Here is a 144,179-nt window from a genome sequence, read left to right on the forward strand (position 1 = left end):
GGAGCCCTCTTAGCAGCAGGTAGCACCCGGAGAAGTGCCAGAAACAGGCACTACAAGGATGCGCGAAACGGTGCTCACCCGAAGTTACACAAAGGAGTCCCACGTCGCCGGAGACCAACTTAGAAAGTCGTGCAATGCAGGTTAGAGTGCCGTGGACCCAGGCTTGGCTGTGCACAAAGGATTTCCGCCGGAAGTGCACAGGGGCCGGAGTAGCTGCAAAAGTTGCGGTTCCCAGCAATGCAGTCTAGCGAGGTGAGGCAAGGACTTACCTCCACCAAACTTGGACTGAAGAGTCACTGGACTGTGGGAGTCACTTGGACAGAGTTGCTGGATTCGAGGGACCTCGCTCGTCGTGCTGAGAGGAGACCCAAGGGACCGGCAATGCAGCTTTTTGGTGCCTGCGGTTGCAGGGGGAAGATTCCGTCGACCCACGGGAGATTTCTTCGGAGCTTCTAGTGCAGAGAGGAGGCAGACTACCCCCACAGCATGCACCACCAGGAAAACAGTCGAGAAGGCGGCAGGATCAGCGTTACAGAGTTGCAGTAGTCGTCTTTGCTACTATGTTGCAGGTTTGCAGGCTTCCAGCGCGGTCAGCAGTCGATTCCTTGGCAGATGGTGAAGAGAGAGATGCAGAGGAACTCGGATGAGCTCTTGCATTCGTTATCTAAAGTTTCCCCAGAGACAGAGACCCTAAATAGCCAGAAAAGAGGGTTTGGCTACCTAGGAGAGAGGATAGGCTACTAACACCTGAAGGAGCCTATCAGAAGGAGTCTTTGACGTCACCTGGTGGCACTGGCCACTCAGAGCAGTCCAGTGTGCCAGCAGCACCTCTGTTTCCAAGATGGCAGAGGTCTGGAGCACACTGGAGGAGCTCTGGACACCTCCCAGGGGAGGTGCAGGTCAGGGGAGTGGTCACTCCCCTTTCCTTTGTCCAGTTTCGCGCCAGAGCAGGGCTAAGGGGTCCCCTGAACCGGTGTAGACTGGCTTATGCAGAATTGGGCACATCTGTGCCCAAGAAAGCATTTCCAGAGGCTGGGGGAGGCTACTCCTCCCCTGCCTTCACACCATTTTCCAAAGGGAGAGGGTGTAACACCCTCTCTCAGAGGAAGTCCTTTGTTCTGCCATCCTGGGCCAGGCCTGGCTGGACCCCAGGAGGGCAGATGCCTGTCTGAGGGGTTGGCAGCAGCAGCAGCTGCAGTGAAACCCCAGGAAGGGCAGTTTGGCAGTACCAGGGTCTGTGCTACAGACCACTGGGATCATGGGATTGTGCCAACTATGCCAGGATGGCATAGAGGGGGCAATTCCATGATCATAGACATGTTACATGGCCATATTCGGAGTTACCATTGTGAAGCTACATATAGGTAGTGACCTATATGTAGTGCACGCGTGTAATGGTGTCCCCGCACTCACAAAGTCCGAGGAATTGGCCCTGAACAATGTGGGGGCACCTTGGCTAGTGCCAGGGTGCCCTCACACTAAGTAACTTTGCACCTAACCTTTACCAGGTAAAGGTTAGACATATAGGTGACTTATAAGTTACTTAAGTGCAGTGTAAAATGGCTGTGAAATAACGTGGACGTTATTTCACTCAGGCTGCAGGGGCAGGCCTGTGTAAGAATTGTCAGAGCTCCCTATGGGTGGCAAAAGAAATGCTGCAGCCCATAGGGATCTCCTGGAACCCCAATACCCTGGGTACCTCAGTACCATATACTAGGGAATTATAAGGGTGTTCCAGTAAGCCAATGTAAATTGGTAAAATTGGTCACTAGCCTGTTAGTGACAATTTGAAAGAAATGAGAGAGCATAACCACTGAGGTTCTGGTTAGCAGACCCTCAGTGAGACAGTTAGGCACCACACAGGGAACACATACATATAGGCCACAAACTTATGAGCACTGGGGTCCTGACTAGCAGGGTCCCAGTGACACATAACAAACATACTGAAAACATAGGGTTTTCACTATGAGCACTGGGCCCTGGCTGGCAGGATCCCAGTGAGACAGTGCAAACACCCTGACATACACTCACAAACAGGCCTAAAGTGGGGGTAACAAGGCTAGAAAGAGGCTACTTTCTCACAGTGTGTGCGTAGGTACTTCAACATTTCACAACAGTGACAGGGAATTGTGTGTACTCAGGGTTGGTTTTGGTGTCACTGGTTCCAAAGTTGTTGGGTCAGCAGGAGCAGCGCGAAAACATGTAGTTCTGGTTCCATGGCGGCTAAAGATGAGCATAGCTTTCTGGAGGTGAGTGTCGTCTTTTATAGGGTTGATTTTCACCAGGGTTTCAGTGATGGTATGACCGCGGCAGAAACCTTGACGGTGTGCAGCCTCGTAATCTGTCTGGCAGAAACATGGTCTTTGCTGGCCTGAAGGTGGCCAACGTCGTCCATGGCGGCTTGACTATTCTGTTGGTGCCGGTGGTGCTTTGGCTATATTCTGTTGGGAAGATCGCCATGGTCATTTCATGGTGGTCTTCTCCGCCAGTCTGTTGGCATTACGACCGCCAACATGGTGGTCCTGAGACCGCCGAACTCGTAATAACCCCTTTATGTCCATTCTCACCCAAATGGTTCAATAAGGCAATAGTATTTTGCCTGCATGCTTCTTTTGTCATTGATGCTACCTAAAGATCATCAATGTACTGAACTTATGTTGATTGGAAAGGCTTTTTCTGATGATTTCTGATTCTTTTTCAACACCTGATTAAATATGGACGGAGAGTCTGAAAAACCTGGTGGGATTCTACACTAGGAATATAAACTATTGCAGAATTTAAAACAGAAAATAAACTGACTATACTCATGAATAGGCACAGAGAAAAATGTTTGTGATAGGTCCACCACCGTAAACCATTCTGCATCATATGGGATCTGAAACAAAATCACTGCTGGATTTGGTACCACTGGGCAACATGTAACCACTATGTCATACATTTTCCTCAAATCTTGGACAATTCTAAATTTCCCACTTGGTTTTCACAAAACCATAATAGGAGAATGACATGGGCTGCTCAGCACTTCTTTCAGAACTCCCTGCTTCACAAAATCTTCAATTGCTGGAGTTACTCCTTCAATTATATCTGGTGCCATATGTTACTGCGGGGTTTGGAGAAAAACTGCATTAGGCTTGTCTATGACTTTAACTGGACCAACTCCTTTGATCAGACCAATGTCATTCCCAGAAAGATCCCAAACTTTGAATGTAACTGTACCCTGTAAGTCAGTTGGCAAGTCTTGTACTGTAAATGCAGGAAAGAAACTAATCAGTGGAAATTTGTCATTAACTAGATCACATTCAATTTGAATAGAAGAATCATCATCATTATTCGTCTGAATAGCAGTTCCATCATTTGTACAGGTTATTAAGCATTTTGTCTTGCACAATAAATCTGTTCCCAGTAAGAAAACTGGACTCGAGTCACAGACTACAAATTTGTGTAATCGTTCAAAATTTCCAATTTTAACAGGAATCGGTTCAGTAATTGGATTTGTCAGGAATTGAAATGCAAGTCCTACAATTTGCACGGTCTTCCCAGGAAAGTGGCACATTAGGAATTTCTGCAGTTCTTACTGTGGAGTGTGTAACTCCTGTATCAACCAGAAATGAGACATCCTGACCCATCACTTTCCCATTTACATAAGGACCCTTTTGATCCACTTCCAATAAAGCGGCTAAGAAACATTCTTCTTCATCCGAACTTTCAGTCATCATTCATTTCATCCTCACTATGTAATGTTAACTACTGCACCATGTGATTCCTTTGGTTTACCTTTTGACTTATGTTCTGATGAGGAAGCATCATCTGCTGCTGTGGTGCCATTGGAGCTTGAGGTATTTGCATTGCTGCAACTGGGGCAGTTGCACTTGTTGTCGCACCTGAAAATGAGGCACATTCATTTGCTGAGGAATCTGCATCTAGTTATTCATGTTTTGAACATAAACATTTTGACCTCTTATACTTGAACCTCTCAAATTTGGGAACAAATTATTATCATTCAGCTGTGTAACAACACCCTCTTGTACCATCCTTGGACATTTCTGTTTCCAATGCCCAAGGACCCCGCAAGCGTTACTAGGTAACTTATTTTTCATTTCCTGCATATCACCTGGATTCACAATAGTACTCATATCAACAACGCCAACACCTCTCCCATTACCATCATTACCTCTTCCACTTGCCTGGTTCTGAAACACCTGCATGTTTCCCTGTTGTTGTGGAATCATTCCCTGCATTCCTTGAATTCCTGTTTTTGCTGCTTTAATCTGCATCACCTTCTCTGTCAGCTTCTTATGCTTCATTTCAATTTCATTCCTCAGTATTTAGCAAGCTGTAACACTTCATCAACTCCAGAAAATCAAATGACTCTTAATCATCTGGCTAATTTCAGGTCTTAACCTTCAACAAATCTGAACACAAAATCAATCATGTCTTTTGGCTCAGTTGTTTCTGTACCACTGTAATGTTTAAACGCTTGCAATAATCTCTCATAAAACGCATGTATTTACTTTTTGCTCCACCACTCATTTTCTCTAACCAGTCTGTTAACTGTTGGGCTGATAGACCTTGCAATAAACCATTATTATTATTCGCATTAGACATCTGATTAATATTTGGTGATAATTTCCATTTGAATTTGTGGGAGAACGATCTGCCGTGGGTGGTTGTTCTGCAGATACGTGAGACTGTGGCAAGAGCAAGGTCGGTGGAGTGAAGCTGTCGGGTCGGGGTGTAGAAGGAGAGCCGTCTGTTGAGGTATTCTGGTCTAGTGTTGTGCAGTGCCTTGTGAGCGTGGGTGAGCAGTTTGAACGTGATTCTCTTGTTGAGGGGGAGCCAGTGTAGGTCTCTCAGGTGGGCTGTGATGTGGCAGTGGCGGGGATGTCCAGGATGAGATATGTGGAGGCGTTTTGGATGCGTTGCAGTCTTTTCTGGAGTTTGCCCGTGGTTCCTGCGTAGAGGGCATTGCCGTAGTCCAGTTTGCTGCTTACGAGGGCTTGGGTGACTGTTCTTCTGGTTTCAGTGGGGATCCATTTATAGATCTTCCGAAACATATGGAGTGTGTTGAAGCAGGAGGAGGAGATGGCGTTGACTTGCTGGGTCATAGATAGGGAAGAGTCCAGGATGAATCCCAGGTTGCGTGCGTGGTCGGTGGGTGTCAGTGCAGTTCCCTGTGTGGGCCACCAGGATTCGTCCCATGCAGAGGGGGTGGAGCCGAAGATGAGGACCTCAGTCTTGTCGTAATTCAGTTTCAGGCAGCTGTTCTTCATCCATTCGGCAATGGCCTTCATTCCTTTGTGGAGGTTGCTCTTGGCGGGGCGGGGTCCTTAGTGAGGGAGAGGAACAGCTGGGTGTCATCGGCATATGAGATGATGTTGAGGTTTTGACATCAGGTGATGTTAGCGAGCAGAGCCATGTAGACGTTGAAGGGGGTCTGACTGAGGAATGAACCCTGGGGTACGCCGCAGATGACTTTGGTGGCTTCAGAGCAGAATGGAGGGAGGCGGACTCTCTGAGTTTTGCCGGTGAGGAAGGAGGTGATCCAGTCCAGAGCTCTGTCGCAGATTCCTGCATCATTGAGGTGTGTGTGTAGGGTGTGGTGGTAGACAGTTTTGAATGCGGCTGAGAGGTCCAGGAGGATGAGGGCCGCGACATCACCGTTGTCCAGTATGGTCCTGATGTCGTTGGTGGCAGCGATGAGGGAGGTTTTGGTGCTGTGGTTGCTGGGGAATCCAGATTGGGATGGGTTCAGAGTGTTGTTCTCCTCAAGGAAACGGGTCAGTTGTTTGTTCACAATTTTCTCTATGACTTTTGCCGGGAAGGGGAGCAGGGAGATGGGCCGGAAGTTCTTTGAGGTCCTTTGGGTCCGCCTTGGGTTTCTTGAGGAGGGCGTTGATCTCTCAGTGTTTCCAGCTCTCCAGGAAGAGGCGGTCTCAAAAGAGCTGTTGATGACCTTCCGGAGTTGGGGTGCGATGACAGAGCTTGCTTTGTTGAAGATGTGGTGAGAGCAGGGGTAGGATGGTGAGCCAGAGTGGATGGTGTTCATGATTTCAATGGTGTCGTTGACGTGGGTCCAGGAGAGCAGGAGGCTGGTGGGTGGTGAGACTGTGGTGTTGGTGGTTGACGGGGGGTCTGAGTACTGAAGCCGTCATGGATGTCAGCGATCTTGCGGTAGAAGAAGGTGGCTAGGGAGTCGCAGAGGTCTTGGGGTGGAGGGATGTCGTTGACGTAGGAGCTGGGGTTTGAGAGCTCCTTCACGATGTTGAAGAGCTCCTTCTAGCTGTGTGCATTATTGTCGATGTGTTCTTTGAAGGCGGTTCTCTTGGTGGTTCGGATGAGTTGATGGTGTCTGCAGATGGCGTTCTTGAAGGCTGTGTGGTTGTCCAGTGTCAGGTCTTGGCACCACTTATTTTTGGAGTCTTCGGCATGATTGCTTAGATTCTTGGCGGTCAGTGGTGAACCAGAAAGCCTTTCTGTCAATGTATCTGTTGAAAGGATTCTTGATCGGGCGAGAGTGGTGGCAGAGTCGTCGATCCATTGCCTGAGGTTGCAGGCTGCTGTGTCAGTGGTGTTGATAGATGGGTTCCGGGAGAGGGTAGTTTTTTAGGGGTGGGGGTCAGGTAGTTTAGGTTTTAGGGGTGAGGGTGGGGGTCGCTGTAGTTTTAGGGGCAAGGGTGGGGGGTTGGGGTAGTTTTTGTTCTTATGGGTGGTTTGGGAGGTTGCAGTAGTTTAGGCTTTATGGGTGAGGGTGGGGGGTCGGGGTAGTTTTAGGGGAAGGAATGGGGTAGCAGTAGTTTTAGGGGCACGGGTGGGTGGTCAGGATAATTTTTGTTTTATTGGGCAGGGGTGGGGAGTCTGGGTCGTTTTAGGGGCGGGGTGAGGGGTCAGGGTAATTTTAGGTTTTAGGGGTGGGGTAGGGGTAATTTTAGGTTTAAGGGGCAGGGGTGGGGGATTAGGGTAGGTTAGGGTTGAGGGTGGGGGTCGCATTTGTTTTAGGGGCAGGGCGGGTGGAGGGTTGGGGTAATTTTATTTTTTAGGGGCGGGGTGGGGTGTCGGGGTAGTTTGGGGTTTTAGGGGCATGGTGGGGGGTTGGGGTAGTTTTAGGGCCGGTTGGGGGTCGCTGTAGGTTTAGGGGCGGGGTAGGGGTTTGGGGTATTTAAGGTTTTAGGGGCGGGTGGGGGTCGGGCAGTTTTAGGGGTGGGGTGGGTGGTTGGGGTAGTTTAGGTTTTAGGGGCGGGATGGGGGTTCAGGGTAGTTTTAGGTTTTAGGGGCAGGAGTCGTTGTAGTGGGTCGGGTTCAGGGGGGTCGCATGCTGGAACCACACATGCTGTTCCACATATGCCTTTACCAGGCATGCCTTTACAACGAAAAATCCTTGTTAAGGCATTCGTGATAAATGCATTAGTGGTGACAATGTGGTCGTTGTTCCGACTGCGTTGGTCAGGCATGCGTGGTTCCAGCATGCACTGTTCCGACATATATTCCATCTAGAGAGGGTCCCATGGCATGAAAACTACAAACTAGTTACAATGGATGTGGCTGCACTGTATACCAATATTGAACATGAAGTAGGGGGAAAAGCCTGTGAATATTTCGCATAACAATGCCACATAATGTGTCTAACAAATACTTTTTTCTCCTTTTCTCCAAATTTTAGCAAACCTGACAATCGGGGGGTTTGAGCAACAGTATGCCTGGTGAGAACAAAATTACACATTTGTGCAAAAAATTGTGATTTGGCTTTGATTCTTAGACGATCTCTTTATTATATGGGATGGCACAGAAGAAGAGTTTCAACAGTATTTTGAACACCTTAAAAAGAATCCAGCAAATTTGGAGTTCACTGACCAAATTGACAAAACCAGGGTCACATTCCTAGACACAGAAATTTACATAGACAATAATCATGTACATACTATGCTACATAGAAAAACAATGGCAACAAATTAAATACTGCTTGCAGATCGCTTTCACCCGCCTACTACAAAATGGAGCATTCCCTATGGAGAATTCCTGAAAATAAAAATAATTTGCTCAGAAACAAAGGAATCTGAATGGCATTTTCAAGCTTCATCAGAGAGGATCATGAGGAGAAAATACCCTAGGAGATGCATCAAAAAGTCAAAAGAAAGATTGGAGGATATTACAAGATCAATGTTACTACATCACACAAAAAATCAGAAAATAGAAACGTAGGAAGTGATAAGAATCATAACATCATACTCTTTAGAGGCAAAACAAATGCAGAGGATTCTCACCAAACACTGGTTTGATTTAAAAAGAGGGCCAGTAATAGAAAATGAGATAGGAGATCGTCCACATGTGACCTATCGCAAAGCACCAACCTTGAAGGATAGTCTGGTGAGAAGCCATTTTGGCAATCCAGGTCCATCATGGCTCACACAACCTGGTTTTTGGAAATGCAATAACTGCAAATTCTATGTAATTGGAACCAACAAAAAAGAATATGTAGCTTGAATGAGAAAGACCAAACAGATCAAACAACATATTACTTGTAGAAGCAGATTTACTGCATATATTAACGAGTGCCCATGTGGACTTCAATATGTCGGGAGTACGATTTGTGAAACAAGAAAAAGGATTTTGGAACACATACTGGCAACGGTAAATTTGGACAGAAGCTACGCAGTAGCAAAACATATGAAACTGGAACATAGTAGTAACTGGGAACTATTTAAATATTTTGCAATTGATCATATCCCAAAAATGGAACATGGTGGGGATCGTGAAAGACTGCTTCGACAAAACAAATTGAAATATATAATAGAAATGCATACCCTGGTGCCCCGGGGGTTGAACTCCGATGAAGAATTACATGTACATTTATGAGTGGCACAAAACATGAGTGTGTAGCATTCGTTTCATTCTGTGGTCCTTTGAGAAAGACAAACTCAGCAAAAATGAGATATGAAGATTGTTTGGTTTTCACACAAGAAGAGTTTGTCACATAGAAATGCAGTAATATATACTAACAGGTAAGCAACAATAGTATAATGAAATTAGGCACTGTGGGTAACTCAGCTAACAAACAGAGCAGCCTCACGGGGTGTCTTTTAAATAGAAAAGGGTTTCATTTTGCCATTAATAACTTATGTGACATAAAACACACGTAGAGAACAGAGGCAGCATCCAGTGAGTCATAAGTATGAAGATATGAAATTCGTAATAGGCATGGGTGCTAGAAACTACCCATTTATCCTGTTCAAAGGACATGCAAAATGAACGCAAAGCGCTTTCATAGCAGAGGGGGTTTTGTTTTATACTATCTATCATGAATTGTCTTTTCTAGGCTGGAAACAGAAAAAACAACGTATGGCACTACATAATCCGCAGTGCACCACAAAAGGATCTGAATATCGGGCAAATGGAAAAAAGCCATAAAATGTGACTTAAAGCAAATGAAAAAATAGTCCAAAACTGCAGCTTTATAATGTATGTATTTTAAAAATTATTATTGTTTTTTACATTATTGTTTGGATAATGGGCACAAGATTGGTCTTTTGAAATAGTAAATGTTTAAGAAGCAGCATTGAGATATAAACATTGGTGACGGACCGTGTAAACATGCTTGTGAACAAGGTCGGTGAGACCGAAACACGTCAAGCTTTCTTTCACTACCAGAATGAACAATTCCTGAATAAACACATACCAGCAGCGTGACCTTTGAGTGCGGTTTATCTCTTTTCTGGCTAACAAAGAGAGTTAAAAAATCTTTTGTGGATATAATTCGGCATCCCCTGCCGAGAATCCAGCACCGCCAAATAAGTAAAAGGCACCGTAAGATGCCATAACAAAGGGAACTCTCTCGGAGTTTATATATATATATACACAAACACCTGCCAGTGTGTTTTCTTCACTGAGCCATCTGCACCGATATCACGGACATTCCACGTAACTGGATGCAAAAATCTTCTTTATTAGTCTAATGAGACCGTCATAAAATAGGACGCCAATGCTTTTTGGCTCACACCTTCTCCTGGGCAACCTTTTACCCCCACAACCAGTGATTTAAAAGCGGCCCTCATCAATTGCACTGTCTTTGCATTAAATAGTCTAGAATGGATACCTTAATAGTTTGTGGCTCATCGCTGCCGTCATTGAAAGCACATTAGATTGCCTTTGTACTAGTCAAACATGTATGTACAATTCTCAATCTCCTTTAAAAACATGTATACAATCAAGCAACATTTCTTTAACCTACTTAAATATATGAAGTACCTGTTGCGTCGCGGCTGACCGTGGTACGAGCTGAGCATTTGGCTCGGGGCGCGGCCGCGGTTCCTGGTGGCTGGGAGTGCTGCGCCCCTTCTGTTCTCTATTTCCTCACATGAGGCCCCAAAGTGGGCATGGGGCCTCAACAAGTTTTGGGCACGGCGCGGCTCGCCCTCGATATTAGACATGAGCACCTTCCCCTCACTTACCTGGTGCAGCCTGTTCCTTTCTTCTTTTCTTCTTTTTTCTCTTTTTTCTCCTTTTCCTCTTTTCCATCTTTTTACATTTAGCATCCATGTTCTTCTTTCTCCCAGTATGCCTTTCTTTTTCCCCTGCATGCCTTAGGACCCTTTTCCAAAATGGCACCTCTTCTCTATATTCTCCTATGATTCTTTCCCAATCCAGTATGGTGTCTTTCTTCTTCCTGTTGGTCATTTCCTGTTTTAGGGTATATAAGGTGTGTGATTCTTGTTCTCCTTGCACTGCAATACTTTGGTGGTGATCTTCGTTCATGGTGGTTTTTCTCCAGGTTTTTCCCTTGCTTGTTCCAGTTTCTTCCAGTGTTGTTTTCTTGTTGGAAGACTTACCTCTTTGCTTCTTTTTTGTTCCAGGGAGTTCCTGCTATAGAGGTTTTTCCCTTTGGTTTTTTTTCCTCTGGGACTCCTTCTGGAGGGCATGGACTGCCTTTTGGCGTTCCTTCATCAGCAGCACTGTGGCTACCAGAAAGGGCTGCCCTTATCTTGGTCAAGGCGGAACCTACAAGGATCAAGACCACTCTGCAGTTCCCCAGAGGCCAGAGACAGAAACGACGAGTAGCCCATGACAGTACCACGAGGGCATTCGCTGGTAAAACATCAATAGTCCACTGTTCATCATTCAAGTTGCAGTGATGACGAGTGCTTTCAAATTCCTGGTACACTTATTGACCTGTGAGACCCATTTCTCTTCTTATGTGATGTGAAACCATTGCACAATTTTCACCTATGGATCTCTTCACCACACAAGGGGCATTTAACGCAATATCAAAGTATTGCAGCGCACCAGTCGCTAGCAGCAATATCTGTATGTTAACATTCCATGTTTATTGCTCTACAGATTCTTAAATAAAGTGCAATGGTTGATATCTAAAACAGGGCCAAAGACTACAGATCTCTTCACCACATAAAGTGCATAGATCGCAATACCAAAGTGCCTCAATCCACCCAGCCAATAGGAGCAATGTATGTGCGCTTAAATTGCCAACATGCATACCTGAACAATATAATCCCAATTGTCAAAAGGGTGCAGAGGCTGATGTCTAAAGTAGAGGCATTGACTGTAAATGTATTCACCACATAAAGTGCATAGATCACAATACCAAATTATTACAAAGTACCTCAGCACACCCAGCCAGTAGCAGCAATGTATATGTAATTAAAGTGCCAACATGCATGCCTAAACAATAAAAGCCCAATTATCAATGGAGCGTGAACCCTGTCCTGTGAGCAGGTGCTTGAGTGCCAAACCTAATCTGGTACAAATAAATGTGTATGTATTTAATATGGCCTTGAAACTAGAAAAATATATGTAAAGCTAAGGCCTAAACAATCCATAGCAGATCTCAAGGCAAGCATCTGTCATAGGAGAACTCATTTCACCATTCTTCTCTCCAGAAATACACAAAGTGCATAATAAATAGCTTTAAAAGAATATTCACAACCATAAGGAGATTTGGTTATCCTGAAGTGCTTCAATTTCCGGGCACAGAGGCATGTGGGAGGGATATAGCCATGTGTTAATGCAAGTCACGGGGCTACTAAATATGCCAGATATGCCATGCCTACCAATCAGACACGGGGTATCTCAAATGTGCCAGCCCAGTCCTCTCAATGTGAGAACATCATGTGCAAAAAGGAGCACAAAGTCTGGCTCACCACAATAATTCCGTAATAAGTGCAACAGTGTGTCAAAATGTATAAGACCTGACTTCAGAGCCTATTCGAAGTATTGAGGTGTTTGACAAGGGACTATCAACATAAGATATAAAACTACCTAAAAAAAGTGAGCTATCTTAAAACACCAAAGTGAAATGTTAACTGACTATTAAAATGTCTTTATAACCGGATCAAAATAAGGAAACAAGTATAAGTCCAGCTAAGATAGCAGATAAGTGCTTGTAAAAGTGGGGAGTAATCAACAAGGTAAAGGCTGAACATCTCAGATGCGTACATGTAGTTCCGCATCCACGTTGTGCCCCCAGGGTTTCTCTGTTTCCAATAGCATAATCATACGAGATTCACATCTGCACAACTCCAGTTCTCTGTCACGTCTACTTCGATGCACTTTGATATGCTTGATGCTGCAAAAGCTGGGATCCCCAAAAGTGTTTGGCTGGGGATCTTCATCTTCATTATCTTACTTCTCACACACCGCATCTGGCAGTTGTACTCAAGCACATTTTACAACACGTTACTCTCTCCTTTATCTGACAAGATCTGCCTTCAAGCGTTAAATATGAGGTCATATTGCTGTCATAGTGGCATGCTTTGCAGCTATTACATTTCTTGCACCCCAAACTTCTTTTAGTCAGTCATTCTGATCCTCCCTGAACTATAAACATGCTTTTGGTCAAAATGTTTCCCAGTGATTTTGCTCTTTTGTACGTGATCTTGGGATGGGAACCTATGATAGCTTGTAAATGTTCATCATGGTGTAGCACATGCAATTTACCTTCATGTATGGATCTAATTTGTTGATATTCAATGTTATATTCTAAAAAGAACCAAAATGGTGTATTATCTGACCCCTCTTCTTGTATGGCCTGCACCTCACTAGTGTTCCTATCATGCCTGTCCATTAAGAGTAGGTAGTCATCTCTGGTTTTCATCAACATTCTCAGATGTGTCTCCTCAAGAATCTTTCTGGGATATCCTCTATCCAGAAAGTGTTCAATCATTCCTTTTGCTTCAGTTTGGGAATAAGGAGTCAGTAGAGTAGATCCGTCGAGCTCTAAGTAACTGGCTGTAAAGAATACTCCATTTGAGTGCCCTGGAGTGTCCACTATTGCCATGCAGGATGGAGTTGCACACTGTCTTTTTCCGAAATATACTCGTCTGAATGATTTGATTGTAGATATTCAATTCAACATCCAAAACCTCAATGTGACTACTGCTCCACTTGGCTGTTAAAGGAATGTTGAAGATGTTATTGTTCAGGGCTTCAATGTATTCGCATAGACTAGCTTTACCATCCCAGATGATGAATAGGTTTCCAAAAAAACATACCCATAGCACAATCTTGTGCATATACCGCATGATTGCATTAGACCATACTACCTCCTTCTCCCACCCCCCCTATGTATAGATTTGCGTAAGTGGAATGAAGGAGGCTCCCATGTCCGTAAGTAAAGTCATCAAATGATAGAAGCCCTTGATCTAACCATGTTTGCAACACACACACACACACATACATAAACATATATATATTGAACACTCAAAGGTTAAAGTGAACTTAGCTTTGGTTACAACACCTCAACTTATGTTTTACTTTTTTTTTAAACTAAGAAATTCACCTAAGTAACTACAGTTAAAGTGCAGTTATGGTTATGAATTAAAACCACACAAAAAATGAAATTCACAAGTTATGGTCAGAAGAACAATACATAACTTTCACAACAGCCATGCAACCCATAACTCGTACACCGAATGCAATGCTTGTGACCTCACCGTTGATGAAGCATTTGTAATTACAAATGTTACAAATCATTTTACAGATGAGATTATATAGCACATTACCTTTTCCACTCTGTCAGAGATTATTATGAATGTAGTAGTATTAATTGGTTTGATTATGTGTTGTTGGGCCTCTAGCCATGCTCTGCGCACAACCCTTCACTGGGGGCCAGCAGCCAATAGTGCTTCGACTTGAGCAGTAGCGGTTCAACGCAGGTCCTCATCTGGCATATATTTATACCATGGCAGCGAAAATACATTTGGCCCAACAACACATGTAATTTGGAGCAACATTATAAATAAAACGTATTCACACATTTATTACAACAGTACAAATGTCAAATTCAAGTTAATTACCACAGTACAGCATGCAATTTACTAGAGAAAAACACATTTTACTGCCTAATAGATTGCATGTAACAATTACTTTGCACAGGAAAACAACTAAGCTAATAGTCTTAAGCTCTCTTCAATTCTTCAGTGTGATTTTACCTTGCTGCACAAGTGTAACCCCTGCCGTCCTGGTTTTGGTTAAATACCTTTTCTTAAAACAAATACACATCAAACAATGCCATAAAAGCAGATATGCTAATTATGAGATGTTATTTATTATAATTGTTGAGAGAGGTGTCACGGCTCACTCAAGGCTTCATGTCTCGTAAGTTATGGCTAGTTCCCACACTCAACAATGGCAAATGTTAAAATGGTACCAGCAAAGTACCCTCGGTGTATATATATATATATTTCTGATGGATACACCTACCTGTGGATTCCTCACCAAAAGAATTCTCCCCTCGCGCCAGCATCAATGGAAATTTCTTCTAGCTCTGCACGTCGACGATGACATCACAATCGCCCGACTCCACGCGACGCCGTATGACGTCATCCAGGCAATAAGAAGCCCTCGCCGACGTGCAGACGTCAGTTCCCTTTTTTCGGTGCCCGAATAACGGTTAATTCTTCGAGGTTCACAGGGGGCTACTGTTTCCAACGGACGGTTACGATGTCACAGCCTAGAAAATCCGGCTTTAAACCTTGTAGCCAGTGCGGGGGTCAGATGTCTGTTACCGACCCCCACGAAAACTGCCTCTGGTGCCTTAGTTCCGACCATGAGGTCGAGGCATGCGGTTCGTGTCAACGCATTAACCCTAAGGCATTAAAAGAAAGGGAGGCGAAATTGATCTTGGCCCGGTCCAAGAAGAAGAAGGAGAGGCGTCATAGGAAAGAGTCTTCGTCGAGATCCTCCAGGTCTCGCCACCATCATAGTGGCTCTCGGCGCCGTCATGGATCTCGGCGCCGATCGAGCAAGGGACGGTCCAGATCTAGATCGGCTTCTCCGTCGGCTCGGCGTCGTCCGACGTGGGAGATAAGCCCGACCCTCACCCCTCCGCCTCCGACGACCCCGACGTCACCCGGGTCGGTCTTTGAGGTCGAGCCTTCCCAGAGGCCTGAAGGTTCTCCTGGCCAGGAGTTACCTGGACCCTCTTTGGCAGCTTTGCCGGCGCCGGTGCAGCAGCAACAGTACCCGGCTTTCCCGACTCCGGGGTCGGATCCTGCAGCGTTTTTGAACGCTATGTATAACATCTTTGCTTCCATGATGCCGGGTGGAAGTCATGCAGGTCCGTCTGGCCCTTTGGCCTATGATTTGGGTGTTCCGGCGTCTTACAGGCCGGCGCCGTTCACCCCGTTTATGTCTGCTGCATCTGAAGCGGCGCCGATGCCTACGACGTCGCTCAGGATGGCTACACCTGTTACGGCGCCGTCGGATTCGCCTCAGATTCGATCGACGTCCAAGAACAATTTGGAGCCGGAGCCTCCGGCTTCGGACGAATCTGAGGTTCGGCGCCGACGAAGATCTTCGCCGTCAGCCGACGCCTTGTCGACTCCAGGCTTGGAGTCAAGACTTAGGTCAAGACGTCTGGCCCTTCGTCTCTTGGAGGAAGAGGAGTACGCGAGGCAACACCTGGAGGAAGGAGAAGTTGTAGAGCCCTCAGGTGATTTCCAGGGACTGGACTCAGCTAGTGGCCTTGACACTACCCCGGAATGGGATCTGGCTTCCCCTGGAGAGGTCACGGAGGAAGCAGCTTCTTTCCATAAAGTCATCAGTAAGGCTGCAGACTTTTTGGATATTCCCCTTCCTACCGCGGAGGTCAAGAGAAATTTATTGACAGAAGTCCTCCATCCGACGTCTGCTTCTGCTGAGCCTCTTCTACCATTCAATGAGGCTCTGCTGGACCCTATTAAGTACATCTGGCTGAAACCTGTATCCACTGCTGCAGTCAACAGAGCGGTGGCTCAGCGGTATAGGACGGCGCCTGGGGATCCGGCGTTTCTTTCCAGGCAACCAACTCTGGAGAGCCTAGTGGTCCAAGCTTCATGTTCCTCCAGATCCTCTCCTGGCTTGTTTCCTGGGGCCCCTGCAGACAGAGAGTCAAAAAAGATGGACCATACTGCTAAAAAGACATTTTCATCTTGCAGTATGGCCCTAAAATCATCCAATGCCACATGCATACTGGGGCGTTACATCCATGCCCTTATGGAAGAGGTGAAGGGCCATCCTAATTTGTCCCAGGAGATGCTGCAACTATTAGCGGATGCTCAGGCGGCTGCGACGCAAGTGATCCAGTCTGGATTGGACACTTCGGACTCGGTGGCTAGGGCTATGGGCACGACCATAGTCTCTAGGAGGCAGTCTTGGCTTCGATCATCAGGCTTCTCGACGGACGTGCAGGCCACACTCCTTGATCTTCCGTTTGATGGGGAAAAGCTCTTCGGCTCTAAGGCTGACTCAGCCTTGGAACGTTTTAAAGAGAGCAGAGCGACAGCTAGGTCTTTGGGACTCCAGTCGTCAGCCTCATCCACCTTTAGAGGCTTTCAGAGATTTAAGGGATTTGGACGTGGTTCCTTTCGAGGAAGATTGCAAGGACCACAACAATCTGCTTCTACCCTGCCTTATAGATCCTTCAGGGGCAGGGGCAGAGTCCGTACGAGAGGAGCCACCTTACAGCACTCTGCCTCTTCCTCTTCCTCGGGAGGGGTGCAGCAAGGAAAGCAGCCGTAGTCCTCCACCATTCCCTGTCCATTCGTCTCCGGTAGGGGGGAGACTTGCCTTTTTTCTTCCAATGTGGGAGGTCATAACATCGGACTCCTGGGTCATCGACATTGTGAAGAGGGAGTACGCTCTTCCCTTTCGGGATTTCCCTCCGACCTTCCCTCCCCGCCCTTCCTTCTGTTCGGAAGACCATCTTCTCCTGTTACAGCAGGAGGTATTATCCCTATTACAAAAAGGTGCAATAGAGTTGGTTCCCGAGCAAGAGAGGGGTCAGGGGTGCTATTCAAGATACTTTCTGATTCCCAAAAAGGATGGTCGGCTGAGACCGATTTTGGACTTGAGGATTTTGAATTGGTTCCTCAAACAGGAAAAGTTCAAAATGCTGACCCTCTCACAGGTTCTTTTGGCGTTGAACGAAGGAGACTGGATGGTGTCGGTCGATTGGCAGGACGCGTATTTTCATATTCCAATCCTCAAATCGCACAGGAAGTATCTCCTGTTTGTAGTGGGATCGCAGCATTATCAGTTTGCGGTCCTTCCCTTTGGTCTTACTTCAGCACCTCGAGTCTTCACAAAGGTGATGGCGGTGGTAGCGGCAGAGCTCAGAAGGAGGGGGATAGCTGTGTTTCCCTATCTGGACGATTGGCTAATCATGGCCAAAACTCCGGAGCTCGTGCGGTGCCATCTCCAGTCGACGACTCAATTGTTGTACGACCTGGGTTTTTCAGTCAATGTACCCAAATCTCACCTGGAGCCCTCTCAACGCCTCCTGTTCATAGGGGCAGTATTGGACACAACATTGAATCGGGCCTTTCCTCCGCCCCAGCGGGTTCAGGACATACAGGCTTTAATTCCAATGTTTCGAAATGGAGCGGTAGTTCCAATCCTCAAGGTCCTTCGTCTGCTCGGTCTGTTTGCTTCTTGCATACCGTCGTCACTCATGCACGCTGGCACATGAGGGCTCTCCAGTGGTGCGTCCGCAGGCAGTGGTTTCAACACAAAGGGGATCTCGAAGATTCGATAAAGATCTCCAGAGACACTGCGGAGGATCTTCGATGGTGGGCAGCGGTCGACAACCTGTCTCAAGGAAGGTCGTTCTCGCTGCCTCCTCCAGTGGCCACGGTGGTAACGGATGCTTCCACTCTAGGGTGGGGAGCTCATCTGGGGGACCTGGAGATCAAAGGCCTTTGGTCTCCAGGGGAACAGAAGTTGCATATCAATCTGTTAGAGTTGCGGGCAGTACGTCTAGCACTCAAGGCCTTCCTCCCTTCCATTCGTGGTCAATCAGTCCAAGTTCTAACGGACAACATGACCGCGATGTGGTATGTAAACAAACAGGGAGGAGTGGGGTCGTATCTTCTCTGCAGAGAAGCTCTTCGTCTCTGGTCTTGGCTTCAAGACCACAAGATCTGCTTGATTGCCCATCACTTGGCCGGAGTCCTGAATGTGCGTGCAGACATTCTCAGTCGACGCAGCTCGGTCGATCACGAGTGGCGTCTTCATCCAGATCTAGTTCTGGGTATCTTCAGGATGTGGGGATATCCGCAAATAGATCTGTTTGCCACTCAAGAGAATGCGCAGTGCCCGCTATTTTGCAGCCTCCAGTATCCGGTGCAAGGAGCTTTGGGGGATGCGTTTCAGATGACCTGGAAGGGTCAATCAATCAATCAATCAAGAAATTTGTATAGCGCGCTACTCACCCGGAGGGTCTCAAGGCGCTGGGGGAGGGGGGACCGCTACTGCTCAAACAGCCAGGTCTTGAGTTGCTTCCTGAAGGAGAGGTGGTCTTGGGTCAGACGGAGGTGGATGGGGAGTGAGTTCCAAGTCTTGGCTGCCAGGTAGGAGAAGGATCTTCCTCCCATGGTGGCTTTTCTAATGCGTGGCACGGCGGCGAGGGCGTGGCTGGTCGATCGTAGCTGGCGGGTGGGAGTGTAGAAGGTTAGGCGGTTGTTGAGGTACCTGGGGCCCAGGTCGTGGAGGGCCTTGTGTGCGTGGGTGAGGAGGCGGAACGTGATTCTCTTGCTGACGGGGAGCCAGTGCAAGTCTCTCAGGTGTCCGGAGATGTGGCTGTGTCGGGGGATGTCAAGGATGAGGCGTGCGGAGGCGTTCTGGATGCGTTGGAGTCTTTTCTGTAGTTTGGCCGTGGTTCCGGTGTAGAGGAGGTTACCGTAGTCCAGTCGGCTGGTGACGAGTGCCTGGGTGACCGTCTTCCTGGTTTCGGTGGGGATCCATCGGAAGATCTTTCGGAGCATGCGTAGGATGTTGAAGCATGATGATGAGACGGCGTTGACTTGTCTGGTCATCGAGAGGGAGGAGTCCAGGATGAAGCCCAGGTTGCGTGCGTGGTCCGTTGGTTTGGGTGCGCTGCCCAGGGCCGGGGGCCACCAGGAGTCGTCCCAGGCAGAGGGTGATGATCCAAGGATGAGGACTTCCGTCTTGTCTGAGTTCAGTTTCAGGCGGCTGTTCATCATCCACTCGGCTACGTCTTTCATCCCTTCGTGCAGGTTGGTTCTGGCGGTGGCTGGGTCGTTGGTGAGGGAGAGGATCAGCTGGGTGTCGTCGGCGTAAGAGATGATGTTGAGGTTGTGATGGCGTGCGATGGCTGCGAGGGGGCTCATGTAGACGTTGAAGAGGGTGGGGCTGAGTGATGATCCTTGTGGTACACCGCAGATGACTTCGGTGGCCTCGGATCTCTCTCTGGGTTCTTCCGGTGTGGAACGAGATGATCCACTCTAGTGCCTTCTCTTGAATTCCGATGTTGCTGAGGCGCTGCACTAGGGTGCGGTGGCAGACAGTGTCGAACGCTGCGGAGAGGTCCAGGAGGATGAGTGCTGCTGTTTCCCCGTTGTCGAGCAGGGCGCGGATGTCGTCAGTGGCTGCGATGAGGGAGGTCTCGGTGCTGTGGTTGGCTCGGAAGCCGGACTGTGAGTGGTCGAGGGATCCATTAGTCTCGAGGAAGGCGGCCAGCTGTCTGTTGACGGTCTTCTCGATGACTTTGGCAGGAAACGGGAGGAGCGAGATGGGGCGGTAGTTCTTGAGGTCGGTGGGGTCTGCTGATGGTTTCTTCAGGAGGGCGCTGAGTTCGGCATGCTTCCAGCTCTCCGGGTAGGTGGCGGTGTTGAAGGAGCAATTGATGATGTCCCGGAGATGGGGTGCGATGACGGAGTCGGCCTTGTTGAAGACGTGGTGGGGGCATGGGTTGGTTGGTGATCCGGAATGGATGGTGTTCATCGTGTGGATGGTGTCTTCGGTGCTGACCGGGGTCCAGGCGCGGAGGGTGGTGTTGGGGGGCGTCGGTTTGGTGGTTGGGTGCGTGGTCTGGGCGCCGAAGCTGTTGTGTATGTCGGCGATCTTGCGGTGAAAGAACGAGGCGAGTGAGTCGCAGAGGTCTTGTGAGGGGGTGATGTCGTTGTTTCCGGCGCTGGGGTTGGAGAGCTCTTTGACGATGCTGAAGAGTTCCTTGCTGTTGTGTGCGTTGTTGTCTAGTCGTTCTTTGAATGCTGTCTTCTTGGTGGTGTGGATCAGCTGGTGGTGTTTACGGGACGCGTACTTGAGGGCGGTCATGTTGTCTGTAGTCGGGTTGTTTCGCCAGGCTTTTTCGAGGGTGCGGCAGTTCTTCTTGGAGTTCTTGAGGTCGTTGTTGAACCAGGAGGCTTTCTTGCTGTTGGGCCTGATGGGATGGGTTTTCAGGGGTGCGAGGTTGTCAGCGCAGTTGGTGATCCACTGTGTAAGGTTGTTGGCTGCTTGGTTGGGGTCCGCTGAGCTGGCGGGAGGGTTCTGGCTCAGTGATGTGGAGAGCTGGTCGGTGGTGATCTTGTTCCAGCTCCTGCGGGGAGCCTGTTGTGGGTGGTGGTGAGTCGTGGTTTTTCTGAAGCTGAAGTGGACGCAGCTGTGGTCTGTCCAGTGGAGTCCGGTGGAGTGGCTGAAGGAGATGTACTTGCTGGAGGAGAAGACTGGGTCAAGCGTGTGTCCGGCGTAGTGGGTTGGAGTATTCACCAGTTGCTTGAGTCCGAGGTTGGCGAGGTTGTCCAGCAGGGTGGTGGTGTTGTTGTCGTTGTTGTTCTCCAGGTGGAAGTTGAGGTCCCCTAGGAGGATGTAGTCAGCGGAGGGGAGGGCGTGTGGGCTGATGAAGTCTGCGATGTCTTCGCTGAATTGTGTGCGGGGTCCTGGGGGTCTATAGATGAGGGTGCCTCTGAGCGTGGTCTTGGGGTCGGTGTGAATCTGGAAGTGGAGATGTTCGGCAGCTGTGAGGGTGTCGTCGGAGTTGGTCGTGATGCGGATGGTGTTCTTGTGGACAATGGCGATGCCTCCTCCTGTCTGGTTGACGCGGTCCCTCCGGGTGATCTTGTATCCGTCCGGGATGGCGATGGCGATGTCGGGCGAGGAGGAGGAGCCAGGTTTCTGTGAGGAAGGCGACGTCTGGAGATGTGGTGTCGAGCAGGTTCCAGAGTTCCACGGCGTGTCTGTGGATGGAGCGGGTGTTGAGCAGGATGCACTTCAGGTGGTTGCTGCTGGTGCTTGGTTTGGCGGGCGCGGTGCGGGTCTGGATGCAGGAGAACTTGCAGGATTGGCAGGTGAAGGGTCTGTGGGTGCGTCTTGGGGCGGCACAGCAGCACCCGGGGCTCCGGCCGGTGTTGAGTGCGAGGAGGGTGGCGGCTTCGTAGGTCCGGCGGGTAGGCTCGCAGCGGCGGGGGCCAGGGGGTCTGGCGCTGGGCGCGGTCCAGGCGCGGACGGGCGCAGACGGGCTTGCCTTTGGCGCGCCCGCTGCGCGGCCTCCATATGAGGGGAAGAGGGAGGGAGGAGCAGCTGGGAGGTGGGAGCGGGGCGGCCAATGGGGAGCAAGGGGGCAGAGCTACCAGAGTGTAGCGGCGGGGAAAAACGGGCGGCGATGGGGTGACGCGGCGAGGCTGGAAGAAAAGAACACAGTAAGGGCAAAAGGAAAAATGTACAGTGGAACAATACCAGGGGCACAGGCACTCGGGGTACAGAAGAAAGAGCGGACACAGGCACTCGGGCACAAAACGACGAGGACGCTGGCGCTAGGTCACTGGAGGCGGGAAAAGGCAGTCAGGGCACAGGAGCACAGGGCACAGGAGCGAGAGCGGTCACACTGGAGGCTGCGTGACGGTGAGGGGAGCGACCTGCCTGAGAACCAGGGTCAGAGGTCGCTCTCTCTATCACTGCGCGGCCTCCATATGAGGGGAAGAGGGAGGGAGGAGCAGCTGGGAGGTGGGAGCGCGGCGGCCAATGGGGAGCAAGGGGGCGGAGCTACCGGAGTGTAGCGGCGGGAAAAAACGGGCGGCGATGGGGTGACGCGGCGAGGCTGGAAGAAAAGAACACAGTAAGGGCAAAAGGAAAAATGTACAGTGGAACAATACCAGGGGCACAGGCACTCGGGGTACAGAAGAAAGAGCGGACACAGGCACTCGGGCACAAAACGACGAGGACGCTGGCGCTAGGTCACTGGAGGCGGGAAAAGGCAGTCAGGGCACAGGAGCACAGGGCACAGGAGCGAGAGTGGTCACACTGGAGGCTGCGTGACGGTGAGTGGAGCGACCTGCCTGAGAACCAGGGTCAGAGGTCGCTCTCTCTATCGCTGCGCGGCCTCCATATGAGGGGAAGAGGGAGGGAGGAGCAGCTGGGAGGTGGGAGCGGGGCGGCCAATGGGGAGCAAGGGGGCGGAGCTACCGGAGTGTAGCGGTGGGAAAAAACGGGCGGCGATGGGGTGACGCGGCGAGGCTGGAAGAAAAGAACACAGTAAGGGCAAAAGGAAAAATGTACAGTGGAACAATACCAGGGGCACAGGCACTTGGGGTACAGAAGAAAGAGCGGACACAGGCACTCGGGAACAAAACGACGAGGACGCTGGCGCTAGGTCACTGGAGGCGGGAAAAGGCAGTTAGGGCACAGGAGCACAGGGCACAGGAGCGAGAGCGGTCACACTGGAGGCTGCGTGACGGTGAGGGGAGCGAGCTGCCTGAGAACCAGGGTCAGAGGTCGCTCTCTCTATCACTGCGCGGCCTCCATATGAGGGGAAGAGGGAGGGAGGAGCAGCTGGGAGGTGGGAGCAGGGCGGCCAATGGGGAGCAAGGGGGCGGAGCTACCGGAGTGTAGCGGCGGGAAAAAACGGGCGGCGATGGGGTGACGCGGCGAGGCTGGAAGAAAAGAACACAGTAAGGGCAAAAGGAAAAATGTACAGTGGAACAATACCAGGGGCACAGGCACTCGGGGTACAGAAGAAAGAGCGGACACAGGCACTCGGGCACAAAACGACGAGGACGCTGGCGCTAGGTCACTGGAGGCGGGAAAAGGCAGTCAGGGCACAGGAGCACAGGGCACAGGAGCGAGAGCGGTCACACTGGAGGCTGCGTGACGGTGAGGGGAGCGACCTGCCTGAGAACCAGGGTCAGAGGTCGCTCTCTCTATCACTGCGCGGCCTCCATATGAGGGGAAGAGGGAGGGAGGAGCAGCTGGGAGGTGGGAGCGCGGCGGCCAATGGGGAGCAAGGGGGCGGAGCTACCGGAGTGTAGCGGCGGGAAAAAACGGGCGGCGATGGGGTGACGCGGCGAGGCTGGAAGAAAAGAACACAGTAAGGGCAAAAGGAAAAATGTACAGTGGAACAATACCAGGGGCACAGGCACTCGGGGTACAGAAGAAAGAGCGGACACAGGCACTCGGGCACAAAACGACGAGGACGCTGGCACTAGGTCACTGGAGGCGGGAAAAGGCAGTCAGGGCACAGGAGCACAGGGCACAGGAGCGAGAGTGGTCACACTGGAGGCTGCGTGACGGTGAGTGGAGCGACCTGCCTGAGAACCAGGGTCAGAGGTCGCTCTCTCTATCGCTGCGCGGCCTCCATATGAGGGGAAGAGGGAGGGAGGAGCAGCTGGGAGGTGGGAGCGGGGCGGCCAATGGGGAGCAAGGGGGCGGAGCTACCGGAGTGTAGCGGTGGGAAAAAACGGGCGGCGATGGGGTGACGCGGCGAGGCTGGAAGAAAAGAACACAGTAAGGGCAAAAGGAAAAATGTACAGTGGAACAATACCAGGGGCACAGGCACTTGGGGTACAGAAGAAAGAGCGGACACAGGCACTCGGGAACAAAACGACGAGGACGCTGGCGCTAGGTCACTGGAGGCGGGAAAAGGCAGTTAGGGCACAGGAGCACAGGGCACAGGAGCGAGAGCGGTCACACTGGAGGCTGCGTGACGGTGAGGGGAGCGAGCTGCCTGAGAACCAGGGTCAGAGGTCGCTCTCTCTATCACTGCGCGGCCTCCATATGAGGGGAAGAGGGAGGGAGGAGCAGCTGGGAGGTGGGAGTGGGGCGGCCAATGGGGAGCAAGGGGGCGGAGCTACCGGAGTGTAGCGGCGGGAAAAAACGGGCGGCGATGGGGTGACGCGGCGAGGCTAGAAGAAAAGAACACAGTAAAGGCAAAAGGAAAAATGTACAGTGGAACAATACCAGGGGCACAGGCACTCGGGGTACAGAAGAAAGAGCGGACACAGGCACTCGGGCACAAAACGATGAGGACGCTGGCGCTAGGTCACTGGAGGCGGGAAAAGGCAGTCAGGGCACAGGAGCACAGGGCACAGGAGCGAGAGCGGTCACACTGGAGGCTGCGTGCCGGTGAGGGGAGCGACCGGCCTGAGAACCAGGGTCAGAGGTCGCTCTCTCTATCGCTGCGCGGCCTCCATATGAGGGGAAGAGGGAGGGAGGAGCAGCTGGGAGGTGGGAGCGGGGCGGCCAATGGGGAGCAAGGGGGCGGAGCTACCGGAGTGTAGCGGCGGGAAAAAACGGGCGGCGATGGGGTGACGCGGCGAGGCTGGAAGAAAAGAACACAGTAAGGGCAAAAGGAAAAATGTACAGTGGAACAATACCAGGGGCACAGGCACTCGGGGTACAGAAGAAAGAGCGGACACAGGCACTCGGGCACAAAACGACAAGGACGCTGGCGCTAGGTCACTGGAGGCGGGAAAAGGCAGTCAGGGCACAGGAGCACAGGGCACAGGAGCGAGAGCGGTCACACTGGAGGCTGCGTGACGGTGAGGGGAGCGACCCGCCTGAGAACCAGGGTCAGAGGTCGCTCTCTCTATCGCTGCGCGGCCTCCATATGAGGGGAAGAGGGAGGGAGGAGCAGCTGGGAGGTGGGAGCGGGGCGGCCAATGGGGAGCAAGGGGGCGGAGCTACCGGAGTGTAGCGGCGGGGAAAAACAGGCGGCGATGGGGTGACGCGGCGAGGCTGGAAGAAAAGAACACAGTAAGGGCAAAAGGAAAAATGTACAGTGGAACAATACCAGGGGCACAGGCACTCAGGGTACAGAAGAAAGAGCGGACACAGGCACTCGGGCACAAAACAACGAGGACGCTGGCGCTAGGTCACTGGAGGCGGGAAAAGGCAGTCAGGGCACAGGAGCACAGGGCACAGGAGCGAGAGCGGTCACACTGGAGGCTGCGTGACGGTGAGGGGAGCGACCTGCCTGAGAACCAGGGTCAGAGGTCGCTCTCTCTATCGCTGCGCGGCCTCCATATGAGGGGAAGAGGGAGGGAGGAGCAGCTGGGAGGTGGGAGCGGGGCGGCCAATGGGGATCAAGGGGGGGGAGCTACCGGAGTGTAGTGGCGAGAAAAAACGGGCGGCGATGGGGTGACGCGGCGAGGCTGGAAGAAAAGAACACAGTAAGGGCAAAAAGAAAAATGTACAGTGGAACAATACCAGGGGCACAGGCACTCGGGGTACAGAAGAAAGAGCGGACACAGGCACTCGGGCACAAAACGACGAGGACGCTGGCGCTAGGTCACTGGAGGCGGGAAAAGGCAGTCAGGGCACAGGAGCACAGGGCACAGGAGCGAGAGCGGTCACACTGGAGGCTGCGTGACGGTGAGGGGAGCGACCTGCCTGAGAACCAGGGTCAGAGGTCGCTCTCTCTATCGCTGCGCAGCCTCCATATGAGGGGAAGAGGGAGGGAGGAGCAGCTGGGAGGTGGGAGCGGGGCGGCCAATGGGGAGCAAGGGGGCGGAGCTACCGGAGTGTAGCGGCGGGAAAAAACGGGCAGCGATGGGGTGACGCGGCGAGGCTGGAAGAAAAGAACACAGTAAGGGCAAAAGGAAAAATGTACAGTGGAACAATACCAGGGGCACAGGCACTCGGGGTACAGAAGAAAGAGCGGACACAGGCACTCGGGCACAAAACGACGAGGACGCTGGCGCTAGGTCACTGGAGGCGGGAAAAGGCAGTCAGGGCACAGGAGCACAGGGCACAGGAGCGAGAGCGGTCACACTGGAGGCTGCGTGACGGTGAGGGGAGCGACCTGCCTGAGAACCAGGGTCAGGGTCAGTTACTTTACGTGTTTCCCCCCATACCCTTGATTCCTCGAGTTCTCAGGAAGATCCGCCAAGACCGAGCCCAAGTCATCCTAATAGCTCCGGATTAGCCGAGAAGGGTGTGGTATTCGGACCTACTCCAACTCTCTCAGTGCCCTACGCTCCGTCACCCTTGCAGGGTGGACCTCCTCTCGCAGTCACAGGGGCAGATTCTACACCCCCACCTCCAGAGCCTGCATCTTTATGCCTGGAGATTGAACGGGGTAATCTGAGTTCCTCTTCTCTCTATCCAGATGTGGTGGAAGTTATTTTAGCGGCCAGGCGACACTCCACCAAGTCAATCTATGCAAATCGTTGGGCTAAGTTTACAAGCTGGTGTGGAGAGAATAGTTTAGATCCTTTAAAAGCTGGTTTATCTGACATTTTGTCATTTGCGCTCTATCTAGCACAGAAAGGTTTTTCAATTGCCACTGTTAAGGGTTATCTGTCTGCACTATCTGCTTTTCTGTGCCTTCCTGATCAACCATCCTTCTTTAAATCACCAATTGTTTTAAAGTTTCTAAAAGGACTCACTAATAATTATCCGCCCACGCCATTCGTTATGCCTCAGTGGGACCTTAACTTAGTTTTAACTTTTCTTATGGGGCCCTGTTTGAACCTATGCACTCTTGTTCTTTACGGTTCCTAGTATTTAAAACTGTTTTCCTGGTGGCCATAACATCTGCCAGAAGGGTTAGCGAGCTTCAGGCTCTTACTGTGGAAACCCCATACCTTTCTTTCTTTAAGGACAAAGTGGTGTTGAGGACCAAGGCGGCTTTCCTACCGAAGGTTGTTACACCCTTTCACCTGGGGCAGTCGATTACTCTCTCTTCCTTTTACCCTCCACCTCACCCATCCAAGGAGGAAGAGAGGCTCCACCGGCTGGATCCGCGAAGAGCACCGAGCTTCTACATCGTCAGGACGAAAGAGTTCAGACAGGATGAACAGCTCTTCGTTAGATACGTGGGGAAGAGGAAAGGTAGAGCGGTCCACAAGAGAACGTTATCCAGGTGGGTCATTCTATGTATTAAAATCTGCTATTCTTTGGCGAAGAGAGATCCACCTGTGGGGCTTCGTGCCCATTCCACCAGGGCCAAAGCAGCTTCATCGGCTTTGGCTAGAGGTGTTCCTGTGGCTGACATCTGCAGGGCAGCGACCTGGGCATCCCTCCATACTTTTGCCAAACATTACTGTTTGGACTCTGAGGTCAGGCGGGATGGCCATTTTGCTCGCTCGGTGCTGCAAGATTTCTTGGTTTGACCATTTGGGCACCCGCCACCGGAGGTTATACTGCTTGGGGACTCTATTCTTTTGGTGAGGAATCCACAGGTAGGTGTATCCATCAGAAGAATAAGTTACCTACCTTCGGTAACGCTTTTTCTGGTGGATACAGTAACTACCTGTGGATTCCTCACGGTCCCACCCACCTCCCCGTTGCCTGACTGGTCAAACCGGGATTTCTTTGGGTGCGCATCCTTTGACTTGTGTATAAATGTATATAGCTGTTTCATGCATATAGTTGTGTTCATGGTTTATCCTTTTCCTTTACAAATTAAGGTAGTGAAAAGGATATTTCGAACTGGAATTGTGCATATATATATATATACTGTATATATTCATTTATTTTTGTATCAAATTGAAAGTTCATAATTGTGATTTATATTGAGTTTTATATTAAATGTTTTGTTTTCATCTATTCTGGATGAGTGTGTACACTTTTGGTTTAACCTGTTAGCCTCTATGGCACGTAAAAAATGGTGATAACTGACGTCTGCACGTCGGCGAGGGCTTCTTATTGCCTGGATGACGTCATACGGCGTCGCGTGGAGTCGGGCGATTGTGACATCATCGTCGACGTGCAGAGCTAGAAGAAATTTCCGTCGAGGCTGGCGCGAGGGGAGAATTATTTTGGTGAGGAATCCACAGGTAGTTACTGTATCCACCAGAAAAAGCGTTACCGAAGGTAAGTAACTTATTCATTTATACCAAGATGTACAGAGTATACTTTGCTATTACCATTTGCCATTTTTGAGTGTGGGAAGGGGTCATGACTTATGGGACATGAAGCCTTGAGTGAGCCGTGACGCCTCCCTCAACAATGGTAATAAATAACATGTTATAATTAGCATATCCGTATATATATATATACATATATATATATATTACCTAGTGGTGGTTGCCACTAGATAGTCATCGTTTCTATAGAAAAAGTGTTTTTGACTTGCCTATATTTTTGGCGCCGCTTGACCAACCTGTCTCACTATGGAGGTTTTTTGGGAGCGGTGACTGGTGTAAACTCAGTTGCCATGAGACTGCTGGCTGAATCTGGTTTGCCCCCCCACAGCTCCCCCAGCACCCAAGTCCATGACAGGCTTAGATGAACTTGGAGTATACCATTTGCCACAGCAGCCTCATGTCAAGAACATGATCAGATGCACTGGGGTGGATCATGTGTGCAGCCCTCAACCCATGTTCATAACATGCTCAGATGCACTGGAAGTGCATCATTTGCCCAAAAGCCTGCTAAACTAATGGTGACAGCACCTCTAGTTCCAGTTACCCTGGGGGTGTACAAATGCGTTCTGTTGTAAATTTAATTTTATGAAAGGCCAATCTCACTGTGTTCTAAAGAGCCACTAACCAATGCTTCGCATTTTGCCCAACAAATCTATTCCCTGAATAGTTCCTCATTTCATGTGACCCTTAACTATGCTTAATGAATTCATTTTTAGGTCGATCCTCGACAGAGCGCATGTGCTGTCTGGAAGACCTGTTAGGGATATAGGCATTTTTGTCCCACCTGCCGGTGCCTGGCACTTCCAATAGGTTGAAGGCAGTGTTGCTCTTGTTGTGCTGCCTTCTAAGTGGTTTGGCAGCCGATACGTCACTTTCTGTACTTGCCCGAGGAGCACCGGCCAAATACAGTTCACTTACGCCTCACATGTTTTGCTGTTGTTTGGACGGACTATTTTTCTTTGTTTCCTGCCTCTCGTGTTTGTCAGCACTCATGCTCAAGCACGCAGTTTGTTTTCCGTGTTTGCCTATCACTGGGTCCTTACTTTACATAGTCAGTAATAACAAGTAGTTGTGTTGTACCTGTGTTTTGTACTTTTTTGTTGCACATGAAATTGACCTAGGAATAAATCCTCAGGCTCTCCCGGCACAGCGGGAGAGCCGATACTACTATATTCACTGCATTTGGGAAACCTTGACCCATAACGCTTTGCAAGTGTTCATTTTACAACACATTTGTGCCTATAACTCTGCCTTTGGTGGTCCTAGGGCAATGGGACCACCCCCAAAACATTTATAACGGTGTGCTCTTTCTGTTCAAGCAATCTTGTGGGTCACTCTAGTAGAGAGGGGTCCCAAATATTATAATCTCTTCCACCACCCAGTGCATATTTAAACTCTTTCATAGCTGAAACTTTTGTTTCTACAGTTGAGAGGATTTTGTGTTATAATAAGGGCTTTGTTAATGTTGTGATAGTTTTGTTTGGCTGGCAGACATGTTATGCTCTCCTGATATTGAAAGAATAATTGTTATAAGGTAGTATTGATTTAGTTGGCTTCTCAGGGGCATCTAGCCCCCACCACTGGTACTGCACCTTCTGCTAATGAAATGAACACAATTTATTTCTGATAAAGGTTTAATGTATTCATAGGAACTTAACCCATCATGCTTTGCATGCATTTGTTTTACAACACATTTGTGCTCATAATTCAGTCTTTGGTGGTCCTAGGGCAATGGGACCACCCCCAAAACATTTAGAATAATGTGTTCTTTCTGTTCAGGCAATCTTATGGGTCACACTAGGTAAGGAGGCAAATATCATAACCTCTTCCACCATTCGATGCATATTTAAACTCTCTTGTAGCTGCAATGTTTGTCTTTACAGCTTAGACGGCTTGATAGGGACATCTAGCCACTACCACTAGTACTGCATCTTCTGATAAAGAAATAAACACAATTTATTTCTGATAAAGGTTTAATGTATTCATAGAACCTTAGCTGATAATGCTTTGTAGGCATTTGTTTTACAATATCGTTGTGCCCATAACACAGCCTGTGGTGGTCTTACGTCAATGGGACCACTCCCTAAATCAGCCTGTGGTGGTCCTAGGGCAATTGGCCCACCCCCAAAATATTTACAATGATGTGCACTTTCTGTTCGGGGCAATCTTGTGGGTCACACTAGGTGAGAGGGGGCCCAAATATCAAAACTTCTTCCACCACTCCGTACATTTTTAAATTCACTTATAGGTGAAACATTTGTTTCTACAACTGAGAGGGGTTTGTGTTATAAGGGCCTTGTGTAGTATTTTGACAATTGTGTTTGTCCGGTAGATGTTTAATGCACTTCCTCTACATAAAAGTATAATTGCACCCAGGCACTACTGATGTTATTGGTTTGACAGGGACATCTAGCTACCACCAGTGGTACAGCACCTTCTGCTAATGGGACATCTAGTCACCACCAGTGGTGCTGCACCTTCTGCTAATGAACGAACACACTTTGGCCCTGATTTATACTTTTTTTGTGCTGCATTAGCCTCATTATTTTACGCAAAAGCGGGGCACACTTACAAAATACAATTGTACAATTGTATTTTGTAAGTTTGCACCGCTTTTGCGTCAAAAAATGATGCTAATGCGGCACAAAAAAAGTATAAATCAGGCCCTAAATTTCTGATAAAGGTTTAATGTATTCATGGAAACTCAGCCCATAATGCTTTGCGGGCATTTGGGTTTACAACACATTTGTGCCCATCACTCAGCCTGTGGTGGTCCTAGGGCAATGGAACCACCCCCAAAACATTTAGAATGATGTGCTCTTTCTGTTCAGGCAATCTAGTGGGTCACACCGGGTGAGAGGGGGCCCAAATATCATAACCTCTTCTACCATGAAGTACATTTTTAAATTTCATAATAGCTGAAACTTTTTATTTTTATAGCGGAGAGAAGTTTGGGTTATAAGGGTTTTGGGGGTATTAGTATTCTGACAATCCTGTTTGACCTGCAAATGTGTAATACAGTGCACTTTATTAAAAAGGATAATTGATCCCAAGGCAATATTAATTCAGTTGGTTCAACAGGGATACCTAGACACCACCATTGGTACTACACTTTCTGTTTTTGATTCCACAGAGACATTTAGTAATTATCTGCAGCAGGCACTCTTGTGCCACTCACTCCACAGTTAAATGATTTTTAAAAGGCCTATTAGGCCTGAAAATTTATAAAAACATTATGCTCTCAAGGGGCTGATTATATGATTACACTGCAATAATCTTTATCATTCTTTTTTATGTGATTCTGCCCTCTAGGAGATGAATACATGTTTATATGACCATGTTTCCTCCAAATGCTATTTTTACTGTGGTGCTCTGTAGGGGCTGTTCAGACCATTACAGTCTAATGCCAATTTATGAAGGAATGCACAAATGTAGTTTATTTCTGATAAAGGCTCAATGTGCTACATGGCTAAATATTTATCAGGTCTCAAATGCGAGGTTGTCATTATCATTTACAACACCAACAGCTCTAACTCCCGCTAATGGGAGACCTATTACATTTCAAATGCTTGTTTATGATGCTTCTGATAGAATGAAATGTGTGCTAGCCCAAATTATAAAAGGTACAATTGTGTACGCAAATAGGCCAATTTAATTTAAGGAGGCAGTTGCTAGAACTTTTTTAGATTCTCGACCCCCAGGACTAATTGCATGTATAATAGTTTTGTATTGAAGTGGCACTCTTTTTTTAAAAACATTTTCACTGAGGGAACCACCCCTGAATCCCCTTTTGTTGGTCAGACTTGCTCTCTTTGCTTGCATCTCCAACTTTTATGGCCCTCCACTTTCAAAAGTCACCAGCTGCCACTAGGCATCAGTTATAGTTACTTGAGATAACTCTATGACAGGTGAATTTCTATGGTTTTGTACATTTAAAATGTGAGCCTAAGGTCCCTATAACCTTTGTTTTTTTAAGCGAGAATATATATATATATATCATAAGGATGGCAAAGAATTACTAGATGAGCAACAATAAGGTCAAAATAGAAATGACACACTGCAAAAGGAGATGCCCAATGATTTTATTTTAGGAATGGGTCCCTAAACCATAACTAACAGCAGAATCGCAGAAAAAATCAGGAAACAAACAGATTGCAGCTGATGGAGGGGAGAAACCTTATCCTGATTTTCTCACTTAACCAGAAATAGTAAAGCTGCCCGCGAGGATCCATATTTGTTACAAGAATGTTTTCCTATCTGTGATCTATAAGTGACCTTGATAAAGTATCTGTTGCCTCTTTTACTGCTCCTTTAAATGAAATATTTCCTGTATCTTGGAGAATCAGCTTGAATGGAATTGACTCCGCGGCTCGGTGGGAAAAGACAGGGAAACATTTTCTAATTTAAGGGAAATTTGAGGCAAGGGTTCCACTCGGCTCTCTATTATCAGGCGAGTCGGCTGCTTGGGCTCGGAACCATCAACATGCGCGGTTTGCTCCGCCATCCGTCTGCGGAAATTAGCTGACACCCATCAGCGCAGATAACAGAAAGCTGTAGCATTAACACTTGAGAGCACATTAATCTTTCCCAAATTAAAATCTGCTCCGCAGCGTTTAAAGATGGAGGCCACCGTGGTTCAGTGCTGTTTGACCGCCAATTTTGATAAAAGCGTTTTAAGAGAGGTGAGACGTAGATAAATTGCCGGCGATTGCCCAGCGGTGGCGAGGGTAAGTGTTCACTCTATTGACTGCCATCACGCCGAGGTGTCACCCAAGTGTTTGCATGCTCACACAAAGCGCGAAGAAGAGGAGAAGCGGCGCATTATAATATATTTATAGCAAGTGACACCAATATTATATTTCATCGGGGGTGATAAAGAGCCTTCCGGTGTTTTGGCGCGGAAGATAAAGATGGCTGCGTTTGTAGAACAAATGGATACAGCGTCGTATGCTGAACTCTTTTGACTACTTCTCTCCCCCCAGAGTTAAATCCAATCTAACCAAATTACAGCCGGGATTCTGGGATTGCAGATAACAGGGAATGGGATAATCTTCAACCAAAGGAAAATGGATCATTTATTTTTTTTTAAATGGCTTCCGCGTCACACCTATTTTACGAATAATTTACCTGTCATTGTCTACATGTTCTCGCCTGGAAACCTTTATATGTTAAACTCGCAGTTCAGAACAGTTTTCTACAGGAGAATTCCTGCTAGATACTGAAATGATGCCGATGTATCTGCATAACTACAGACAGTATTAAACACTGAGGCCCATTTCTATACTTTTGAGCGCCGCGTTTGTGTCATTTTTTGACATACAATTATATTTTGTAAGTTTTGCATCAAAACATGACTCAAATGTGGCGCTAAAAAAGTATAAATATGGGCCTGAGAGTCATTAAATTGGTAATTTACCTCCATGCGTGTCAAGGCCTTTGTCTGGCACCTACAGAACAATATGGTTTCTGTCTATCCTTAACTCTTTCACATACTTTGCCATCTGTTCTGACTCTGTCCTCCCTCCTCTGTGATTTGTTGTTGTTAACTGCTTTGCCAATGTTTGTTTTTTTCAATATGTTTTGTAAAGCACATTGTAAGCACTGTGGCGTAATTAAACTTGAGATGGCCCCCCTGCAAAGTGTATGGGGGCCCTCGTCGGCCCCCCTCCTGCCTTTTTTGCTGAGAGGGCCCCCTAGAGGTCGGGATTTCACGCATCACGGTGGTTGTGGGAACTTATGTTACGCCACTGTGTAGTATGTCTACATCTGGATTTCATGTCAATCAATCATTTAGTTAATCAAGGCTCTTGTGTAGAGCGACTCTCAAGGTACTTGGGTGTTCAGCTCAGTCGAAGTGCTGGTTGGCCGGTTCAGTCGAAAAGCCTGGTCTAAACTATATAAACTATGTAAACTGCTACTCCTCATGCCCTTGATACTTTAAATAAAACAGAAGGGAATGACAAGAAAGAAAGGAATGACAAGAAAAAGAGAGAGCCTTGCTATATCCATTAACATGAGAAAGGAGACAAAAGAGGGATTGGGGAAAGAGTTAGGCAGCTAAATAGCCTGTGATTCTTAGGAAATCACTCAATCTCCCCATGAATTAAAAATTGTTTAAAATGTGTAATGTAGTGTAGTTTTATTGTAAAGCGCTGTAATGCTCTCAGGCCAGTTTTGCACTACATAAAAGAAAGAAAATAAATAAATATGAAAATAAATACCTATGTAGGATGCTCATAGGGCATTCATTCTTGTTATCAGTATAGCAGCAGGAGGTATCTTGTGTATCAAATTCTAATGGTTAACTTTCCCCTTTTATGTACAGTCTCTTAAATTCGGTTTACTTACCACATTTGGAAAAGGGTTATGCATATGCAGACAGACCAATGCTGCTGTAACGGTCTCGGCACAATGAACATATAGATATTGGTTTGCAATATGATCTATTTCAAGGTGGTGGAAATAGGTAGTGATATTGTTATTTTTTTCTTAGAGTGGGATTAAGGGCCACAGATGTCCTTTCCAACAACTGCACCTATCAGATGTGACCCCAGTGGTGATTTTAAAAACGCTTTACTTGTGGTGTTAAAAATATATTGCATGGTCCTTGAGATTAAGTTTATTTCGGGTAACCTCATAAAACCTAGAAATGATAAAACCATAAAATAAATAAGATACTGGATATACTATTAAAACTACTGACTTGTGTATTCACTGAACTGGTCTGATGGCCTTTACAGAGGTATAACAGTAAACTAGTAGTTGACATTTTCATACTTGGTTAGTGCCTACATAATTATCTGACGAACTATACCACCATAGCCTGTACCCATATTGCACATTCTGGTGCTAATGTCTTAATGGTATGGTTAAAATAAATATGTTTGCTGAAACTTTTAGCACTGTTTGCATCTGCTGTAGGTTGTTATGAAACAAGGATGACCCTGTTTGGTTGGCTTACTGGTTGAGCTATGAGAGAATGTGTGAGGCAGTAGGAAGTAGTCAGTCAGTGGGAGCTCAAAGTCAGAGAGGGGAAAGCCAGCCACATAATCAGTCTGAGCCTGATTTTACACTTTATGCAAATGACTTTAAGTCTTAATGAGGTCACAGCAGTGAATGTGAGTGTGAAGAGATGTAGATGATAGGGAGGGGTTCCTGATATATGAGGGTTACACACATAAATTGAGTTGTTTTGTGGATGGATGTCCTGTGTGACAAAACTCCCATAGTGATGTCATACTCCCTAATTGACATCTTATGAAGGAGTGAAAAGCAGAATGTTGTGCAAAAGGAATGGGCATTTGGTGAATAGCGTGACTGTTAGAGTTAGTCCAAGATTTAGGAAAGTTAGTTCACCTCACAGAAGGCAGTCTAACACTCACCCTAGGGGTTTTCAGGTTCTATCATCTGATTTAAAACATCTTGGGGATCGTGGGAAATGGGAGATGAGAATCACAGACTTAAGGGTTGTATTTTCACCCACATAGTAGATAAGTGTACACCATTTGACATTACCCAGAATAACAAGATAACAGTTACTCTGAACATTTGCCTGTAATAGATAATGAAGCTTTGTAGAACTTTCAGCAGTGTTCAACACAATAAACCATCACTACCTTTAAAAAACACGCCTAGAAAGGAAGGGCTTAGATGATTCAATCTTCAGTCTTTAAATGATTCTTATTAATTCTTTAAAATCACAATCAATGCACCAAGTTAACAATTCCTACTCCCACACTCCAGACCTGCACTGAGGAGTCCCTCAAGATTCATTGAGACCTAATCATAAAGTTATTTTTATATGTAAATGTACATTTATGGCCAAACTACCTCATTTACGAAATAGACTAAGAGACTACTGGGGAGCATTAATGCATTTACGAGCCCGAATTTCTCTGCCCCTAGTTAATCTTACTAGGGGATGGGAGTTGAGTGTTATAAGGTGTAGTTTCTGTTTAAAGTTTGGGAATACAGTCAAATATGTCAATTTGTGGCCATTCTGATCACTTTCCACACTGGAAAGGGTAAGGGATTTACCCTTGACAAGACTGGAGTAACCCCCTGTTAGAAATTGGGTTTCTGGTTGGAAGAGGTATGTACCCTGTACAAGTAGGAACCACAATTCTAGTCAGGGTAAGTCACAAACACACCAGAAAATAACCTGTGCTCATCCTTTGGTAGCTTGGCACAGAGCAGTCAGTCTTAACTTGAAAGGCACTGTGTAAAGTTTCTTCAAACAGTAAAACAGTGAAACTACTGCAGAAAAAGATGCTACACCTGGTTAGAAAACTAGAACTTAATTTAATAAAACAAGACCAAAATGACAAAATTCTAATAAGTAGAACTTGAGTTATGAATTTTTCAAGAATAAACTGTAGAAAATTGCTTAGGAGCAGGAAGCACTAATCAGGCATAACTGGTCATGCCGAACAGGGACAAGTTTAAGAAATCAGACCGACTGCGATGGGGCACAGGCTGAATAGAGGGACACACTTGGGTCCACTGTATGTGTATGTACAGGGATGTGGATTTCCTATCACCGGATGCCTGGGACATCTTGTTTGGGGTCAAGGGCAACAAGTTTTTATGTTTACTTTGTCCTTGGGACAAGTAGGCCCAACCCTCTGCAGCACAAACCCTTTGGCTGCCTGTTTACAGAGAGTGGAACTCTCTGCAGTTGAGGTAATATGTTTCCAAAAGATAATGCTGTTCGAACTTGTATTTATGGTTCATTATTTGAAATCCTTCATTATTAGGGTGAGTGCTGTAAATAAATGTTTTAAGGTCACACTTCACTACTGACGTTGGTTCCAGTGCAAAAAAAAAGAAACGTGTATGCACATGTTTGAAAAGTTTAGGCTATGAGGCTAAGTATAATGCTCCCAGAATGCTCTCTGATTAGATGCAAATGAAGTGTCATTTAGTAAAATGTGTTGGTGCATGCTAGTATTTCCCAAAAATATTTCTAATGGAGAATCAGTGTAATCATTTTCAACACGATTATGGGAAGCATGAAAATAAACAAACCCTGACAAAGCCAACTGATCTGACATATTTTTATAAGTCTTTTAGTTTCATCAATGCGTGTCTTGTTTTGACATGGCTTTTGTAACACTTTATTGTTGTGGGAGCTATCAGGCCCTCAACACTGTAACAAACACTGGCAAAAAAAAAACCAAAACATTTTTGAACTCTAAAAGCACACGTTGCCACCAGTGGCATAACAAAGCCCCCGCAGCCGCCCTCCTGGGGGCCCCTTCAGCACCTGGCCTGAGTGAGTCTGGAGAGGGGGCTCCTCCATGTTCTTTTCAAAGGGGCACCCTCCAGTTTCGTTACGTCACTGATTGCCACTGTAGTTCCTGACACTGAACAAAACTACTTTGTGTGCCAATATGCTCCTTGTGGAAGAGCAGAATGCGATCGCTCACAGTAAAGCCAGCCGAAAGAGAGAGAAATAGAAGTTTAATAAAAAACAAAATGTTTTGTTAACACCAGACCTAATTAGGGACCAAGACCCACATGTAGGTAGCTTTTTGCATGTGGCAAACAGCGACTTTCGCTGTTTGTGGCGTGCAAAATGCACATTGCGATGGACAAACCCAGTTTTGCGATTCGGTAACCTAGTTACCGAATCGCAAAACAGGTTTGCGACTCGCAATTAGGAAGGGGTGTTCCCTTCCTAATTGCGACTCGCAGTGCAATGTAGGATTGTTTTGTGACCGCGAACGCGGGCGCAAACCAATCGCAGTTTGCACCCATTTCAAATGGGTGCTAACACTTTCGCTAAAGGGAAGGGGTCCCCAAGGGACCCCTTCCCCATTGTGAATGTCACTGTAAACATTTTTTCAGAGCAGGCAGTGGTCCTGCGGAACACTGCCTGCTCTGAAAAAATGAAACGAAAACGTTTCATTTTTCGTTTTTGTAATGCATCTCGTTTTCCTTTAAGGAAAACGGACTGCATTACAAAAAAAACAAAAAAACTGCTTTATTAAAAAGCAGTCACAGACATGGTGGTCTGCTGTCTCCAGCAGGCCACCATCCCTGTGAGGGCCGCCATTCGCAAGGGGGTCGCAAATTGCGACCCACCTCATGATTATTCATGAGGTGGGCATTTGCGAAGCCCTTGCTAATCACAGATGGTGTCAGGGACACCATCCTACATTCGGATTTGCGACTCGCAAATTGCGAGTCTCTCTGACTCGCAATTTGCGGGTCGCAAATCTGAACCTACTGACAGTTGGCCCCAAATTCTTAAAGAAAGTCACAAAAGTGCACCCATGGTATATGTCGTACCCCTATAAAATATTTGTGAACTGTATTTTAGCATGGGTAAATACGATGTGTAGATTTGCTCATGTGAAAATCTATTGAGCATTTGCAAGTTAATTTTCCCTCCAGCCACTTTCTTCCCAACCCTGGAAGAAGTTCTAATTCTGCCATTGTCAGGAGTAAATGTCCAACCTTTCTTATTATGGGAAAATATTAGAGAGAAGCTGGTGAAAATCTTTAAAACATGCAGGTTAGTAGGTTTGCAGACTCAAAGGCATTCCAGCCCTGGAACTATTGCTTACTGCTTCCTCCAGCCCCAGTATGCAGATCTGCAGAATGGTGGAAAAATAAGGAAATTGCTACAGTAGGGATTGAAACTGCAAGTATTCAAGCCCTACTAAGGTAGTAGCCCTGGCATAATCAGAGACTCTATTATCAGAGCTCTTACATAATGAGATTGCTGCCATAAATTGTCGCCACACTACATGGCACCAAAGGGACAAGTAGATCTTTTTACAGGACAAGTAGATTTGAGAAGCAACCTGTCCCCTGGACAAGTAGATATTTTAATAAATTCCACACCCCTGATGTAGGTAGGATTTATAGAGCGCATTCCGGCTCAGAGTGAGCATTGAAGCGCTTGTCGAAAGGTGATGGAAAAGGGAGCAGAGGCGCGATGCTAGGAGAGAAAAAATAGAAAAAGAAGCCATGTTGTGAGAGATCTAACACTCCCTTTGTTGTTAAGAAAGCCATTAGCTCCTTATTCATGTGCTTTTATTTTAGCCAAAAAGGGAAGGAGGGCGATCGGGCGCAGGTTACTGAGGTCTGAGTGGTCACCATTAGCCTTCTTCTGAACAACAGTAGCCTGCTCCCGGTTGTGTCAATGTTGAGGAAGATGCAAAAAGAAGAGATGAATGTCAAACATTCACCCACAGTCAGAGATCTGAGCCTAAATCCAGCAATTGTTTGGCCAGCATGCCACCCCAGATTGGACCAAGCCATATGAAAATCACTCTTGACCATGCTCCCCATGGAAACAGTCCGGCCCAAACTGGCAGACCAGGTCAGCCCTGGACCGAAAACAAGCCTCCTGGAACCGGTTTCGGGGTATCGCCCCTCATCAGCAAGCCTGTGACCTAAGTCTGGGCATACCCTTACCACTTAGGACAACAAATGTAAAAAGAACAGATGATTATGTGATTATAGCTTTTGATTGAAGATGAAATTTAGCACAGAAGTTAATAGCAAGGCATCATATCCCTTCTGACATCAGGGAAAGGAAGGAGCCAAGCAAGAACATACATAAATAGATCAGTAGAAATTCTAACTGCAAGAAGTGAAAATCAGGAATAAAAATAGTTGCAAGTGGTTGAAGAAACCAACAGAAAATTAGGGAACCAATGCTTTGGAAAGCATCTGCCTACTTATAAATGATTCAAACTAGAGCTTACATTACTAGAAAATACTCTACTTGATCTTGGATTGGGAACCTCAGGCAGAAGTCTCTGGTTAAACCACCATCTTGGAAAGTGCAGTTAATAAAACTTGTCCAAACTCCTTTCAACAAACTCATGGCATTGGTTTGCCACACGAAGAAGCCCTAATTTGACATCCTTTTCCCATCGCTGATCTGTGAAGTTCCTTCTAGCCTAATGCTCATTCATGGCTCACTTAACCCCCTGTTCCATGACCATGTAGGGTGATCATGAACACAGAAATGCCAGTGCAGTCTATATGGAGAGGAAATATATCCATGCACTGAGCTTGGCATCCAGCAATATGCTGCCTGACTGTGATACTAGTGCAATCTCTTTTCCTGAACACCTTCAATCCCTGGTAAGCTCCCAGTTCAAATGTAACAACCTAGTACTGACAGTAATGGCCTTCTGACACTGAATATGTTTGTGTACCCCTAAGGCTGACTTGTGGAAATATTGTTCTATTTTATACTTCTATTGTTTACTACCTTAGCCTGTGTAAAGCACTCTGTCATTCTCTGACCTTGTCTGCGTGACACTAGACTGTTAAATAAAAAATGTTTTTAGCAGACTCATGATAGTTGTGTAAATATGTTTCTGAATTCTAATAAGGTGTAAGAGGTGACTGGCTCAACTGAGCTATTCTGTTATACATTAAAGCAGGGCAGATTCTATATCAAGCAAAATTGGATGAACATGCCCAAGGCTGTACCGGGCATTAGGTATTTCCCCAGGAGGCTGGAAGAGTGAGGGGCCGCATTTGTTACTGATGGCTGGTTCGGTAGTAGTGCAGCAGGTTTAAAAGCACTCCAGAGTTCCTTCTATATCAAACAGTTTTCAGGCAACAATAAAAGTGGCAAGATAATTCTGGTGATTAATGTACTTGCTAGAGTGAGATCAGAGTTTTTTCTAGTAGCAGTTTTGACTCATCTAAGGTAGCACAGAGCGTTAAAATGCCTGCTGCAAAGAACATGTACTATGAAGATCACAGAATGGTATTTCATGTGCAATGCTCAGTGGAATACTGCTTTTGTCACAAAGATTATTTTGTTACTGTGCAGTTCATAAAGTTCAATAATAATCTAGCACAGTGAGCTAGTAAATGCCATCAAAGAGCTGCATGACAACTGCATGGTACAGGTTACAAAGTTACTTTTCCCCCCAGCCTCTGAGTATTCTAATTTTGCTTAAAAAACTGTTCATTTAGGTGGAAATAAATTGTTATTAGTAAAGTGAACCCTAACCACTTTGTTAGTTGTGTCCTGAATTTATGGCTTCCCAGACTGAGCTCTCTTAGAAAATGCCTGCCAGTATAGATGCCGTGAATCCCACATCTTGTAGTCCCCTTTGTCTTATGTAACATTTTCTATACACTGATTTACAAACGTATGATTCATTGTCTCTGTATGAATGTGTGATGTAAAGTGCTCCAACAGCCTACACTGGTAAGAGAGTCGCCATAAAATAAATGAAATACATGTGAGAAAGGGGCTATGGAGACATGAGAGGCACAGTTAGAGGGTGATGGGTGATGGTGAGGTAATCATTTAAGAGTCCAAATAAAGATTACCCTACACTGGTGCACTGTAAGGCAATCCTTTACTATGCTTTAAAAACTAACACATTTGAATAATGAAAAATGTGTTGAAGAATGTCCAGTTTTTGTGATTTATTTCTAAATTTTCTTGGGGGAAGAAACATCCAAGCCCCATTTTAGGGGTCAGGTTTGCTCGCTCACACGTTGAGGACACCCTCAGACGTTTAGGGTCACCATATGGCAACCAACAAAAGATCTCCGCCAGAGTGACCCTTCACGGGGCCCTAGGACATTGCAGTGCTGGTCCTATGAGGAGCAGCCCCATGATGAAGCATTCCTGGGATGTGTGAGGGTACCCAGAATTAAGGTAACATTTCCCTTACCACTTGACCTGAGTGCCTGTACAGCCTGTTAGTATTTTCTTGGTTAGGAACAGTGTCCCCTTGTTGCTGACTATTGTATGGAGCCTGGATACTGGGCCTTTTGAGCTCCCAGTCTACCTCTCTGTCTCTTTTTTAGTTTTGTGTAGGTAAAGTGGTAGCCAGGAGATTTAATGATTCAGCAAATTATAACAAAAGCAAAAGATGATGACCCCATGACTCCAGTGAGTGAAAGCTCAATAATTATTGGGTGTAGTAAATCAAGCTTAATCTTATGTATATGAAAAAGAAGAAATATAAGGGTAGTGAAAATAGTAAAATTACTATATCAATCACAGAGGTGAGAGTAACATACAACGCAGAGGAGATCTTAATCCAGGTTAGAACGACTAGAAATGAGGGGGACGTCATCAAAGCAGGCAGTAGAGATTTTCCAAATTTACTGCAGACAGATCTTACAAAAGTATTAAAAGTGACATCAGTTTGACTCTTCAGAAATACATATCAAAACAGGATGGAAGCACACACAATATTGAACTAACAAGTATGTAATCTAAGAAAGGCAGACTACGTGTAGAAAGAGAGGAAGAAAGAGAATAAGAGGGCCAATGCAGGTCATAACCACAGGTATGCAATATGGGTAAAAATCAAAACCAGCAAAGACCAGGTGGATAAAAGACCTGGAATCATAGCATGGAAATATTAAACCATCACAACAACTGTACTCTGACAGAATGTGAATGGGAATAAAAAAGACTAATCATAGACCGAGAGATCAATAAAACCCCCTTCAACACCTCGGTCACCCAAAAGAAACACACCAAAAGTAATTACTACATGATATATATACTGATAAACAGAATGGAATAACAGTTATGATGGACTACAGCGAGCGCAATACAAAAACATGAGATAGAGACATTTTACAAAGCCGAAGCAGATAGTTCAGAGTTTGAAGCCTCCAAGAGATAAAGGTGACTGGGCTGAAAGTTGGTGTATTACAGGATATATAACATTCATAGAGCGTGCAGCTAATAATAACAAGCACTAGCAAAGCCAATATGTCTTGCTAAAAGTTAGTAGCATGGCGTGTTAGTGTGGAGTGTGGGCATAGAGTGGCGTAGTATGGATTTGTTGGAGTGTCATAGATTGGAGTGCGGTGGATTTGATTGAGTGTGGTGGATTGGACTGAGTGTGGTGGATTGGATTTTGGTGGATTGGACTGGAGTGGGGTGGATTGGAGTGTGTTGGATTGGATTGGAGTATGTTGGATTGGAGTGCAGTGGATTGGATTGCTGTGGGGTGCACTGGATTGTGCGCAGTGGATTGAATTGGTGTGGGGTGGACTGGATTGAAGTGGGGTAGATTAAGGTGGTTTGACGTGGGGTGGATTGGACTGGAGCAGGGTGGATTCATGTGGATCGTATTGGACTGGAGTGGGGTAGATTGAAGTGGATTATATTGGAGTGAGACGGATTGGGGTGGTGTAGGTTGATTGGATGGATTGCAGTGAGGTGGATTGGGTAGCAGTGGATTTGATTGGAGTGGGGTGGATTGGTTGGATTAGATTGGAGTGGGGTTGGTTGTACTGCAGTAGGGTGTGTTGGATAGAGTTGGGTGGGATAGATTGGTGTGGGTTTGATTGGAGTGGGATGGATTGGACTGGAGTGGATTGGAGTGCGGTGGATTGGATTGGGGTGAGGTGTATTGGATTGGGTTGGGTAGACTGGACTGGGCTGGATTGGAATGTTGTGCGGTGGATTGGTGTGGGGTGGACTGGATTGTAGTGGATTAGATTGGGAAGAATTGGGATGGAGTTGGATGGATTAGGATGAGTGGGGTGGATTGGATTGGAGTGGGGCAAATTGGAGTGGGGCAGATTGTTTTAGATTGGAGTGGGTTGGTTGGGATTGGAGTGGGGCAGACTGTTTTGGATTAAAGTGGGGCAGAATTGGAGTGGGGCAGATTGAAATGGATTGGAATGGAGCAGGTTGGAATGGTGCGGTTTGGAGTGGGGCAGATTGAAATGGATTGGAGAGGGACAGACCAGGGTGGGCAAGATTGTTTTGGACTGGAATGGGCCAGATTGGAGTGGGGCAGATTGTAGTAGGGTGGATTAGAGTGGTGTTGACTGGATTGGAGTGGGGTGGATTTGGTTCGTGTGGGGTGGATTAGATTTGGTAAGGTGGATCGGTTTGGAGTGGAGCGTATTGTTTTGGATTGGAGTGGGGCAGATTGGAGTAAGGCGGATTAGAGTGGGACAGATTGTTTTGTAATGGAGTGGGACAGACTGGAGTGGGGTGGACTCGAGTTGAACAGATTGTTTTGTATTGGAGTGGGGCAGATTGGAGTGTGGGAGACTGTTTTGGATTGGAGAGTGCCAGATTGGTTCAGATTGTAGTGGGGCAGATAGATTTGTATTGGAGTGGGGTGGATTGTTTTGGAGTGGTATAGATTGTTTTGGAGTGGAGTGGGTCGAACTGGAGTGAGGCACGTTGGATTGGGGTGGGTTGGGTTGTGTTGGGAGGATTGGAGTGGCATCGGTTGGAGTGGATTGGATTAAGGTGTGGGGTGGATTGTGGTGGGGCGGATTGGTGTGAAGTAGATTGGGGTGTACTGCACAATTATGTGTTAAAGCATCATTTCAGAAATTAAACATAATAAAGAAAAGCTCCCACAAGCAAAAACAAAAGAAAACATGAGTGCAGATTGAGAAAAGAAGACTTGGCAAAATAAAAGAAAGTTATCTATAAAAATAAAACTTTGCAATTTGGGTTGTCCTGCTGGGCACGTTTTTGACAGTCACAACCCTTCTGTTTGCCGGGCACTAGAAGTTAAAAAGAACAAATTAGTAACTCAGTCACATCGGGAGCAGCGGACAGGCAATGATTAAGTTAAATCAATCAGTGCTTGGTCCCTGCTCCGCACAGAGGAACAGAAATTATGATAGGCGTGCAGTGACGAATTACGAAGCTGTAAAGAAGAGCACCACACAAGCACAGAAATGGTAAGTGGTAGATGGGCTCCAAGCCCTTGACTGCATGCAACAGAGTCTCGCTTGTGAGATATATGTGCAAGCACATGCACTTGCAGGCTCGACCCTAAAAAGGAAAGGACTCAATAGGTCTACATGCGTGTTTAGACGTAACCACATTTAAAAACAGCCCCGGTGGAAACTAGATGAAAACCACCAACGTTGTGTGACAGCAGAAACAATGAATGGCCAAACGGTATACATTGCTTCTGCTGTCCCCTCAGGAAACATAGAAGCTTAAAAAAAAAAAACTGCTCAAGTAACATCCTGAAAACAACAGAATATGCAACAACATTATTCCTAAAACAGGCACATGGGCTGTTTAACATAAACTGTACCAACTAAAAAGGGATATTCGGTCCCTACACTACATGCATCACACATTCCTTGTGTTTAGCCAAAAAGACAGGGACCTGCTGTGCTTAATGGAGTACGTAAATATGGTATTGGCTTATGGCACCTGCCCTAATAAGAACACATTAACTCTAACATATCATAGGCTAAGTTAGTCGTTTATAGTCTATATTCTAGCAGATATGAAATGGATAAAGGCCTGTGAACTCTGAAGTAACAGTGCAACTTCAGATGACCACAACATTTTGAAAGTCACATGAAAGGAAGACAACCCACAATAATGAAACACAGGAGCGCAAAAAGTAATGTTTGAGTATAAATCACAGTTGAAAAGAGAGACAAGAAGGTTGCACTGCTTGCAAGAAATACAAAAAGGTCTCAAATAATGACTAGCAGAACCAGGCAGTAGAAAAAAAAAAATGATTTCTGCCATATTCTAGAATAAATGAACTGATTTATGTTATATGAGGAAACCGTACCAGCACTAGAAGTTGTCTTCTAAGGGAAATAGCTTAACTCTGTGACAAAGGAACAATTGTTCCAAGGCAGTCATGAACTTGTGCTGGATGTCCTGAAGCTGGCATGAATGTCCATATGGAAACCTAGGGCCAGATGTATCTAAAGTTTTTGCATTCACAAACGGTGTGAATCGCAAAAATCGTGGTCTGCGATGCATGAAAGGCATTCGCAGACCAAAAATAAGAAATCGCAAAAATTGTGATTTTTTGCGTTGCGACCTGGTTTTGCGAGTCGCATTTTGCGATTCAGTATTTCCAGTAGGAAATTGCGAGGCGCAAAATGCGATTCGCAAAATCCAAGTCGCAAATAGATGCATCAAAAAAACGCAAATTGCGATTTTTCGCAGAATGGCATTTTGCACATGCAAAATACCACTAAGTGAAACCAGGTTGTAACCAGATGCAACCTATATAAAGAGGCCCAGAATGCCTCAGACTCTTTTCCACAATGGCTGCACTCAACGTCATGGCGAGGAGGATGAGGATCTTGGCAGGTTTGAGGAGAGGGAGGAGGAGACAGGAGCACATTTTCAGAGTGCGCATTACACTTTTTGACCTGACAGAGGGGGAAATATATGAGAGATGTAGGTTGAACTCAGCCATGATACTTGATCTGATAGCTGAGCTACAACCCATACTGCAACACAGAACACTAAGGACTCACAGCATACCCACCCATGTGCAGGTATTATGCTCCCTACACCTACTTGCCTCAGGGAGCTATCACGGGGTCATAGCAGCAGATGGAGGGGTTTCACAGAGTACCCTCTCCAGATTTTTCAATGCATTTATCAACGCCATGCTAAGCAAACTCCAACAGTACATCAGATTCCCCAACACCCCACAGGAAATACAGCAGACAAAAATAGAGTGTTACCACATAGCACAGTTCCCCTATGTCCTAGGTGCCATAGATGGCATCAGCCACTGAGTATGTGTACCAAAACTGTAAATACCAACATTCCATGAATATTCAGGTGATATGCAACGCTTCCTACATCATAACTGATCTCGTGGCCAGGTACCCAGGGAGCACACATGATTCGTACATCTTTCACCACAGAGGTATTCACACAAGACTGCTAGCTGGGGAGTTTGGTGAAGGATATCTACTAGGAAATGTCACTCTGTACACTGGTGCATAGATGGCGAACCCATGTCAGATGGCTCAGTTACTCATCACACCCTCTGTCCCTTCCAGGAGACAGTGCCTAGGCAGTGCGCACCTACATGATGACGCCCTACCTCAATCCCACAACACCAGCAGAACGGAGATACAATGCAGCACACAGGGCAACCCGCAACGTGGTGGAGTGCACATTTGGACTGCTGAAGAGTTGCTTCTGTTGCCCCCACAAAAGTGGAGGGGCACTACAGTACAGTCCAGAGACCACATGTAGAATAGTGGCTACTTGTGCAATCTTGCACAATATAGCTACAACCAGGGGCATACCTATAGAAATCAGTGACACTGAATCAGATGAGGATGACGATCCCATACCACCTCTACAGCCAGCAGGCAGGACCAGTGCAGCAGAGGGAAGGCAAAGGCGTGCCGACATCACACACAACATTTCAGATGTGAGCATGAATGACACAAATCCACTGACAACTGTACCTGTAGTGATATAAATGTATTACCTTACGAAAGGTAATGTATGATTGAGAAATAAATGAAACAGGTGATGTCACAAACGCAAATAAACTAATGAACAGAGTCATGCACTATTCCCTCATAGTGGCAACAGCAGTGTAATGGTGGCAAGAGTCACTTTTTTCTCCCACGCAGACCACTCGGGTGCCCAGTTAAGTCACTGGCACCTCGATTGTCACCTTCAGTGGCAGTGCTGTGCCTGGCACTGCGCCGTCTGGTGTCTGCTGCTGGTACGGCAACACTACTGAGGCTTGAACTGTCCTCAGTGTCCCCCAAGGCTACCTCACTGGGAGTGGCAGATCTTTGTCCCATTATGTGTTCAATCACATTTGTGATTTGAACTAGTCCCTGGACAATGTCCCTGCTGCTATGCGCAGCCTCCACTTGTGCCGCCACTGCGCGACAGGCTATTAATGCAGTGGAATTAGACATCCTGTTGGAGGACCTGCAGTAGCTGCCAAACATTGTCCAGAATCTGTGCTCCTGTCTGCGCCGGCTAACCCTCTCATGGCGCAGCTCTTGGCAGAGGTCACGGACAGCACTTGTTAGGTCCCTGGTGTCCTCTGAAGCCTGCACCTGTCCCTCACGCAGCTGTAAAATATTGCCATTTAGTGCGCCCAGTTGGCGATGCGGGCCCATCTTGTTGCGGTTGTGTACTCGCAGGTTTACTGAGGTCTAAACTGAGGATCCGATTATTTTGAAGACGCTGCTGCTGCAACATAGCAGCCTCAAGGCCCCTGAATAAGGACGGACCCTCACCTGCCTCACGATGTTGTGCCTGGGACTCTGTCGCAATCGTGCCTGGTGCTGGTGTTGGAGGACCCCTGCCCTCCAGGATCTGTCTGCGCATGTCTGGTGCTGACGGTGTGCTTGGCCCTTCCAAGTGCTCATCAGAGTCACCGCTGAACTCCGGCAGTGGCAGTGCCCTGGGCCTGCGGCAGACAGTGGACATGTGGAGGGACCCACTGGTGTTTGTGTCCAAGGGCTGATGGGTGTCCGTCTCCCCTACACATGGAGATGGTGTGGCTGCTGGGCCTGGCCCACCTGCAACAACAATATGCAGCATGTCAGTTCTGAATGTTACATTATCTGTAAAAAAATGGCAATAAAGGTACAGGTACTGCTCTAAACGGTGTTGTGTGTGTTGTGTTACATTGGGTGTCACTATACTTCATTACATTGTTGCGCTACTGTCTGTACTAGTTTGTGGACTGCCACTTCCATAATGCATTGCTGTGCTGCTTCTAAGATGTGGACTGGACTACTTCACACACTGCTTCACATTACATGCTAATTCCTAAGGGGCTTTTGTGCACACACATATAGTGTTCCTAAACATCATTGCACTTACCTTGGGTGGTACTCGGTGTGCCGGAGGTGTCGATGTCTGTGACCCCAGTCACAGCTTCAGGGAGGAGTGTGGATTCTGCCAGGTCCTCCAATGGTGTGGATGGTGCTTCTGTTGGTGGTCCGCCACCTGTACCCTGGCCGCCGCAAGTCTCCTTGCCACCCTCTCCTTTGCACGGGAGCGCAGGTCGTACCACCTTTTTTTTATTTCTTCGATGGCGCAGATTTTGGATTGGATGTCCAGCCATAATCTTCTCTTTTCACTCTCAGGAACCTGGAGTGAGCTTTTTCCGAACAGGCGGTCATGGCTCCTCACCACCGCCTCAGTCAGGACCTCAAGCTCCTGTTCACTTAATTTAAGCTTGCGCTTCCTTTCAGCCTTCTCATGTGCTGGGCCTGGGGTCTCCATCCTGGCTCAGGTGTTTCTACTCCTGCTGAGTGCTGCTCTGTGTGGCTGGGCTGCTCTCTCTCAGGATGCTGGTTTGGGTGTGGCACCTGAAACTGCCTGGGATGACTCATTTCCTGCTGGTGATGTCATCAGGCTCCTCCAGGTGTGCATTCTCGAACTTTCTCGCAATTTGCGATTTTTTACCAAATCACAAAAAAATCGCAATTTGCGAGAATGCAAATTGCGATTCGGTAAATGGGCCTCGCAAACCACAAATAGCGATTTTTAAGAAATCGCTAATTCCGAATCGCTTTTTTGTTACATGGCCAATTGCGACTCGGAAATAGCGATTTCTTAAAAATCGCTATTTGCGATTCGCAAACTCATGTTTTCATACATATGGCCGCCAATGGTGAATTAGCACTGTTAATAAGTTATGGCGCAAAGATGACCAGCTTCATCTCATTAAATTATTCTCCAGCCTTAAGTTGTCATTTGGTCATAAGAACCAACAGTGCCTTGCTTTGTACCTACTTAAGTAGGTGCTGGACATCCACATTTGATGGGATTAATTCATTTCTTTAGCCTATTGATGTTAGGTCCAGATGTGAATGCAGATGTCCTTGTTGGGCAGTACGACTCAAAGGGATTCTGCATACTAGCTGAAATGTTACATCATAGGACCAAGCTTTTGAGGATGTCATGGGTTATGGGAATGGGCTGGTATCTGGAGATGCTCATCTGGGATAGCAGAGCCATATTCTTCAGATACCACTCAGACAAATATGAGACAATACAAATAAACTATTAGGAGTGCTACAGTGTCAAAGAGACTTTGATGGTTTATGTTATTAAAGGCTGCTAACAGGTAAAACAGCAGGTAGAGAAAGCAGAGGTCTCTGTTACTTGTGGTCTCAATTGCAACCTCAACAGCTTCAATGTTTGAACTCTACTTACTGCAGTGGAACTTGGTCCAGACTGATAATACTCCAGGTTAACTTTAAACCTTATCTTATCATGAAACTGTTTGCAAGGGTTTTCTCAGTAATCTTGAACTGCAGAACTTCAGCGGATCCATGATGGTGACTTACTGGGCTGATAAACTGATGATATGTTCAGAAGTGGTGAAAATATTTCTTTCAATATGTTTGCCACAATTACGAAGGAGATGATATAATTTTCATTGACTGTTTGAACTTGACCCTTAACTTCAAACCTTTCAGTTCCAAATACTCATTTCCTTCCCTATGATGCAAGGAAGTTAGCTCAAAAGACCTTCATTACTAGGAAAAGGGTAACGCAATACACTGACCAAAATAAACAGTAGGATACAATTACAAATATACTTAAAATGAGGTATGGAAATCAGAATCAATATAGTATTTGAATACAGGGAGTTTCATTGCTACTTCATGGGTGTAAGTCGCAATCTCAACAACAAGAGAACATTCATGCAAACCTATGTGTGAAGTAACATGTTTAATACGTTTACACAAAGTACCATATTTGGAAAGACTAGTTTGATGGACCTAAGGCAGCCAGGGCTTATTACGCTTCTCTGTCGGTGCTCCAGAAAGTTGATAAAATGTTTCTAAGTCCCACTTCCTGCAGTTTGGGGATGGGGGAGTACCTCTAAGACCAGCCAAGTGTCCTGGACATGGGGGGGGGACCACTTGTGGGTTAGGACTCATTCCAGCAGAAGCCACCAGCAGGGTCTAGGGCAATTCCAGTTGAAACTGATCAACTGCGCTACTTCAGGAGATTGGGCTTCTTGTAGCTTGTAACTTAACAAGAGGTCTGTCAATTGACCCTTGGAGTATACTTCTTTGTAGGAGCAGGTCCAGCCCTTAAGGTTCTCCTCACAGGTCTCACCAGCAGGTGCAGTCCTCCTTCTGCCTTCCACAGTCCTCCACAGGTCCAGTAGTGTTTTGAAGAAGATACCCAAAGGTGCCACATTTATGCTTGGCACTTGCTTGTGGGTGGGAGTGACTCCTGGCTTCTCCTTAACCAAAATAGAAAAGGTTGCCAGCAGTAACCCTACCCACATTTGCAGCAGTTCCATGTACTCTACTGTAACAATCCTAGAGTACTAATCTCTCCCTAAATCCAACACAGCCGAACATTTCTTTCCCTGTGCAAAGCTCCTGTGCCCACCCTAGAGCCGTGGGCAGGGAAATGAGCAACCACTCCTCTGTGGTCCCTCTAAACTGGTTCTAGGGGCAGCACCTCTTTTACTGTCATTGGAGCCTGTCTGGGTAGGAGGACAAAAGGGATGCAGGGCCAGGTGTGGGTTATATTTGCCAGTCAGAGGGTAGGCAGTTTTTAAAGATATGCAAGGGGCTGACCACAGTCCCGGGCCATCCACTCAAAGGTAGATCAACCTCTCCCAAACCCAAGGCCTTGGTCTCAATTTTAGGTACTAATTCACAACTCATCAATGAGCTATTCAGCTCAAGCAAATGGGCTTCTAGAGGCCTTAGGCTGGTTAAAAGTGACCTTCTAAAGGTACCTTTTGCAAAATATCTGTTTCAAATCTGAAGTTATCAATGCATTGGATTTGTAATAGATTTGTAATAAATATTTACAAAAGTCTAAGAATGAACTTTGTATCTGGTTCCTAGGTGGAGATAACATTATTTAGGTTTAATATTAACTCCCAATGTTTTCCAGTGGAACCACTAACCCTGCTACAGTGAAAACGTGTTTGTGGAATTGTCACTGTAAGGAAATGTTTCACAATAACTTTTACATGTCCTCATTTTAAATAACAAACTCCTGCCTTATTAGGCATTAAGGCTTACTTATGGCTTACTTAGGGATTTCCGGTCAAAAGGGGTTATTTTGACAAGTTGAATTTGCAGTCATAGTCATGTCTTCAATTGTCATTTTTGTGGTGGCACAATAAATGCTATAGTCCTCTCGTGGCATTCACCTTACTGTCCTGAGTACTCTTGTACAATATACTAGGAACTTATAGGTAAGTTAAATATGCCAATTAGGAGTATATCCAGTTTTGACATGTTTTAGGGACCAGAGCACATGCACTGAGCACTAGACAGCAGCGTCCCAGTGTGCAGCGTTGAAAAACAACAATACAATCTAGCAAAGAAAATGGGGGTTACCACACAAAAAAGGGTAATTTTCCTACAGAAAATTGGTGTGTTGGTTGTGGTAGCCATTTTGGCCACGCCTCCCTTGAAGCATCTTAAAGTGGTGAACCTTCAGCCTGGAGACATTCACACACAGAGTATTAAGTCAAATGGATTCTATAACAATATTGACACAGATCTGTGTGGATAAATTACAAGACCATTTAGTTGTCAGCTTTCAGTTAACTGACTTGATGTCAGTCTTTTTAGAAGTAAAGCAAAGGAGGCAAGTGTTATGTTCAGGGCCTAAGGTCTTTTTTTCACGGGATAGCTCAAATGTGACTGCAACCTGAAGGAACAAATTCCTTGATCTTTGTATGTCATCGAGAGCTATGAATGCTAGTTTTGGTTTGATATATACTTATCTGTTTAAAGTGACATAAGGGAGTCCTAAGGGAGAGAAGGTGGATGTTTGTAGAAGTGATGCCACTACAGGTTTGCTTGTTTAATCTTCATGTATTAGTTAGAGTCTGCAAATGTTTTGCTCTGTTTGTGTGTCTCTGTTATATTTTAAGGGTTACATATTTTATACTCTTAGGGTTTATCATTAAGTTTTCCATTTATTTGTATTATTCAGGTACACTGTTTCCATTACATTATATATGTGTGTGGTATTTAATGTTTATTTCATTGGACTTAGTAAATTGTATTCAAATGTTGGCAGCATCCTTATTCTTGAGGTTATATATAATTACACTCTTTGTTAATATTCTTTCAGTAGGTATTATGTTTAAGATATATTTTTTTCAGTTGTCCAATGTGAGGATGCATTCATTTCTTTAACTTAAGAGGCATGGTGGAAAGTGGACCTATCATTCTGCTTTTAGCTGGTCATTGTTCCAATTTTTAAATTGAATCGAAACATTTTACAGTTGTGGCTTTGGTGGCCTTTTACCTACACTAACTAGTTTATTAACAGGAGTGTTTATTTAACTCTAACTTCTTTGTTTCTTTTGTATTATTATTTTGCATCATGTGACTTTACTTTTATTTTTATCTGTGGTGTTCTACGTTTTTTCTACTTACCTATTTTACATTGCAGACTGCAATTCACCAGGGCCATGTTACATCTATATTTATGTATGGATTATGTATAATTACATGTAGTGTCAAGGCTTTGTGTAATACAATGCAGAGGCAAATGGTTATTAATGATTTAGATCAATTTAAATTTCAAATTAGGCCCACTTACCTAATAAGGACAGTAACAAAATGAAGACTTTTGGGCTGGAGATTTTTATGATTCACTAACTGTTAACAGCAACAATGGGATTAATATTGTTTGTTGTAGATCTTTATTTTTACATCAGATAAATAACAAAGCAAACATACAGTTTTGGATGTCCTGTGGGTATTGATCCATTTGAAAATGGGAGGTGCCACATGTTCATAATATCTATGGTTCAAATAATACTGATGGTCATTTTTGGGGAACATTTCTTTTGAATTGGTATTTTATCCTAATTGATAGGTTTGTAGTAGTGGGTGGCTGCAAATTAATGGATACTTTTTGGACAAACATTCTAAAGTCTAATAAATTGCAGACATAATTGAAGAGTCATATTTAAGAAGGAGCTTTCCCAGAGAGCATTAATTAATAACTAAATACTTTTTAATCTGTATGTTAGGGAAAATAATTTCTATGAGCTTAGTTTTGTTAGGGGATTCATCAGTAAGGATGATTTTGAATTACTTTGAGGCTGCAGCAAGGTATGTGTAAACTACCTCACATTTAAAGAAAGTAGAAGGGGACTCAGTTGCTATTCTTAATCATATTAAAATGTTAGAACCTGCCTACTATACTTCAGTTTATCAATGTTTCTTCGATTGTCTTGTGAAATCAAAATTGGAATTTAATTAATATCTACTGAAAGTGCCAGTAGCTTTTTAATACATATGAATCTGAAATACTAAGGAGAACATTTGATCTGGTGAATTATTTGCTAATTATCTTAAAGGTATTATTTATTTGGTCGGGAGGAATTGTTTTTAAAGATACTAGCAAATCTAAATGATTAAGATTTTTACAAAACAGTTGAAGAAATATTTCTTAAAAGAACACTAGAATATGATGCAGTAATAGTCCTCTTTCATACTTAGAAGTCAGCTGTCTCTCCAATTTCATGTTTTATTTTTCTTTGCCTCTGACCATGTACAGTGCCCTGCTGCCTTTTCGGTCAGGCCACTTGCAGATATACATGTATACATACTTACAAAATAATTTACAGACTTTATAGTTCACCTCCTTATGCATAACTAGATATTATGTTGCATCAGTGAACAGGGATGCACAGAAATAAGGTGAATTTGTTACAGACTTTAAAGAGATTGATATAGCACTGAATACTCAGGGCTCAAACAGATCAATGCTCCAAGTCCAGATGGTTTTCTTATAGAATTTTTCTTAAATTTTTCTAAAATATTAGTGCCTAAATAGCTTAAACTTTTAAAATATTTTTTATTCTACTGATCAAGATGTCTTTCTCAGGTGCAATTCTTTGTATAATCTTGAAAAAAAATAGAGATCCCTTATTTTGCACAAATTACAGATCTGTTGCACCTATAAATTTTAACTCAAAGATTTACAGAAATTTGTTAAGAAGGCTTTCTTCCTGATTTATTATGACAAGAACAATCTCCATTTATTACAGGACATTCCATATCGTTAGGAAAGCAATACCTTTGGATACTGGAAAGGCTTTTTCTCATTTAGAATGGGAATTGATGATTAAGGGACTGAAGTGATAAGATTTTTTATCCAAAAAGTTTAAAACATATTGCTTTGTTATACATTTCAACTAGAACAGTGGTTCCCAAACTTTTGACCTCTGTGGACCCCCACTGCAATCATTACCGGAACCCGGGGCCCCCTACTGAATCATTATTGGAATCTGGGGACCCCCTACTGAGTCATTACTGAAAGCTGGGGACCTAATCTGTTAATGTTATTTCATTTTCTAAGCAGTCACGGACCCCCTGAGGAGGCTTTGTGGACCCCCCAGGGGTGCACGGATCACAGGTTGGGAACCAATGAACTAGAACATTTATTTTTGTTAATGGCTCTCAGGGCTTGATTATGAGTTTGGCGGGTGGCGGAGGCTGCCCGCCAAACTCTTTGGGCCAGAAGACCACCACTCTGGTTTTCCGCATGCTGGCCCTATTATGAGTTTCCCACTGGCCCAGCGAGAAACTCACCACAACATTGACGCTGGCTTATAATCGAGCCAGCTGCAATGATGATGTGCGTCTGGTGCGACAGCACCCGTCTCGCTTTTCACTGCCTAATTCATGCAGTGAAAAGCGTGACAGAGCTGTCCATGGGGGCCCATGCACTGCCCAGGCTAAGTCCAGGGGCCACTATGGGGCCCCTATCTCCGCCAGCCTTTGCATGGCGGTGGAACAGCCAAGCAAAAGCTGGCAGACACGGGGCCGTAATCCCCAGGGCAGCGCTACTAGCAGTGCTGCCTTGGCGGATTAAGACCTCAGCCACCGCCAGGCCATCCGCTGGCCTAAAAGTGGCGGTGCCGGTGGTCCGACCGTGGCTCTTTCGGAGGTGGAGTGGAGGTCGGGCCACCACTTTGACAGTGGTTGGACTGCCACCGCAAGACCGCTACACTTGTAATGAGGGCCTCAGTGTTCAAATGCTTTACTTTAACAAGTGAAAAGGCAGGGCTGTCCCATTCCCCATAACATTTATTTTAGATTTAGGGCCAGATTTAGATTTCGGCAGACTGGTTACTCCATCACAAAAGTGACAGATAACCCATCTGCCGAATTATAAATCCCGTTATATCCAATGGGATTTATATTTCAGCGGCAGGGATATCCGTCACGGTTGTGACAGAGTAACCCGTCCGCTAAAATCTAAATCAGGCCCTTAGAATCTTTCCAAGAAAGAATATGTTTCTTTTCTACTATCAGTTTCAGGTTATGCACTCTAGAATCCAGTGTGTAGTAGAAAGTCAGCGATAAGAACCATATCTACTCTGCAAGACCCCGGTTCTGGAAGTCAGTTTAGTGTCACCATCCACCATTGCTTTGGTAGCTTTATCTATGCTGCCACTTGGAATTTCTAAGGTTTCCTTGGAAAATTGATAATGTGTTATCTTATGTTTTGTAAAAGAAAAACTTATGAGGTGTTATTGCAAAGATTTGATATTACTCTGCTTTCCGTTTCAGACCATGGTTTATAAGAAATCTATGCACAATTTGATAAGACCTGGAACATTGTGCATATATCCTTTCTCTCTTAGGGAAATTGTTCATCTGACACAGAAACCTATACTTGTGGTATCCCTCATCATTAGTCATTCTTGCTTCTTTATTCAACAATTTGTTGTTGATATGGTTTCAGAGACAGCAGTTTATAGCTATGTTTACATGGTATAATAATATCAATATTGATAATAGGGTTATTTATTGAAAGAGATAGAGTTTAGAGTTTTTTCAAGTTTCTCAATTGTTTCACGAAAACAATTATTTCCATTCAAAGAATTAAAATAAAGATATGATCTTCTGGATCATTTTAAAGGCCCATATGATAAACTTATTGTTCCTATGCAACAGTGTTTAAATATTCATTTTGTGCTGGATGCTGAAAAACATAAATGTATAATATTACGATAAAACAGGAACTGGGAGGGAGAGCTTCCTCCCAATTAATAATTATTGAAATAAATAACTTAAGACCCCCAGTCTTAAAAGAGCCAGCTCTAATGTTGAATTTCAGGGGGGGATGGACTTAAAACACCTATGGTCTACAATTTTGTGGAACAAACTGTTGACTTGGCTTAGTTCCATTTTTCATTCAGCAAGTACTAAACATCTTTCTTTTTTGCTTTATAACAGATTATTCTTTACCCGATCTGCTTTATACAAAATTAAATTACGCACATGTTTTCCATTGTTCACATTCTACAATATTTTGTTTAAATATATGTAACATGAAACATTTCTCACACTTCTATACCTTCTTGTAGTATGAGTAGTTCAGATGGTATACTTGAGGCATGACCATATTACCATAAGAAGGGGGAATTATATTGGTAGCCATTTCTTTACCGGTGATTACCTCCTATTGGAAAAATGTTGAGGGTATTTTCTTTCAAGCATGGTTCAAAGTAGTTTGTCACAGTCATAGGCTACACAGAGTAAAGCATATTCTGTTCAGTTAGTATGATTACATCTGGTTACCATAGACTGATTTCCTTTCTAATTCTTCAATTTCTGGGTTTATTGAAATTGAGATATTGATATTTGCAGATTGATAATGATTTGAAACATGATGAGGAGTATGCTATATAATACACTGATTTGTTCTTGTATTCCATAGAGCATTCATGTTGGTTTATTTTGAATGTCTTTAACTAGTAGATTTAAAACCATTTCTTTCTGATCTCTTTTACCTTTTTCTTCTTTTTTCTTTCTTCTTTTTTACTTGTCAAATCTCTCATTCATTATCAGCCTATACATCTTTTAGGAAAAACATGCTATTTTCACTATTATAATAAATTAAATGTATATATTCACTGAAAAAAACAAAGCTTAAAGAGACATTGTAGTTAGGTGAAATTGTCAATTTAAATGTAGCATTTTAAACTAACTAAACCACGGAAATTCACCAGTGACAGCTAAAGTTACAATAACTTGTGCCTTTGCCATACACAGAGTTGTCAATGATGTCAGTAAAGATGTTGCAGTTATGTTTATCAAAGATGTCATAGAATATGTGACAAGTGACATAATATATGAGGTAATTAGCAATGCATGGCACAAAAGTGAATTATAGTTACTGTAGGGCACGAGTCATAGTCACTTGAGATAACTATAACTGGTGAATTTCAGTGGTTTTATTAGTTTAAAACTGTGGCCCTCATTCTGACCTTGGCGGTCGGCGGAGAGGCGGCGGTCGGACCGCGAACAGACCGGCGGTATTAAAAATGGCATTCTGACCGCGGCGGTCACCGCCGCGACCGACCGCCACTTCCCCACTCCGACAGCCACGGCGGTCATGACCGACGGGCTGGAGTCTGCGCACTCCGGTCCGGCGGTCGACCCAAGACCGCCAACGGTATCATGACCCTGCTTACCGCCGCGGTTTCTGGCGTCCGGGAACCGCCATGCGAACCATGGCGGTAGGCACTATCGGGGCCAGGGAATTCCTTCCCTGGCACTGATAGGGGTCTCCCCCACCCCCCACTGCCCCCCGAGTCCTCCCCCCACACCCTCCACCCCCCTGCCACCCCCCAGAGGTGGTACGAACCCCCTCCCCACCCGCACCCCGACATGCACATACACGCACCCCGACATGCACACACCCCCAACATGCACATATACACACCCCCTACACACACACATACACAACGGGGACACATACCCGCACACATACATGCCGACATGCGCACCCGCCGAACTAAACACATTGCCCATAGGCACAGCAGCACTCCCCGCCCGCATGCACGCACTCACACACCCCCTCTACACACTCACACGCACACCCCCATGCACGCACACATCACACAACACCCCCCCACCCCCTCCCCTCACGGACGATCAACTTACCTTGTGCGTTGGTCCTCCGGGAGGTGACAGGAGCCATGGGGAGGTGACCGCCAACAGAAGACCGCCAACAGAAGACCGCCACACAGAAATGTGGGTCGTAATTCTGTGGGCGGTGTTTTGCTGGCGTGGCGGTGGAGGTTGACCAGTCTCCACTTTCCCGCCGACCGCCAGTGTGGCTGCTGGCGGTTTTCCGGCGGAACGCTCCCAGCGGTCAGAATGCGCACAGCGGCATACCGCCGCGGTCGGCGGTCTTCACCGCGGCGGTAACTCTGCGGTCTTGCGAAAAGACCGCCAAGGTCAGAATGAGGGCCTGTATGTTTTAACTGACATTTTCACCTAACTATAATGTCACTTTACCATTTCTTTTGTTCAGTGAATTACTGCCACCAACCCCCTTAGACATGCAACCTCCCTGTGGCTCACGGCCTCCGGTTTTTCAAGGCATGTAGTTGAGTGCAGGGCTTGGCCCTCAGTCCAACCCCTGCTGCTACCGCGCATGACTAACTATGTTATGTAACATCATAAAGATCATCGTTTTAAATAAAGCACACCTACTGGCTTTGTCAAAGAGTCAAAACACCAAAATATAAAAAAGTTGGCCTATTGGCTTTATCAAGGGGTCAGCGCATCAACATATGTAAAGCAAGCCTATTGGCTTTGTCATAAAACCAGCAATGACTATAATCAAATGTATATTATATAATTCACACATTGCAATGTTTAATAATAGTGATTGCTGCAAAATGTTTTCAGTAAAGAATTAAAAAAAATATTACCATGAGCCTTTTTTTCAGGTCACAAAATGTGGTAAAAAAAACTAACCACAAGGGGTTCTCGCACGCCAAAGAAGCATAAAGCTCCAGCTCAGAGTGCTTTCAAAATAATTATAAGCTCTCTTGGCATCATGAATTCAAAAACCTGAGAGGCTTACTGAAATTCTTTTAAATGTTGTAAGGGGAGCTTCTGAGCTCCCTGTATCATCCCAAAATATTAAAAAATGCTTTGCGATGTCCCTGCCCCCTCTAGGGCACAACAAGCATTTTGTTTTATAAAAAGCCCTTGCATGGCATTATGGGGATCTTCTTAGCTGGAGCAGTGAATGTGGAATGAGTGGCTATTCCGCACATTTCACATTCACTGCTCTATTTATTTATTTTTAATGTGGGCATGCCCCCGCCGCACCTGAGCCTTCTCCAGACCTCAGGGACCCCATCTCCTGGGACCTGATTTTTTTATTTGAGGAGTGGGGTGTGTCCCCCATCCTATTTAAGGCCCTGCGAGCCCTGGGCCATATATACTAAAACATTTTCCCATAGACACAGAATGGGTAAAACCCTTTGATATATCTGGCCTCTGTTCCCTGAAGCCAATGTATTTTTATTTTGGGGAGGGGCGGGTGGCCGCCATCTTTTAGCCATTGAAAGCCATAGGGACTCCACTCTTCTGGTCACATTTCATTATTTTGGGGGAGGCGGGGGCATGAGGCCCTCCTCCTCGAGTCTTGGAAGGGTCCAGGGGACCCCATCCCTCGAATAATTTTTTGGGGGAAGGGGCATAGGGCACCCTTTCCCAAGACATGGAAGGGCCCCAGGGACCCCATCCCCCAGTGCCGAATTATTATTTTGTAGGGGGGAGAAGAAGGCCCATGTCCTGAGGTTAGGGATGACTCTGGGGACCCCCATCTTCTGGGGCCAAGGCTTTTTTTGGAGGCATGAGGAACACTTTCCCAAGGCACAGAAGGGCCATGGGGCCCCATCCCCCAGGGCCTAATATTTGTTTGTGGGAAGGGCAATATGGGGACCCTCCCTGAAGCGCAGAAGGGCCCATCAACCCATTCCCCGAAGCCAGTAAGGGCCCCCCTACCCAAGACATCCAGGGGCCATGATTACCCCATCTCCCAGGGCTTGATGGCAGTAGTGTCCTGTGGACTCTATCCCCCTGGACATTTCTATTCCCTGCCATCAAGAGAATAGGCAGGGAGACTTTTACCTCCCTGCCTGCACTCTCATGGACAGGGAACACAGGTTTCATACCTCCCAGCTGGAGCAGAAAAAATAGCTGCTACCAGGTGGTGAGAGCAAACAAAAGCAGCCAGCTCACGCTGCACCAGGATGTGTGCAAGCAGGGAAGCTGGCAGGGGCCTTCCCTGCAACCCCAAGACTTCCAATATCAGCAATATCATATAGGCCTCAGGGGTTGGGGTCCCAAGAGCCATGTACTGTCTCTGGGAGGGGACCACATGTCCCCTTCTGTGCAAATAACAACACAGCCCTTCCCTAGCATAATAAAAAAAAAACAATGCTCCGCAAGTCCGCGGTCCCATCAGGCCTGAACTGCAGGAGGAGTCTACCAGGTTGGAGCAACCATACTATATTCCATGAAATTGCGCCTAGTTCATGGAAAAGAATGACTTCTGATTAGCACTTTACTCTTTCTTGGTGCTTGTGTTACATATGCTAATATTTGAAATGGTATACTGATGTAATCATATAAATTGTATGTGAGTGAGCTTTAGATTGCTGTGGGGAAGTAAATAGTGGGGATGAAACTCTTAGGGGTATTTGTTGTCTGGGAGCTGTATATTGAAGAGGATTTAAAAAAAATAAGGGGGGTAAGTAGTGGAACATAAACATAAAATTACATTTGGTATGGATAAGAGAAGAGGCATTTGCATCAAGATGAATGTGTTTATTCTCAAGAATGATATAGCTGTAGGCAAGAGATCAGTGTGCTGGTCAGATCCCATGAAAGCTGTGGAAGTGTTTAAAAATGCTGTGCTTCCGGTTAGTGGTACAGACTAGAATCTCAGTTGCGTGTCTTTATTCAGAGGGAAAATTAAGGAGGAAAATAGACAAGGGAAGGATGAAAAAGAAATTAGAGAAAGTGGAAGTAAGGTTTTTCTTAATGTACCAAACATTGCATGTAGAATTGACACCAATTAAGAAGCAACACGATACGCAAGCATGTCAACCAATCCATTTATTTTAGCAAGAAAAGATGTCAATGGACGTGCAACTGGTAGCAGTGCACGCAAATTACATGTCAATTTTAAAGAATACTAGCAATTTACAGTCTTGTGAAGCCAATCTTACGTTGGTGCAATGTCCCCCACCTTCTTAACACTATTTCACCCTAAAACTTTAAAAATTCATGTCTCAATTACCCTTTTTGAATTTTATTCAACTTATCATATTGGAGTTTTCTCTATTCTTTAGAAATTGGTTGTGGGATTCAACTGCTAAATAGTATACATCTTTTTCCCTTAGGTTAAGCCTATCTGTTCTGTGACATAGATACCAGGGGTTGAGCCCATATTTCTTTAATGACCTTGTGTGCTGGACATTACAGGATTTTGGGACTTATTACTTGGAAAAGACTCACATCCTCCACAGCTAATATCGATTTTCTTACATGGTGCAAGGAGATCTATTGTACAGGACCTGATAACACAAATATAAGTGTTTCAGGGTATTTACAAACGTATTCATGGCCCATTCCCACAAAGGACATAGTCAGAATTTACTGTTGTCGAAATGGAAATGGGGAGAAACATCTCTAAAATTGCTTGGGATGAAAATATATTATCAAATGTAAAAAAAAGAAATGTACATTAACAAAAAGTACATAAATAACGAAAAATATTTAACATGAATTTAAATGCATGTATGCATGCATTAAATGTATTTCATGTACATTTACACATCAATATTGTGCCTGCACATGCAAGAAAGTTGAAAGTCCCACCACAATTTTAGAACTGTACTGCCCCAGAGAAATGGTGACTGTCATATCTTCCAAAGAATGCTTCTGGAATCCCCCAAATGGTGTAAATGTATTACAATTCTAAGCCTAAAGGTATGGGAGTATACGTCTAACTTTTCCAAAAAATCATCCTTACATAATCATGTTTTCCAACAGAATGTTACTTGTTCATAGGTCTTGGTTTAAACAGTTCCACATATGTGATGCATTAAAGGAGAGAGAATGTCTCCCATTGGGCTGCTGCATATTGTTGGAACTCTTACTAAACTGAGAGGGGCCATACTCCATGGATCATGTCAGTTCACCTGTGCAGTCATTCATGCTAGATCTCAAAATATAGAGAACAACTAAAATATCCTGAGTTTTAATTCTTTCATGTGCATGCCTTTTATTATGTAGCTTTGTGATGATGTTACCTGCTTCATATAGCATTTCCTATCATACAACAGTGAAGTGATGTTTTAAGACACTTGTAAATACAATATGGAACAACGTTAGAGTTAAAACACATCTGATAGGTACAGAGTGCGCAATCCAGAAAGGTTAACTTGACCTTATACTTGGAAACCTGCCCATAGTATTGCTCTACTAATTTGTGAAGTGTTTCACAGAGATATGGTAACATAAAAAAGCTGCAAGTGTAAATGTCACTTCAGAGCTGCTGATAAACAGAAGCTTATTTCTGGAAAAGAACTGCATGATAATTCTGATGAGCCTGTTGGAGATCCATGGAGCTTGTAATTACATTTACCTGAGGAGAATTCTTGCAGCATTGTATCTCCAGGGATTTTGTAGGAGCTTACTCTGGCCACTTAAACCATGTGTTGATAATTCAGTGCCTATGATAGTGTGGGTCAAATTGACAATCAGTTCACAATACAAACACATAGATTAACCTGGCCCTGTCCCACTGTGCTGGTTCAACCCACAGCTCAGAAAGAAACAATGCTTTTTATTTTTGTTGTTGAATGTACATGCTAGTCAATGCAGTCTAAACAGTTACAAATCCATGTGTGGCTTACAATATGAAATGAATGATGAACTAAAAGAGAACGTTGTGCCCCATGAGATCAATGAATGTTGATAATTCTATATGAGTAATTTTAATTCCTTTTTAAAAACAGACATTACATGTTCTGTGATTGTCTTTGGATGACAAAATTACACATGAGAGATGATGCTTCAGCTGCTTGTCACCACAAAACCTACATAGGTGCCAATTCGCAAAAGCATTTATGAATGTGAAATAGTACTACTGGTGTATTCTTTTATGTACTATTACATGGCTTTGCAAATGAGCCTGAAATGCCCAACTCCCTGTTAATAAAAGTTCATTGGTCCCTTTTATTTGTACTATTTAATTCAGATTATTCCCTGACTATTCCCATTTCAGATGTTTTGGGGCCAATTCACAAAGGTTTGTAAGATTGTGTAAAAGAATACTACAGGGGTGGTATTTCAAACATACTTGAAAATTCTTTTGTGACTAGGCTCCCTAGCCTCTTGCTGGTTCTAAATGAGGTATATGAACACAAAGCAGCACATTGTCTGTCAGAAGAACCAGATCCTTCCCTGAGTTTCAGGATGATCACAGAGGAAACATCTTGATAAAATTAATCGAAGTGGGATACAATTATACAGTTGTTGATTTTATGGCAAGACTGGGAGGCTAACATTATTTCAATCTCCTTTATTGCCACCACTTATTGGCCCCTTTAAAGAACTTAAAATTCTAACAAAAGTTTCAAAATAATAAAAGGCTAGAACCCCCAACCATCTTCCTTCTTTTTTGTTGCTGCTCCATGCAGATAAGAACAGGTTCTCCTTGTAAGCTAGTGTATGGTAATGAGTTTTTTAAACATCCTATATCTGACTTAACAGTGTTGCTTCGGTTTATTAACAAAATAATTGATAGTGGGAGTAAATATGTTGTGATATTTTTGGTGGTTAAGTCGGTGTGCTGAGTGTATGACTGGAAATTGGAAAACGTTATTTAAGTCTTTAAGAAGGAATTTTGTAACAGATTGTAAAAATGTTCAATGTGTGGCTAAAATGCTTTAAATAGTAATATTTTCATTGGGCTGAAGTGGCAAGCCCAGAGTGCATGGTTCAAGTCGCTGAGAGTGAGGAACCATGTGCTCATGATTCTAACTGTTTGTGAGTTTGAGGCTGTGACGCTGCTATTGGAACTTACAGCCTCCAGTGCATGTGTTGAAGCCTAGTGCTATTAGCTCTGTGCAAGCATGCATGGCAAGGATATGGACCCCTTAGGTGCTCATCATTCACGAGCAACCTCGGGGTCAATTATGAGGAAGGAGTAGTGTCGGAAGCCCAGCAGAAACAGAGAAAGGGCTAGACATATTAGGGCCCATCTGCATCATGTATCACGTGGTACATGGGTGGCCATTTTAGAACATTGGGAAGACTCTGTTGACAGATTGTGAGTGTGTATTGGCTTCAGATAGTTAATTGTTCGTTATAACGAACAGCTTAGGGGAATTGTTGGTCACATATTACAGTGACAAAGAACATTTTTAGGACTAGGTAGAGAGTTTTTTGTGGTTTATCTGGTACGTTTGTGTTGAAGTAGATTTTTTCTAAAATAGTATTTTTTAAATATTATTTTGGGGTGGAATTTGAAAATGGCTGAATCTAGTGCACAGAAGGAAAAATAGTTTTTAATAGAGGAAAAAATAATGAATATCCTGCAAATGTTTTCTTCTGATTTAAATGACAAAATGGAGGAAAAAATGAAGGCTGTGTTTCAGGCCAGGAGTTTGTCCTCTGAGGAGGAGAGATTTTGGTCAGCTGGTGTAGGTTCAGAAGGTAAAAATGTTGGAAATGTTAGTAGGAAAAGAAAACATTTTGAAATAAACCTGACACAGGCAAAGAAAAAGAAATCTACAGAGGTAGAAATTGGGTTTTGTGAGTGCACAAAACATGGCTGTGTCGAGGACACACATGGTGGCCACCCGAAGGGTCCAGAAAAAATGAAGGGGAATCGCTAAAAAGTTGGTGAACTTACAGTTGTTCTCTGTGATGATCCTTCCAGTAGTGCAAAAGTAGAATTGAGCTGTTCTTCTGAGTTTGATTCGGATGATGAGAACAGAGGCAATATATAGAGATCTGAGCCATTAGAGAGGACAAGGAGCTGCGAAGCTGAGGCTTTAACAGACCCATTAGGGGACTTTATGTTTGACCCCAAGTTATTGAAGCATCCACTTTCACCTGAGTGGTCCCTGGCAGCACATGTTTCTGAGAATGTTGAAACATGGTTAAGGAAACAAATTCCTAAAGATGTAAGGTTACATTTGAGATTACAATGTCTGAGGACAAACTTGGCAGATAAGGTGATGATGATGTCTGACTTAGATGCTAAAACACTAGCATTTATTGGCAAAGTGGGACGAGATTCCAGGAAGGGTTGGATAAAGGACTAAGAATATGTCAGGATGGGTTCCTGAACCTCACACGACCATTAACAAAGATTTTTAACATGACTGAAAATGCTTGTGTTAGTAAGAAATGTTTAGATGTTGAAGAATTAAGAGAGGGGATTCAAAGGGCAGTTTGTCTATTAGGAAATGTAAATATTGCTATCTCTTTTGAGCGCAGGAAAAGTATTTTGTTGAATATAGACCCAAAATTGGTGGAATTAGCTAATAATGAAGGAGGGCAAGTTTCAAATGGAATATTTGATGATCAATTTATAAAGAAAATGTTGCAGTATGTAGGGGCACTTAGTTCCCTGCAAAACTCTCAATGCAAGATTAAGAAAGTCTTTGACAGATGTGATTTTGGTTGGGCCAGGCGACAAGGGGCTGTTTCCCCTGCTGTGGTCAGAGCATCACAAGAGCAGATTTGCTAACTTTTTCAGCAACTGGATATGGGTAGCAGGGGATCCTAGGGTACTAGAGACGGTGCAAGGTTATCACATATGTTTTATAGAGGAACAGTATACTCTCCCAGGAATAATAAGGTTTGGTACAAACATTTCGGAGGTTCAGGAAATGGTGGAGAAAAGAGCAATTGTGGAAGTAAGAGAAGAATTAAAATGGTTCATAAGCAATTTATTTCTGATAGAGAAAAAGGGCAAGGATATGAGACCAGTGATAAATCTGAGATATCTGAAGGATTGGGTGGAATACCACCATTTCAAGATGAAAGGCATACATTTGTCAAGAGACCTACTGCTGACAGGGGATTGGCTGTCCCGGCTAGATTTGAGAGATGCCAGTTTAACAGTTCCAAAACGGGAACCTCATCAGGGATTTCTACAGTTCAGTTGGGGTGGAAGAATGTTCATGTTTATCTATTGTTTGGTCTGTCTTCTGCCCCATGGTGCTTCACAAAAATACTATGCCCAGTAGCAGTTTTTCTAAGGGAACATGGTGTATGTCTAACAATTTATCTGGAGGACTTATTGTTCATGGATCAGGAGAGATTGAAGATAGTGGAATACACAAATATGGCAGTGTCCTTGCTGGAAGTCCTGAGTTTTGTTTGCTGTGAACAGACAGAAGTTGTGTCTGGTTCTGAGTCAGGAAAATCAGATTTTTGGAGTTTATGGTAAGTACAGTAGAAGGGCAATTAAAACTACCAAAGGAAAAGTTGAAGAGGATAAGGAAGGAAATACGGAAGATGTTTAATTTAGAAAGAATTTCTTTGAGAATGTTGGCAGAAGTGGTAGGTCTGTTGTCTTCAATGATTCAGACTATTTTTCCAGGTCCTTTGAACCACCAGGTGCTTCAGAGATTGAAAGCGAGGCATTAAGATGGGTTGAAGTATTGGGAAGAGATTGTGATCACAGAGAAAGCGAAAGAGGAACTTTTTTGGTGGTTAAGGAATATGGAGGCGCCGAATGGAAAAGCAATTTTTGGGGAGAATCCAGAGATAATGATAGCATCGGATGCATGTTTAGAATGTTGGGGAGCACATTTTGGTGCAGTATCGACAGGAGGAATATGGTTGGAAGAGGAAAGCAGGATCCACATAAACTGATTGGAACTATTGACAGGGTGCTTTACGACAAGACATTTCACGTAAGACAAAGTGAGGTATTCAGTTATTTTGAGGATGGACAATATCTCGGCAGTGAGATATGTGAACAAGTTAGGGGGTTTGAGTTTGAAGGATCTGGCAGATCTGGTGAAGGTATTCTTGGAGCATTGTTTGAGGCAGAATATTTTAGTGCAAGCACAGCACATACCAAGATTGAGCAATGTGGAGGCAGATTAGTTCTCTAGGAATTATAGGTATTCAAGTGATTGGATTCTGAACAGATCTGTTTTCCTGAATTTGACAGAATTTTAGGGTCCCTGTCAGGTGGATCTGTTTGCACACAGGTTGAATGCCCAGTTAAGGAGGTTTTTCAGCTGACGTCCAGACCTGGAGTCAGCAGGAATAGATGTATTCTGACAGGATTGGTTGGGCCTCAGGCCATATGCTTTTCCTCCTTTTTCAAAGATTGCTCAAGTAACTTTGATGGTCTGCAAATGGGAGGAGACAATGGTGTTAATAACAACTCTTTGGAGATCTCAGGTTTGGTATTCAATACTTCTGGAACTATTGGAGAATTTCCAATACCGTTGTCAGTATTTCAGGAGATTTTAGTAGGTTAAACAAGAGAGAGGCACAATATGACAATGACAGGACAGCTGAGGCTGGTGACTTGGAGAATTTCAAGGTAATTGGAAAATGTATAGATTTGCTTGGTAGGAATGGTTTTGTTGGTGTTTGGAGAGGGATTTTGATCCAGTTTCAGTGGGTGGCGTAGACGTGGTGAATTAATTATCTGAAATGTTTGAGAAGGGATTACGTTACAGGACGATTAATGTACATAGATATGCAGTTGCCACATGCCATATTTTGTTTATTGGCATTAAAGTGGGAGAGGATGTTTTGGTGAAGAGATCAATGAGAAGTATAGGGATTTCAAAACTGCTGGTCTCTAGGTATAATTCTGTTTGTGATGTTTCTAAAGTGCTGAGTTAGCTGTAGTTCTGAGTTGGAATGAATTATCACAGAAGTTAACAATATTATTATGTCTAATTTCATTTAGGAGAATATCCGATATTTGGGCCCTTGATGTTTCAAGTAGGCTTTTTTCATCACAAAAGGTGTGCTTGTATTTAAATAAAATGACAAAAACAAATTCAGTGTTAATATTTTATCCATTCTTTGATGAGCATGAGAATTTGTATGTGGTTTGTTGTGTCAAAGTGTATGGTTTGTTGTGCCATAGAGTATGAGAGACCATTACAGTTCAGATCAGTAGTTGTGAATCAGTTCCTTATTTCAGTTAGACAACCATATAAGTCTGTATTGTCTCCAACTATTGCTAGTTGGGTGAAGGAGCTGATGAAAACTTCAGGTGTGGATGTTAACTTGTTTGGAGCACATTCTGTAAGGGGTGCATCTGCTTTTAAAATGTTTATGTTAGAGGGTGCATTGCAGTTTAATTTGAGGAGTGCAGATTGGTCAAATTATGCATTTTTTTAAAAAAAGATTTTATTTTAAGCCTGTTGAGAATGCAGCTTGTTGTTTGATAGAGAAGGTTTTAACTTGCAATAATGTTTGCCTCCGGTCATGTCATAAAATGTAGAATTTCCAAGTTTTGATGGACAGAAAATCAGGATTTTATTAAAGAAGTGGTGGGTAATATTATCCCACCAGTAATCCCAACCCTCTTTTTATTGTTATTGTATTTATTGTGTTGTTCGTGGACAGCAATGGAGGAAGCGGCTAAAGAAATCAGAATCCAAAGAGGACACTGGAATTTTTTTGGAATGCTGAGTTTCTCACTGTAGATTGGGGGTATGGACTTGGGTATTTACAGACTTTGTTATGAGTTCTTGAGATACATTGAAACTGTATTTATGTTCAATATATTAAATGACCTGTTACTGTGACCTAAAACGAAGGAAGATGGCTGGGGGTCTATCCTTTAATTCTGTTGGAACTTTTATTAGTATTTTAAATTCTTTAAAGGTGCTGCTGAGTGGTGGCAATAAAGGAGATTGCAATAATATTAGCCCCCATGCCAATAATAAAATCCAGATTTTCTGTCTATCAAAGCTGGGGAAAATCTACATTATTGCACCACTTTATCATTGATCTGGATATGGGAATCAACATTGGACACACCTAAAGTATCAGGCAGACATTCCTTGAACATTGTTGTCCATGTTGTAAATAACTGAAGTTAGATATAAAACTATTTGAAAATTATAAAAACATTAAAGGCATACCACTTTCTAAAAGGGAGCTATTAAAAACCCAATACAAAAACAATTTAGAGTAGTCAGTTATCCATCCTTACATTTCCAGCAATCTCATCAGAAAAACACTTATCTTGTGGAGAGATAGTTAGAAATATATTATTATGATGGAAATGGACTGCTTTGAATTGTTTTTGGACTGTGCTTTTCATACATGCCTCGTACCCAAGCTTTATTGTTTTATGAACTGTTAATGCAATGTTATCATTTTTAAGATTTAGTTTTCTAGTATGGTTGATAAATGAATAATCAGCATCCTCACATCCCCACAATTTGCACATATATTACTGCTTACACCTAAACATCTAAAGATTGATAAATCAGCAAACAAATGCTTTATTAATGTATTCCAACCAGGTCACAGTAAAGCATTTAGGGCCAGTTGTAGGTAGCCGTTTGCATGGTGCAAACTGCAAAAATCGCAGTTTGCGCCATGCAAATGGCCTAACACGATGCTCATTCACAAATTGCGAGTCGGTACCGACTCACAATTTGTTAATGCGACTCGCAAATAGGAAGGGGTGTTCCCTTCCTATTTGCAACTCGCATCGCAATTCAGAATTGCTTTGTGACTGCGAATGCGGTCGCAAAGCAACTCGCAGGTACCACCAGTGTCACACTGGTGGTAACTCATTCGCAAAAGGGAAGGGGTCCCTATGGGACCCCTTCCCCTTTGTGAATGTCGCCAAAAATATTGTTGCAGAGCAGGCAGTGGTCCTATGGACCACTGCCTACTCTGAAACAACGAAACCAAATGGTTTCGGAATGTTTTCATTTTGCAACTCGTTTTCCTTTAAGGAAAACGGGCTGCAAAATGAAAAAAAAACTGCTTTATTTAAAAAGCAGTCACAGACATGGAGGTCTGCTGACTTCAGCAGGCCACCATCCCTGTGAGTGCAGGGACTCGCTATGGGGTCGCAAAATGCGACCCACCTCATGAATATTGATGAGTCGCAATCTCAGACTTTGCCACATGTGGCCCTTAGTGTAAAACTCACCACCATAGTAAATCATTTATTGTAAAACTCACTACTAACAATTTATTATCTTCCATAACAGTGCTTTTCCAAACTTTTTAGAACCACAACCCACTTTCACGATCCACCTAGCTTTAATGGACATAAGGCAGGTGATTTTTTATTGTAACTAAAGAATCGTGTGGTAGCACACTGTCATTTACAGATAGCACATCTTCCATTGAGATGGTCACTAAATTTGCATAGACATACAGTTTTACTGATAAAACTATATTGCAAATATATCGAAAGCAATATATATGGAAATCTATTTTCTGTGAATATATACAGGGAGTGCAGAATTATTAGGCAAGTTGTATTTTTGAGGATTAATTTTATTATTGAACAACAACCATGTTCTCAATGAACCCAAAAAACTCATTAATATCAAAGCTGAATATTTTTGGAAGTAGTTTTTAGTTTGTTTTTAGTTTTAGCTATGTTAGGGGGATATCTGTGTGTGCAGGTGACTATTACTGTGCATAATTATTAGGCAACTTAACAAAAAAAAATATATACCCATTTCAATTATTTATTATTACCAGTGAAACCAATATAACATCTCAACATTCACAAATATACATTTCTGTCATTCAAAAACAAAACAAAAACAAATCAGTGACCAATATAGCCACCTTTCTTTGCAAGGACACTCAAAAGCCTGCCATCCATGGATTCTGTCAGTGTTTTGATCTGTTCACCATCAACATTGCGTGCAGCAGCAACCACAGCCTCCCAGACACTGTTCAGAGAGGTGTACTGTTTTCCCTCCTTGTAAATCTCACATTTGATGATGGACCACAGGTTCTCAATGGGGTTCAGATCAGGTGAACAAGGAGGCCATGTCATTAGATTTCCTTCTTTTATACCCTTTCTTGCCAGCCACGCTGTGGAGTACTTGGACGCGTGTGATGGAGCATTGTCCTGCATGAAAACCATGTTTTTCTTGAAGGATGCAGACTTCTTCCTGTACCACTGCTTGAAGAAGGTGTCTTCCAGGAACTGGCAGTAGGACTGGGAGTTGAGCTTGACTCCATCCTCAACCCGAAAAGGCCCCACAAGCTCATCTTTGATGATACCAGCCCAAACCAGTACTCCACCTCCACCTTGCTGGCGTCTGAGTCGGACTGGAGCTCTCTGCCCTTTACCAATCCAGCCACGGGCCCATCCATCTGGCCCATCAAGACTCACTCTCATTTCATCAGTCCATAAAACCTTAGAAAAATCAGTCTTGAGATATTTCTTGGCCCAGTCTTGACGTTTCAGCTTGTGTGTCTTGTTCAGTGGTGGTCGTCTTTCAGCCTTTCTTACCTTGGCCATGTCTCTGAGTATTGCACACCTTGTGCTTTTGGGCACTCCAGTGATGTTGCAGCTCTGAAATATGGCCAAACTGGTGGCAAGTGACTTTTCTCAGTTGATGGGCAGTTATTTTGCGCCTTGGTTTTTCCACACGCTTCTTGCGACCCTGTTGACTATTTTGAATGAAACGCTTGATTGTTCGATGATCACGCTTCAGAAGCTTTGCAATTTTAAGAGTGCTGCATCCCTCTGCAAGATATCTCACTATTTTGGACTTTTCTGAGCCTGTCAAGTCCTTCTTTTGACCCATTTTGCCAAAGGAAAGGAAGTTGCCTAATAATTATGCACACCTGATATAGGGTGTTGATGTCATTAGACCACACCCCTTCTCATTACAGAGATGCACATCACCTAATATGCTTAATTGGTAGTAGGCTTTCGAGCCTATACAGCTTGGAGTATGACAACATGCATAAAGAGGATGATGTGGTCAAAATACTCATTTGCCTAATAATTCTGCACTCCCTGTATTATTTGTACATCACTAAGTAAAGTGTCTTGATTTGGTCTGATCCTATTATAATCTGTATTTCCATCACACTTCAGGATCACAAAAAAGTACTTTATTTTGCTTTCCTAACTGCTGAATGTGTACAGTTCACATACAGGTATTTACATTTTGATGTGGGAACAAATGATCTTTCCTTTTACACTACTTGTACACCAGCAGTATTGTCACATAATTCACTTTACTTTTCTCTCACTGCAAAGTGAGAGGAGTTGTAAACACCAGTCCCCTGTTAAAAACAAGAAGCAGAAGAAATAGCCTGACATTTGACCTCTGTCTTTGAAGCTCAGCAATTGTGACAAGATAAATACAAATTTAAAAGCATCTTTATCTATTGCCTGGACTTTGGTAGCCCACCAAAACTCTGCTGTTGTGCCAACAGCGGGTCACGGGCCACAGTTTGGAAAACGGTGTTCAAGAAGGTATAATTAGAACACCTACATTCACAACAACCATTTTCAGTAATGAAAATGGAAAGAAAAACAATAAGCACACACTTTCCAGAATAATAAAGATATCTTGCATGCAGTGATATGCCTCTCACCAATGTTGGGTGAATTGAACCTGCACTTGAATCATATTAAGGACGCTGAAGCATCTGTACTTTCATCGTTATTGCTAGACAAAAACCTACTGCATTTATCACCAGGCATTTCATTACAATATGAAAGAAATCCCCCATGGGATCTTGGCACCTGTAAAAGACTGCAGATTTGTGAATGCCTACTCTCCGTATCCGACAGGGTGGCAGATATGTCTGATTTAAGTACTTAAACTGTACCAAGCAGAGTCTAACAGAAATTGCCAGAATTCGGGGAGCCATGCATGCATCTCTCCAATCTGCATTGTCCAGAGCTCCAATCCAGCCCTCCTATTTTTCCTTCAGAGTGTCTGACGAAATAGGTGAATGCACCAACAGGGCTCTATGTATTTGGGACACCACCTCCCTTACCCAACTGGCTCAGGAGTAGCCTACTTTCAAAGGGGCTGTACTCAGGAATGTCTTCTAACTCCAACCCCTCATGGTAAGTGGACATGGCATGGCCAAGCTGTAAACAGCAGAAGATTTGGGGGGTTGGCATGCAGAATTCTGTTTTAAGATCCTGAAAGGACTTCATATGGCCTCTTCCCCAAACATCACCTGTCTTGGAGATTCCCATAGAGTCCTAGCCTCTGAACCCCTCTACAGTTGACACCTGGACCAGCAATTTGCCCTCCCACAGCAGAGTCTCCATCGTAAGTTTACAGTTCCACCCCATCCCTCAAAGTGCAGCCCTCCATACTCTAAACGCCACTTAAGTTATTTCTGGAAGGTGGGAAGGGAAAGGGGAGAGGGGCACCATACAGGATGCCCATCACATTGTCCAAACCCAGCATGTCCATTTCTCCCACCACCCCCACGCAGCCAGTCATTAATGGAAATGAGTTGTGTCACCCAGTAGTACAGATGTATGTCCACCATTGCTAGCCCTCCATCATACGTCTATTAGTGCATTTCCCAAATGCAACCCTGGAGGTTCCTCCAGCCCCCATGAATTGGCATCCCATGGCTTGCATAGCATCAGACCATGCTTGCGGAATGTGCAAGGGGTAGATTTAAAAAAAACAGAGTAGTTTTGGGAGAACCATAATTTTAAAAATTCTACCCATGATGTTCAGGGGGAGACTGGTCCAGCGAGACATGTCTTCCCGAGCTATTAATCATTTTTAACATATACATAAAACCCCTGGGTGCCTTGCCAGATATCCATGATGGTGCCATCCGTGCCACAGGTATGCCACGGATGCAAAACACTACAGTATGGTCTCTTAGCACAATGATATCCAGCAACTAATCTCTTGTATCAAGCTAATACAAACAGAGAGGGCTGCAGCATGTCTTATGTCCCACCAAAAACAAATGTGTACTCCACTACTGTGCCTCAGATTCTGACACACAAGACCCTTGATTACTTTGTTCAATCTTTCAACCAGGCTAAGGCACCAGACTTCAATATTGATTTTCAGCTTTCATTTAAAAATCAAATATGAAAGAAGTGCAAAGAAAACATGATGAATAGAATACTATAATGAATCCCACCCACTGGTAATTACTTTGGTCCATCATTATTTTGCTCACTGTGCCACTACCTCCATAGACCAACCATTTAAACATCAATTTTATCCAATTTCAAAAAATATTCCAGGATTCCTAGGTGATTAATAAGATGCCCAAATACATCCAGATATAAAACATTAAGGGCCAGATGTAGCAAACGTTTGCGACTCGCAAACGGGCCGATTCGCAATTTGCGACAGTGCAAAATCGGAAATGGGATGCAAAAAGCCCATTTCCGACTCGCAAAAAGCGATGGGACCCGTTTGCGAGTCGCATCCATTGCGACCCCATTTTGCGACCCGCAAATTGCAAGTCGCAATTTGCGAGTCGCAAACCTTATGCAATTGCAACTCGCAAATTGCGACTAGTCGCAAAAAGCCCAGTTTGCAAGTTGCATTTACCACTAACTCAGAGCAGGTGGTAACCATTACCAAAGTATAAAAGGAGACCCAGAAGGCATCTGGGTCACTCAAGATGGCGGACATATACCTGATAGCAGTGAGGAGGAGAGTCTACGCAGCCCAGCAGAGGAGGAGGAGGGGCCACAGACAGGAGAAGATATATAGAACAAGGCAGACCCTTTTCCAGCAAACTGAAGAGGAGATCTATGATAAATACCGCCTTAGCAGCGCTGCCATTCTAGAATTCATAGATTTACTAAAACCACAGCTAGAGCACAAGACTCTGCATGGCTGCGCCATCCCTACGCATGTGCAAGTACTATGCGCACTGCACCTCTTGGCCTCAGGGAGCTATCAGGGGGTCATTGCCGTGGCAGGTGGGGTATCCCAAAGTGCAGTGTCAAGGTTCCTCAGGGCATTCCTAGATGCCTTAGTAGCGCACAGGTCTCAGTTCATATACTTACCAAGGAATGAGGCAGAAATTAACAGCACGAAGCTGGACTTGTACCGCATTGCCCACTTCCCCCATGTAATTGGATGTGTAGATGGGACACACATTCAAATATGCCCCCCGCTAATCTGGAACATATTTTCCGCAACAGAAAGTGTACCCACTCACTCAACATACAGGTTGTTTGTGATGCCCATTACGTCGTCACGGACATCGTAGCTAAGTTTCCAGGCAGTACCCATGACTCATACATTTTTAGACATAGTGGGATACATCAACGCCTGGAACGTGGGGAGTTTGGAGACGGATACCTCCTAGGTAGAGCTGCATACACCTTGCAGACATACACACAGGTCACTGTGCACGACTATCTGGACTTCCTAACAGTGTACTTTTGTGCCCAACAGGTGACAGTGCATATGCTCTAAGGCCATGGATCATGACTCCATTTTTAACACCCAGCAATGATTCAGAGAGGCAATACAACAGTGCGCATAAGAGGACCAGGAACCTCATAGAGCGCACCTTCGGACTCCTGAAGGCAAGATTCCGATGCCTCCACCGCAGCGGAGGCGCCCTCCAATACATCCCCATTACCGCTTTCAAAATTGTGGTCGCATGCGCCATCCTCCACAACATAGCCACCCGACGTGGGCTACCTCTCACCCCTGCAGACCCAGATCCTGATGATGAAGAGCAAGAACAACCACATCGCCATCATGGGGATAGGAGTCTAGCTAATCAAGGCAGACTGAGACGGGACCACATTGCAACGCAATATTCTGGACGGTACGTGTCAACTCCCACCATACTCACCTATTAACCATTTGTTAAGTGGAACAAAAATAACTGTTTTATTAATGTCATGAAGAAACTATATACAAGTTGAAATTGTCCATGGGCAGGAAAATGCCAACCAGTCATGTGGCACATTAACGCCATGTGCCACATGAATCTGTCCTGGCTGTTATCTATGATCTCCTGCCCCTCCTGCCAGCCTGGCTGGTCCCTGCTGCGTCCATGGTGCTGTGCCTACCACTCCTCAGCACGCTACTGTGAGTGGCAGAGACACTGCTCACTGTTGAGCCCTCCTCCCAGGTGTATTTGTTAACTTCCTGGCTGTGATGTCATCATCATGTGCCAGGAAGTGTTTCCAGGGTGTTCTGGTATGCTTTCTGGAGTGTTCTGCTGCATCTGCAAGCAATTTTGAAGGTATTCGCAATTTGCGACACCCACTCACTAATTGCGAGTTCGTTTTTGCACACTCGCAAACAGCGACCTCGCAAACTGCGGACTCGCACACAGCGTTGCGAGTCCGGCTGCGAGTCGCAAAATCGGATCGCTTTTTTTTCTGGCATTCCACTTTGCGACTCGCATTTTGCGAGTCGCATCAACTCGCAAAATGCGAGTCGCAATTTTTATTTTTGCTACATCTGGCCCTTATTTATGTATTTGGTGTTTTATAGAGTACTCTGTAACACTTTCTTACCACTTCAAAGAGCTGAGCTGTACTCGTCCAAATTGAATGAGATGACAAGATTTTGGGAGACTACAGGAGTCAAACCAAAAATGAGGCTTGGACTTGGTGCAGTATTTGTCTATTAGTGCCACATGGTCTAAGCTTTAGTGAAAGGAGTGTCTGAGGAGTACAGTTTTAGGAGTCTTCTGGAGCGCAGATAGTTAGGTTTTGCTTTAAGGTTGGGTTCATGCAATTCTAAGGTTCCAGACCTTGAACTGCCAGGGACTTTTCTCTTTGTTGTAGGTAGGTGTGTTGAGTGATACAGGTGGTCATTGTGACTTTGGCGGGCACCTGACCGCCATGGCGCCGGTGGCGGTCGGTCTGCCGCCAGGCCAGGTGGTGAAGACTGCCATATTACGACTGCAGCGGTGAACCAATCCAAATACAGCCATATCGCCGCCAGTACCGCCAGTGCAGTCTGACCGCCAGCGACAGCTGTTGCCATCCCCAGGCCATCGGAAGGCATTTCGCTGCCCACCATATTACAAGTCAGCAGACCGCCATGATTTCTGGGGCGGACAGACCGCCACAAAAAGCTTGGTGGAAACAAGCAGTATATAAGGTGACACTGACCTCCAGGGACACAGACGAGTCGGCGGCCGACATGGAATCAGAACTGGAAGTCTTCCCAATGCTCTACCACGCAATACACGTAAAAGACCAGCGACAATGACGAAGACGACAACTGTGAGTACAGCTGTCTAGCACACAAGGGAGGGAAGGGGAGAGTTACACACTCACACCTAACACACATACCCGCCACGATCTGTGATGCACATATACACAGGTACACAAACATCCGTCCTGATATACACAGACAGCCACAAACACACAATCACACACAAATCACAGACAGGCACAATCAAAGCCCACACACCACTCCCAACACACACAGCATACACATAGCGTGCACATGGATAAAAAACGGCTAAAAAACAGAAATAACATACACTTACAAAATGAAAGGCCAGTTGGGCAGATTTATTAGAAGGATATTAATAAAATATAAAGCTGTTTACAAGAATGGGCCATTGGCCAGTCCAACAGGTGTAATATGCGCACAAGGGCATGGTGTTGCCTCAACTTGACTCCTGACAGCCTCATGACCTCCACTGGGCATGGACAACAATGGGGCAGACAGGCACCTCGGGGGTCAGGGGGTGGGGGTGGTGGAGGGAGTTTAGGTTTGGAAGGGGGGTCTTTGGGCTTTGGTTTGGGAGGGAGCGGGTGTGGGCTTAGGTTTAGATGGCAGGGAGAGAGTTTGGTGCGGGCTGGGAGTAGGTACAGTTTTTTTCTTACAGGGAGGCTTTTTGGCTGGGGTGGGACATGGGAAACACTGGGGGGCCATGGGAGGACTGGGAGCTGGAGGGATTGGGCCGGGGGAGGGGAACATGATGCTTAGGGACAACACAGGGTTGGGCTGGAGGAGGGAATAGGTCAAGGCGGGCAAGGAAAAGTTTTTTAGGAACAGTGGGGTGGATTGTGGGAACAGGTGTGAGAGTGGAGATAGAGGGAGTGGTTGTAGGACATGTAGGTGTGCTGGACTTGGACGTAGGTGCTTGCAAAGTGTTCATGTCTGAGGTGGATGACTGTTGGGAGGGTGAGTGGGGGCGTTTATGTGTCTGGGGAGGAGGGAGGAAGAAAGGCTGGGAGAAGACAGGCAGGTTTTGTGAATCTATGTTGAGATGATGTCTGCAAGTATGGTGGGTGTGCTGCATGTGGGTGTGATGGTGGTGGTGGTCAGTGCAGATGTGGTGTATGGGGTGTATGTCTGTGTGTTTGCTGCAGTGGTGACTGTTGACAAGGCTGAACATGTGGCAGTGAGGATGCAGTGCAGGCAGTTGTAAGTGGTGATGTGACTGTGAGGGAGGAGATGGTGGGGGAGACCGTGGAGGCAGTGGCTGTTGTTGTTTTTGTTGGTGTGTGTTGGGTGTGTGTATGCTTGTGATGTGACCTGTGGTTCTTGTGATTGTCTTTGCATGTCTTTGTCTGTTGTCCTGGGTGCATGCAGGTCTGATGGTGTGCTTGGGATGGGTGGAGGGAGAGGGCTCCGGGACTGGGCACAGGTAGCTAGAGGGGGGTGGGGGCAGAAGAAGTAGGGACACTGGCTGTCATCAAAGTGGAGGCCAGAGCCTGAAGAAATATCTGTAGGCCAACCAACGCACCGTGAATGCCTTCCAGGTAGGCATTGCTTTGCTGCATCTGGGATGCCAGCTCCTGGATGGCATTCACCATGGTTGACTGCCCCACAGAGATGGATCTCAGGAGGTCAATAGCCTCCTCATTGAGCAGGGCTGACTGGGGCAGGGGCAATGGTGTCTGTGGCAAAGGAGACGTCCACACTCTTAGGTGAGCGGGCACGGGCAACTCAGTGGGGAGCTACTGGGAGGGCGGTGCTGGTAACAGATGATGTCCTTGCTGGGGTAGTCCCAGTGGGGTATGCCACCACCAGGGAGCTTCCATCAGTGAAGGAATCAGAGTCAGATGTAGCAGTTCCTGTCTCCCCCGTGGTGCTCCCCTCACCCTCCAACCCATGGTCCCCTCGTCGTCAGTGGACTCTTTCTCCTGGGTCCCGTGGGCTGCAGCCTCCCCACTCGCCAGTGCCCCTTCTCCATCACCTGATGATGCTATTGCACAGAAGGACAAAAGAAGATAAGGAGGGACGGTGGAGGAGAAAGAAAGGGAGCATAGGTACAATTACAATACTTATGCCACATATGAGCCACACTTTACAACAATATCCAATCAATATACAGTATGCTGGACCAAACACCAGACCACACAATTGGCTACTGACAACAAGAGACAATGCAATTTGAAGCCCCTACCATCCTCCATCGACAACACTACACTAATACAGCAGCAGACTGTGACTACTCACTAGAACCATGTGTGGGAGTTAACTTAGGGACACCTTCACTTACCCCATGACAGTGGCATTTGTCTGGACATATCACAAAGCTAGTTGAAACAGCTGTACATGAGAGTCACCAATCTTCATTTTAGTCCCAGGCTGTAGCCCTCTAAACATGTAGCCATGTCTGTAACTTACAACTACCTATCAGACAGACCAATAAGCATTACAATGAGGACCTCAGCTACATACCCTACCAGAGGTTACTTAGACATCCACTAGCTACTAGCAAACTATACAATCGCTATGCAACTCAAAACTTACATGAAGAACACTGTGAGTACTCACCCCCTTGTGGCTGCTATGCTGCCCTCAAGCGCCCATCCAACTCTGGGTAGGCCACTGCCAGTATGCGGACCATTAGGAGGTTCAGGGTTTGACGGGCCCCAGTGTCTCAGGTCCTCCCACCGCTTTCTGCAGTGGGTGCTCTGCCACCTATGGACCCCCAGGGTCCCCACTTACTTGGCTATGGCTTGCCACAATCCCTTCTTTTGATGGGTGCTGACCTGCATGGGAGACACAAAGATAAGGACACATTTATGCAGACTGCTCAACCAGTTACAACAATGGACTACATACTGTATGCATATCACAGTCATGCTACACATGACAAGTACCTATGTGCACTTAGAGGTTGCACGGCACTCTCAAAAGGACATACTGCATGCACACACATGCAACTACGTACAACCATGTCGCATCTACTATACAGAAAAGGTGCTTACCTGGAGCCTCATGCAACTGACCATACGGGATAAGATCCCATCAACAAGCTTCCCAAGTTCTTCTGGTGTGAAATGCTGGGGCCCTATCCCCTGTAGAACGTGCCACTGTGGCTTCCAGATACAGGACACAGCAGCACACATTGGAGGTCTTGATAGCTGTACAGTCAGGAGTCAAGTGAAATGGCTTTAAGGAAATGGCGGTCACGGCCACGGTGGTAATCACTGTCACCACCTGTGGTGATCTTCATTGGCCACTGTTCCCTATATACATCAATGTCATCCAATGAGGAGTTGCACGGCGGTTCCGGCTGCCCACTGTCATGGCGAATAATGCTGGCGGAGTGAGGTCACTTCCGTCTGTACTCTGCATGCAGGACAGGCGGCTGCCATTTTACACTATTATTGATCATTGTACCCAATTATATGTGCATCATAGCTCAATCTGGCACACTACATGCCAAGCCCTACACATTGTGAAGCTACTTATCTGAAATGATAATGCCTTACACCATTTGTATCGTAATCAAAACTCTGTTCCAAACTGTCAGACCCAGGGAAATGTGATGTACTACATGGTTTCAAGACTCATATCTTCACATGTCTCTATTAATTGTACATTTATGCTGTAAAAATACAATATAATGAAAGGGGGCTGTATTGGATGTCCGTTAGTATGTAGGAGCAATCAGAGCATAGATGGCAAATAGGTTGCCTGTGAGGTTGATGTTTCAGTATTGATTGATAAAATGGGTGCTCAATATGTATTTTCTTTGTTACACTTGTATTGTTTGCTATGTGTAGATACCAACCAATGTGGAGGGGGAGGAATGCTCCTGTTTACCGGACCCTAGTTGACCTGGCTACAATGGAAGAATGACATGTACTGCTCACCTATCGTTTGAATAGTGTGACAAACAGAGAACTGTGTGCACAATTGGAGCCATATCTCATGCCCGCTAATCGTCATACAAATGCAATTTCTACTGCTGTACAGGTGCTTTCAGTGCTCCACTTTTTGGCCACTGGGTCATTTCAGGTGACAGTGGCTTTGGCAGCAGGTATTTCTCAACCAATGTTCAATTTAGTGTTGAAGGATGTTCTTTCTGCCTTGCTCAAACACATTGATAACTACATCAAATTCCCACATGGTGCAGAATTGGCCACAGTTAAGGCAGATTTTTATGCAACGGGACACATCCCACATGTGAATGGGGCCATTGATGGTACCCATATTGCTTTGGTGCCTCCCAGGATTAATGAGCAGGTATACAGAAACAGAAAAATCTGTTAATGTGCAGATGGTGTGCCTCGCTGATCAGTATATCTCACAAGTGACTACCAAGTTCCCTGGATCTGTGCATGACACCTACATTATGAGGATCAGCATTGTCCCACACCTGATGGTACACCTACAGACGGAGAGAGGCTGGCTCATTGGTGGGTATGATGTTTGTTTTCACTGTCTGTCACAGCATCTATCCTTTCCCTTCTCCTCTGTGTTATTGTTCATATGTTATGTGTGATTCCACTATTCCCAGGTGACTCAGGCTACACTAACCTATCCTGGCTGTTGACACTGGTGAGGAATCCGAGGACAGAGGCTGACCATCGCTACAATGAGGCACATGGAAGAACCAGAAGAGTGAAGGTAAGGACATTTGGCCTTCTTATAGCAAGATTTTGGTGTCTGACATGTCCGGTGGATCCCTGGTCTACCCCCCTGATAAGGTCTGCCAGATAGTCGTTGCATGCTGCACAATTCGGCTCTCAGAAGGCATGTGCCAGTACTGGAAGAGGAGGGGGATCCAATGCACCAGTGGCAGCAAAGGGAACAGAAGACAGTGATGATGATGATGGGGAGGAGGATGATGTGGACACCAGGATTCAGCTGATTCGGCAGTACTTCAAATGACAGTCAGGTAGGTTTGTGGTTGAGTTTATTATAATCACCTTGTAAAGTGCAGTGTGGCAGCTCTTACATTCAATTCAGTAGTTTGTGGTTTGCTCAGTGTGGTTAGTGGTACAGGAGGGGGATATAGGGCTACTGTACTCCTGTGTTTGCTATTCTTCAACTGTATGTTTGCTCAGATTGGTTTGGTCAGCTCACATTTTTGACTCAGAAAGCCTCTGTAGTTAGGAAGTGCTGATGGTAGTGTTATGGCTGTACTGATGGCCTCATACTTCACCTCTATGATTAGGGTCTCCCTGACAGTTTCCCCTGCACTGGATGCCATGCAGTAGAGTGTGCCATACAGACAACACGGCATGGCTCTATTCTTGGTGTGTGTTCATTACTGAGGTTGTGTGATGTGTGTAGTTATGTTGAATGTTCATTACAGTGCTGTATTTGTAGGACATGAGGCTTATGGATCTAGTATGGTATATGACACAGGATCATGTTTGCCAATAATCCAAATTTGGAGGGCACTCAAGCACCTCTCACAGGCATACAATAATGCTGAAGCAGAGGCCCTCATGCATCATCATCGGGCTACGCTCCACGTCAGACTGGCATTGCAATGTCTGACAGGGTCCTGCAGGGGACCATCTTGCCATAAGAATTGTATGGATGTCAGTACCAAAAAGAAAATCTTAGGTTACTAAGAAACAAGATACAAAATAAAATTGTCTCGGGCTCCTCCTCAATATAAGAGAATTTTTAATAAAAGAGCGAGGACCCAGTCAAGCTTAAAAACACAAGAAAAGTGAGGGGGAAATAACGATCCCACACTTTACATAGTCACAGGTTAAAGCAAATGACTTTAACCACTACAAAAAGTCAACATGTTTCGTGCTTAAGATTGTCCAAAAAGGATCACTGGCGCTTCATCATGACTCAAACAAAAATCTTTCTCCAGAACATCGAGTATGTGAATGCAATCTGTATCATTCAATAATAAGTATATAAAAAGCAAAAAAAGAAGACATATGTCAGAAGTCATTTGGGTATTTAGGCGCCGTAACAATCAACAGCGCAATCTGCTATTTGGGCCGCGTCAGGCTGCCTGTTGGCGGTAGCCTGACGGTGGCAGAGTACCACCTGTGGTGGTCATGCCATGAACATTATATGGCAGTACTTTCCACCACGGCCGGCATGGCGGTCTGGACAGCCAATGTTCATATTGATCCCCTAAGGTTGGTGGATGGTGAAATGTAGCAGGAACTTACACTGAGAAAGATCACAAGCTGACACTACTTTGGATGAAAACTGATGTTCAGTAACATTTACACTGTCACATAGTAGTACAGATATTGCATAGTAATTGGCTAAAAGCACAAATAATTTAGATGTGTTTAAATACATTTATTCTTATTACGAAAAGGAAGGGATAGTGCAAAAGAGTAGGCTGATGGTGGACAAAGTCTTCAATGTAGTGGCCCAAGTAGTTGGTAGCACAGGTCCAGTATCCACGGGGTCATAGGAAAACGGAGCAATGGCAGTCCAAAGTCAACAAGGTGTGTCAGTGGCACACAAGGGAAACATGTTAGGAGAGGATCACTTCCTGGCAGTGGTTTTTGTCTTGGCTACAGTCTCTGAAGGATGTCTGGCTCGCAGGGAACATTTGCAGGGGGGGTTCCTCAGGTACAGAATCCTCTGGCCTGTGAATCCTCTGGCAGGGCCTTCAGTCCACTAGCTGCTGCAGATGTAGAGGGCTGGGCATGACTCTGGCTAGTGGAAGGGGCCTGCTGATGCGTGGACGACACACACAGAATGGTGGCTGTTTCCCTAAGCCTCCCTGCAATGGAGGCCATGGTGGCATTGTGGGCCTGCCACTGCTGCATGGCCTCCTGGTGGTGTTCTCTCTATAGCCTCTGGTTCTCCTTCAAAATGGTGAGTACCCGGTCCATCCTGTCCTGGAATTTTGGTATGCTCCCAGGACTTGTGATAGTGCCTCCTGGCCAGTCGGTTCCCTGGGTTGCCTAGGTGCTTAGGCCCACAGATGACCTCCCACTGGCCTTGGCCCCCTATACATGTGTCCCCACAACAGTGTGTCCACTCCCATTTATACAAGTTCCTTCATCGTCTTGCCTTGTAGGAGTTGAGTCCGGTCTCTGTACAGGTGGGCACACAGTTGATTGACGTGTTCTGGGGACACGAGTCTGTTGACGTTTGGTGACTGGTGTAGGCGCTGTCCCAGTAGTCGGGGGTCTGTCATGGCCTGGGTGAGGCTTATGGAGAGTTCCGACCAGAGGTGCCAGATGGGCCAGGGAGATCTTCCAGATCCAACCATCCACAGTTGCTGTCATAACTGGGGCCTTCTTCTGATGGAGGACTGGGTGTTTGTTGCACCTGCTGCCGGCTGACATTAGCAGTGGTACCTGTGGACAGCAACAAGAGATATTCATATCTGCCTCACATTTTTACATTGCCTACCCAGGGACATGGTGCTGGATGGTTGCTCCCCAGGTATGGCATTGGCAGTAGCCAGTTCATTTATTGCTTTGTGGTGAATGGAGTTTAATTTATTTGAGTACATCTGATATGTGATGACATATCAGTATTTTTTCATTACTGACATTGTCATTTCTTGGTTAGCTTTTGGGACCTGCTTATTCAGTGGTATTTGTCATTCTTTACTATGTAGGTGTACCTATGGGATAGGTGTTGTGCATTTTTAGGTCAGTGAAGGGTGATGCATTGTGGGATTGGTAGTGCTTCATGCTGAACATGCTTTACTAAAATTTGTGAGTGCAGATGTTGGGAATGTGTTAGTTGAGTGGTGTGAACATGCAGAGGAAATGGGTATGGGTGGTTAGGGGGTGGGTTTCAGTGTGGGATTGGGTGGGTTGGAGAGTGATGGGGTGACGGGGACACATGTGATCCAGGTGTACATAGTGGTAGGGGAGTATAGGTGACTTACCACTTTCAATACCTTCTGTGATTCCAGTCAGGACCTCTGGATGCAGGATAGCCAAGAACTTCTACTCCCATGATGTAAACTCCGGGGGAGGAGATGGGGTCCACTGCCAGTCTTGTGGATGGCAATCTGGTGTCATGATGCCATGGATCGCACCTTCCCCTGTAGGTCGTTCCACCGCTTCCTTATGTCGTCCCTTGTGCGGGGATAGTTTCCCACTGAGTTCACCTTGTGGACAATCCTCCACCATAATTCCATATTCCTGGCTATGGATGTCTGCTGCATCTGTGCACCGAACAGCGGTGGCTCTAACCTAACAATTTAGTCTACCATGACATGCAACTCCTCATCTGTGAAACAGGGGTGCTTTTGCGGGGACATGGTGATGTTGATGTTTGTGTGTGGTGAATGGGTTGTGCAGAGGGTGGTGTGATTTGTGGGAGGTGAATGGTGTGGGATTAAGTGCTAGTGGCCTATAGTGCAATAGTGCAGTGTATGTTTGTCTGCAATGCTGTTGTGTGGTGTGTGATGTGTGTTTGGGGTGTACAGGAGGCTGTACTGAGTATGTGCAGTTCCTTGCCATGAGTGGCCGTGAGTTGTGTGGCAATTGTTTTCTGTTGTAGAGGATAGTGGGATGTCTGGGTGTGTGTTTTATACTTATGCTTGTGGGTGTGTGTGGTATTTGTATGTGTATCAGGTGTGGTGTATTTGAAGTGGCCAATGTGGGGTAGTTTTGTTAGGAAGGTAGTATTTGGACTGCGACAGTTCACACTGCCAATGTCTTACCGCCGTTGAATGACCGCTGTGCTGATTTGTGGGTCATAATATGGAGGGCGCTATCTTGTTGGCATGGCGGTGAGGGTGGTGGGACCACCTCTGTCCCGCCATAGTTCAGCCTGGTGATGTCAGATTTGTGGCTGCTTTCTGGCGTTTTTTGTGTGTTTGTGACTCATAATATGGCGGTTGATTTACCGTCTCCGCTGCAGCTTTTTGGAGGCCTCCAGCATGGCGGTCTTCAAAAAAGACTGCCAAACTCGTAATGACCAAGACAACAATGTATTGTGGCTTACCAGATATTCTGGGACAGAATGAAATGGGGAGCAGGTATTCCCATATTCTCTTGATCATTCCTCCAGTATTTGTGGATGTTGCAGAGAATTTTAACTTTGATTCTTAGATTTAGTGGTGTGATTTTGAGACCAGCAGTGCATGATTTTGGAAATTCAGGGAAAACATGTAGGCTAGTTTGTACACATTTAAATTTTGTCCATGAGTCTTTTGTGAAAGCCTACTGTTTAACACATTACAGTAGCCAAGGTACATGACCTTGTTACGCTGTTCTCAGCTCCATGCAGTGGGATGTGTTGAGTAACTGAAGGACCGTCCAAAGCATGGAACGGGAAGTGGCTCTTCCACTGCCGGCAGTGCCCCGCCAGCAGGACACCGCCAGGCCGTATTATTGGTCATAATACGGCTGGTGGAGTCCTTCTGGTGGGGCGGGGCAGGTGGTGGAACTGCCAGAGCGCTACCACACGCCAGCATGACTACTGCCAGATTTCCACCCAAAGTGTGGCAGAAATCCAGCAGTACCCGTAATATGGTGGGAGGAAGACCGCCAGCACTGGCAGTCTCCTGCCGCCCGTGGCTTTAGCGGTATTGGTAAAAAAAAAAAAAAACTCATAATGAGGGCTTTAGAGTCTTATTTATGAAATTGTCACGCTGAGCAGCAATTCACTTGCTGCACTGCATGACTGGGAAAGGGCAGGAATGTGCCATATTTAAAATAATAGAGTGCATTCCTGCTTTTTCCCAGCGCTGGTACACTTTTGACTGCCTAGCACCAATGCAGGCACTCTTGCACCATCGGGCAAGGGTGCCTGTGTTGGAAACAAGATTGTTTTTGTGCAGGAAGGGACACCTTAATTCATACAAACAATATCCTGAGGCATATTTCTCTTTCTATGTGTGTGCAAAATGCATCACACATAAAAATAAGAAGTATCAAGAAGAAATAAAAATATTTCTCTTCATTACGCCTCATCTGGGGAGGTGTAGCAGTTTTGGTGCATTCCCAAGTCTACCACTAATACAGGCACAGTAACGCAACATAGCGCTTTTGCGCTGCATTGTGTTACTCCAGATTGGCTTTTTCCTGATGTTATGCTGTGAATGTCTCCTCAATAAATGAATGACTGAGGGGCCACAACAAAATCTTGTCAATAAATCATAATACTAGATAGTATTGTGTGTAACCCTATAAGAATATGTAAGGTACTGACAACTGCTGTGGAAGGAACCAAAGTAAGTCTGTGTGACTCACAACACCTACAGTAATTTACAGTAAAGCACAGAAACCCACAGATTTCATAAAATGTCAATGTAAATCTGCCAGGCAAAAGCATTCTTGGCCACAGCTTCAAAGACTCAAAAGAACTGGTGCAGCGCAGCACTATGTCAGTTCTGAAACACAGACATGCACCGTATTAACAAAAAATACGGTGCACCCCTGTGTTTTCCCAAGTGCTGGCGCTAAATGTAGCTGCCAACACAGGCATCCTTGCACCACAGTACAAGGGTGTCTGCATGGAAGGGAATGATTGTTTATGTGCAGGAAGTTGTTCTGCATTCTGCAGCACACATAAAACAAGGAGAAAATAAAAGTATTTCTCCTTATTGCGCCACACTAACGCCACCCCTGGGGCGATTTCTTGTAAATCTGGGCAGCATCAAAAGCAATGGGTGTTGTATGGAACGTTGCATGCCCCTCTGCCGCAGAAAACTGCATCAGAGGTGCCCATATTTACAAGGCAGCATTAAGCCACAAAAAGTGGATTAGCACCACCTTGTAAATATGGTGCAGTGCACAGTGCCACCAGAGCGTCATAAAAAAGTAATGCTCGGGTGGTGCTAGGGGCATGTAAATATGCCCCTAAGTCTCCATACCCACTTCCTTCCCCTTTCTCGTCGCAGACCTTATACCATGAAGGAGACTCTTATCCGGGAAAAAGCTAACCACACTATGGCCCTGATTATGACATTGGCGGTGTCTACCGCTGCGGCGACAGCCGCCAAAATACTGCCACTGCAGCTACCTGCCGTCTGCCATATTATGGCCGCAGCCGGAATTCTGCCAGACTCATGATACAGCCTGGTGGTGTTCTGCTGGCAGCAGCGCTCCGTCCCGTCTCCTGCCGGAGGACCTCCCGCAATCAGGTAAGTCGGGTGCTCCGACCGGGGAGGGTGCTGGGGATGTTGTGTGTGTGTGGGGGGGTTGGGGGTATGTTTGTGTGTGCGTTCATGCGGGTGTGTGGCGTGTGGAATGCGGGTGCGCATGCATGGTTGTGAGTGTGCGTGTATGTTGTGTTGTGTGAATGCGTGGGTGCTTGTATGTATGTAAGTGTGTGTGGATGTGTGTGTGAATGGATGCATGCATGTGTGGGTCAATGAGGGTATGAGTGTGTATATGCGTGTGTATGATGGTGCGTGTCTGTCAGGGGGTCTGGAGTGGGAGGTGGAGGGTGAGGGAAGACTCTGGGGAGGCGGGCGGGGGAGATTCACTGTCACTGATATTGCCTACCGCCATGGTTTTGATGGCGGTAAGGAAGCCATGAAAACCATAGCGTTAGGCGGGATCTTAATACCGCGGGTGGGACAGTAACGGCCGCCTGGCTGGAGACTGAGGTCTCCAGCCCAGCGGCTTTTACCGCCCTGGCGGACGGAGTGGTACATTAGTGTGTCATATTTTGGGGAGGAGTACCGCCAGCCTGTTGGCAGTACTTTTCTCCAAAATACCGCTGTCCGCCAGGGTCACAATGAGGACCTATATCTTCACATTTACCCGTAACATCGTATATATCTCCTTGCCCTGGGAGCATACCTCACCTTTCATCTGTAAATATGATATGTCTGTTTTCTTTATTGATGTACCTGGCTTCACTAGATACTGCATTATATCTTGCTAATATCCATTCAATTCTTTCTTTCTGTATGTTATATTTAGTTCTTATTTTTTGTTGTCCAAGCAGTGTGACCTCCTGAAGGAACACAGAGGGAGTCATTACAACATTGGCGGTAAAAGCCACTTACCGCGTGCAGAAGACCGCCAACACACCGCCGCGGCCGCGGAATTCCGCCACAGCTATTATGACCCACATCTCGAAATACGACAAAATTCAGACACCCACACAAGTCCGCCACACCAAAGGTCAGTGATAAACTGGCGAAAACAAAACCTCCACCGTCACGCCAACAGAAATACGCCCATGCTATCACGACCCATGAATCCACGTGGCTGTCTTTCAACCGCAGTATTCTATTGGCGGTACACACCGCCGCGCTCAAAATACACACACATCTCCAAAACACCACCACATTGGACAATTCGAAAGACACACACCTGAGACACATACACACATCACTACAACACACTCAATACTATATAAAACACACACCCACATCACCCACATCACCCGCAAACCCCTACGACAACATTTGAGAACGAAGCACAGAGAGAGACACCACCATCCACAAACTAGCAGCGACAGACACTCAACACCATCACCCACACAACTTCCACGCACAAAACACCACACACTACTACATATCACCACACTTATCACCACATACACCACCCCACACATCACCTACACCACCCCATGGCACGGCAAAGACACCCCAGGTTCTCGGAGGAGGAGCTCAGGGTCATGGTGGAGGAACTCGTACGGGTAGAGCCACAGCTATTTGGCTCACAGGTGCAGCACACCTCCATAGCTAGGAAGATGGATCTATGGCGAAGAATAGTCGACAGGGTCAACGCAGTGGGACAGCACCCAAGAAATTGGGACGACATTAGGAAGAGGTGGAACGACCTACGGGGGAAGGTGCGTTCCGTGGTCTCCAGACACAACATCGTGGTACAGCGGACTGGCGGCGGACCCCCACCTCCTCCCCCACAACTAACAACATGGGAGGAGCAGGTCTTGACTATTCTGCATCCTGAGGGCCTCACAGGAGTCGGTGGAGGAATGGACTCTGGTAAGTCAAATCTTAACTATCATATCCCCCACCCTACCTGCATGCTATCACATACCCCCACCCTCGCCCCCACCCCTATCACTCCAACTCCTCACAAATGTACCAATATCACAAACCACCCATCCCAACACCAAGCCTTGCATGCAAAAACAAAGCATGGACACCCATCACTAAAGCATGCACACTGCACATACCCATAACACCCCCCCTCAACCATCATCACCCAAGCCCACACACAGGAATGTTAGCACTGGGGTACACGGTCACCCACCCATTGCACACCATGAAACACACAGATGCAATAATCATGCCTTTCCACCCCTGCAGGACCACCCCACCCCCAGAAGAGGCCCACAGCGATGACAGCAGCTCTGTCCACCTGGATCTAGATGACCAGCCTGGACCATCGTGGGCCTCAGGACAGTCGGTTCCCCTCACACAGGCACAGCCCACCACAGACCTTCCCCCCTCTGGTAACACCAGCACAGCACCCACACAGCGGGCCCATACCTCCGTTCCCAGGACACGTCAATCAGCTGTGTGTCCACCACTACAGGGAACCCAGGATAACCCACCACCCCAACAACAACAGGGACCTGGGGCAGTGGTAGTGGGCACACGGTCCAGGAGACGGAGGCACAGGAACACAGGGGAACTGGGAGAGCTGCTGTGTGAAAGGGGGCGGACAGGCCTAGGGAACCCACTCTCCACGAGGCCCTCTCCTCCATCATGGGAGCATACCACCACTCCCAGGAGACGATGGCAACGGTACTGGCCAAGTTTCAGGAGACCCAGCGCCTGCAGCAGGAACAGTATTTGGGCTTCAGGGAGGAACTCAGAACCATCAGCTCCGCCCTGGGCACCATCGTAGGGGTGCTGAAGGAGATACTGAACACCAGGAGGGACACTGTGGCACTCCAAGGGGCCCCTGACACTAGCATGGATGATGAACTGCCCACCACCTCCGCCGGCACTAGTGGACAGGAGGCACCGCCACAGGACCACCACACCAGCACCCCCCCTGCAGACGGAGAACCACCCCGCAAGCGGTCCCTGAGAACCAGGAACAAGACAGAGCACGATGCCAAGACCCCCGCCAAGAAATAAGACCACCCTGATTGTCATCCTACTGTCCCACTTTGTAACCCTGTCCATATTGGAACTGCCCCAGCTCCACTTTCTATGCCCATATGAGCAATGCACCTGTGAGACTAATCGACTGGACTCTGCCATGGACATTCCTCCACCATCACCCCTCACAATTTTACAACCCCCCTCCAATATTTAGCACTGCAACAAACACCCTTGAAACACAAAACAATCTGGAGTCAGTCTGTGATTTTGAAAATGTGTATTAGCAATGACAGTGACAAAAAGCATTCTCAAATGTAATGTCAACATACCTATGTCACACATCTCAAGTCCATGAGGAATCTAAGCAGATGACACACGTTGGAAACCACACCTGTGAAACCGTAATGGAAATGTACAACTCAGTTACCATATACTGGTTGAAATCGACAGACAGGATAGAGGATAGAAGTGTGAAAGTACTTGTAGTAGGCAGGAATGTATTCTCACCTGTGTGTCACTGGAAATATTGCTGGATAACTGAGTCCCTTTTGTCAATGTCTTCTTCCTCTGCTTCCTCCTCATCACTTTCCACAGGCTCCACAGCTGCCACAACACCGTCATCTGGACCATCCTCCTGCAGAAAAGGCACCTGTCGTCGCAAAGCCAAATCGTGAAGCATACAGCAGGCCACGGTGATCTGGCTCACCTTCCTTGGTGAGTAGAATAGGGAACCACCTGTCATATGGAGGCACCTGAACCTGGCCTTCAGGAGGCCGAAGGTGCGTTCGATCACCCTCCTAGTCCGCCCATGGGCCTCATTGTAGCGTTCCTCTGCCCTGGTCCTGGGATTCCTCACTGGGGTCAATAGCCATGACAGGTTGGAGTAACCAGAGTCCCTTAAGAGCCACACCCGGTGCCTCTGGAGTTGACCCATCACGTAAGGGATGCTGCTATTCCGCAGGATGTAGGCGTCATGCACTGAGTCAGGGAACATAGCATTTACCTGGGAGATGTACTGGTCTGCCAAACATACCATCTGTACATTCATCGAATGATAACTCTTCCGGTTCCTGTACACCTGTTCACTCCTGTGGGGGGGGACCAGAGCTACATGGGTCCCATCAATGGCACCTATGATGTTGGGGATATGTCCAAGGGCATAGAAGTCACCTTTCACCGTAGACAAATCCTCCACCTGAGGGAAAACGATGTAGCTCCGCATGTGTTTCAGCAGGGCAGACAACACTCTGGACAACACGTTTGAAAACATAGGCTGGGACATCCCTGATGCCATGGCCACAGTTGTTCGAAATGACCCACTTGCAAGGAAATGGAGCACTGATAGCACCTGCACTTGAGGGGGGATTCCTGTGGGATGGCGGATTGCTGACATCAGGTCAGGCTCCAACTGGGTACACAGTTCCTGGATTGTGGCACAGTCAAACCTGTAGGTGATGATCAAATGTCGCTCCTCCATTGTCAACAGGTCCACCAGCGGTCGGTACACCGGAGGATTCCGCCATCTCCTCCCCTGTCCCAGCGGACGGTGCCTGGGAAGGACAACAGCGACCACAGAGTCAAACAACTCAGAGGTATGTACCCACAGTCTACACAGAACACGAATCATAATCCAAAAAGTTGCCAGTATGTGTGTTGAGTCTAGGCCTAGGTATGTGTGACACACTTAAAAATGAAGCCATGTGGGCCCCTGAAATGGCGGCTCCCTGACCTCTAAAGTGGGACAATGGGATGTGAGGTAACTGCGCTGGTGTTGTACACCGTCGCGGTAGGCGGTAGAAGACCGCAGCGCAATGCTGCATTGGTTAACATTGGACCCTATGGGTCCCAGGAGCCAATAACGAAGTGCGCCGGCGGTGATGGTACGCACCGCCACGGACTTCACTGCTGCGGATGTGACCGCAATTTTCTATCTGTTGAATCACTCGATACCTGATCTTTGACAGGAGAGGACCTACACTGCAAGTGTTGCTGTGACCTCGGTCTGGAAGAGACAATGGCTCGTGCGTCTGGGGAAAGGGCCCCTTCCTTCACTGCAGAGGAGTTGGAGAAGCTCGTGGACAGGGTCCTCCCCCAGAACACGCTACTCTACGGTTCTCCAGACCAACAGGTAAGTACACAGGGAGCACGTTGTATGGGCTATGCCTGAGTGGAGAGGGCTGGTTGTAAGAATGAAGGGGGCACAGTTCTGCGTGCATGAAGTACTGTGAATGCATGTGCCACATGGCAAGGGTGGGGATGTGGGCCACTCACTTCGACGGTGCAGTTGGTAATGACTTCTCTTCTTCCCCTGTACATTTCATTTAGGTCAGCGCCCACCAGAAGAAGGATATTTGGCGTGCCATCGCCAAGGACGTCCGGACCCTGGGGGTCCACCACAGACGGAGCACCCACTGCCGTAAAAGATGAGAGGACATTCGCCGCTGGAGCAAGAAGACGGCAGAGGCTCAGCTGGGGATGGCCTCCCAACGTGGGAGGGGTGCCCGTCGCACCATGACCCCCCTGATGTTCCGGATCCTGGCGGTGGCCTACCCTAAGTTGGATGGGCGCTTGAGGGCATCACAGCAGACACAAGGGGGTGAGTACAACATCATTCTGCATACTTTGCGCGCAGTGAAGGTGTCTGGGTGGGGGAGGAGGGCAGTGGGTTTCCCTAAGCCAGGGCAAGTTCCGTAGGCTGGGCCCCTTCGTAATGCAGGCCACGTGGCACTCCAACCCACCTCTGTAGAGTGCCAAGTACAGGTATACATGCCCCTGTGTCATCTATGTGTGCAGATGTCAACCATAGCCATGTAGGCCATATCCCAGTAACTGCATCTGTAGAGCCCAACAGCGCGGCGTAGTGCAGGGGGCTGCTGTGTCTGTATTGTCCGCCAATGGTAGCGGTAAGCCATGCACTCAACCTGTCTTTCTTCTGTCGTTCCCCCCCCTTTTTGTGGTCTCCCTGTTCTTGTCCGCATCAGCATCATCAGGCGGCCGTACAGTGGCACCGGAGCACGAGGGAGCTACATCCCACATGGCCATGGAGGGCCACACCACGGACTCTGAATACACCAGTAGGACGGAGGACGAGGGGAGCTTCACGGCGGTCACAGGATCTGGAACCAGCGACACGGACTCGTCCTCTGAATGGAGCTCCCTGGTGGTGGCGGCAAAATCTGTGCCCCCCACTTCTACAGGCATAGCCGCCACTCCCCCTACCAGTACCGCCCTCTCAGCAGCCCCTCAGCCTTCGTCCCGTGCCCGCTCACCCAGGAGGGTTGGCATCACCTTCGCCCCAGGCACCTCAGCCCCTGCCCCTGTCACCTCTGCTGCCCTCAGTGAGGAGGCCATTGACCTCCTCAGGTCCCTCACTGTTGGGCAGTCTACCATTTTGAATGCCATCCAGGGTGTAGAAAGGGAATTGCAACACACAAATGCATTCCTGGAGGGCATTCATTCTGGTCAGGCTTCCCTTCATCGAACCCTGCAAACTCTGGCCTCAGCACAGATGGCAGCCATCGTCCCTGTCTCTAGCCTCCCCCCTCCAACTTCCTCCACCCAGACCCAATCCCCTGTACCCCAGCCTATCCCAAGCACACCATCAGACCAGCATGCACACACCTCACCACACAAGGGAAGCTCAGGCAAACATAAGCACCACACATCCCACAGGCACTCACGCAAGCATCACACGCATACAGACACAGCAACATCCACTGCCTCCACTGTGTCCCCCTCCTCGTCGTCTCCCTCCTCCCTCCCAGTCTCGTCTACACTCTCACCTGCATGCACTACCACTACAGCCACTAGGTCCCGCACCAGCACTCCCACCACCACACCCTGCTCACGTGCAGTCACCACCCCCACTACCATTTACACGTCCCCTGTGTCCTCTCCCAGTGTGTCTGTGATGCCCCCTCCCAAAGTACACAAACGCAGGCACACACCCACCCAACATACATCCACCTCACGACAGCCTCCAGCGTATGCACCTGCACCCAAAGCCACAAAAGTTATACCTCCTACAACCACCTCCTCTTCCTCTTCCTCCACTCCCAAACCCCCTCCAGCTACCCGTCCCAGTGTTCCTAAGAAACTTTTACTGACCAGGCTTGACCTCTTTCCCACCCCCCCCCCCTCCAACTCATAGGTCCCGTACTAGCACCTCAGCCAAAAAATCTCCAGGACCAGTAGTGCCTGCTGTTACAGGTATGTGGAGTGCACCTGGCACCAGGGCAGCCAGTGTGACACGGAGCAACAGCACAGCCAGTCACCCCCCCTTTGAAGCACCAGAAGTTGGACAGTGCCCGGCGGGAGAGGGGGAAGACTCCAGCCAGCAAAGCCACTCACAAGGGTCCCGGGGGGAGTGTCGACTCAGCTGTGACTCTTCCCAAGGCGGGGAAGGGGCAGAAGAAATCGCCAAAGTCTGGGAGGAGCAGCACGGCGGAGAAGACCGCCATCATCCCCGATGCCCAGGAGGCCACCGCCAGAGTCAGTGCCCAGGAGGGCAGCCCGATCGTCACTGGCCAGGAGGCCACCGCCAAAGTCAGTGCCCAGGAGGGCAGCCCGATCGTCAGTGGCCAGGAGGCCACCGCCAGAGTAAGTGCCCAGGAGGGCAGCCTGATCGCAGCCCAATCGTCAGTGGCCAGGAGGCCACCGCCAGAGTCAGTGCCCAGGAGGGCACCCCGATCGTCAGTGGCCAGGAGGCCACCGCCAGAGTCAGTGCCCAGGAGGGCAGCCCGATCGTCAGTGGCCAGGAGTCCACCGCCAGAGTCAGTGGCCAGGAGGCCACCGCCAGCCACAGCCCAGCTGCCCAGGAGGGCCCCGGCAGCCACAGCCCAGCTGCCCAATGAAGGACCGGCAGCCCCAGCCCAGCTGGGCAATGAAGGACCGCCATGGCAAGCACCGCTGAACAGGGAGAGCACCGTTGAACAGGTCAGAAACTGCAAACTCAAGCACCGCTGAACAGGGCAAAGACCGCTATGGCAAGCTCCGCTGAACAGGGCAAGCACCGCTGAACAGGTCAGAAACTGCAAACTCAAGCACCGCTGAACAGGGCAACCACCGCTGAACAGGGCAAGCAACGCTGAACAGGTCAGAAACTGCAAACTCAAGCACCGCTGAACAGGGCAAGCACTGCCAAGTCAAGCACCGCTGAACAGGGCAAGCAACGCTGAACAGGTCAGAAACTGCAAACTCAAGCACCGGCGAACAGGGCAAAGACCGCCATTGCAAGCTCCGCTGAACAGGGCAAGCACCGCTGAACAGGGCAAGCACTGCCAAATCAAGCACCGCTGAACAGGGCAAGCACCGCCGAACAGGGCAAGGACTGCCAACTCAAGCACCGCTAGCCCATGAGCGGCAGGGGCAGTGACGCAACTGGGACCGTCACGGGGTGAGTGATGCACTCTGGGCACCAGTCCCCCTCCCGAACCAGTGGGGACATGCATCCACTCCGTCTGTCCTGCACAGGATGAAGCACTCTGGGCACCAGTCCCCCTCCAGAACCAGTGGAGACATGCATCCACTCCGTCTGTCCTGCACAGGATAAAGCACTCTGGGCACCAGTCCCCCTCCAGAACCAGTGGAGAGATACATCCACTACCTAAGTCCTTGGCAGGATGAAGCACTCTGGGCACCAGTCCCCCACCAGAACCAGTGGAAAGATACATCCACTACCTCAGTCCTTGGCAGGATGAAGCACTCTGGGCACCAGGCCCCCTCCAGAACCAGTGGAGGCTCTTATCCACTTGAGAGTGAGAGACTGTGGCTTTGCACTCCCCATGATAAAGCAGTGGGCAACCCACCCACTGTAGAGACTTGAGAGACTGTGGCTTTGCACTCCCCAGGATGGTACAGTGGGCAACCCACCCACTGTAGAGACTTGAGAGACTGTGGCTTTGCACTCCCCAGGATGGTACAGTGGGCAACCCACCCACTGTAGAAACTTGAGAGACTGTGGCTTTGCACTCCCCAGGATGGTGCAGTGGGCAACCCACCCACTGTAGAGACTTGAGAGACTGTATCTTTACACTCCCCAGGATACATCAATGGGCATTGAGCCCCCTCGTGGATCTGGCGTGGTGCACTCATCTGGCTGAGGTGCCCCCCCTTCCCGTCCCCCTGAGGTGCCTGTTAAATTTCTATCTGATGCCCCAGCAGTGTTCTCTCAGTTTTGATCAGGTATCGTGTGTGGGCCTTGCCCATGCATTTTGGGCCCAGTGGTCCACGGACAATGACTTGTGCATTACCTGCACTACTAATCGTGGTGTATATTTTGTTTTATGTGTATATATATATATATATATATATATATATATATATATATATATATATATATGTAGATATTTGGTTACTGTATTTTCATATATTACAATAGTTCCACTCATTTCCTTTGGTCTTTCATTCTTCCAGGGGTGTTGGGGGTGGTTACTGTGATGTTTGGATATGCATTGGTGTGTGTGTTGTAGTGGGTGAGGGTCGGGTGGGGGTGGGGGTGTTTGCGTGTGTGTGTGTCTGTCTTTTGCCTCCCCCTCCCCTATGTCGTAGGTGCAGTACTCACCGTTGTCTTCGCCGCCGGCGTTGAGGATCGTCGTATAGGAGCAGGAAGACTAGTGCAGGAAGAATATGGAGTTCCGGCTCCATGGTGCCCTCCTTCCTCGTGGAGTGTGTAGAGGTGAGCGTTTTCCCTTTGAAATGGCTGTTTCTGTCGTGTTTTTATCCGTGGTGAATCCGCCCCGGAAAAGGTGGCGGATTGGTAGGTTGTGATACTGTGGGCAGTACTTTGTCTCCCGCCTGTCTGTTGGCGGTGACCGCCGCGCTGTTTGTGTGTACCGCTGTGGTGGTTGGAGTGTTAAAGTGGCTGTCTTTGTTGGCGGTTTCCGCCACGGTCATAATTCCCTTTTTTTTACCGCCGGCCTGTTGGCGGTCTTACCACCGCTTTAACACCGTCCGCCAGGGTTGTAATGACCACCAGAGTCTGCGGTTACTCTGGATATGTTGCAGTGGCTGCGGATTACCAGTCCTATTGTGTTTTCTGTGTGAATACAGCAGTGGTGCTGTTGAACGATAAAAAGATCAATTTTTTGCTTCCCTACCGTTCTCTGATGAGCCAAAGCCTAGGAAGTACTGAGAACAGCAAGCCAAAAGCCTTGATAGTTTCTAATGCTAGTAGTGTACGCCTAATGTTAGCTGGCATTTTTATTAGGAAGCATGGTTTGAGACATGGCTTATCAGATAAGACTCTGTGAGTGCAGGAGCAATACTCCAAACCCGCTTTTGCTAAATCTGTCTCGGAGAAGGGAATGCTGGTTGTCCTTGCAGGGTGTCAGTAATGTCTGTAGAGATGCTTCACATGCCCAGATAATGCACCAGCAGATATGAACTCCTAAGTAGTCTGGTGACTCAAAGGCTATCCCAGAGTCCAGTATATAACTTGCTTCATGGTCCACAGCGTCATTGCTAGGCAGTGATCATATTATGTTGCTGGAGCTGGGATGTTAATGGGCAAGTCTAGGATTTCCTTTATAAGAAATGATGCTTCCTTGTGCCTAGGTTTTTGATGGACATTGGCAATACACAGCAGTACCCTAAAAGCTTAATCATGTTGTCAAACAAAATTTTGATTAATTCAAATATCACATAATGACTGTCAAATTGTCATTTATGTGTTTCATTTATGCTTGCAGTAATCCTGTCTGAAACAGAAAGGACTTTTAAGTCAGAACAATGTTTGTAAACGATATGAATCTATAATAATGGAAAATGTATTTATAGTTTCTAGAAGGTTAATAAGAGTTACATAGTTAGTAATCACATGATATTAATGTAAGTTAATTACTTTGCAGTGCCATACAAGTCTAGCGGAAACTATAGCTCATAGTTCACAGAGAATGCATAGTGACGAAGGTAGATATCCTACTCATAGGGAGAATTGTAGATGAATGCTTATCTCTTGTATGTTTAGTTTTGACGAATAACAAGGTCTAGTACAGAGAGAATGCAGAACTGTTAAGGTCAGTTACTAAATATATCTCTTATTGCTTTAGAATAAAGGGCCAGATGTATCAAGAAAGGCCTTTGCGAATCGCAAATAGCGATTTTTAAGAAATCACTATTTCCGAGTCGCAATATGCCATGTATCACTTTTACGATTCGGACTTAGCTAGTTCTTAAAAATCGCTATTTGTGGTTTGTGAGGCCCAAATACCGAATCGCAATTTGCGAGAATGCAATTTGCGATTCGGTAATTGAAAATCGCAAATTGTAAGAACGCACACCTGGAAGAGCCTGATGAAATCACAAGAAGGAAGTGAGTCATCCCAAGCAGTTTGCAGGTGCCACACACAAAGGAGCGCTCAGAGAGAGACAGCCCAGCAACAGTGAGCAAGTCTGTGAACAAGGCAGGACTGCACAACCACCATGGACACCTCTGCACAGGGAAAGGAGAAGGGAGAAAGGAAAAGGAAACTCAAGTTTAGTGAGCAGGAACTGGAGGTGCTCACTGATGAGGTGGTGAGGAGCCATGACCGTTTGTTTGGTAAAAGCTCACTCCAGGTCCCTGAGAGTGAAAAGCGCAGACTCTGGGCAGACATTCAGACAAAGATCTGTGCTGTGGGAGTTGCGCAGCGATCTGTGGAGGAGATAAAGAAGAGTTGGTACGACCTGCGTTCCCGTGCCAAGGAGAGGGTGGCAAGTCGACTGCAGGAGGCGAGTAGCACAGGAGGTGGACCACCCACCAAGACACCCTCCACCCCGATGGAAGACCTGGTGGAGTCGACACTCCTCCCAGAAGCTGTCAGTGGGGTCACTGACATCGACACATCCGGTACACCAAGCACCAGTAAAGGTAAGTGTAATATTGAAATGTAAGCCCATTTGTGTATGTACAAATGCCCCTTAGGAATTACCAAGTAGTTTAAAGCATTGTGAGAAGTAGTCCATTCCACATCTTAGAAGCGGCACAACAATGCCTTATGGGAGTGGTAGTCCACAACCCAGAGCTGAAAGTAGCACATAGAATGTAATTATACCGAGCGACACCCAGAAGAACACAACACCCACAACATAGTGATATGATGTAACTGTACATTTATTACCATTGTGTGACCTTTGCTGATACATACATAACTGACATGCTGCACATTGTCGTTGCAGGTGGCCCAGGCCCTGCAGCATCTGAAAGTGCCGTTGTGGGGGATAGTGAAACCCACCCTGCATCTGACCCAAATACCAGTGAGTCACAGAATATAGCTCCCATCAGACGCAGGGTTAGGGCTGTACTGCTACCCGAATTGAGCCATGACTCTGATGACATGCGGGATGACGAACACACACCTTCCCCAGATGGCTGATGCATTGTGATGCAGGAGTCCCAGCCCCAGCATAGCACAACACCCCGCAGGAGGCCTTCCTATGCAGGCGCACAGCATACTGAAGCAGGAGAGGGACCATCAGTCTTCGGTGGCCTGAAATTGCAGCTTTAAAAAGGCAGATGCAGGCATACAATTCCAACATGGGGGGGCTGCATTGTCAGTTGGAGTGCCTCAATTCCAACCTCACTAAACTGCATGAGGGATAGCTCCAAGCTCCTGAGAACACCAGGGAGCTGACAAGTGCAGTGAGGGAACTGTGTACAGAGCTGCGGCACGACAGAGTCAGCCACCGCAGGCAGGAGAGGCGTTTTATGGGAATGTTTAATGGTTTCTGTCACTCAGTCAATCGCCTTGCAAATTCAACAGCCCTCATATCGGAGCGTGCTGTAGCCGCACAGGTGGAGGCAGCGCACAGCAGTAGGGATGTGGCACAGGGACTGGTGCAGATCACAAATGTACTTGACAATATGCTGGGTAACCGCTCCGCCACACCCAGTGAACTGGGACTGGGGGACACTGAGGACACATCTAGCCTCAGCAGCGTAGCTGTGCCCACCACTGATGCTAGGCGTCGCAGTGCCAGGCACAGCACTGCCACTGAGGCCGACAACAGACGTGCCAGTGAGGCCACTGCGCACTCGAGTGGCTTGCGTGGCCGTAGAAAGTGAGAGTAAGGGCCACAGGGGTCTGTTTATCATTGTGTCATACAGTAAACTATGATTGAATAGTGAGATACTGTTATCTGCTTTTTTTTAACTTACTTAACCTTATTTGTGCTGCTAGTGAAACTTATGTTACCTGACGTTAAGGTAATACATTTTCTAACTACAAGTACACATGTCAGTGGAGTTGTGTTGTTATTACTTTCATCTGCCCCCTGCTGCACTGGTCCTGTCTGCTGGATGTAGGGGGGGTATGTGATCATCATCCTCATCAGAGTCAGATATTTCCACAGGTATGCCCCTGGTGGTAGCTATATTGTGCAAGATCGCACAAGTAGCCACTATTCTACATGTCGTGTCCGGGCTGTACTGTAGTGCCCCTCCGCTTTTGTGGGGGCGCCGGAAGCGACTCTTCAGCAGCCCCAAGGTGCGCTCCACCACATTGCGGGTTGCCCTGTATGCTGCATTGTATCTCCGATCTGCAGGTGTTGTAGGATTTAGGTAGGGCGTCATCATGTAGGTGCTCACTGCGTAGGCACTGTCTCCTGGAAGGAACAGAGGGTATGATGAGTAAGTGAGTCATCTGACGTCACAAAGCCATCAATGCGCCAGTGTTCAATACCTAGTAGATATCCTTCACCAAACTCCCCAGCTAGCAGTCTTGTGGGAATCCCGCTGTGGCGAAAGATGTTTGAATCATGTGTGCTCCCAGGGTACCTGGCTACTAGATCAGTTATGATATAGGAGGCATTCCATATCACCTGTACATTCATGGAATGTTGGTATTTACGGTTGCGATACACATACTCTGTGGCCGATGGTGGACAGATTGCAACATGTGTCCCATCTATAGCACCTCGGACGTGGGGGAACTGTGCTATCTGGTAGAAATCTATTTTTGTCTGCTGTATTTCCTGTGGGATGTTAGGGAATCTGATGTACTGGTGTATCCTACTCAGCATGGCGTTGATAAATGCATTGAAAAATCTAGAGAAGGCACTCTGTGATACCCCTCCAGCTGTGGCTATGACCCCTTGACAGCTCCCTGAGGCTAGTAGGTGCAGGGAGCATAATACCTGCACTTGTGTGGGTATGCTATTGGTCCTGTGTGTTGTGCGTTGCAGTACAGGTTGTAGCTCAGCTATCAGGTCAAGTATCATGGCTGAGCTTAACCTGTACTTCTCAAAAATTTCCTCCTCAGTATGTTCAAAAAGAGTAATGCGCACTCTGAACATGCGCTCCTGTCTCCTCCTCCCTCTCCTCAAACCTGCCAAGATCCTCATTCTCATTGCCATGACGTAGAATGCAGCCATTGTGGAAAAGAGTCTGAGGCATTCTGGGCCTCTTTATACCTGGTTAACACCTGGTTTCACTTAGTGGTATTTTGCATGTGCAAAAGGCCATTCTGCGAAAAATCGCAATTTGCGATTTTTTGGTGCATCGAATTGCAACTTGGTTTTGCGTGTCGCATTTTGTGTCTCGCAACTTCAGACTTGAAATACCGAATCACTAATTGCGATTTGGTATTTCATGTGGCAAATTGCGAGATGCAAAATGCGACATGCGAAACCAAGTTGCAACGCAAAAAATCGCTATCTTAGCGATTTCTTATTTTTGGTCTGCGAATGCCTTTCATGCATCGCGGACCACATTTTTGCATTCGCAAACGGCCAATTTTAGCGATTCGCACCGTTTGCAAATGCAAAAACACTTGATACATCTGGCCCAAAGGGTTTTAATCTTTTGCATACTATGAACTTCCACTGATTCACTGCTGCCAGCCAAGAACCCTCACCTACGGAATTTCTATGATTTAAAGCTCAAACCAATACACAACAAATATTTTAGTTAATTAACAAATAAAAACATAGGCAAAAATCAAAATTTTAATTTTAATTGGAAGGATGCCACATTTCAAAATGTAGTTTTATTTAAAAAAGATGAAGTGATATGCCGGACTCCAGTATAACATTTTGTTTTATTTGTTCCAAATGTGTTCCATTTTTGTCTGCAATGCTTCAAATAGGACTACTAACTGCCATACTAGATTCCTTTAGCTGTACTTGCACTGCTCCCACAAATCAGGCTAAGGATACCAACTGAATTTGTATCCTCCAATTTCATATTCCTTCGCATAAGGCATTTTAAATGTTTATAATTTGCTTTTTATGTATACATACTTCATTAATCTGCTAACATTAATTCAAAATAGTTGTGGACACCCTGATTAGGAGTCATGGACCCGTCAGGCTAAGAATCACTGCCTTAGACAGTCCATTATGCCTTGTAGACCTCAGTATCCAGAAGTGAGCAGTCTGACTGGTGATGCCCACTGTCTTCTTTTTGTCTTTTATTTCAGTCCTTCATCTTTCTTCCACTGGCTCTCATATGCTTCTGTATGTGGTCACTGGTGGAGGTGGTGAGAGATGCAAGAGTGCACCACTCCCACTGGATCTTGAGAATAAGGTTAGTGTTCTGACAGCTTTGCCAGACAGAAAGAATCAAATGTCCCACTACCTTCTAATTCTCTCTTGATGGTAGCACCACCTGTGAACTTGGGGAAAACTCTATCAATCACAATTTTCAGAGATTGTCATGGGCTACGCATTGCATATCCACCTTCCCTTTCTCCCAAAAGAACACAGTTTGCTTTTTGGTAAGTGTTACAAATGCCTAAACCGTCAGGTATTTTGAGATTCAACTAATTGCATGTTCAGATTTAACTATCCTCATATTTTTGTAGGCGATGTTTCCGTTTTTTTTCTCACTTTAGTGCATTTGTTGTTACAGAGTTATCCTTGTAGAAAGCTTTCTGCCCATCTTCATTCTCACTTCTCAGGCATCAATACAGTATTTCTTTGGATGGACGGTTGCTCTTACTGACCCTTGTTGACTCTTGTTAGATGTTTTGGAATACGACAAAATAGCCAATTATATGTCTGAATTTACCAGTAGGGGAACAAAGAAAAGCTGCTGTACCTGTTGGGTTATTTCAGATGATGGTTTCTGAAAGAGAAAGGAGATATGGTCAAGTTGACCTATCCATCTACGGAACTGGACTCTTATCTGAGCTTCAGTATCTCAACAAAAGAACCTATGTCACTGTTCTTTCTCAGATATGTGTAAGGATTGAATGTCAGTCACATCAGACCCCATGACTTCTGATTACAGGCATAGGAAGTGGATTACCAGCAACGTACTGTAGTTGGAAGTTTAGAACAAGAGCAAGAAAGTGTAAGCACCGGAGAAGATGGCTGTTGAGGATGGGGCCCAGGTTAAGGGTGGAGTGCATGAAACTAAGTCAAAGTGAGTTAGCACAGGAAAGGCTCCGGGTCTATAAAGGCACAGTCAGTTAGGAACATCTTACCTTGCAACATTATTATATTGCAAGGCTCCCACATCACATACTAGTTCCCACTCAGCTTTGCTTCCTTTAGTTTTGTTGTTTTCCCTTCAGTTCCTTCGGGTTAGTTGTTGGAGTATTGTGCTTGTTTTTTTCTTTTCCCCTTCTTGTACTTCTGTGCTCGTTCATGCATCTCCCATATTTGAAGGTTATTTCCTGGAAATCCTTGGGCTTATCATTGCTTTCTGTGATCGAAAAATAGGAAGACCCTGGCACATCTGATCTTATATACGTTCATGTAGAAGGTGGTTTAATTACAGTCTTATATATTTTGTAGTATTCAACCTGCAGTACAGTGTTTAAGACCCTGCCCAGACTATCCACCATGCCTCATTGGTTGTCACGTTCTTAATGTGACTCCAGCTGAATCCATTCTCACATCTTACCCCTTCTCTTACCCTTTAAGTCGATCCTTAGAAACAAATTTCCATTTACCTTTCAGTGCTATACCTAGGAAGACGTTTGGGTTTAGCACCAAGGACCTATCATCCTTGTTCAGCACTTATGTTTCATCTAAGCAATAATAGCACAAGTTCTCAATGATATCTGTAACTCATTTAAATCCAGACGCGCTCCACTGGCTTACTGGAAGCAAGGACATATTGTTTCACTCTTGAATACATCTTCTGCAGAGCCCTCTGTCAAAATCAATGTTATGCCTATCTCATTGCTTCCATGTCAAATAAAAAAAAATAGAGATTAATTTCCAGCTCAGGCCTATGTTAGAGACTAATTCTACACCCAATCTATTCTAGCCTGGTTTTCAACTGTCTAACAGCACTGAGACTGTCCTGGATACTAAGTCATAGATGGAGGAGGGTTCACTCCATTCTTTCTACTGGGCCTCTCTGCTACATTTGATAAGGGGTCAAATTCCATTCTTCTATTCACAAGCTGGGTTTCCAAATTTAAGAAATCACCAAAAGCGCCAGAATTCAACTAAAGGTACTCCATTACATTGCACTTTTCATCCCTAAAACTAACTTCAAATCTGCCATTCCGGCATTGGTGATATTGTAGCTTGAGTACTGGATTGCTGTACTAACTGGACTGTGCTAATCCCACTCAAAGTCCTCCACTTTTCAGTCGGACGTCTCATAAGAGAAAGTTCAAAAGAAACACTCCAATTTGAAACTACCTGAAATGGTGGAATCTCCCTCCACTAATAAGGCAGCCTGTCTCACATAAAACCTCAAACCCAAACTCTCCTATAAAAACTGGAACCATCCAAAATACATTTTTCTAAAAGCAAATCTGCATTACTTTTCAGAGTACCTTGGCTCAAGTTAATGCTCCTTCACAGTGAATGCCACCACAAAACAGAATGCCTCCCTGAAACAGCGATACATTGCCCCTGCACTTCAAATCTACAAATATCAGTCTTGAAAGAGTGGTTCTCTACTCTGTCATACATGCCTTCCTCTACCACTTGCCCCTCGAACTTGGACAGCCAGTTTCCTGTCTTTAGGGTCCACAAAGGGCCTACTTTTTGGAAGACTTGCTCTAAAAGGGCTAAAATAACGTAGAGTTGAGAGAGAAGAGGATGATGCTGCCCAAAGAATCCTTAAAAGGGGCTGGGTCAGTCAAACTAGGTCTTGGAAAAAATGTTATACTCCATGGGATTTCATATTGATCACTATATTTACATTTTTGAATCCTCAAGACCCTCTACATTGCCATTCAGGTCAAGCTATGCATCTTATATTAGCATTCATTTTGTGATGCAAGAGGCACCTGCACCCTTTCAAAGAACACAGGGCAGCATTATTTGGAGCCCGAGTCTTTAAAGCAACTGGCTCCAGGTTCAGAACCACAGCTACTAGCAGCTCCACATAGTTTGCCACACACCACACAACACCTCACACCAGAGACTTGACACTTTTGAGCCTTTTCCCATTCTGAATTTAACCATCAGCAGCACCTGGTCAATGAGTTTTTGTCAAAGCTTTTTGGAGCAAATAGTACTATAGTACTATAAATGTATATATATTACTTATGTGTTTATTCTACAAAGATAAAGTTGGGACAGAAAGTGGTTGTGAAATATATTGCTAGAACTATTGTTTCTAAAATTATAATTCACATTGCATGTGCCACATGCTGTGTCCACCAGGGGAGCAGAGATAATGACCTCTGCTGCCCAGACGGACTACCGCTCACAGTATTTAGAGATCTTACCCTGCCTGACGGCCATCTTTATGCCGTCAGAGGAGACACCAACTCAGCAGCACCTCTGAAGGCATTCAAAGAATGCTGAATGGCGCCCATGTTTCATGTGGCCGCTCAGCAAAACTTTTATGTTTTACAGAAAAAAACCTCCAAAGTTTATTTTTGGAAAACTAAAAAAAAAAATTACCCTCAGATTGTATGCCATACTCCACATTTCCTCAAAAATGGATGCCTTTTATGTCAGTCTCAGTTGCCTTACTCATATTTGTAGCTTTTCTCCCATTTGGTGTTTGACCCGTCCACAAGAGCTTTTTGGTTTCACTGTCAGTAGATTTGCCATTCATGTTCCTTCTCAGAAAAGAGCACTGCAAACAGAGCCAAGATTAAAGAATACCAGTTTTACTGAATTTCAGTGCAGCATAGTACTCACTAGAAAAACGTGAGCAGCAATATGGAAAATACAATATTGATCTCAGCGGTTTACTATAAACAAGCATTTGCAATGCCAATGTGTCGTACTTGTATGTAGAGGTAAGGCACGACTAAATCGCACAGCCAATGCTTGTTCTGTTTCTCTGGTTCAAAGCATCAAGTTTTTCCTGGCAGTCCTGAAGAGAAAAATACTACATCAGGCGATCTGCTCTAAATAGTGTAGATGGTCTGAGGCACTTACTACGACGGCCACAGGTCAGTTTGGCCATCAATGTAAGGTTTGTGCCAGCAGAGCTAGCTGAGGCAATACTGGCAGAACTTTTATGGACCACTGACTTTAAGTAGAGCCAGCACACCGTCAGTTTAGAAGACGTGGTACTCAACTACATTTGGTGGAGTATCCTGGCTGCCTTCATTCCAAACTCTAAATCAGGGCCTTACACTGGATATAATAATGAATGGATCCTAACTTCTCTGAATCATTGCATAAAATCTAACTACATATCATCAACATGTCCACCTCTTTAAGTTTCTCTTATAACTGATCAATGTGTCTCACATTCTGCTACGTACCATATCAAGTGTATGTCAGTTTCACACCTCTGACGTCCACCTTGAAATATAAGATGAAGGCATCTTGGTGATCAACACTGCAATATATTCCTCTAAAATAAAGTGGCATATTTTTATATGAGCTTATTTTGCAACAAGTGATCTAAACACACTAACAAAAAAACTCAAGTTGAAGAAAGACTACCCATCTTGATAAATACCAGAGTTTGGCATTCTCCTTAACAGTATACAATGAGATGTTTACTGTAATGGTAAGACATACAATGAAGGTAAGTCAAAACTTTATTGTAGAGCAAGCTGTTGGCAACCATCCACCACCGGTAACTCTTCCATCTGACACTCCCCGCTCCCTTCTATCCCATCACATTCCAAAACTCCAGAACTTGTGGCATCCTGTTACTTAGACACGGGTAACCAAAACACCACATATACAAATCAGTGGCCTTTACCAGTGAGAACAGGGGATGGGAGATCATTGTATATGCTGAGCCACATGTTAGATGTTATTATGACTTCCCAAAATGTAATACACAAAGCAAAAACCCTGTGTTATTAAATGGTCATCATCAGCACTGAAAGGATAGGAGACTTCATACCGAACAGCAGTGAACTGTCCATTTGTAAGAACACCTTGCATACTGAATTTATTAAACGGAAGAAGAAACTTCAACCTACTGACAGTAAACTCGGAACCCTGACATCTAATTTCTCTCGCAGTGCTAAAATATCAGATGTACTTTATCAGAAAACATATATCTGTATTCAGGTTTCAGTCCATGTTTTTGAAAAATAAGTATTATGCTTCTTCGCAGTTTGAGATATGGAAAGTTAGAGAACAAATACAGGGCGTGTTTAATTTAAATAAACATAAATCTATTAGTGAGTTACAATGACAATACATTCAATCATTCCTGGGTAGTGTTAGCGAGTCTGACCTTAATAAGTAAACTTACAAGGGGACGCAAATAGGTCGATGAACCTTTTGACTAGCAATTAAGATGTTCTTACCATAGCTCCAGTACATAATCAATAATCAATACACAATAATCAATAATCATTAGTAATCAAAAAAATCAATAATAAATGGAGTCAGTGATTATCATGCACCATGACCTTTTAGTCATGAATAACCACACCTTTAGTAAACATTTAGAATGTTTATTTCCCTATATTAACAATGCTAAGGTCATGTAGATTAATCTCAAAATCAGATGAAACACATACAGAAACAATACTGGTTGTCCAAAGCCGCGTAAGAAACGTAATCTAAACAAAGCTTGAACAACAAAACATTCTAAAGTTATGGTGCAAATCAATAGCAATGTCAGCTGCTTCAATGGTATGATATTGTTGTGGCTATTTGGATTGTTAACCTAATCAGATGTATTGTTATTAAATTAGAATTATAGCTAACTCACTAAATGGTAATACAGTTTCCTTTTATTATCCTTGATTTGGTATTATGGGTTTTTAAATCAAATCATGTCTTTTTAGTCTTTCTCCTTTGTCCTCCCACTTAACGCTCCCTTTCTCCTTTCTGTCGTCTTCTTTTTATGGGCTGTTTTCCTTTTATTGATTGTCCCGTTCTCTCTCTCCATTCTAGGTGAATCTCGGGTCAAGGGGTCGACATCCCCAGAGGTTTGGCGAGAGCGAAAACACAATGAACAGAAGGACAAGAGGTAAGTATAATGGATGTGAAAATTATTTCTTTTTCTTTATCTCTTGGGGGGGGCGAAAGGAAAAAAGTGAGGGATAGTGCCTACTAGTGACCACTTCGTGAACCACTCTTTTTACCTTGATTTAGTGTAAGAGTGTACTGGTGGTAATGTTCAGCCGATAGGAAGAAAAATTAAGGGAATACAATAAAAATGTAATAATATCCATTTCTGACCTATTTTTGATATACAGGTCAGACGGATTTTAATAGTATCGATTGATTTTGCAGGTATCAGCTCTACATCTCCCTCCCTCCTCGTTCCTCTTCCCCTCCCTTTTCTCTCTTCAAAGAAATATTTAGTGGGACCCAGTATGCAGGTACGTGGGACGTGGCGGGTTGTTTCGGCTTCTCCCAGTGTTGCTTCTTTTCCTTGGGGTTGTTTTGTTTCCCAAAGTCGTTCCACATCTTTTGGGCCCCAGAAGTGTCTCGGCGTTCTCTCTCTCTTTCTCCGGGTCCTCCTTCTTTTTTGCGTCTCCTCAACGCACCTCAATCCCACCGTCCTCCTCCATCAAGTCACCCGCGATTTCTTCTGCGTCTTTTTCCCCGCCCCCTTCGTCCTCGTCTGTACTTTCTACTTCCTGGTTAGTGGGCGTGCCCTTGGGTGTATTACTTTCCAGAGTGCCCCCAGGGTACTCCCTTGTCGGCCCAACCCATGTGGTGTCACTCGTAACGGAGGTGACTCTGTTACAGATGTACATGAAATTCAGCAGAGAAATTTGTCAAGCATTAGTCCCTGTTATCAGAAGTCATTATTGAGAATCCTTAACTAACATCGGATTAGCATCAGCATGTTGGGCTTCATGCAAAACAAGTTAGTAACACAAATTTGGAAAAACATCTAACTATGATAGAGCCGAAGACAAAACAGCGCAGTTGTTACCTAGAAAGAAAAAGCAAATATGCATAATAATCACAATCTGGATATACCTATCCTTAGGATGGATCAGTAAAGCAGAATCAGTCTTCGTCCTCAGGACATCAGTCAATCAGCAAGGCATCAGGCTTAGGCATAGGAATTTAAAAGGGCAAAGTCTTTGAGCAACAAAATTAAGCATGTCTCTTGTCAAGGCGCATAGGAAAGTAGTAACCTCTCGGTCAGGAAAATGGGGAAGTAATGACCGTCTTCTTTCTGTGCAGTGTTGTTAAGTCAAAGTTACCTAAACTATCCCCCAAATCCCTGTTTGTCAGTTAATCATATGTTCACACTCTGTCCAATAAAGCTAAAATCCCAAATCTATGAATTCTAATATTACTCCGTTCACATATCGTTGATTGGTTCGTCTTGCGATGTCCTTATCATCCGGCTTGTCAGGCAGCAATATTGTTGCAGCTTCTACTCTAGTCAGTATCTTCATTGTTCTTGTCCTGGGAAAGTCAGGCTTACACACATACCACATAAACTATTGCATTAGCAAGAACATTATCTCCTAGCAGTCGATTCACACAAAAAGCCTATGTTATGAGCACATTTAAACAATACAATAGAAATTCACAGTTTAATTTTCTCTGGTCAGCTATTGTATTAAACGCTAAGAAATACAGCTTTTACATGAGGCCTGGCAAGTAGGGCAAGACACTTGTTAAGTTAAGGCCTACAATTAATAAAACTAATGTTCACTGCGTAACCCTTAATATGACATATTACTGCATTAGTTTCATAACTATTAAATCATTGATTAGTACATTTCGTTAACATTGGTGGCCATTCTTCGTGATCACATTTTCAAATGCGTGCAAAATTTTCTACGTTATTATATTTTCTACATAAACATATTATTCAGAATACAGAAACACTCATTACTAATCTTTATTAAGACACCTGCGCTAGCAGTAGCTAACAGGAAAACCTGCCCTTTTCAACCACATTTTCAATTTAAGGGTTTTTCAAAACCCAGCTTCATATAAATGGTGATTTTTCAGTTCAGTTATTTATGATGCATGGTAGAGTCCTAGAACCAAGCCACTTTATACATTCTAAGAATGTTAAAGTTCTCTATTTGGCTTTAGCATGCCCAAAAGACGCATTCACTTGGTAACTTCTGTAATAAGCTGGGGTGGTTCCTCCGCTAAGGTGGAGTCACCTCGCCTCACTAGATAGTAGAAAAAGAAAATATAAAATGATAATAACACTAAGTTATTATCATTTTATTTTCCCTGGGAGTAAGAGGGTGGGGCAGAGATGGGCTGTAGTGGGCCGGAGGAGGGTTGGAGGAGGGGTATGTGCATCTGTTTGGCTGGCCATGTTGGGCCGACCAAACAGACATGCACACTTTGCATGTTCTCTACCCAGCTGTATTGCACAGCCGGGTGGAGAACATGCATAGGCTCCCGTTCCTGTTCCCAGTTCGAGCGGTGAAGCAGACCTCTGAGACTCATCACAACGCTGCTGTCATGCTGGTGACAGCAGCAACGTGATTGGCTGGGAGCATGTGTGCAGCCAAGAAGAGGACAAGGACGAAGGGGAGACGAACGCGTCTCCCCAAGAAGGTAAGTGTTCTTTAAAAAATGTTGGTGTTATTTAAACCCCCCCCAACCTTGTCCCACCCACCACCACATTCAGTGGCAAATGCCACAGGTAATAAGAAGTTGTCTTTCCGGTTATTGTAGATGCACAAACTCCAATCCCATTGGATTCTACTCGTTAATCACTTAAGCAAGACCCACAGCAGCACCTGCAGGCTACTATGGGTAGGAGAGGGTTAAGTGTAACTATGGTGGATTCTGTAAACTTCCTCATTGGTGAATAAGGGTAACATTTTCTGATTGCACCGGAAACAAGTTTTCACTTCAAACATTCCATGCCGTGAACAAGACTGTCCCATACAAGGCTCTTGGGAATTGAAGCTGCAGGAAGTTGTGACTGGCACCTGACTTTCTGGCTACCACTAGCACCGAGTGTGAGTAAGGAAACATATTTGCAGACCCATCACTGCACCACCAAATGTCACACACTATTGTATCACTTCACACTCTCTCACAGTGAAGAGCCGATATAATGAACACTGTGAGCTGGAAACCCATTGCAGAGAGCATGTTTCTAGCTTATTGTATTAAGGCTTTGTGCAGCCAACATCCATCAGGGGTTTTACAACCTTCCCAGGACATTGTTCAGCCTTAGAATCCTCTGTCATTTATTTTTTGAGACCCAGAAGTATTTTTCTTGAAAGTGGTTGGATTTAAGCTTTGCCCACTGCCCTTGGACCCTCTCCATTTTTGTCCAGAGGTGATTGGGTTAACTGCCCTCGCCCCCAACTGGGCCCCACACCTTCGAGGTCCTGCCTTCTCTTCACACTGTCAAAGTAAGTTTAAAATTATAATTTCTGAACAAAGGCATACCCAAGTGTAGGCAGGAACCTGGGGTAAGTGATAACAAATCCCAAGAGATAGGGATGAGGGCCAAGGTCAGAAGTAAAAAGATGAAAGAAGAAACTAGTCAAGGTATAAAAGGGGTTGGCTTGTACTCTGAAGGAGACACGTGATTAGGACACAATAATTAATAAAGGCCTGCAACACAGGAGTTTCAAAACTGCTGTGCTCATAGGAGCCACATATCTCTTATATCCTACTGACAAATAAATCATTCTGTGACTTGCAGAAGCAGCAAAAGGGATGCATTTGGTGCCTCTCTTGGTGACAGTAAACAGCAGATCAGCAGAAACATTCCCCTGCCATACACAACCACCTTCATGCCACCATTTAGAATTACACCATTACACTATCTTCACACTTGACAAAGCTGATAAAAAGGAATGGCAAAGTTTTGTGCTGTTAAATATTGCAATTTTGCAAACTTACATCCCATACCTCAATTATTAAGTGCGTACATCTGTTAGAAATTGGGTTGTTGGTTGACTGGGGTGTAACCCTTAGTCAAGAAGCCATCGCCACCCTATTCAGGGTATCAGGGAAACACTAAATTAACCTTTGCTCTCCTTCTGGTAGTTTGTTACAGAGCAGTCAGGCTTAACTTAGAGGCAGTGTGTATTTGTGCAACACTTCAAACAGAAAACAGTGAAAACGCCACACAAAAATTTTCCCCACCAGGTTAGAAAAATAGAGCAAACCCTAATAAATAATACAAAACCTAAACAACAAAACAAAATTCCAGCAAGCATAACTTAAGATATTAATTTTTAAAGAATAAACTGTAAAATAATGCTTAGAAGCAAGAAGCGCCAACTGCGGATACCTGGTCATGCTGGACTGGGACGAAGTCAAAAGTTTAGGACGCCTGCGATGGAGCGCGGGCCAGATACGTGGACCCTGTTGGGCTCGCTGAACAAAACTCCTTAAAATCCTGGTGCAGGACTGTTGCGATGGTTCTGAACCATACCGTGAAGAAGATGCATTGATTTTTCCCACACAATTGAGGAGGTGCCCCCTGCATCGCCATCGAGGCCATGCGCTGATTCCGATTAGCGCAGTGGCTATGATGAGATGTTTTGTGTCATCAATGAGCCGTCATCATCGGGGATGCAGGGACCTTGCACCAAAGAAAAGCCTGCATTGCTGGTTTCGAAGTCGAAGCGCCAATTCTGTCCACACAAAAGCGGCAATGCATCAACTTTGCCCACGCCACATGGGAAGTGTTGTTTCTGCAGCAGCAAAACACGTAGGCCCACTTCCAAGGGCCCAGGACTGGGGTGGCAACATTTGACAGGGCAGACTCACATATGGCAGAGTCTAGGTGTAAAAGCAGGTTGGTTGTAAGTTTTTTATGTCCACAAGACTTCAGATGAGGGGACCAGTCAGCTGGTCCTTGGAGTCATTCTGGGCTCAAGTGATGCAGATTCAGTCCTTCTAACTCAGGCAGGCCGACAGCAGGCAGCACCGCAAGGAAGGTGTCCAGCAAAGCAGCGGTCCAGCAGAGTGGCAGTCCTTCAGCAGCACAGAGGTGCCAGAGGTCCAGTACTTATACCCAGTTTGGCCTCTGAAGTGGGGAAGACTTCAAAGACAGGCCTTTGAAGAGCATTGAGGTCCTTCCCTTCTTGCCCAGGCTCCAAACTCACTACAGGGGGTTATGCAGCTCTGTGTGTGTGGACAGGACACAGCCTATTCAGTTGTAAATGTGAGGCTGTAGCCAGCTCCTCCCTCCCATCCTATCAGGATGGCCCATCAGGGCCCATCAAGTCACACCTAGGGCCCCACTGTGTATGGTTGTCTAGCAGGAATACATAAAGCACAGCTGTCACCCACCCCAAAGAAGTGATCAGAGATAGGCAGTAGGCACCAAATGACTAAATTAAGAAAAGGCCAACTGTCTAAAAGTGGCATTTTTAGGATTGCAATTTAAAATCTGACTTCACCATAAGTTGTGAAATTAAATTGCGATTCCAGAGACATCAAACTCGAAAAACGTATCTCTTCCAGATTGTGAATTACACTTATAAGATGTAATAAGGTTATGCAAGTGTTATCCTATGGGAGAGATAGGCCTTGCTACAGAGAAAAATAATTATGAGACTTTTTCACTATCAGGACATGTAAATCTTAAAAGTACATGTCCTGCCTTTTAAGTACATTGCGCTCTACCCTCCAGGGTCTACCTTAGGGGTGACATGTATAGAAAGAGGGAAGGTTTAGGCTTGGTAAAAGAGTTATTTTGCCAGGTCGACATGGCAGTGTAAAACTGCACACACAGGCTCTCCACTGGCAGGCCTGAGGCATGGTTAAAGGGCAACTTAAGTGGGTGGCAGAATCAGTGCTGCATGCTCACAAGTAGCATTTAATTTACAGGCCCTGGGCACATGCAGTGCACTTTACAAGGAACCTAGAAGTAAATTAAATATGCCAATTGGGTGTAAGCCAATATTACCATGTTTAAAAGAGAGAGCACAAGCACTTTAGTACTGGTTAACTGTAGTAAAGTGCACAGATTTCTAAAGCCAGCAAAAACGAGGACACAAAAGTGGAGGAGGAAGGTAAAAAGGTTTGGGGGAGACCCTGCAGAAAGGGCCATTTTCAAGACATATGTTGGCTGATACAGATTGTACTTATTGCAAAATAAGATTTCAGGTGATTGTGACCTACTGAGAGGTGTGACACTTGTAGTTGCCATTATATTAATATTAAGCATGCTTGACCCGCAATACATCAGGCAAATAATACAGAAAAATATCAAGAAAATTAAATAAGTTGGAAAATGTTCACTTGGGAAAGAACACATTTAAAAAAACAAGAACAATTCTGGGAATAGGGAGAGGATCCTTTGTATAGAGAGGGAAGCAGTAAAGAAGAACAGTAAAGGGGGGGAAGACAGACATCATTCACTGTAGGATAGTTCTTTAAAGAGCAAGAACACAGGGTTTTGATTAAACTGTACTTACTAATCAAAGGTTTGGACTTAGGACCTGATTTAGAGGGTGTCAGGTGACCTGTCTGCTCTTTGGGTCTGCCAACAAGAAAACACTACTGATTCATACTTTTCACCAGATTCTGGGAAAGTCCCCTCTGGTCAGTCATTCAGTGCCCAGCTCCTCAAACTATGCTTCTAGGAATGAAGGGCCCGATTCACAAAGGGACTTTTGACTCGTAAAGCTATGAGTGATGAGTCTCCACACTCGGTTGGAATCTCAAGGTAATCACCTACAAGGAAAACAAAAGAAACAGTCATTACCTGCATGGTAAGGTAAATTACCATGCATTTGTGCTAGCCAGGAAAAACAGTACAACAACTGAAAAAAGGATTGTTGGATGATGGTATGCTCAGTTATTTTTTAGGTATTTAGGTTAGAGGAGCAGCCAAAGACATTCACAATGAAAAGACCATAGCGATTAAGCCAGAAGAGAAGAACTAAGAGGACCCTGAAGGCAAGGGGTCCCTCTGAACTTTAAAAACTGTCAAGACACTGAAGCGCCCACAAAATAAGTAGCTGATTAAAACGGAACGCACACTTCAATGGCATTGTTTAACTAACCCTGAAGCTAATTCATTCCTTGTGTCTTTAGGGAATAACAAAACCACATACCCTCATTTGGGAGGGCCCTCACCTGATTATCAGCCATGCTACATATTGGCACACCACTACAGAAGAAGCCATTGGGAGCCCAACACTCCTTCCCTCATAGAGACAAAGTACACATCTGGGGAAGTGGGGATCGGGGAAACCTGGAAAGACATGGTAATAGTTAGAGACTATAACATTTCCTCTACTTCCTCTTTGAAGTGGGGCAGGACAACAAGCCCCAGGTACACCCTTCTGTTTGCTGGAAGAGGCGGGGGAGTATCATTGTACTGTTGCAGCGCCTTAAAAGTTGATCAGACTCCACTGGCGTGGGACACGTTGGAGGAGACCTGGGAGATGGGGCAGGACTACAAGCCCCAAGTACACCCTGCTGTATGTTGGAGGAGGTGGGGGAGTGTCATCACGCCGTCACAGGCTTTAAAAGTTGATCAGACACCCATGGTGCAGGATGCACCCAGTCTGCATGTGGATGTGGCTGGACTGGGCCCACTCTCTTGTCCCGTGCATCCGGTAGAGGTCTCTGAAACAAGTGACAGCGGTTCAAACTATTCCCACAAGAGATGGGCAAAAGAAAGGTAAGCCCTAGTGCTGTGAGCTCCAAGGAAAATAGGGCAGTGTTTTCTATTGCGTCTTTTCTAACCACTGTTATGAATCTGAATCTGTAGAAGAGAGACTGGGTGCTGCCAGAAAGTTAATTTGCCTGTGAAGGAACATGCCCACAAGGTGACGATTGTGGATGCAAGCAGTAATACTCAGGGGGATCATGTGAATGAGAGCAGAAGTAATACGATACATACTTCAAATTGCTGTGTTAACGAGGGGGTTTGGGGGTCATAATTTTATTAACAGAAATTGAATCCCTGCCTCTCGCTGACAATAGCACGCAACCAGATGCGAGTGCTTCCCCTCTCAGTAAAAGGAAGAAAGCAGACAGCAGAAGATGTGTACCCTTAAATTGGCTGGCAGCAAGTCCTCTAAGCTCGTTAAGTTTATAACTCAGCTGGACTCCCCCCAGATTAAGGAAATTAAATGACTGGGTCCCACAGGAGTTCCGAATGGGTAACTTAAATTCACAGAAGAGGGAGGCTTTCACTGTACTGGAGAATGTCTTGAGATCCCTGGTGGTAGCCTTAAATAATAGTGACTCTAGTCTGAAGGAACTCTTTCTATGTCTCTTACATAAGATGTCAGTCACCCCAGGACATGAGAGCGGACACGATAGCGGACACTTGGGTGACGAAGTAATTGGGCCATCTATGCTTCCAAAGCTGGCTGGTAGTGGTACACCCAGGGCGACAGTCAGTCTAATAAGGCAAATTGGGCTTTGGTTGATCTTCAACTACCTAGTGCTTACACACTTGGTGGGGAAGCATTGGGGGAGAACAGAGCAGTCACCACTGTAGGGGTGGTGAAACCTGACCCTAGTATAAATATTAAAAACAGAACATTTCAGGTGCTACAGCTCCCACCTAAATGCATACCTTAAGTTGTTGTTTTAAAGAATGTTCCTGTTCTGGTTAGACTGTCTAAGGAAGAGGATTCTGAACTAAAGAATAAGGTGGTGCAGTGGTTTTCTAAATCATTTATGGGTTAACTACTGAGACACTCTGTAGGGGTATAATTGATGTAAGGGGGGTTCATTGTTTGGGATATACAGAGAAGCAGGTTCTTGGTGATTTGTGGCGGTTAACTTCCGGGACCCATATTTGGTGGGGTGCATTTTTGGAAATCTTGAAAATCAGCAGGAGTTTATTCAAGGGATCCATGCTTTACCCTTTGGGTTTTTCTGTCAACCAAAACCCACTGATAGGCTTTGTCTGCCTAGAGATGTCAACTTTACTGTGCCAATACAAAATCAATATGCCCCTTTGGAGGATGTTGACTGACTCATGGGGGGAGGTGGAATTACTTTTTTAAGTTGTAGTGGTAATTGTGGGGATGTTGATAATGATAGGCCGGATACCTGCATTGGTGATGGTGTTTTAGTGATCACTCTAGTACCCTGATGTAAGGCAAGGAGGCTGGGAGGGATTGTTCTTTCACTACCCTACTGGATGGACAGAATGATAGGGATTTTTCGGTTAAGGTAGGCAGTGATATACCTCCGGTAGGTAGTAGTGGGGCTTCTATATGTGATCTGAATATACTTTTTCAGAACATTGCGGCAATAGAGGAGAAGTGACAGATAGAAATTGGACCTCCTTAATATTGAATCTACAGGTAGTTTTCCTTCAGGAAACTAGGGCAAATTTGAATGCTTATGTTAATGGTTTTATGTCCATTTCAACCTTAGTGACACCATCTCCTGCAGGGCTCAGAAGTGGGAGACAGTTGACACTCATTAGTACTTCTCTGTCGGAAAAAGTGATTTAAACCCAGACTGATTCTCCCTTTTTTCAGTTGATAGTGTTGTCTATGAAAGACTTCCCTTTAGTATTGCCTGCTAATTTTTATCAAAATAACTTCTCCAGATGTAATGTGCAAGTTGTAGATCTCCTTGCTTACAGTCTTGAAGAAATGGTGGCAGCCCTGCAATATGACCCTGTAGTTGTTGGGTGAAGGAGGAGGGTGATTTTGAGTTTAACCTAAACCATTGCTCTACTAGGGGCCATATGGTATGTGGGTTAGCTGGCAACGAAGCTATTTGGTATTCGCATTTTGTGCATAGCCCATGTGGAGAAAAGCTAAACAGACTATTGAGGACATATGATCTAATTCTGAGGATTGATCTACTTCCTAGGCATGCTACTCATCAAGTAACGTATACAGGAAAGAGTAGAGGATCAGACATTGATCATGTTGCAACACCCAAGACGTGGATCAGAAAAGTTGTTAATTTTCAGGTCCCTGCTAGTAGTCTGAATGACCATAACCTGCAGTGCTTAGCCTGTTTGTTGGCTTTGCGAAGATTGGTGGGGACAAGATGGGATGTCCTATTGAATATGCAAGAAACAGGGGTGTGCAATGTAAATGGCGGAATGTCAACCCTAAGACTTTCTTGGTGCAATTGGTGTGGAGTAATAGGGAGAAGTTTTATCAGTGTTGAAGTACTGACTCTGCTTCCAGGCTGGTGTCAGGTGCATTTGAGGACATCTGCACATCGGTCAGTGCTCATTTAGCATCATCCACATGAACTCAAGTTCGGAAGCCTGTAAAGTGGTCCAACAAGGACTATTCATGAGCCCATGATGACCTCATGCAGGTTCTGAAGAGTAACATGAGGATTCAAACTGAAGTGAGGAAGTACAGGTTTATCTATAAAGAAGCTATCAGGTCGAGGAAAGAAGGAGATCAGAGAGGATGTCTGGGAGAAGTTGGCTTTGCTGCTGCAGTAAATTATGTTTCCCAGTTTTGGAAAGTGATTAACACCCCTTTCTTTGCACCCAACTCTAATAATGGGATAGAGGTCTTCATTCCAGAGCATACCTGGATTGATCACTTCACAAAGGTAGATTTATTACAGTGAGGTGGAACCTGCTGAAATCCCTATTGAAGTATCTGGCTTGGTTGATAGTGGAGATCTGGTTATTAATCTTGGTGATGTAATATTGGCTATTGAAAGATCTCTGTCAAAAAGAAGCCCCAGGCCCTGATGTGGCTCCAGTTGAACTTTTCAAGGATAACGTGGAACTGTGGGCTCCTATCTTGGTCAACGTTTTTAAGTGTACTGTAAGTACTAATTCACCTATAACTTGGTTAAAGGCCACCATTGTGCTGATATTTAAAAAAGGCGATCGAAATGATCCAACCTGTTACTGCCCCATATCGTCGATTGATGCCACAGCTAAATGTTTGGGTAGGATCCCTTTAGATCATCTGGAATCTTGGGCAATCAATATTAGTATTCTGTCACCTGCACAGTGTGGGTTTAGACAGAATCTAGGAATGATTGACCAGTGTCTGAATACGCACTTGCCGATTGAAAATAGGTAAGCGTCAGGGAGGGTTGTCTCTATCTGGTGTTTATGGATCTAAGTGCAGCATTCAATAATGTCGGAGAAGTAAACAATGGGAAATGCTGATCAACCGAGTGGCTAACCCTAAAATTGTTTATCCATTGGCACAATTGCACAATGATGTAGAAGCCAAGGTTAGGTACAGGCATTATGGGGAATGCTCCTGATATTTCAAGGTGAGGAAGGGGGTCAGACAAGGGTGTCTTCTGGATCCCTTTTTTTTAGCTTCTATATCAATGACTTTGCGGAAGCTTTCCAGATGCTGAGGTGGACCCCCAGAAGATTGTTCTTTTGTATGCTGACGATTGCATCATGATGGCACAAACTGGTAGGGGCCTTCAGAAGCTGCTAGACAAATTTGTTGATTTTATGTTGTTCTGGGCCTTTCCACCAACAAAGCAAAATCCTATACTGTGGACTGTGGTCGTCCAATAACTAGGGTTGCCCCTTTTTATATTGAAGACACACATCTTAAATGTGTCTCCACATTCACCTACTTGGGCCTACCCTTCAACAGCAGTAGTAAGTGGGGCGTCTTAAAACAGTTAGAGTCATGCAGCACGAGCAGGCAGTCACATCTCTGCGAAATTCTCCAGACTAGGCTCTGCGCCACTTGATACAATCATCACTGTGTATAAAGCTAGGCAGTGCTGGTGTATGGGGGTATACTCATTCATCCTCATTGCAAATTAGCGAGAATAATTTCTTGAGAAGTTTGTTGTCACTTCCTGGCAGTATTCCTTCTATAATAGTTCATATAGAATATGATCTCCCATTTTTAGTAGATACAGTAAGATTGGCACCAGTACTATTGTGGCTGTCAGTGTGGGCTAAGCCCGAAACAGCGTTAACTCAATCTTTGATTTTAGATTGTTTGAATCTTGACGGGTTGCACACGTATAATTGGCTCATGTACATGAAGAAAATTCTTGGCAGCATTAATAGATCCGAGCTCCTTTTGAAATCAGGGCTTATAAATAAACACTTCACTTTATCTGTCAAGAATGAGCTGGTTAGCTGGAACATAGAAGAGAGATGGAATAGTGACTTAGGTAAAGGAATGGTGGCAGCATACCTTCCTCTGTGTATGACTCCTAAAATTGAGCCATATTTATTAAGGGTACCCCGGCATTATAGATTCTATCTGATGAGGTTTCAGCTGGGTCAAGCCCTTTATTGGTGTCCTATCCGTCCAATGCACATACTGCAAAGGACTTAGGGGGTTATTACAACTTTGGAGGAGGTGTTAATCCGTCCCAAAAGTGACGGTAAAGTGACGGATATACCACCAGCCGTATTACGAGTTCCATAGGATATAATGGACCTCGTAATACGGCTGGTGGTATATCCGTCACTTTACCGTCACTTTTGGGACGGATTAACACCTCTTCCAAAGTTGTAATAACCCCCATAATCCTATGTCCGTGCGATCCCTTAACACCTCAATCCCAGCTACATATATTTTTTTCTGTGGTTTATACCATGAGCAGAGAAGGGCCATTTTAACTAATATTAAGGGCCAGATTTACTAACAAGTAGCACAGCACAGTGCTGTGCCAAAATTTGCAGGGCCGCACTGCGTCACTTTAGAAACGTAGGGATGTGCAGTATTTGGTAAAATACGGTGCACCTCTGGGTTTCCCCATGAGCTGGCGCTAAACTTAGCTGCCAGTGCCAACTTTGGGACCATTGCACCATAGCGCAAGGGTGTTTGCAATGAGGGGATTGATTGTTAATGGGCAGGAAGGTGTGACTTTTTATGTCCTTTCTGGCCGAAATATAGTTTCTCTGATTGAAATGACTGACACTAAATGAATCCTCAGCTCCACTAACAGTGTGACCTTAAATGTCAGTGGCCGAGAAAGTCAGACGACATCCACCTAATTCGTAGAAGAAGTTCGATGACTCTCTTCTTTTTCTCTTTCCCAATCCCCTATCCCTTGGGGACTGCTCCCTGCACACAGTTGTCGGTGCAGTGTGCATGGTGCCAGCCTTCAGGGGAATTTGTGGTCTTGGCTTTGCTCCTGAAGAATCCTAGAACAATTTAGTTAGTGTTCTCCTCGTTCTGTCAGTGTGATTTTCTTGAAGTCATTGGTGGTAGTGGTATAGGGTAGTGATGCAGACATTTGGTTTAACATCAATATGTTCTTTTCTTGATAGGGTGTACGATGCCACTTGCCTGTGTTTCTCAGTGATTCAGAAGTTTGAAAGACACTCTCTTTAGTAGTGTAATTCCATCTGATTTGTACAAAATGTCCATGGGGAAGATTGTGCCTGATCATTTATTTGTAGAAAATGTTGTAGTGAAGGAAGCTATTTTTGAGTGTTTGAATTTCATCTATAGTATTTGTGTGAGGATGCCTAGTTTATGTTTAATCCATATATCTAAGAAATGTATTTTTTTTCTGTCAGTGGTCATGTTAAATTTTATATTGGCTGATTGATGATCCACAAAAAAATGAATTGACATTGTTCATGACTTCTCCAAATACAGAACAGATCTCAATATAAGAAGAAATCATTGTTGAACAGTAGCTTTCCTCTCCCTGTACACATTGCCAGCTCTGGGCAAAACAAAACAAGAAGCACATGTAAATATGTCAACACAAATCCAGAACCAGATGAAAAGAAATGATGGCTCCATTAGTGTAGCATTTTTATGGTATGCACACACTGTAGAACCATTAAGCGACCATTGTGGATGATGCTAATGAAAATCCAAATAGGTAGAATTGTTTAATTTTTTTTAATGAAAGTAGGATGAAGCTGTAGGCTGTAGCCAATGAGGGCTCCACAATGCTGGATACCCCTTCTGTGAGGATCAACTGAACAAGATTTACTGCTACCAGAGCCTAGTGGGAGCTACTGCAAAGTCAGACTGATCAGTGATGCACCTTGGATGGATCAGTGAGCAGGTAGGGCTCAGTCTCCTCTCGGCTCTTTGGCTGAATTTTTTCTAAGACCCAAGTTGTGTATTTGGGCTATCTGTGCACTTTCAGTACCACTTTGAAGGGTCAAGTACTGGTCCTTCTTGGGCACCACTTGGAGGGTCAGGTCACCCGTAGGCTGGGACGAGGTGTGGGTTCAAGATGGCTGGATCCTTTTCTATCCCTGAGGCTCTGATCAAGAGCCCAGCCAAATAGCTCTTGGAGTCACACTGGTAATTGTGGGTTCAAGCAGAAAAGCAGGTCTCTAGCAGCAGGGCAGTCCTCTGACGGCACAAGGCAGTCCTCTTGCTGCAGGAGGGCAATCATCTGAAGTACACAGAAGGTCATAAGCAGCAGGACAGTCCTCTGAAAGTCCTTTGCAGGTCCAGAAGTGAGCTGAAAAGTGGGTCTGAGTGTCCTTTTTATACCTAGTGTCAGCTCTGAGGTTGAAGTAAATCTCTAGAGTTTTCCCACCACAGATGATTCTGAAATTTCCTGGATCCCTGCCAGGGCTCCACTAAGCTTGGGGTCACAAAAGACTAGTGTGAAGTTATTTGTGTGTGTACTGAGGCAGCTTTTTGAAATGTCATTCGGGCTGCGCACAGCTCCACTCCCTGATCTTGCCAGGACCGTCGATCCTGCGATCACCCAGCCCCCCCTACTGTGTGGCTGTCTGGGAGGAATACACAAAAGCCAACTGCCGACTACACCATGTAACCCAAAAAACAGGCTGCAGGCTCCAAAATGATGAGACAAGAAAATGACAACTTTCCAAGAGTGGCTTTTTCAGAATTGTGACTTAAAATTCGATTTTATGAGGAAAGAGGATTTTAAATTACAATTGCTTAGATACCAAAAATGAAATTTCTACTTGCTCCCAAACAAACGTTAGCATTTAATAAATGTAATTAAGTAACCCAAAATTAACCTTTGGCGATGGTAGCCCTCACAGTAGTGAAAAACGAATTTGAAAGTACATGTGCAACTTTTTTAATACAATGCCCCATGCCAAAAGGGGTTTCGTATGTATTAAAAAGGAACATTTAGCCTTGACAAAAGGGTTATCTTTCCAAGTCGAATTGGCAGTTTAAAACTGCAAACAGGCTGGAAGGGCAGACCTGAGACATGTTTTTAGGGGCTACTTTGGTAGATGTAGCAATATGTTGGCACAATATGTGCTGCAGGCCCCTTAGTAACTTTTAATTTACTGGCCCTGGGTGTATTGTATACCACTTACTATGGACTTAAATAACAGATGTAAGCCAGGTGCAAGCCAGTTTTATGATGACGTAGTGAGTGAGCACAAGCACTTCAGCACTGGCAGCAGTCCTAAGGTCAACACATTCAGCTAAACAGGATAGGAGGGAGAAGGCAAAATATTTGGGGGGAAGACCAACCTAAGGCTGACAAATATAACAGTTACCATCCACTCTCAGCATTATCCTCAATGAATTTGCCCCTAGTCCTTCATCCAAAGCATGGTTGGATAAGTGAGTATTGCACCACGGCAGCAAGCAGGCAGTAGATGCTGTCAGTGGAAGGTGATTTATTCCCCTTTTAGGGTCAGAGCTCGCTCCTCACACCGCGCAGCTCAACCACACTGTGCCCGTGCTTTCCACCCCACCCTCGCTGCTGCCGCGAGTTTGAGGCCCTCCACCAACCACAGGCACCCGCCTGCCCCTCATCCCTGGTGTCTAGTGGGTTCCGTAGGTTTTGTGCATGTGTTTTTGTATCTGCATGTATCTTTTTTTTAATTGTGCCATTTCTGGGCTTTAAGCCCTTTTTTCGGTCATTGTGCTCGCTTTCCGCTCGCATTCCACCCGTTTTCGGCTCTTCTGAGCCATTCATTCCCGCTGCTGTGTCCCTGCGGCCCCACCCTCTCATGCCCCCATTCACCCTCAGCTCCCGCCTCCCAGCTGCTCCTCCCTCACACCTCCACTTCTTAATGGCGGGTGCTGCGCGGCCGCGCCGCTGGCGCATCGGAGGTGCGCCAGAGGCAAGCCTGTCTGCGCCTGGATCGCATCCAGCGCCATTCCCCCTGGCCCTTGCGCCCCCACATCACCAGATGCTGATACAGGGCCAATGAACTCCACACGCTCAACCCAGGCCGTTCCACCGCCTGCGTCCAAGCCACGCTGAGCCACCCGGAGGCACCCTTCTCCTGTCGGATTTGCAGCTTCACCTGCCGCCAAGCACCATGACAGTACCACACCCAACCACCTCCGCTGCATCCTCCTCAAGACCAGCTCCGTCCACAAACACACCGTCGAACTCAGGGACCTGCTCACCTCAGCCTCCCCAGACGTCCCCTTCCTCATCGAAACCTGGATGAACCCCTCCTCGGAACCTGGCATCGCCATAGCCATCCCTGAAGGTTATAAGATTACCCGCAGAGACCGCACCAACAAAGCAGGAGGAGGAATCGGCACAGTCCACAGGAATTCCATCAGGATCTCACCCAACACCAATGACACCATTGATGTCGCCAAACACTTACACTTCCAGATTCATGTCAACGCCAACACCACTCTCAGAGGAACCCTGGTCTACAGACCCCCAGGCCCCTGACCACAGTTCTGCAACAACATCGCCAACACAATCAGCACCCAGGCCCTCGCCTCTACGGACTACATTCTCCTCGGCGACTTGAATTTTCACCTATAGAACGCCAATGACAGCCCTGATGGACAACCTCGCTAACCTCGGTCTCAAACAACTTGTCATGACGCCCACCACCCAGCCGGCCACACACTTGACCCCCTCTTCTCTGCCAGCAGCCACGTCACCTTCAGCCATACCACCAAACTCCACTGGACTGACCACCGCTGTGTCCACTTCACCTTCCAGAAACCCACCGCTCACCACCACCCACAACAGATCCCTCGCTGCAGCTGGAACAAGATCTTGGAAGACCAGCTGACCTCCACCCTCACAACACCCTAGCTCCACTCAGGAAACCCTCCAATAACCGCACCAGCGCTAAAGCACTCTGGTTCACTGCTGACTTTCAAGCCTCCAAGCGGGAGTGCCGGAAAATCTAGAGGATGTGGCGCCACGGACAAACGGAGAAAAAACACGTTGCCCTCAAGACAGCCATCCGCAATCACCACCAGCTCATCCGGACTACCAAAAGATCCTTCTACAAAGATCGCATCGACAACAACGGGCATGACAGCAAAGAGCTCTTCAGCATCGTCAAAGAACTCGCCAACCCCAAGTCCTGCTCCATCGACCCCCCTCCTTCGCAAGAACTCTGCGACTCCCTCGCCATCTTTTTTCACTGCAAGATCGCGGACATCTATAGCAGCTTCAACTCATCAACCTCCACAACCACTGCGGCCACCACTAACCCCAACGCACCCAGCCACACCAACCTTTTGATCACTTGGACCCACACCAATGAGAGGACACCACCAAGACCATGAGCACCATGCACTCCGGATCACCCTCCCACCCCTGCCCCCACCATGTCTTCAACAAAGCAAGCCACGTCATCGCCCCTCAACTCCGTACGATGCTCCTTCGAGACCGCCACCTTCCCTGAGAGTTGGAAACACGCCAAAGTCAACGCCCTGCTAAAAAAAGCCCAAGGCAGACACCGGAGACCTCAAGAACTACCGTCCCATCTCCCTCCTTCCCAGCGAAGGCCATTGAGAAGATCGTCAACAGGCAGCTGACCCGCTTCCTGAAGGACAACAACACGCTAGACATCTCCCAATCCTGATTCTGTAAGAACCACAGCACCAAGTCCGCACCCACTGCCGCAACCGATGACATCAGGACCATGCTCGACAAAGGCGAAACCGCTGCCCTCATCCTCCTAGACCTCTCGGCAGCCTTCGACACCGTCTGTCACCACACCCTCCGCTCATGCCTCCACGACGCTGAGATACGCCACAAGGCCCTGGACTGGATCACATCCTTCCTCTCCAGTAGAACTCAAAGAGTCCGCCTCCCTCCTTTACTGTCTGAAGCCACCAAGACCATCTGCGGCGTTCCCCAAGAATTCTCTCTCAGCCCTCCGCTCACCAACATCATCCGATCTCACGGCCTGAACATAATCTCCTACGCAGATGACACCCAGCTGATCCTCTAACTCACCAAGGACCCCGCCACCGCAAAGACCAATCTCCATGACGGACTGCATGCAATCACCAACTGGATGGAGATGAGCCGCCTCAAACTGAACTCGGACAAGACTGGGATCCTCATCCTCAGCTCCAACCGCTCCGCATGGGACGACTCCTGGTGGCCAGCCCCCCTAGGAACCGCACCAACTCCCACCACCCATGCACGCAACCTAGGTTTCATCCTAGACTCATCGCTCACCATGATCCAGCAAGTCAACGCCGTCTCATCTTCTTGCTTCCACACCCTCCGCATGCTTCGCAAGACCTTCAGATAGATCCCCATCGAAATCAGAAGGACGGTCACCCACGCACTCTTCAGCAGCAGACTGGAGTACAGCAACGCGTTCTACGCAGGAACAACGGCCAAACTCCAGAAGAAACTGCAATGTATCCAGAACGCCTCCGCACGCCTCGTCCTCAACATCCCAAGCCACAACCACATCTCAGCCCACCTCAGAGACCTACACTGGCTCCTCGTCAACAAGAGGATCACCTTCATACTCCTCATCCACGCCCACAACTCTCCACAACGCAGGCCCAGCCTACCTCAATGAGTGACTCACCTTCCACACACCCATCCGCCAACTCCATTCTGCCAACCTCTCCCTCGCCACCATTCCCCGCATCCATCGAACCACAGCCAGCGGCAGATCCTATTCACACCTCGCTGCCAAAACCTGCAACGCCCTCCCTGTCCACCTACGACAGACCGAGGACCTCCTGACCTTCAGGAAATGCCTCAAGACCTGGTTATTCGAGGCGTAGCACCCCTACACCCCACCAGCACCTTGAGACCCTAACAAGTGAGTAGCTTGCTTTACAAGTGATTGATTGAAAGTGACTTTGAGGATGATGAACTCCTTCATAGTCAATATAGCAGCATGCCTCATATAATCAACAAAATGAGCACAATTTTGGCCTAATTTGAGCCCCTCCAATTTTGACCTTCTGAAAGAGGGAAATCTCTGAGTTGATCTGTTCTGATCTATTTACAGATGTTTTAATTATTGATAGGAAAGCAGTTCATCTGACATCAAAATACTTCACAAACCAGCAATAGTTAGGGAGTATCTGCTCGAACACTATATGCAGCTCCTGGCAGTATAACAAAGGTTCTTCATGTATTCTGTCTGACTCCATGCAATAGAAACAAACATGAACATAGTGGTTTGCTTACCATTCAGCCACTCAACAGAAGGTATTCTTTATATTACACATTTTGGGATATTCACTGTCACGACATATTATGGGGGCCATTCTGACTTCGGCGGGCGGCGGAGGCCGCCCGCCAAAGTTCCCCCGACAAAATACCGCAGCGCGGTCAAAAGACCGCCGCGGTAATTCTGAGTTTCCCGCCGGGCTGGCGGGCGACCGCCAGAAGGCCGCCCGCCCGCCCAGCGGGAAACCCCCTTCCACGAGGATGCCGGCTCCGAATGGAGCCGGCGGAGTGGAAAGGGTGCGACGGGTGCAGTTGCACCCGTCGCGATTTTCAGTGTCTGCTATGCAGACACTGAAAATCTTTGTGGGGCCCTGTTAGGGGGCCCCTGCAGTGCCCATGCCATTGGCATGGGCACTGCAGGGGCCCCACGACACCCGTTCCCGCCAGCAAGGTTCTGGCGGTCAAAACCGCCAGAACCAGGCTGGCGGGAAGGGGGTCGGAATCCCCATGGCGGCGCTGCCTGCAGCGCCGCCATGGAGGATTCCTCAGGCCAGGGGAAAACCGGCGGGAAACCACCAGTTTCCCTTTTCTGACCGCGGCTTTACCGCCGCGGTCAGAATTGGCCTGGATGCACTGCCAGCCTGTTGCCGGTGCATCCGCGGTCCCCGGCCCTGGCGGTCTATGACCGCCAGGGTCGGAATGACCCCCTATGTCTCTTCATAATGTACGTTAGTTTATGCTTAACATATAGACACCACCAGGTCCTTGTACTGAGGTGACCTCTAAATACAATGAGGGTTGAAACGCATCAACAAAAATGCAAGAAGCAACTGGCATATCGTAAAGATGAAAGGACAGCTGGCTACAACCTAACAACTCAGCCTTATATAAGGTAATATTTAGGCCCTGCTAAAAAAACTGAACTTATTGGTCCGTTTTGCCAACCCAAAACCAGAGACTGTTGTTTTTAAATTCCCCTTCATAATGTTATTTATTTTTATATTCACTGTCACATCTGTACACAGTCTGAGAACTCTCACTTTTGGCTGCGGGCACTAATTTTGAACCGGGTTCTTTATTCATCATTTTAAAAATCAGTGTTAATTATATAATTGTTGTGAGACCCATTGCATTGCAAATGCTTGTTGGTTCTGGTACTCCATTTCTCTTTGGTGAAAGCTAAGAAACTTGTAACTTGTACCGTCTTTATCATTTCAGAAATTTACAATTTTATTTTTCCCACTTTTTATTATGTAAAGACATCAAAGATATTGTGAAATATTAGTTTGTTCCAGGTTTATCATAAAAATATTGTTGGTTAGATTGCCTATCACACATGCGGTAAAGTCGGTACAAGTGAATTTTAACTGTTGTAGGAGACATTCATTACCACTATAATCAGTGGTCTCAATGGGGGTTGAGAGGGGTCATCTGCTTGAATAACTACAGTACAATAGTACTTGTCTGAAAAATAAGGTCCAAAAACAGACACTTTGGGGGTCATTACAACATTGGCGGTAAAAGCCGCTTACCGCTGTGCAGAAGACCGGCAACACACCGCCCTGGCTGCGGAAATCCGCCACAGCTAATATGACCCACATCCCGAAATCAGACAAAATTCAGACACCCACACAAGTCCGCCACACCAAAGGTCAGTGATAAACTGGCGAAAACAAAACCGACACCGTCACGCCAACAGAAATACGCCCATACTATCACGACCCACGAATCCACGCGGCGGTCTTTCAACTGCGGTATTCCATTGGCGGTACACACCGCCGCGCTCAAAATACACACACATCTCCGAAATACCACCACATTGGACAATTCGAAAGACACACACCTGATAAACATAAACACACCACTCCCACACACTCAATACTATATAAAACACACACCCACAAACCCCTACGACAAAAAAATCTGAAAGAAGGCCAGAGAGAGACACCACCATCCACAAACTAGCAGCCACAGGCACTCAACACCATCACCCACACTACTTCCACGCACAAAACACCACACACCACTACATATCACCACACTTATCACCACACACTCCACCCCACACATCACCTACACCACCCCATGGCACGTCAAAGACACCCCAGGTTCTCGGAGGAGGTGCTCAGGATCATGGTGGAGGAAATCGTCCGGGTAGAGCTACAGCTATTTGGATCACAGGTGCAGGACACCTCCATAGCTAGGAAGATGGAGCTATGGCGAAGAATAGTCGACAGGGTCAACGCAGTGGGACAGCACCCAAGAAATAGGGACGACATCAGGAACAGGTGGAACGACCTACGGGGGAAGGTGCGTTCCGTGGTCTCCAGACACAACATCGCAGTACAGCGGACTGGCGGCGGACCCCCACCTCCTCCCCCACAACTAACAACATGGGAGGAGCAGGTCTTGACTATTCTGCATCCTGAAGGCCTTGCAGGAGTCGGTGGAGTAATGGACTCTGGTAAGTCAAATCTTAACTATCATATCCCCCACCCTACCTGCATGCTATCACAGACCCCCAGCCTCGCCCCCTCCCCTATCACTCCAGCTCCTCACTAATGTACTAATAACACAAACCACCCATCCCAACACCAAGCCCTGGATGACACAACAAAGCATGGACACCAATCACTAAAGCATGCCCACTGCACATACCCACAACACCCCCCTCAACCATCATCACACAAGCCCACACACAGGAATGCTAGCACTGGGGTACACGCTCACCCACCCATTGCACACCATGACACACACAGATGCAATAATCATGCCTTTACACCCCTGCAGGACCACTACCCAACGTCACCAGACAGGATGGTCCAGACATCTGCACCCCACCCACAGAAGAGGCCCACAGTGATGACAGCAGCTCTGTCCAACTGGATCCAGATGACCAGCCCGGACCATTGGTTCCCCACACCCAGTCACAGGCCACCACAGACCTTCCACCCTCTGGTAACACCAGCACAGCACCCACTTAGCGGGCCCATACCGCCGTACCCAGGACACGTCAATCAGCTGTGTGTCCAGCACTACAGGGAACCCAGGATAACCCACCACCCCAACAACAACAGGGACCTGGGGGCAGTGGTAGTGGGCACACGGTCCAGGGGACGGAGGCCCAGGAACACAGGGGAACTGGGAGGGCTGCTGTGCGACAGGGGGCGGACAGGCCTAGAGAACCCACTCTCCATGAGGCCCTCTCCTCCATCAGGGGAGCATACCACCACTCCCAGGAGACAATGGCAACGGTACTGGCCAAGTTTCAGGAGACCCAGCACCTGCAGGAGGAACAGTATTTGGGCTTCAGGGAGGAACTCAGAACCATCAGCACCCCCCTGGGCACCATCGTAGGGGTGCTGAAGGAGATACTTAACACCAGGAGGGACACTGTGGCACTCCAAGGGGCCCCTGACACTAGCATGGACGATGAACTGCCCACCACCTGTGCCGGCGCTAGTGGACAGGAGGCACTGCCACAGGACCACCACACCAGCACCCCACCCCCTGCAGACGGAGAACCACCCCGCAAACGGTCCCTGAGATCCAGGAACAAGACAGAGCACGATGCCAAGACCCCCGCCAAGAAATGAGACCACCCTGATTGTCATCCTACTGTCCCACTTTGTAACCCTGTCCATATTGGAACTGCCCCAGCTCCACTTCCTATGCCCATATGGGCAATGCACCTGTGAGACTAATAGACTGGTCTCTGCCATGGACATTCCTCCACCATCACCCCTCACCATTTTACAACCCCCCTCCAATATTTATCACTGCAATAAACACCCTTGAAGCACAAAACAATCTGGAGTCAGTCTGTGATTTTGAAAATGTGCATTAGCAATGACAGTGACAAACTGCGTTCTCAAATGTAATGTCAACATACCTATGTCACACATCTCAAGTCCATGAGGAATCTAAGCAGATAACACACGTTGGAACCCACACCTGTGAAACCGTAATGGAAATGTTCAACTCAGTTACCATATACTGGTTGGAATCGACAGACAGGATAGAGGTAGAAGTGTGAAAGTACTTGTAGTAGGCAGGAATGTATTCTCATCTGTGTGTCACTGGAAATATTGCTGGATAACTGAGTCCCTGTTGTCAATGTCTTCTTCCTCTGCTTCCTCCTCATCACTGTCCACAGGCTCCACAGCTGCCACAACACCGTCATCTGGACCATCCTCCTGCAGAAAAGGCACCTGTCGTCCCAAAGCCGAATTGTGAAGCATACAGCAGGCCACTGTGATCTGGCACACCTTCCTTGGTGAGTAGAATAGGGAACCACCTGTCATATGGAGGCACCTGAACCTGGCCTTCAGGAGGCCGAAGGTGCGTTCGATCACCCTCCTAGTCCGCCCATGGGCCTCATTGTAGCATTCCTCTGCCCTGGTCCTGGGATTCCTCACTGGGGTCAGTAGCCATGACATGTTGGGGTAACCTGAGTCCCCTAATAGCCACACCCGGTGCCTCTGGAGTTGACCCATCACATAAGGGATGCTGCTATTCCGCAGGATGAAGGCGTCATGCACAGAGCCAGGGAACATAGCATTTACCTGGGAGATGTACTGGTCTGCCAAACATACCATCTGTACATTCATGGAATGATTACTCTTCTGGTTCCTGTACACCTGTTCACTCCTGTGGGGGGGAACAGAGCTACATGGGTCCCATCAATGGCACCTATGATGTTGGGGATATGTCCAAGGGCATAGAAGTCACCTTTCACTGTAGGCAAATCCTCCACCTGAGGGAAAACGATGTAGCTCAGCATGTGTTTCAGCAGGCTAGACAACACTCTGGACAACACGTTGGAAAACATAGGCTGGGACAACCCTGATGCCATGGCCACTGTTGTTTGAAATGACCCACTTGCAAGGAAATGGAGCACTGATAGCACCTGCACTTGAGGGGGGATCCCCGTGGGATGGCGGATTGCTGACATCAGGTCTGGCTCCAACTGGATACACAGTTCCTGGATTGTGGCATGGTCAAACCTGTAGGTGATGAAAAAATGTCGCTCCTCCATTGTCAACAGGTCCACCAGCTGTCGGTACACCGGAGGATTCCGCCATCTCCTCACATGTCCCAGCGGACGTTGCCTAGGAAGGACAACAGCGACCACAGAGTCAAACCACTGAAAGGTATGTACCCACAGTCTACACAGAACACCATTCATACACAGAATCTGGCCTGTATTTGTGTTGTGCGACAAGGCCTAGGTCTGTGTGACGCAGTTGGTAATTAGGCCATGTGGGCCCCTGAAATGGCGGCTGCCTGACCTCTAAAGTGGGACAATGGGATGTGAGGTAACTGCGCTGGCGTTGTACACCATCGCGGTAGGCGGTCAAAGACCACGGCGCAATGCTGCATTGGTTAATATTGGACCCTATGGGTCCCAGGAGCCAATGACGATGTACGCCGGTGTTGATGCTACGCACCGCCGCGGACGTGACCGCCATTTTCTAGCTGTTCAATCACTCGATACCTGATTTTCAACAGGAGAGGACCTACACTGCAAGTGCTGCTGTGACCTCGGTCTGGAAGAGACAATGGCTCGTGCGTCTGGGGAAAGGGCCCCTGCCTTCACTGCAGAGGAGTTGGAGAAGCTCGTGGACGGGTTCCTCCCCCAGTACACGCTACTCTACGGTCCTCAAGACCAACAGGTAAGTACACAGGGAGCACGTTGTATGGGCTATGCCTGTGTGGAGAGGGCTGGTTGTAAGAAGGAAGGGGGCACAGTTCTGCGTGCATGAAGGACTGTGAATGCATGTGCCACATGGCAAGGCTAGGGATATGGGCCACTCACTTCGACGGTGCAGTTGCTAATGACTTCTCTTCTTCCCCTGTACATTTCATGTAGGTCAGCGCCCACCAGAAGAAGGAAATTTGGCGTGCCATCGCCAAGGACGTCCGGACCCTGGGGGTCCACCATAGACGGAGCTCCCACTGCCGTAAAAGATGGGAGGACATTCGCCGCTGGAGCAAGAAGACGGCGGAGGCTCATCAGGGGATGGCCTCCCAACGTGGGAGGGGTGCCCGTCGAACCATGACCCCCCTGATGTTCCGGATCCTGGCGGTGGCCTACCCTGAGTTGGATGGGCGCTTGAGGGCATCACAGCAGACACAAGGGGGTGAGTACAACATCATTCAGCGGCCTTTGCGCGCAGTGAAGGTGTCTGGGTGGGGGAGGAGGGCTGTGGGTTTCCCTAGGCCAGGGCGAGTTCCGTATGCTAGGCCCCTCCGTAATGCAGGCCGTTTGGCACCCCACCCCACCTCTGTAGAGTGCCAAGTACAGGTATACATGCCCCTGGGTCATCTATGTGTGCTGATGTCGACCATAGCCATGTAGGTCATATCCCAGGAATTGCATCTGTAGAGCCCAACAGCGCGGCATAGTGCAGGGGGCTGCTGTGTCTGTATTGTCCACCAACGGTAGCGGTAAGCCATGCACTCAACCTGTCTTTCTTCTGTCGTCGTCCCCCTTTTTGTGGTCTCCCTGTTCTTGTGTGCATCAGCATTATCAGGCGGACGTACAGTGGCACCGGAGCACGAGGGAGCTGCATCCCACATGGCCATGGAGAGCCACACCACGGACTCAGAATACCCCAGTGGGACGGAGGGCGAGGGGAGCTTCACGGCGGTCACAGGATCTGCAACCAGCGACACAGACTCGTCCTCCGATGGGAGCTCCCTTGTGGTGGCGGCAAAATCTGTGCCCCCACTTCTACAGGTACAGCCGCCACCCCCCCACCAGCACCGCCCTCCCAGCAGCCCCTCAGCTGTCGTCCCGTGCCCGCTCACCCAGGAGGGTGGGCATCACCTTCACCCCAGGCACCTCAGCCCCTGCCCCTGTCACATCTGCTGCCCTCAGTGAGGAGGCCATTGACCTCCTCAGATCACTCACTGTTGGGCAGTCTACCATTTTGAATGCCATCCAGGGTGTAGAAAGGGAATTGCAACACACAAATGCATTCCTGGAGGGCATTCATTCTGGTCAGGCTGCCCTTCATCGAACCCTGCAAACTCTGGCCTCAGCACTGATGGCAGCCATTGTCCCTGTGTCTAGCCTCCCCCCTCCAACTTCCTCCACCCAGACCCAATCCCCTGTACCCTTGCCTATCCCAAGCACACCATCGGACCAGCATGCACACACCTCACCACACAAGGGAAGCTCAGGCAAACATAAGCACCACACATCCCACAGGCACTCACGCAAGCATCACACACATACAGACACAGCAACATCCACTGCCTCCACTGTGTCCCCCTCCTCGTCGTCTCCCTCCTTCCTCCCAGTCTCGTCTACACTCTCACCTGCATGCACTACCACTACAGCCAATACGTCCCGCACCAGCACACCCACCACCACACCCCGCTCACATGCACTCACAACCCCCACTACCATTTACAGGTCCCCTGTGTCCTCTCCCAGTGTGTCTGTGACGCCCCCTCCCAAAGTCCACAAACGCAGGCACACACCCACCCAACAGCTATCCACCTCACGACAGCCTCCAGCGCATGCACCTTCACCCTAAGTCACCAAACGTACACCTCCTGCAACCACTACCTCTTCCTCCACTCCCAAACCCCCTCCAGCTACCCGTCCCAGTGTTCCTAAGAAACTTTTCCTGACCAAGCTTGACCTCTTTCCCACCCCCCCCCCTCCAATTCATAGGTCCCGTACTAGCACCTCAGCCAAAAAATCTCCGGGACCAGTGGTGCCTGTTGTTACAGGTATGTGGAGAGCACCGGGCACCAGGGCAGCCAGTGTGACATGGAGCCACAGCACAGCCACTCCCCCCCCCTGTGAAGCACCAGAAGTTGGACAGTGCCCGGCGGGAGAGGGTGAAGACTCCAGCCAGCAAAGCCGCTCACAAGGGTCCCGGGGGGAGTGTCGACTCAGCTCAGACTCCCAAGGTGGGGAAGGGGCAGAAGAAATCACCAAAGTCTGGGAGGAGCAGCACGGCGGAGAAGACCGCCATCATCCCCGCTGCCCAGGAGGCCACCGCCAGCCCAATCGTCACTGGCCAGGAGGCCACCGCCAGAGTCAGTGCCCAGAAGGGCAGCCCGATCGTCACTGGCCAGGGGGCCAGAGTCAGAGCCCAGGAGGCCACCGCCAGCCACAGCCCAGCTGCCCAGGAGGGCCCCGGCAGCCACAGCCCAGCTGCCCAATGAAGGACCGCCAGCCCCAGCCCAGCTGGGCAATGAAGGACCGCCATGGCAAGCTCCGCTGAACAGGGCAAGCACCGCTGAACAGGTCAGAAACTGAAAACTCAAGCACCGCTGAACAGGGCAAAGACCGCCATGGCAAGCACCGCTGAACAGGGCAAGCACCGCTGAACAGGTCAGAAACTGCAAACTCAAGCACCGCTGAATAGGGCAAATACCACCATGGCAAGCACCGCTGAACAGGGCAAGCACCGCTGAACAGGTCAGAAACTGCAAACTCAAGCACCGCTGAACAGGGCAAAGACCGTCATGGCAAGCTCCGCTGAACAGGGCAAAGACCACCAACTCAAGCCCCGCTAGCCTATGGGCGGCAGGGGCAGTGACGCAACTGGGACCGTCACGGGGTGAGTGATGCACTCTGGGCACCAATCCCCCCTCCAGAGCCAGTGGAGACATGCATCCACTACCTCTGTCCTTCACAGGATGAAGCACTCTGGGCACCAGTCCCCCTCCAGAACCTGTGGAGACATGCATCCACTACATCTGTTCTTCACAGGATGAAGCACTCTGGGCAACAGTCCCCCTCCAGAACCAGTGGAGACATGCATCCACTACCTCTGTCCTTCACAGGATGAAGCACTCTGGGCACCACTCCCCCTCCAGAACCAGTGGAGTCATGCATCCACTCCGTCTGTCCTTCACAGGATGAAGCACTCTGGGCACCAGCCCCCTCCAGAACCAGTGGAGACATGCATCCACTCCGTCTGTCCTTCACAGGATGAAGCACTCTGGGCACCAGTCCCCCTCCAGAACCAGTGGAGACATGCATCCACTACCTCTGTTCTTCACAGGATGAAGCACTCTGGGCACCAGTCCCCCTCCAGAACCAGTGGAGACATGCATCCACTCCGTCTGTCCTTCACAGGATGAAGCACTTTGGGCACCAGTCCCCCTCCAGAACCTGTGGAGACATGCATCCACTCCGTCTGTCCTTCACAGGATGAAGCACTCTGGGCACCAGTACCCCTCCAGAAACTGTGGAGACTGTTATCCACTTGAGAGACTGTGGCTTTGCACTCCCCAGGATGGTACAGTGGGCAAACCACCCACTGTAGAGACTTGAGAGACAGTGGCTTTGCACACCCCAGGATGTAACAGTGGGCAACCCACCCACTGTAGAGACTTGAGAGACTGTGGCTTTGCACTCCCCAGGATGGTACAGTGGGCAACCCACCCACTGTAGAGACTTGAGAGACTGTGGCTTTGCACTCCCCAGGATGGTACAGTGGGCAACCCACTCACTGTAGAGACTTGAGAGACTGAGGCTTTGCACTCCCCAGGATACATCAATGGGCATTGAGCCCCCTCGTGGATCTGGCGTCTTGCACTCATCTGGCTGAGGTGCCCGTTGTATTTCTATCTTATGCCCCAGCAGTGTTCTCTCCGTTTTGATCAGGTATCTAGTGTGGGCCTCGCCCATGCATTTTGGGCCCAGTGGTCCACGGACAATGAATGGTGCATTACCTGCACTACTAATCGTGGTGTGTATTTTGTTTAATGTGTATATATATATATGTAGATATTTGCTTACTGTATTTTGATATATTACAATGGTTCCACTCATTTCCTTTTGTCTTTGCATTCTTCCGGGGGGGTTGAGGGGTGTAACTATAATGTATAGATATGTATTAGTGTGTGTGTTGTAGTGGGTGAGGGTGGGGGTGTTGCGTGTGTGTGTCCCTGTCTTTTGCCTCCCCCTCCCCTATGTCGTAGGTGCTGTACTCACCGTTGTCTTCGCCGCCGGCGTTGATGATCGTCGTATAGGAGCAGGAAGACTAGTGCAGGAAGAATATGGAGTTCCGGCTCCATGGTGTCGTCGTTCCTCGTGGAGTGTGTAGAGGTGAGCGTTTTCCCTTCGAAATTCCTGTTTCCGCCGTGTTTTTATCCACGATGAATCCGTCCAGGAAAAGGTGGAGGATTGGTAAGTTGTGATACTCTGGGCGGTACTTTGTCTCCTGTGTCTGTTGGCGGTGACCGCCGCGCTGTTTGTCTGTACCGCTGTGGCGGTCGGAGTGTTAAAGTGGCTGTCTTTGTTGGCGGTTTCCGCCACGGTCATAATTCCAATTTTTTTTACCACCGGCCTGTTGGCGGTCTTACCGCCACTTTAACACCGTCCGCCAGGGTTGTAATGACCACCTTTATCTCTAAACACATTCTTTCCTCATTCATGCTCTGTGCTAATTTATGGTGCAATCCTGGTGCTAATTGACTCAACTGTTAAAAAATGCACCGTTCTGAGTTTCAGATTAGGGAATACAAGACAAAGGGCTAAATGTGCATCTTCGCCCTGTTCTGAGGAGCGCAAACTAGGGGGCGTATTTGCAAGCCATGTGCACCGCCAGTGCATCCCTATCTACAAGGCCACGCAAAGTTCTTCTGCGTGGCTTCTCATGGCCTTGTAGATATGGTGTAAGGCAACGCAGTACAAGTTTCTGCACTGCCTTACACTGCGTCATGGAGGCGTTCCATGGGTGACGTGGTGGGTTTCCCCACGCAACACCCATAGGAATTGACACATTCCCACAGTTACAAGAATCTGTAAACCTGGGAATGCTTCAAAATCTTTCTGCAGCACATATAGAAAGAGGGAAACACCTTCATGGATTTTTTTGTGCCGGAAGGTGTCCCTTCCTGCATAGAAACAATCCTGTTCACGATGCAGGGAGAGAGGACAGAAACGCTCCGTATCTTGTAGATACAGCACATTTCTGCTCTTGCCCTGTGGCGCAGGGCAGCGCAGCAAGCTTATTTGCTGCGCTGCCCTGCGCCATGGGGATTGTAAATAAGCACCTCAGATTTTTATGGAAAACCAAAATTGGCAGGGAACCAATAGGCTGGTTTTTGAGGATGTCAATCAACCAGTGGTGACCAATCGATCAATTGCAGCTGCAGAACAGGAAACAATGCTGGAGGTTATCATACTTTATTTCATACGGAAGAAATATGTAATTTATCATGATGGCATCAGGAAAACAGCAATAACATAGAGCGAAAACTCAGTACCTACAAGTTTGAGCGAATGAACAGAATATTTAGGACTCACGAAAAAAATTGGTGCCCCATATGCGAAGAAGCAACACCGAAAAAAAACAAGTTCACAATGCTAATAACGAAGAGCAAAGCAAGCCCTGACGAAGTGACAACGAAAAAATTAAAAGGTCTCGAAACACGTGCTCATCTGAGTTAGTGAATTGTTCTTTATGATTTTACTCCGTCTGCCGCTCACAAAGTGCACCAGGTCTTAGTTGGTGAAAATTGTTCCGCACAGTTAGCGCCTGAGGCGGAATCCAGGTTCCGGCACAAATGAGAATTTGGGCTAAAATCCAGATTTGCATCCCTAAATCAGAGCCTCAGACTTCATCATTTCGTAGGTGAGACACTTACCTTAACCCTATCCCTTACATTTGTAATTTAACAAAAGGCGCCAGAGATCATTGTTAGGACAATGTTGCACCTTGTTTTGTGTAGCCTCATATAGTGAATTTCAGGCAATGACTCCCCTATGGTCTGATGTACAAGTGATCTGTTATGTGATGGTTATCTACCCTACCATTCTCCGAGTCCCCATTCCATAAGCTGCCATGAAGTTGGTATTTAAAACTAATAGTATGGAGAAAAAAAAAACATATCATTGGTTGAAGAAATTAGGTGTGAGGTTTGACGGCCGGACCCTGGCCTGTATTAGCTTTCTGCCCTTCGCGGAGCCGGCAATGGGTGTTTAAGGGGATTATTTGCCTCAGGGGCTGAGATAAAGTCCGTACAGCTGATCTACATCGCTTATCTTTAGCAGACAGTGGTCTGTCAAGACCTGTCCACATGCCCTACATGCCTGTCCTCGGTGTTAATTGACTCCCTGACGCCTTGCTGCTGGTGGTGGCGGGGCCTCCACCGTGCACTTATAAAACAGCCAATTACTGCGCCAAAGAGGATGTCAGGGACTATGATCAAATAATCCAGGAGGCGAAAGGGACCTTAAACAGGTCAATTTCATTTGATTAGATATGGTATCTTACTGGTGAGGAAGGTAGGGATTGCAACGTCCTGAGCGTGTGATTTAGGAAACAGGTGCACTGCACGCACCGCACGTATTTAGAAGTGAAACCTCGCCAATGTCAAGGAGCCACACGGCTAAAGTACCAGGAGTACAGGATTAAAAAAATCCCATCCATTATAACCGAGTATTAGTCACAGAGCTGACAGAATACAGATACATCATATGTTGTGCAGTACCACACATTGCAGATGGATATCTCCGCAGACGTCAAATTGTATTCGACAGGACGCAAAAATCCTACAACTGCTCTGAGAGGCAGAGGGTTATATCAGCAATAGTCCAAATATTGTCATAAAAATAGATTTTTTAAAAGCTGCAAATGCAGCTACGCAGTATTGTTGTGACACATGCCTGACTCTGAAGAAAATAGCCTTGTGGTCATCTTTGTAAAATGGCGTTGCGCCAGGTCAGGGTTTTGTGGCTGTAAGTTAGCAAAAGTGCCACCAGCCCTAACACAAATAAGGAAAGTGAGTGCCCTCACTGTGCCCAGCGGTTTGACAGTAAAAGATGGCCATATTAAGGGTCAAGTGGTCTCCTCACTTCGCCACTGACAGCGACATCCCCGGTCATGCATGAACCAAGCAGGATATCACTCGATGTGGCGAATTCAAGATTACTGCTTCACGCTGCTTTTATTTAAACACTGATACCCAAGGGCAGATGTAGCATCACTGTGCACCGGTGCCAAGTTACAAAAGTGACGCATAGCATTAATAAAGTATTTACTTCCCAATAAAACAATTTCTGGAAAGTAGCCATAAAGGTGATGCAAATGGTACTTTGCATTACTTTAATTCAAGGAGGCTTCCCATGGGTGGTACATGGGCATTCCCATGCTAACACTCGCGATTTTTTCTACAAAGCTATTTTAGCTCTCCTAACTTTTTATACATTGCATGTGTGCTGTACAGTACACATAAAATGTGGGAAAGGTTTTATAGTATGTCTGAGCATACTATTGTTCATTGCAAGGATACCTTTCAATTACAAAACCTATGCTAGACTTCATGCATGCACCTTTGCACTATAGTATTGCACTATACTATGGTATTGCACTAAAGGTGTGTGTGTGGCGCTTTGTTTATGAGTCAGTCCTGGGGAAGAGGGTACTAGCACCATATCTTAGTAGATATGGCTCTGCAATGCTCTCTCCCCTTAGTGTAACACAGTGCAGCAACTATGGTTGCTGCACATTTTTTAGGGTCGAGCCTGCATTGCATGCGCTCGCGCATGCGTATCGCAGCGAGACGCTTTAGTGTTCAGAAAAGGGCTCGGAGCCCTGTCAACGTCACGTCAGTGTTTTTTATTGGTTCGTGGGCTTGCCTAATAAAATCTGCTTGCTTTGATTAGTCGAAGGCATGCATACGTCATGCCTTTTCCGGTAGCTAGCCCTCCTCGAGCGCAGCGACCAAGTACAGAAAACATGCGAGGCTCGCTGTTTTCCATTGGGCTCGTGGACTTCTTTTTCTCTAATTTACAAGCACGATCTCGCATGGCAGAAGTCGAGCGCTTTACATAGTTAATTTCACTTTTTAGGGTTATGTACATAAATGCTCTTTTGCCCGATAGGTGAAAAGTCGGGTTAGGAGTTTACAACGCGATCAGCTCTAACATGAGCAAACGCGAGACCCGTTGCATTGTAAATGCTTGTTAGTAAATGTTGTTGCATCAGAGATTGTTTTCTAGATGTTCCCTGTAAAGCTCTCCACCCCATATAGGTTACACCACAGCAAACAAGACAGGTCATGGAAGAGTAAAACAAAGATTAAGCTTTAAAAAGTACTTATTTCCTGCACAACCTGAATTGTTCAATTTAGCGATCCTGAAGACTGATTCAGATGCTCTATGATCACCTGAAATTCCCGAAACCCAGTGACTGAACGAGGACAATCATTTTTAAACTGACTAACTAAAAAGTACACTCATACATTGGGGTGGACTATAACAGCTGTTTATTTCCCCTCGAATTCATGCCTTTCGCGGAGATTGCAACACGTGTAGAAAGATTCTGACTTTGGATTTTGTTGCACATGAACCGGTGGCAATACGGGGAACCATTGCTATAGCCCTCCTCTTTAGGCGGGTGTTTACTGGAAGGCTGTAGCTATCAGAAAACATTGATGACAATTATTGTGATGTCCCAAGGTATTACTGCCAATGTTGTGATGCAACAGGGCAAAATTCGGTAATCAAGCTACCGGATAATTTCACCTCTCGGGTTCGAAATGACCCCCCAATCTCTACCTGGGAAGGTGGGCAACAAAGAATTCCTGATGGAAGATGACAAGGTCTCTCTTTAATATCCAAGATCTCTTGGTTGGTAATTGTATATTTCTTCTTAATTCTGTCTACCGATCAGCTGAATTAAATCACCGCTACTTGAT

Source organism: Pleurodeles waltl, chromosome 1_2 (genome assembly GCF_031143425.1).
Source record: "Pleurodeles waltl isolate 20211129_DDA chromosome 1_2, aPleWal1.hap1.20221129, whole genome shotgun sequence".
NCBI lineage: Eukaryota > Metazoa > Chordata > Amphibia > Caudata > Salamandridae > Pleurodeles > Pleurodeles waltl.